Here is a 121,896-nt window from a genome sequence, read left to right on the forward strand (position 1 = left end):
CGATAGCGATTGTCACCTTGGCTAGGCCGGCAGATATTCCAAGTCCAAATGCACCTGTATAAGTAAAAATAACTGGTGTCAGAACAGATTCCGTGCACGGAGCGATCTTGAGATAATTTCGAGTAATTATAAACTTGATAATCTTGATATGATCAGAGAACACCAATAAAACTTTTTTACACTTTAATTACTACTGTGTTATGTTGCTAGGTTGTCTACATTAAACGCTAGAGGTACCTATTTTCATAAACTTAATGTAATTTGAGAAAACTCGTGGGGATTTAAAATCGGACGCCAATGCCATTTGAGTGAATTGCAAAATTTGTACATAGTTAAGCACCTGTAATTAGTCTAAAGTCAATTGATTCCATTGTGTTACCACAGTTAAGCCATTTCTATTTAAATTAGATGCATGAAAGTGTGTTAGTGTATGCTATAGACTTTGTAAGCAAGTATTTATTACAACACTATTAAATAAATATAAAACATTAAAAGAGCTTATATGTATGTGTACGAATTAAGTACAATAAATACAATACAATACAATTTACATAGTCAATTTTTGTAACACAAATGAATCAATAAAGTTAAGACTAATAACAGCTTCTTAACTGCGCTTAATTACGTATTTTATTTTTGTAATTGACATATTTAATGAATATTATTTTAAAATAATATATTTCTTCTGGTTGCTAAAATGTACCTACACGTTTTACTACTTTATTAATTAATCTACTACCTCCTCATAAATATTATCGCAAAAAACTTGTAAATCGCAAAATATTGTTTCTGCTGTCATTTAACTTTTAATAATTCTGAATCACTGTATAGTTAAGTTAAGTAGGAGAATTGTTTCGATTTATCGTTAAACCACCCAATTAGTCTGAAATATCCAAACTTTGGACCAAACCTAACTCAAATATTTTTGTTAAGGTACGAGTATTCTTTGAATGACCCAACTCTGAAGCGAAATATTTTCAAAAACTTAAAGCACAAAAAACAAAATTAAAGAGTAATGTAGGCCAAAGCTATACTACTGGATCATAGTTGGGTGGGTTTTTTTAAACGAGTAGCTAAACTTTTAACGAAAACGCGGTACTGAACCAGACTCCAACAATATTTGTACCGAAGGATTCTTTACACTTGTCAAAAAGCAAATAGTCTATACAAAGACTTCGGAAAGTAAAAAGTAGAGGAAGAAAACAAAAGGTCTAAGCGAGAGGTGAATACCAATGCCACTATACCCTGAAACTTACAAGAATAAAGTTACACAAGCTATATAACTTACATGCACTTACAACCTTCTTTACCGAGTACCACGCTCAACCGACTACGCCATAAAATAAATCATTATGTATTCGAAACACGGCATACTCGATAATAATAGACAGGCAACAGGGTTGACTAAAGTTACATCACGCTCGTACAGGCATCTCTTGAGGGACCCTAACGATCCTTTACTCCATAAACAGATATTAAAATACCACAGACGGAATCATTAATGCAAGTTAACATCGGCACTCAATTAAATAATTCGAGAAAAAAATAAAAGCTCACGTGAGAGCTTTAGAAAAAGCTGACACCCCTAGCGATCCAGTTGAGCAAACGACGCGCGCCGCTGCGCGCGCGCTGCCCTCCCACAGGGGGGAGAGAGACGGGCGTGTGGTTCACACGGGTGCGAGCGGGACAGAGGGGCTGCAGTCGACGGATGCGAGGGTTCCGATCGTTGACTCCTCTCAAGGCCACGCGCAAGTTTTTGTTCAGTGTCATCGTGTGCTGGAGGGAAGAATTTTCGCTGTAATAAGGCCAAGGGTGCGTTGCGTCATGCGCAGACGTTGGGCAGACAATACCTACATGTTTACAAGGACAACGTTCATTGTCAAGTGTACGTTCAGACAACATCCATATTTCTTTCAAATTCCAACTGAGTTACACCTAATTCCACAAATGCACGTTATACGAACGATATGTATATTTTGAATAATAGCGATAGGATAGTAATTCATTCGAAAATTAACAATTTCAATTTCTAAAAGCATGTGGCTGAAACTGTAAACGTTTTAATACAGAAAATTGTTCTATGTATTTAGAGATAGGTATCCAAAATTCTATATTTTGAATAGATTCTACTTAATTATAACTTGAATTTTCTTTACAATGCCTAGTAGGGCCTATCCCAACAAAAACATAAATGTGATGTGAGAGCCAAGTTCAATATTAATATTAGTTCAGTTCAAATATAGGTACTTTATTCATGTAGGCCTAGAAACAAGCACTTATGAACGTTTTACACATATAGGGTAATTCTTATTCTTATGCATTTTTTGTGTAACACGTAAGAATAGCATGTATTTTTGTGAAAATAAGTAAACTCTATATCAATATACTTAGCAATTCACCTCTATTTTTAGGTCAACCTAAATGTATTGTCCTAAGAGAATTAGAAACATAAAAAAAAAATTACAAGTGCGAAATGTCACGGACCGTGTAGTGTGACTTCCCCAGATTTTATGATATTTGATTTTTTTTTTTAATAATATGAAGTGATTTTGCAATAATTTATATCAAATATAAAACACTAATCCTTGTTCTACAACACTATTTAAAAATTGTATGGATTTATAACGATTTTATATAATCTTAAACAACAAACATTTTGTGATTAGTTTTCGCGTCACCACCGCGCGTGGTAATATAAACATGCGGTACTCGGTAGAAAATTATCTTTACTACTGGCAGCCTTATTAAAGTTTTTTTAGAACAGGAACACTGTGTTGTTGTCGGGTTTACAAATGGATGAAGGGAGAAATTTTGTCGAAAATTATTTATTTGTGTTCATTTGAAAAAAAAAACGGTCAACCTTAACGCATCACCGCCGTGTTAGAGTTTTAAAAGTAAGTTGCAGTTTCACGTTATTGTTTGTAACATAAGATATACCTCATACATTGAAGATTAAGCTAATTATTTAACATTTGCAAAATCAAAGGAAATGTTTATGTAATATCGAACATGTTCCAAATGATCACGACCGTGGCCTCAAAAATCTGTCACCACCACGGACTTTTGAGTCCACGTTCGTGACATATAGACACGTGGTCGTGTCATTCTTAATTCGTTTGATTAATTTAGAGGCACATGCACCTTTCAGAAATGCATTTTTATTAGCTACAGATCATTTGCTATTATTGCCCGACTGCCAAAGCAAAAAAAAATGTTTTTCACTTGTATGTATGTATGATGTGTATCGAATTCTGTGTCACGCTCTACAGCCTTTATAGTTTGACGGATTTCAACGTCTGAGCTGTCATTAGGATTGTCGTAGTCATAGGAGTGACTTAGGCTATGTTAAAATAAATATATAAATCAAAATAGCCAAATTGGCCACCAAAATGCCGAAATGTCACGACTGAGGGACACTTTGTCACAACCGTGTTTATGTACTTATTTTATTTACCTTTCCTGAGGGCATTAAGCTTGACCATATGAATCAAAAAATTGCTATATGCAAAAGATATATGTAATGATATGTGAAAAATAAAAACGTTAATGAAAAAAATTTGTTTGGACACAATTTAAGAATCACCCATATATATTATCTTAAGCTAATTATCAGAGCTAATTAGCTAATTCATTCTAAAACGTAACAAATATAAGAGCCTCGGTAGAGAGTACCATTTTGTACCATTTGGTGTTGAAACTCTAGGTCCATGGGGTCCCAGGCGCGCATAAGTTGTTCGCAGAAATCGCGAAGCGTCTAGTTGACGTAACTGGTGACCGAAGAGCTGGCGGCTACCTCGCACAACGTATCAGCATTGCGATACAGCGAGGAAATACCGCCAGCATCCTTGGTACAATGCCTCAAGGGCCTATTTTAGATTTAAGCTAGTTATTAATTTCGTTTAGTAGTACCACTGTATATATATTGTATGTAAATAAAGATTTATTTACATTATCAGAGCAATTTATCGATGTTAATTTTATTCCATAATAATATTGGATTATTATACCTACAGATCAAATTAAATACTAAGAATTTCACAAAAAGATCGTCAAACATAAAAAAAATTGTATAAAAAAATACTAGTCTAGAATGTTTCTAGAATAAAATCTAAATGGCAAAAAAACATAACTAAAGAAGTACATACATTAGAATATCCATTTCCTCGTCATTAATCAAATATACCTAATAAATAATTAATCATCTCGAATCACAATTAATCCCACGTTGTTTTATCATTCATATAGTCTTATGTGGTATAATAAAATACGTTGTCGTAAATCAGAGAAAATTTTGTAGGACTTACATTGCACTTATACTGTATAGGGAACTCTATAAACTATGAACTATGAACTATGAACTCTAACTCTATCCACTAAATTTTATGAAATACTGAGGAAATTATATAAATTGCAAAAAATTATCGGCCCCACTATTTAAAACAGATATCATATTAAATATAAGAATACGTTATTTTCTCTATAAGTAACTCGCACTTTCTCCAAACAATGTAAACCTTATCACTGACCTACCCTAACTGGTGCTAGATATAGATAACCAACGGTTCAACGTACTTTATCACTCACGGCACCCTAAGAGCAAACATGAAGGCTGATAAGTTTGTCTTTCGGTACCTAAAGTTTCAGGAAATTTATACCGTAAAACCCAACTGTACTCGAATAGCACTATAGTTCCCAAGTTCAATACGTAAAGCGACGCGTAGACTAGAAAGAACGTGCATGCAATTTACGTTACGCCTAAGATACACTTGTAAGTTTTAGTATGTAAGTAGGGACAAAGCTATTTGTTAGAATGAGATAATGATATTCATCTCTCATTCTGTAGTATAGCTGTCGGCCGGGAGAGAAGAGAGACTTACGTAATTAAAACTTACAAGTGTATCTTAGGCCTTACATTGCCGACTACTAAGGTAAACTTTCAAAAGTTTGGTCAGATACCGCATTGTAATTAAAATTGCATGCAAGTTCTCACTAACTATTAAACCTCGCATAACGTAAAACCACCCAACTGTGCCTTATCACGAGTTTGACACTGCCGATGCATATTCACTAACGTCTGCGAAACTTACTTTCTATACATCTCGCTTGCACTAATATGCACGTACGAGGTAAATTCATTCCTTTTATGGTATGATTATTATTTTGAGTGATCCAGTCTGAGGCTTTGCAAATGATTTACTTAATGGGAGAAAAAACCTTGTACTTACATAAAACTAAAAAGAACTTTGGTATTGATAAATGCTTAATTTGTTTGTATTACAATCACTAGCAACGAAAACTACATAGTACCAGACATCGATATATTATGTTATTTCGGAATGTCGTTTTAAAATGAGAACGTAAAGTCGATTGTATGGCGGCGGCCATTCGTGTGATTCTTACGACCATACAATGACGAAGCGGTCATTAATCGATGAACGACAAACGAGCATGTTATTTTAACTCCCTGTCTATTGATCTATCATTCTGCTTTGACGCCTAACATATCCTGTAAAAACAATCGTTTGAATTGGAGCAAATTATAATATTATAAACATCATTCATGTAGGACAATGGTCACGCGACCATATTTGTGGAAATATACTGCCCTGCGGAATCCCTTTGTGAATGAATGTACATGCTCTAAGATACTAAATTGTAACTTGACACTGCAAACGTATTTGCAAATCCTTATTGGATTCTAAGTAGATATGAAAAGTAGGCAGTTTCATAAGAATTGGCGCGTGATTTGCATTCAACTCTCAAAATTTAAGCTTTTGTCAATCATACGATTTAGATGAACTATGACTGAAAACTACAGAAAACTATAGCACTAGAATAATTAATTGGTATCTAATGTTGTTATCCCGTTAATTTGGACCCTTTTTAGCTCGCTGGTTAAATGGTAGAGAATTCCCTAAGGTATTACGACCGACCGACGACCGGTCTGGCCTAGTGGGTAGTGACCCTGCCTGCGAAGGCGATGGTCCTGGGTTCGAATCCCAGTAAGGGTATTTATTTGTGTGATGAACACTAATATTTGTTCCTGAGTCATGGGTGTTTTCTATGTATATAAGTATGTATTTATCTATATAAGTATGTATATCGTCGCCTAGCACCCATAGTACAAGCTTTGCTTAGTTTGGGGCTAGGTTGATCTGTGTAAGATGTCCCCAATATTTATTTATTTATTTATTTATTAAATCCGCCATTTGTATTATTTTTATGAGCAGTTACGTTTTAATACTTACATACCTAGTTCAAGTACTTTACTGTAATATGTATAATTTGCCTACTCATATTTAAGGATCGTTTTTTGTTGTTAAACCACGTCTAAAAGTAGATTTTAAACGAAACAAAGGTTATCTAAGGTTAACTTTTTAAACCGTCCGTAGATCCATCTTAAAGTACTTAATTTTCAAAGAACTAATACTCTGATTAAATACTACAATTTAATCGGGTTACCTAGAATACCCGCCTATCTAACTGACTAAATATTTTTGTAACGCTAAGAACAAACACTCTTTATCAATGGACAGATGCTAGTCTAGTTTACATGTATATAGTTTACATGGCCGTATTTTTTACAAGGCCAAAAATTGGGGTAAGAAGTAGACAAAATAGTAACATAGGGGCGAATACATCTGTTATACGACAAGTTACGTTTAAAAACAGCTGTTATTAATTGAGCACGAGTCTGAGTAGGTCAACTTATTTATACCAGACACCCCACTGGAGGGTTTTAGGACAAGTTTGACCTTAATGCTTTGTGTGACTTGCGCGTTAATACGTAGGTAGTCACTTTACTTGTACAGCTGGATTGAATTGTAACTATTGTAAGTCCAAGTATGGTTATAATAATATATTAGATCTACTTTTAAACTATATGAAACTATTATTAAATTATTATACATTCAGCTACACATAACACAACAGAATCTACTTATAAGGGTAGGTAGAAGTTTTATTCACAGTAGTTATAAACTACATAGAAGTTTATCCCATGTTATTTTCAGATTGCTCAGTTTGTAAACTGTTAACCATGCGGACCTTTTTTTTCTAGCAAAAGTACAACTTCATTTCCTTTTCCCTCTGGAAAACAAAACTACAGCACAAACAACAACACCAACAACAACAACAGCAGCACAAACAACAGCACCAACAAGACCGCGGGGCCCTCGGGCCCCGCGCACAACGCACAAAACTAGGGTTAACTTTACATCAAGGTTTAAATATTTAAATGTTTAAATACAAATATTGGCTCTAAGAATATTTATCGAATTCTCTACATTTTAGCGAGCATTAGGGATGGATCGTGGGTATTTACCCAATCTACCCACCCACCCGGGTAAATAGCGGTTAACGGTATTTACTAAATTCCGGATTAGGTATTTATATTTACCCTACAGTACCTACCGATTTTAGTGTGGTGATAGTTTGAGGCCCGGAGAAGGACATAGGATAGTTTTTATCATCATTCTAAGCAGACGAAGTCGTGGGCAGAAGCTAGCATTATATAATATTAAATATTAAAATAGGGATAGTAAGTATTGGAAAAATACTGTTATTAACCTGATCTACCTACACTCAGCTTAGCTATAAAAAGTAATTTGACATCAACATCAAATCCAACTGAATCGCAGGATCCCTTGCTATGAGAATGTCATCAATATTTGACACGATAATAGCTTTTATTACAAAGGGATAAAGGTCTAATTATAGGGATGAAAGGGATCCGTGGGCGCGCCTACGCATTGATGATTCATTATGAGAAATGAATTTTGTCGTGTCAGGATCGTGCTTTCTATTCATGTTGCTAGGTGGCCTGATATCGATATGTATGTCTCGCTCTTATGACTTGTTTTAAAATGAGATAAATTCACACAGAATGGCCGCTGTTTCTACCTATAGTTGAAGAATGAGATAATTCCAGTGAGTAGTTATTGCATTGCGGGGATTAAATATAAACACGGAATTAGACATGCATTTCATTGATGTAAGGGAATAATCTTTACAGTTTGTGTTATTCGTATAAGAATTATTTAGAAAGTCTAATAAGTAATAGGATGATAGGTACTGATAATAGGTGAATACTTAAATCTTATAAGAAAATTAAATACGTCGATGTAAAAGTTTGGAGATGGAAATTAACTTACCACTCCATCGACACATTCAAGTTTAAGGTTAAATTAGTTATATATATATTTAAAACCTTCAAATAAATATGGCCGCCATACTTTTCGATTATCGAAAAAAGCGTTTACAAAACGCACGTGTTTTTCAACAATTACGAACAAAGAACCACCCTAATTGAAGAGGCGTCTTGGAATTAAATTAGCAGAGATGAACTTGAAAACGCGGACCCATGAACACCACAACTAAGTTTAAACGAATATGTGTTTTAAAAACAAGGGGATACGTTAGAATTTACAAGGGATGAGTGTATTCAAGATGGAGTCGCTCGCGCAGCTTTTTCGTTCCTTTTTCTTGAAATGCCCAGACCAGTTCAGTAACAGACTAGGGGTAGAAGAGAGCGCGCGTTCGAAGTACGATTTGAACTATGCAGTGTTCAAACAGTTTTGTTGTAGTAGGGTTAGTTTTTTAACATCAAGTGATAGTCTGGGCGCAGTGAGCCGTGGGTTGAGCGCTGCGTATTTGAATCGGAATGGTTAAGTGCGAAAAAGCGGTTAGACGTGTCTCACGTGTCGGTGATTGGCAGTAGGTTCAAGTTTTTTAAATGAAAAAGGCTTCAGTTTTCTTATAAGAAAATTTGTAGGGCGGTTGAAAGTTATGTGTTGTGTGATTAAGCGAATAGAAAGAAATATCTGTGTGATTTATAAAGTTTTTTTTTATTGTTTTCAGGCCATTGCCACACATTTTCACCGGGTTTTCCGGTTTTCCGTTTAAGCTGAAGAAGGACCTTGATATGTAAGTAATTAATTTTTAATAATTTTAGTGCTTATTCTAATATTTGGTTCGCATTTTCTAATCTTATAATGAATTAATACTATCTCTTTGCTACCTTTGCTTATTATGAGTAAACATGGTCTGCTGTATATAGTGTAATAAAATAGAGTGTACCTACGTAATTTAAATCGATTTTCACTTGACATGTTTCGATGAAACTCTAGTGTAAATTTCATTCGCTAGCGTGACGGACGTACGCGTTTGCAAAGTCTCATTTTGTATGGGATTTTAACAGCGCGCCAAGCGGGACGTTTTGGAAACTCAAAATCCCATACAAAATGACACTTACGCTGTCACGCAAGCGAATGAAATGTACAATAGGGGTACAGTATACAACGACGTATAGAATTAATTTGCAGTAAAACTAAATTAAATTAAATAAGGTTTCTGACAAAATAAAATCATTTTTGATAAAAGCTTTTTTAGCTGACTGTACTACTTACTCGTCGAAACAATTCTAAAACCCCCATCACACTTAGATTACGTTGTTTTATCTCGGAGTTCCGGAGGCCACCTCATGTGTCCATCATCAGATGAGTTCGATGGTATATAACGGCTGCCGCTAGCATTCATGTGTGATATTCTATAAGATTACGTTTGTGACAATCAGCGCCACTTCACCCTCCGCCGACTTCGCACCTTGCCAATAAGAAATTTAAAACTCCTAAACATTAATCTAAGATATTAACGGTTAATGCATTTATCAACTTACTATTATGCATATTTATCAAAATGTAGCTAACCGCCGCAAATACCCGCATGGTTCTGAGAAGTAAGGGTCTAATTTACCACCGTCAAACACTTCCGGTACTTACATTTTTAAACTTTTAGCACTGCAAAGTCTCGTTTCACGAAATATCAAAACATCGTTACCGATTAATTGAAACTTAAAGAATTGGCCACATAATAAAAAGTACTAATATGTACCCTAGGTACTTTTAATACACTTTAGCTCTACAACAACTATATCGGTTTTGTTCGTAGTCTTATATAATATTTTTTTTTATTATTACTTTGGATTCTTCGTCGTGAAACGGAAAACTTGACTCGTAAAAAGTGTCTGGCGAAATTGACGATGAATTTAAGTAATTGTCCTTTAAGGGCGGAACCACACTGCGCTCGCCACGCACTCCAAGGCATGCAACTTGGGCGGTCTTACGGAAGTGAGGGCATGCGTGGCGTGGGCCGTAGGCTGCTTTACGCTAGTGTCTGTTAAGTCTCGAGTCCTTTCAGTCCTCTGCTTTAACACTCGACTGTGTTTTCAGACTCATATAATTAACCCTTAATCAAACGGAACACTTTTTATGAGATTTTTGAAAACTAAGAATGGTTTTTAGGTAATTTGGGTGCGTAGATTACGAAATAATATATAAAAAGAATTTTAGTGGGGGGAAGGGGGGTTTTTGCGGTGGGAAATAATTTCCCGTTATCCGTTACGGAATACCAAAATTTTGAATGAAGTGGGAAATAGTTTACCATTCTCCGATACGGTTACGAACTTTTTACTAGTTAGTAGCTCCCCCCGGCTTTGCTTGGAATTCAAGTATGGTACTTTAACGTTATCTTCAAAAATCAAAGAAATAAATAAAAGAAAAAAGAAAACAAAAACAGGCACAGATATTTTTGTGTAACAGGCAAACGGGCATATATTTTTATTTATGGAAACCAATAAAAATTTAGGTGGAGAACAACCACTGGGAAATAATTTCCCACTTGATAAAACCTACCAATTTTTTTGTAAACCATACGTTCAGGAACAAACAATGGGAAATAATTACCCACTGACTAAAACCTTAAAATCTTGACTAAATCATATCGTTATCACAATTCTTTTCAAGCAAAACACAGGGAAAATAAGTCTAGTTTATGATAGTATTCAGTGTATGCACTTACAAGATTTTTTTTCGCACTTAACCTCAAAACACTAAAAAAATTGTCGTTATTGCAAAAACAATCACAACATCTGACATTGACTTTGACGTATGGTCACAAATGGCGGCCATTAGAAAAGTGTTGCCATTTTTCAAATTCAAAATGTTACTAAGATTTAAAATCTGTATGGTTGGTATCGCTGAGTGCTGCCTTTAAAAAGATAAAAAATATTTCGTAAATTAGAATGAAGTGGGAAATTATTTCCCGATATTTGATTAAGGGTTAAGTCGAAACTCTAGTTCTTTTCAACTTGTTAAAATTGAGTCTTTTGTAGAGACTTGAGTCCTTTTCAGAGAAACATCAATTTTTACAAGAAAAATCATAATGCATTGTTTTCATATAAAATTACACGCTTATTTTATTTACTGCATTTAGCTAAAACCTACAAAATTTTCTTTATTCGGAGGCTCGAGTCTTTTTGAGTTACGCTTATCTTAGTAATATTATTTAACGTAGAGTCTGGTAAAAACGAGTTGAGTTTTTCAAATTTAGACTCAAAAAACTCATTCCAATCCAACACTAGTCAATGGAACTCATCGATGGAAAAACAGCACACACAGTTTGGGCTCATTGGAAAAATTTTGATGGACTTGCAAATGAGAAAAAATACAGACAGCAATAAGTGTGTCATAAAAAAATTGACAGTTCTTGTTTACAATAGGTACTTAAATACATATAAACCACATTTGTTTTACATAATTTTCCAATTACAAAAATTATGTTGCACGCTTAACTTGAAAGAGGACGACATTCTCCTTGGATTTTGACATTGTAGAAAAAGAAAATACACATATTGATCTAAAGTAACCACGGCTATGTCCCTTCGTTTGATTTTTTCGACTTTTTATTAATCTATTGCCTTTAAACGAGCAATTCTTGTTTATTTATTTAGGTAATTATATTTCGGGGATCTCGGAAACGGCTCTAACGATTTCGATGAAATTTGCTATATGGGGGTTTTCGGGGGCGATAAATCGATCTAGTTAGGTCTTATCACTGGGAAAACGCGCATTTTTGAGTTTTTATATGTTTTCCGAGCAAAGCTCGGTCTGCCAGATATTCCATATTATCAAAGTTAGGAGCATTTAAAATTTTGCTTTTCGCTCCTAACTTTCATAATAATAAAAAAATCTAAAAAAGTCCAACAAAGATTAATATAAATCTAATTGTGTAAAAAGATTTCCATAGTCAATATCCAGAGAGGAAAATGAGGACTACGTTTGTATGGAGAAGCACAGTTGTTACCTACAGTCGTAGGTACAGCTTGGAAAAAAGAGTGGAAATTAAAAAGTGGCAACATTGTAGTGTCGTCCCGTTTTCTTATATTCATTGGTTTAAAAGGGATGACACTACAGTGTTCCCACTTTTATAATTTCTACTCTTTTTTGCCAAGCTGTATAATATGTTACATACTAATTATTTCTAACCCAGTAGTCAATAAGAATGCCCACACTATGCATGACTTGCAGTTTTAATAACAATTAAAGTCAAAAAACACCCTCATTCGTTCGACTAAGCCTATTTTAGAGGTATTTACATTTTTAAAGAAACCGGTATTAAGAGAGCGGTAGGTAGCTATTATTATATTAAGTAAACGTATAAATAAGTTAAATATATTTAAAAATGGCCGTTAAATCCACATTTGTAAGCCTATATAGATATAGAAATCCAATAATCTGGCATAGGGGGATAAATGTCTGGTGCCGGATTAGAAATCAAGTTAATTTGTTAAACGTCTGTTTAACCGGCAGCTTAGTGCGTTTATTAGGTTAAGTACAGTTAAGTTGTAACTAACCGCACCGAAGGGAAAGCCACTACAAATCTAGTTCCAACTAGGTAACCTAGCAATTTAGGTGCTTTCTAGTACTAATGGTTCCGAGAAGACCCGTATGCACGCGCCGTGACGTCTGAGCCCGTTAGGCAGCCCTTTTAAAATGTTGCTAACTTGGCAAGTTTTTCTGTTTTTCATAATTTGTTAAAGCGTTGGTATCTAATCTATTCGTGTCGTATGAGGGACATTTTTTAAAAGTTGTACACTATTCTTTTTTTTAATTTGGTAATTTTTATGTATATAAGCTAGGTATTTTTATTTCTACTCAGAATCATGAGCTCTTTCAATCCTGAAAGGAGAAAAAAAGGTGTACCAAAATTTCTGTATACTTGTTTAATTTGAAACACGTTTATAATAAAGCTTTTCGTAAAATTTTGTGATCACTTAAGTTTAATGAGTAAATTAATGTTACAACCTCATTTAATCTTAATATTTTGTTTTTCAGATCCTGGAGACACGAAGAAAAAGTGCAAAAATACTTGTGTAAAGTACAAAAATCCACCTTGACGATCATGCCGTAACACCTTGAAAAAATTCTATAATTTCCGCTTTTAAGGCCAATTTTACTTAAAGTTCACACCAGGGATGTTGCGGATTTTTTTGACATCCGCGGACGCGGATGCGGATAATTAAAGCATCACATCCGCGGATGCGGATGTCAAGAATTGGTACTAAAAAACGTCAAATATAACATTTTTAGTAATTTTTATTTTAAAAAACGAAACGTTTAGAATTTGAGCAAGAATATAGGTGCATTTTATTTAAACAGTAACTTGGCCGACTTTTCGGGATCTAGACGATTTCGTTATATATAATGACGAAATTACCTAGCACTTACGGCGCCGCTAAGACGTTCCTGTTACCGACTTGGTCGACATCCGCATCCGCATGCGCTCCGCATCGATTTTATGCGGATGCGGATGTTGAAAATAATGCGATGTTCCGCGGATGCGGATGCGAATATTCGCAACATCCCTGGTTCACACTACAGTTTTTTAATTTGGTAAATTTTTATGCTATTTTTGCTCAGAATTACGAGATTTACGAGCCAAGATTTGTATTTCTATTCCGTTACCATTTTTTCATAGATTTAATATGATGGTAAAGAAAAGGATGGAACGAAAAGTTTGGGACACTTTTTTTCTCCGATTATGATCGAAAGAGCTCGTGATTTTGAGTGGAAATAACATGAAAATCTTCGGAAAAAAGTGTAGTGTATCTCTAGTAATAGCCCATAGATGTTCAAGGTGGGGCACAAGAAAAAAATATAAACTAATTAGACCATCAGAAAAAGAGAAGCTTATCGGAGATCACCGGATGTCTCTGGCCTTGGTAACACCACCGTCGGCGCTGTCCAATCGCCACCAAGAGAGGTCGCCTAAAGTTTCTGGGCTTTTGCTGGGTTTAACTAATGGGTTGGCCGGTCAAAGTATTTAGCAAATGGCGCCAGCTTGCCCTGTCAATCCCTAGAATAAAATTGTGTAATTTTTGTTTTTGAATTTTATGCCCTGGATGCCAGCCCTTTAAGCCAAATCTCATAGAGAAAGGGGCAAGCTATGATGGCGCCATCTATGCAAACCTTTGACAGTTGCCAACCCCATTGGTGTAGAAGATCAAGACCGTGAGAAGATCATCAGAAGTGTCTGGGCTTGGTAACTCCACCACCGTTGGCGCTGTCCATTCGCCAACGGCGGCAGAGTTCCCGCTCCTAGTCGCTCGTTCTTCGCTGTTCTAGAAGACCTGGATTCTATACGTAGAATAGGAGTGGATCCTGCCTGTATCTTGTTACAATTGCTATTTGTCTTTAGAATGTCGTACATTGACCCCGACTGTCGCACGTACCTACATAATTATATTGCAGTCCCGATCGCACGGTGGCATTGACCGCCGGCATCATGCAGCAGGCGAGGCAATGTACGAAATTATTCGTGCTTGGCGTCCTTACTTTAGTGTTTGACTGGTTTAAATACATACAGTGAAATCTCGATAATCCGGCACTTCGATGGTCCGGTATACCCAGTAATCCGGCACTAAAATTGGGATACAAATGAATCAAATGATCATTCTATGCCCTAATTTACTATGTGCGCTAACATTTTCGCTCTTGAATCTCTTTATAAAAGGCTAAGTTATAAGAGTAGTTTTTTTTTAAATATAACATTTTATTAAAATGTGTTTCTACGACATACTAAAAAACATATCAATAATATTCAGATTTGCTCTTTTCCAGTAATCCGGCTCTCTTGTCTCAGCATTAGTGCCGGATTAGTGAGATTGCACTGTATTATTATAAAATATTTACTAACAAGACACGGTTCTAAATAAACTAATTTGCTTTGTATATTTGTCTGATTTTGTAGCTATAGATGTACATTATAGGTATTCTCGGACTACAAATGAAACTCAAACAATACTAACAAATCTTTAATTTAACAACATCTAACCAAATAAAAAAATCCAAGTTTTGCAAAAAGGCACATCGCCTTAAGACACGGGTATTCTGCCAAACTACATGAGCTTGAACCCCACTGTGGCGCACGGCTAAGCTATGCACAATAGTTTTTTTAGTTCTAGTTAGTAAAAAAATCGGCACTACGTTTGCATGGAGGCAATGGAGGAGTATCCTACTGTCTTCGTAAGGACGAATAGACATTCAACTTTAGTAAGAAGTAAAATCTTTTGTTTTATGCATCTTCAAATAAAATATCTAAAATCAAGCTTACCATATGACCACAATTAGAAACCCAGCTTTAAACAGTTATATCTTTAGTCAAAATCTACTCATATATAAATAGCTATTTGTTAGTATACTATACACTATGGCGATATATTAAATACAAGAGTTATGCAGAGGTCTTATTCAGGAATTCAAACTTTTATGTTTTAACTTAGGTATTAACCGTCACGCACGTCTTGAAAATAAACTTATAATAGTTTTTACAATATATATGGCCCTATTTTCCCGCACTAGTGCGTAAAATAGCACTTTTCGTGTGTATGTCAAAAGTTTAAAGGGCCGTCCATAATTATGTACTGTAAAGCGTTGTACGATACACGTGCGAATAGGTAATTCGCAACTCGTGAACTCCCTTTGGTCGTGTTTTAATTTATCGCCAATCGTTTGGAATTTCCTCTTTTCCGCACTTGTATCGTAAATAACTATTTTCATATTCGCTAAGTGCACGACTGGTGCTGTCTTCATTGTGGGGTTTTTAACGTTTAATCTTATGAAATAAAATTAGTTCCAACGGTTGCCGCTAGCATTAATGTGCCGGTATCCATAAGATTACGTGTGTTTGTGACAATCAGCCCCACTTCTCTCTCCACCGACTTCGCACCTTGCCAATAGAGGGTATAACTGCAATGTTCTGCCGCCAGAGTGCAGCACTAGCGCCTATCGTAAACCATAGAGTAACTTATAAATACTGTGCCCTAAACTGTTTTTTGACAAGTTTTCACATATAATAAAATAATTATGACATTGATGCATCAAGGCGGTTTGTTAATTTACAAAGGGCCTACCGGAAAACGCGAAAATATAAATTAAGTTATCTGCCTCTTTATCGCTCAAATATGCAAGAGTGATAGAGAGGTTAGATAACGAAATTTCGAATTTATTGTTTCACGGTAGACCCTCAGATTGTGATGGATTTTGGTAGAGTTTCGCGTAATATTCCCTATAGGAAAAACCGACGATCAAAAGGTAATATTTAAAGTTTAATAAGTTATTTTAAGAATAAAACACCTTATCAAGTAAAAAGTCGCCTCATGGCAAACCAGTTTGCGTTAATACATTTTATGCAAATATAGTATGTATTTACAACAACATACATATACGAAAATATTACATTTACACTATATACAATAGTTTTAAACAAAAAAAAACTTGCTTTATATAACAAAAAAAGATAAGCATATCACTAACATAGTTATGCAAGTATACTAACTAAATTAAATTTAAAAGATACATTTTAGACAATAATTTAAATTTTGCTATGAGAATTTGCCACAATACGTAACCTCTGTCTTCAGAAATTATAGTTTAAAGTTATTTTGTCTGTGATAATCCCTTTGATTTGAAGGCAGGCCAAATAAATTGATATTATAAGGGGTCGTCCAGAAATCATGTGATCGTGTAGAGATGGGGGAGGGGGGGTCAGAGCAGATATCACGTGTAATTTTTTGTTTCAAAGCGGGAAAGCCAAATACAACAATATTACTCAAAAATTTAATCAGATCAAATAATCCACTCTATTTTATATGCATATTTACCCAATAAAAAACATTCATCGCACCAACTTTAAAACATTCATAAATCATAATAAAAGCTCGCATAGGCGCCATGGTCTTGATCGCTTAGCGTCTAAGGGTACCCCATCATAATTATCACGTGATCTTGTGGCGGGGGTTGCGTTAAAATGACCAAATATCACCAAGGGGGAGGGGGGGTCAAAAATAGGCCAAATATGATCACATGATTTCTGGACGACCCCTAAGAGAAAACATTTAAAAATAAATGCAACTATTAACTTATCCCATTACTGAACAAGACCATGGATATACTAAATATATTTAAAACGGGTCACTCACGTATTTTAAGTCGAAAACCGCTCAGCACAGCAGTCTGCGCCGGTCCGCCAACACCAGCTCCTGACGACTCTACTCTGTAAGGAGTGAAACATGTCGAGCGTTATTCAACTTAAGATACGTGAGTGACCCGTTTTTCATATACATATTTAATATGTCTGAAGTTTTGTTATTAAGACCATGGATATTTAGCATAAAGCCCCAACTTACAAACTACAAGTCATTGTGATGGGTGTAAAGGTAGAAAACATACATCCATCTATGTTATTAAATATAACATTTATAATAGGTATAATATAAGTTTTATAACTATGTATTTACATTTAGAGTCTGACCAAAAACAACGAGTTTTCTTTAAGAGCTAGATTTTAAATCATAAATCATAAATCATTTATTTTTCGTGATAAACTTAGTGTACATACAAAAGTAAAATTAAATGCTTAATACAAACAGGATTTAGGATAATGTCTAGGAGCCAAACTCTGAATTCTAACACAGATTTCCCTCCCATGTATATTGAAAGTCAGCGTTTCCATGTACCTACATGACTCAGATATACTTACATAAATATACCTATATTTATAGTTAGCAATGCTAGTGTGAGTGTAGTGTCAAAAAAAACTTAATAATTAAAGATATTAAAATCGCGCGGTTTTTGTCAGACTGTATAGGCCATAGACTAGGAATCCTCTAGACTGAGTTTAGAGCAAATATTTCATGAAACCGATGCTGCCTAAAATACGGGAGTGCGGGGGACGAGGTGAGCGAGGTCCCGTGCCGTGATTAGTCCGTTCAAAGACACGGACGTCACACAAAGACACTTTTGACTCGAAAATGGAGTAAAACTACCGTATTTGTGGCAGAGGGGGTAGAGCTACTATGCTCAGTCTGGAGGATGTCTTGTCTGTGGTATAGGCACAGCAAGCTGCGAAACTCCCTGGACACAATATGTATTATGGAATTCATTAATAAAGTGGCATGTAGGTTTGCAGCTCGCTGTACTGTTCCATCCCTGATTTATCTATAAAGTTATGATCCGTGAATTCCATTTCCGGCATAAAGGAATAAATAAGTAGCTCACTTATTCTCTATGATTCCGGTAAAGCAAATCCGTTTGACTGAGAAAATGTAACTTAAAGTTTCGTGAGCTATTAATCTTACATTTAGTTAAGTGGATATTATTTTAAAATATGGGTATTTTCATTTAAATCATCACGAAGTGGATACCGGCGAAAATCGGACGCAGAAGATCAAATTGATTTTTCGATCAAAGTGTTTTTAAAGTTTTTTTGGCTTAAAATTATAAATGAAAATGCCCATTAATAGTTCCAAGTAATTTTATTGAATCTAAAATTACATATGTAGTTAGAGTACAACTCAAACGGTATAAATTTGCTAGTTAGTCTATTTAACACATTTAATATGATACATTTATTTCGAAATTTAGAATATATACCTTATATGTATATTACTTTCTTAATGGAGATCTATTTCATATAAAATATAAGCTGATAATTGATAATATATAGACTATTATATAGAAAAGCATTATCAAATCAAACTATTTTTATATGAAATAGGTCTGAACATATTTTACACATATTGTGGGAATACATTTAACTGAGAAAAAGGGTCATTTGCCCAATATTGAAACGACGGCTACCATATATTAAAAACCCCGGACTTTTGACTGCAATTGTGTTATTTTGATGCTTAAACCCAGATATTCACTTCGTGATTCAGCAATTATGAAATAAAGCAGCCATACAACACGACACGAAGTGAATTACTGTTATTAAAACAATAGCGACAGAACCAAATCCTGTCAAAATTAATTTCATAAAAAACTTGGCGACTTTCCTTTATTTCAATCATCTACTCCTCTTAGGCTCACTTGCACCATTCCACTAACCTGGGGTTAACCGGTTAAACCTGGAGTTACCATGATTACCAGTACAATTTGACACTGGGTTAACGGTTCAACCGCTTAGCCCCGGGTTATTGCGATGGTGCAAGTGAGCCTTAGCGCCACTTGCACCTTCCCACTAACCCGGGGTTAACCGGTTAAACCGTTAACTTAGTGTTAAATTGTACTGGTAACAAAAGCAACACTAGGTTTAACCGGTTAACCCCGGGTTAATGTAATGGGGTTAACCAGTTAAATCGTTAACCCAGTGTCTTGTACTGGTAACCATGGTAACTCCAGGTTTAACCGGTTAACCCCGGGTTAGTGGGATGGTGAAAGTGGCGCTTACTGACCCATCATAACTTACTATACCTAGTTATTTAGTACGGGCCTCGACCATATCATATCACAATCCTATTGGACGAAGCAATAATAAGACGCGTAAAGTAGTTCAAAATATTGTAGCTTTGACAGCTGAAGTAGATAGCACAGATAGTAACCGGATTATTATTCAGATAAGTAGGTAAATCGTCAATTAGTGGCCACCGGTTAATAACTATATTCTCCTATGAACAGAATTAATTTTAGTATAAGGTGTCAATAACTGGCCACCCTTCAATAACTGGCCACCTTATACTAAAAAGGATTGTATTTATAGGTGAATAAATTTTATTTTTAGTTTATTGTGGCTAGTTATTAATCAGTAGCCAGTAATTGACGAATTACCCTTCAGTCGAAAGTATTAATTTATGACCCATTTCGTACCTTGTCACAGTGACAATCAATATGAAAGTAGCTAGAGACCTCATACTATTGTCACTGTCACAAGGTACGAAATGGGTCATAAATTAAAACTTTCGACTGTACCTTATCTACCTCATCTGTCATATTTTTGACAACAATATATTTTGTACTTTACGCTTCTTAGAGTTTGACCAAGAGAAGCCCGCAAGGATTTTGATAGCACACGCAGTGCAAGTGTTATTACGTCATAATTTCATAGAAGTTTGATGTTTAAAATAACACTTGCACTGCGTGTGCTATCAAAATCGGTGCAGACTTCTCTTGGTTCAACTCTAGTATTTTTTGTATGTACAAAAAGGATAATTATCATAAATTTGTTTTCTAAGTCAGACCAACTGTCTGATCTTGAGATCTAACAGTTAAAGGCAATATCGTCAGGTGACAACAATAACTTCGCTAATTAATACCAAGGCTCGGAAACCGGTTAAATTTCCAAACCGTTATCATATACTTGGCGTAAAAATCTTATAATTTCGGTTTAGTTCGTAAAACCATTATTTTTAAAGCGGTTGTTAGGAGAACATTTCCAAGTCCTTGTCAGATTAACCGGTTTAGAACAATAAAAACCGGTTTCTTCCTATGTGGGTGTCTATGTTTACGCAGCACACAACGGGGCCGGCCGGCCGTCTCGTCGTTAGTCGAATAAACCGGTTTATATAGTTACAATAAAGTTGTTAAAACGTTCGCGTTTTTGTGATAGTTCAGAATAAAACTTGATTACTACCACAAGTTCAGAGTCATAGTGAACCGTATTTGAAACAAAACAAGGTTGAATTTTGCGTAATTATTTTTATGTGATTAGTGAGTTTTAGTTGTCACCTATATCGTCACTCATCAGTATTCAGTCAGTAGCACTTTAGTCCAATCAGCAAGGATTCTTTACTTGACAATAATTCCACAGCCCTATTACTATGAACGGTAAAATTGTTTACAGCATTTAGGTAGATTGGACTATTTCGGCAATATAGCCACCGTCCATTTAATTTAGCAACGATATTATAAATTAATTCTAACAAAAATGATAATATACGTGTCATCGCTATGCTATGCATTTATAATATAATACAGCAAATGACAATTCATTTCAGTTTTCAAACCTTAGCACCAAACCTGACACAAAAACAAATATAGTTTTTGTTATAATACTCGACCAAATAAAATGTATCAGTATAAATGTATAAGATTAGGTCTAGCCCCAAATTTTATAGCATGTGAGAAATCATTTATTTTATAATATAGTATAGTCAATAATCTGTAAATTACTGACTAAATAAAATTTAGTTGGTCGAGTATTTATACAGGAAATGAAAGCTTGGGCGCGTATCATTTAATGAATAATTTATTTACATTTACAGCTGACTTGGCGAAGATAAAGAAACCGAGCGAATCTTGTATATCGGCTATCACATATTCCAATTTGCACCTGTAAAAGAAAATAATAATTACGTTTATAAAACTTTGTGCTTCAACTTGCACTTAAGGCCAGAGCACACCGGCTGCGTGTGCGTAACGTGCGCGTGCGCTAAAATGTAGAAGCCGCACACGCACACGCACACGTCACGCAAGCGGTGTGCCGTCTCTCATAAGGATCTGTATACTACAACGCGCACGTGCACGTCTACGCACACGCATCGGCCTTTAATTTCAACTTAATTTAGCCATGAGACGGTATGTCGCGATTTAAAAATCACTTCGAATAAAATACCGCCATCTGTTATGAAATGTATGTAATTAAAACATGAACTACCTAGTAAATTTAAGATCAACAACATAGGTTTTCTACTTCGAGCAACACGGAAGGGAGGCGGCATTCGCACTATTTCCCCTCTGCCGAGGTACAAGATTAGCGCGTCAATCTAATCTAGCGCGGGTAATAAAACTAGTTGCACTTGGATTTTTCACTAGACCGAGTCCAGACGCGCGCGTGAACACTGCTGCACAAAAATGCCTGTTTGCTCGGTTTTTTGTTATAAAAAGAGGTCGGGGACATCAAATTTACAAAAAGAAAGTGTTACATTTCACATGTAATATTTTTTTTTACATATCATACGTTTAATTACATTCAAACACAATTATTATATTTTAGTTTCATGTAATTGTTGGATTTATCGATTTTGCTCGCTCAGTACAAATTGCGGATCGGTCGAGCGACAAATCCGACTTCTCATCTCTCAGAATACAATAACATACTTCAACGAAAATGTGTTAGTGTGCGTATTGTGACACTTGTCACTCGTCCGTACACAAAAAGAGATCGAGGTTTGCAAGATTTGTTTTTGACGTGTGTCATTTTCTATGTATTTGTGTCGTCATTACAGATTGGATTTTGTATGTAAGTGTGTGAGAAGTGCGACTGTGTGCACCTTTCCCCCCGCGAAAAATGGCAGAAAGATTTGTACGGTAAGATATCGCTTGGGCCCCTCCCTTCCGATGTGTCGGAAGCCGGTGTTGCTCGAAGGTTTTCTACGACGTACTTGAAAAAATCATAAATTATAGAAACCAAACAGATATGGATACAATGTACGTCGGCACATTGTTAGTGCGATGTACGATTCGCGTCGGCCGGCACAACGCCATCTACCAGACAATTGGGTAAACTCGCCACGACATTGCTTCAAAGGAAAAAGAGCCTTAAGGCGCTATATTTAAGATCGTACCTCGTACCGTTAGGCGCTTCACTCATTACGCAAAAAAAAAACCATGGAAAAGTACCCCTACTTATGGAATCTACGTTGGCACATCTTTAGCGCGATGTAGGATTCGCGTCTTCCGGTACGCCATCTATCGACAATTGGGTGACCTCGCTGGGAAATTTCTCGAAAAGTGAGCCCTATTGTCCGGACATAAAGTTTATATTGACCTAGCTGGCGCGGCAGGCGGGCGAGTGCAGGTCGCGGTCGGCGCCGGCGAAGCTGATGTTGAGCAACATGGCCTCGAAGGGGTCGCTGCGCATGCGGCGCTGGTTCTCGTGCGCCGCCGAGCCCGAGTCCAGCACTACGCGGGGCTCTTCCACGCCGTCCTATAAACAAATATTTTGAGGGTTAGGTAAATGATATGTACTTGTGACTACAGGTCTCTGAACCAAACAGGAACACATCTCCACGAAATGGTAGCTCACTAACCACCAATAACCACCTTACAAGACTCACGACTGATGACTTTTAAAAACAATATTCTCTTTAAACAAAAAACTACTCGAGAGAGTACGTAGCTTGCGCCGGCAAACAAAAATGTGCCTTATTTTCATATAGTTAAGATTGTGAACCTAGTATTTGATGTGTACCTCGGGCCTGGGGCTCCAGAGGCGCACGCAGGGCTCGATGCCGCTGGTGGCGAGCAGGCAGGCGGCGGGGTGCAGCTGCACGCAGTTCACGATGGACTCGTCGCCGCGCAGGCAGCGCACGATGTTGCCAGTGCGGCGACACCAGATGAACATGCTGCCGTCGTCCGAACTGCTCAATAACGAATAGGTACATTTTAAAATGCCGTAGGGTCAGAGAGCGGAATTTTTGAAAAATCGTACCGCTTATTATAGTCTGTATTCTGTATCTTTAGGTATTTAAATAAAAGCAAACAAAATCTACCCTCAAATGGCTCCTTAAACCAGTTGAGGGTAGATGAAAACACTACATGATCAAATAATGTAGGTAAAAGTCAGGTCGTTCAGTGACAGATTCAGGCGGTTTTGTATTTGGTTGGTTAACCAATAAATTTTATAACTACCCGAAAATGTACAAATTATTTGTTTACTTTTATTTAAATACTTAAAGAATCAGAGTATAGATCACAATACGATTGCCAACAATTTAATTACCAATCTTGAGGATTTTCTCGTGACTTAGTCGATTCGAATCCTGTTTTTTTTTTACTTCGATCACAGATTAGCATCACGGCCCGAAATCACTCCGCGGCAGCGGACAGGTGACGGAAAGTTCAAAATTCCGGTGTATTGTGCAGTGCTTATTAATTTCAGTAATTCTAGTCTTTTAGTGTTTACTGTTTCCCCTTGTGATTCTAGGTTCTTTTAGTGTGAAGAGCGGTGCCTCCCAACACAGGCATTTATTTGCTTATCGGGTGGTTCCATATATACAGGGTTGGGCAGATTAAGTGTCCTAGTTTTGTACTGCCATTTTACTTAAATATAGCACAACTTTTTTTAACTATTTTATTTTTTATTAATCGAGAATTTATGCGTCTTTATGATTTCTAGACGTCAGCTTGATATCTATTGTTTTTATATTGTTATCAACATGGACGCGGAACGCCAGCTCGTTGTAAATTTATACAAGCAAAAATTCCGAACGTGCAAGATATTATTTTTTCCGACGAAAAGATGTTTCAATTGCAAGATAGCCACAATCAACAAAATTATCGTGTTTACGGTGCTTCATTAAGAAATATTCCAGTAGACAAATTAGCCGTACAGCGGTTTCAACGCGTTCGTCGGCTGTCATGGTATGGGGTGCCATATCACCTAGGGGCAAACTACCACTGCTGTTCATTGACCGGGGAGTAAAAATTAACTACGACTATTATATTCAGAACGTGTTGCAGGGTCATATGCTAGAAAATATCCGAAAGTTGTTTGGGGATGACTGATTAATATTCAGATTTGAAGCTTTGTTTTAATTTTATGGTTATTTAAAACTAGGACACTTAATCTGCCCAACCCTGTACATGTATGTTTTTGTAAAATAAATAAATTAAATTTTTTTGACGTGATAACGTCTTATAAATCGATGAACACCGGTAGCATGCACGAAAAAGTGTCACGCTGTGGAGAGATCTCCATGCTAACGTTGTGGACAGATCTCCATGGTAACGTTACGGCAATTTTTCATCAATGTTTTCTTATGACGTTATCACGCAAAATTATCGCCCGTAAACCGACTTTACAGACAACCATATTTTTTTAAGTGTTTTTCTCTATTTTAGTGTTTGTGATTTGCAAAAGATTACCACTCCCCAATTTAATCCAGTGAAATTGTAGAATTTTGTAACGTGGCTCTTCTGCGTCAAATCCGGTAGTTCTGATTTTTTGCAGACTTATTTATTTATTTATTTATTTTATTTAAACTTTATTGCACAAAGTATATACAAAAATGTACAAATGGCGGACTTAATGCCAAATGGCATTCTCTACCAGTCAACCATAGGGCCAAACAGACATCTACAATTGGTGCAGAGAGAGAAATATACCTATTCAGTGAATATAAAAAAAGCAAACTATACATATAAACTACATAAATAAATAAAATATATATAAACTACTACATATTTATGATGTTGGCCCAATTAATAATCCAATTTTGTGACCTTGAGCGCCGAACGCAACTTTGTCAAAAATCGAAAAACCTGCGAAAATTACGGTTTTTATTTAGTTCTGGGCGATTCTAAACCTAAAGGACTAGTTTTTGATAGTATCTTCCTTAGACGTTTTTAAAGAAGACTAAATTTGCTACAATACGAGATTAGAACTGTTGCTGTACATTTAAAAGTTTCCGAGATAAAATTATATGAAAATGATATATAACGTGCCCTATATCCTAAGAGTAGGAAGAAATATAGCAAAGATTGGACCTGGGGATCCGACCTTTCCCCTCCCTTTTTGGGGGGTATGCACGGTACGATCTCGTAACTACTGGGCCAAATCAGCTTTGTTTGACCTTAGGAACAATCGTGCCAAGCGGCATCGCCTGAGTCAAAAGTGCATACTCACTGCACTCACTTAGCTTACGAGCTCAATTTCAAAAAAATCTAAATTTTGAAAGCCTTTATCTCGGAAACTATTCAATCTACAGAGACAGTTTTAATCTCGTATTGTAGCAAATTTAGACTTCTTTTAAAACGTCTAAGGAAGGTACTATCAAAAACTAGTCCTTTGGGGTTAGAATCGCCCAAAACTAAACAAACACCGAAATTTTCGCAGATTTTTCGATTTTTGACAAAGTTGCGTTCGGCGCTCGAGGTCACCAACTTGGATTATGCTGCAAAAAATCAGAACTACCGGATTTGACGCAAACGCTAAATGTATAATTTTACTGTATTAATTTCACAGCTTCTTGTTAACAAACTAAAAATAGTGTCGAAAAACAGATAACTATCACGGCAAAAATTAATGTGACGTGCGCAGGGGTTTAAAAATTTCATAATTAACTCTTGAACTTACTTGTTATACATTTAAATAGTACCGAGCGTAGCGAGGGATTCAACCATTTTAGTTGTTAGCACAACTCACCCGGCGGCTATATAATTAGCATCGGGGCCCAGAAAGCTGGCTTCCTTGATGTCGGTGGTGGTGTTGCAGTGGCCCAGGAACCGCTGCGAGTAGTCGAGGGCCGCGGCCCGCAGTTGGCGCTCGAGCAGGCTGGTGGGTTGGTTCTCCTCGGCCTCGCCCGGCGCTAAGGAAGGGGCTACAATATTAAATTATCTCTAGATTTCAGTTCGTTAACATTTAATATGGAAACTAAAAACAAATTACATAATATATTGATAAGCGTATTATATCCACTTTCGAACAGCTCTTCAGCCAACTTTTCAGACTCTAAATTGCATCAAAGTACTTAGCTTTCGAAGAGCCACCCCCCACTAGCGTCTCCCGAGCGTCGTGCATCTAGTCAACTCTATGTACGAGCAATAGCTCGACGCAGCGTTGGCGCAACTAACGCAGCGACACCATTCTCCATACATACGGCGCTTACAAGACTCAGACACTCATAAGACGCTAGTGTGGGATTGCAATTTTGCGCACTGATTTATAAAAAAAACCTTTGTGGTAAAAAAAACAACGGGTTGCACTCCGGGAGTGCCGGCAGAAGTGAAAAGTCAATGACGCACTATGTATAATTGAGGTCAACGCCATCTAGCGTTATTTCGTCGCATTACTTGAAACCCCTAAGCACATCACTGTTAGTACTCGGTTACATGAGTACCAGTTAGAGGGAAACTCACTAGATGGCATGATGGCTAAATCAATAAAGAAAAACTCATTGTAACAGTTTTTCGATCACCTGTTACAAGTTTAACATTTTTTCCCCATCACTAAAAGTGCACAGCGCCGCTAAAGAAGTTTTCACTTCAAAAATGTTTAAGAATATTGTATAACAAAAAAAGTTCAACTTCAGGGATTACAAAAATCAACAAACATTGAGTTTTTTGAGTAAACACGGAGTATCAAACGTATAGATTGCGGTTCTACCTTCGTCGGCCTGGGTTTCGACTGTGTCCAGAGCAACGTTGATGTCCTTCTGCAGCAGGAACACCGCGTGACTCGACGCGTGCCGCGGGAACTTGTCCTGCACATAGCCACAACATTACTAACCCTGTGTCCGCCAATGACAGCTGCCCTACATGCAATTACAATTTCAAATCACTCATACTATTAGAATCACTCGCAAAAAATGACGAATCTTTAGTATGAATGTAGATTAAAGTCTCCTGATTATTTATTTATAAAGGCGCAACTCCCTCAGAAGTATATTTTCAGAAAGAATTAGGTTTTTATTGTTCTAATTCTGTGATGTCTTCCCTAAAATCGTGATACCATGTGACACAGGGTGACAGTTGCCGATGTTATGATTTACGAAAACTAGGTAGGTATGCTGCATATATTTTGTATGAAACAACATTTAGTTGTTTCTGAAATAATAAGAGTGCCCATACAAAAAAATATCGAGAGCCATGAATCGACATCGTAATAAAATTTCGTGAGATTTGACTGAAACCCTACTTTTTCCCTATGTTTGCTGCGGGGTTCTTTCACTAATAACCCAATGTTATGGTTTTTGAGCGGTTTTACCTTAAAGTAAAGCAAGCATTCGTGTGCTTCGCGCGCCCTCTTAAGGTCCATCAGACCCTTAGCGAGTCTGAAGTGAGATTTGACGTGTCCGGAGTCTAGTTTGATGGCCCGGTAGCAGTCCTTTATGGCTGCGTAGGTGTCGCCAGACCTGGTAATATTATAACAATAAATTAGTAAAAAACATGTAAGGATTTACGGTATTACCCGATATTTAGGTGGGTATTTGAAAATTCTTAAAAAAAAATTGGAAATCACTCCTAGTTCCTAGTCAATTAATTCTACAAACCCCGACTTGACTTGGACTACGGTAGCCGTTTAAAAGTGTAACGCTCTTACGGTAGATGTCGCTAGGGTGCCTTCCTAAAGACCTATATTTGCCTATATGGTGGAAATATTTGCTGTCCTTGGGTGAGGTGTTGGTAGCTCAGATGGCAGAGCAATGGGCTAGCGATCCACTGTCGTGAGTTCAAGTCTAAGACAGTAATTTTTAAATAATAAATACATACCTAAAAACTAAGAAATAAGCAATTATTTCTAAAACAATAAAATACAATCTACATACAATTTCATCCATTAATATTATAAAATTAAATCTAAAATAACCCGTCCTGAATCGTACCTGGCTCAAATGTCCCCATTATTCCCGCTGCGTTTCCCCGCTGTACTGCAATGGATACCTGCTGAACCAGATACGACCCAGAGCGAGGATCGCAGCCCCTCTCACGCAAACGACGCCCTAATTCCCTGAAGAAGGCGCGAGCCTCTGAACCCCAAGGCCCCGCCGTCTCAATAGCCACCGGCACAAAGTCAAGCGGATTTCAACGCGGAGTAATTTTTAGTACTTTTAAATTGATTCCAAGCTGAATAACTCCTTCTACTTCAGTATACATACCAGCCCCTCCTCATAAGTGCAGCGGCGCGGTTCGAGTACAGAATGGCGTGGTTAGGACAAGCTCCTAACGCTGCGTTATACAGTTCAACTGCCGTGGCGTAGTTACCCGCGTTCACCAGCTCGTTCGCCTGCAACACACAGGATTAACCCCTCTGTGGTTGGGTCAAAATTCTTTTCCTTGTCTTGTTTCTGACCAGGGATCGGAACCGGTTTTTTGAGAAAACTTCGAAATAACCATATATTTCGAATTATTTTATACTCCATATGTAGGACTCAGTTGTGTGTTTAGGTAACGACTTCGTATTATTAGATTGCCCAATTAGAAATGAAATAATTAACAAAGAACGAAAATATACCGGTTTTGTTCCCATACTTAAAATACCGGTATCCGAACCTTGTGTCTGACCACTCTGTCACGCTTCTATTTTTGTCTTTTATCAAATAAATAAGAACATTTGAGTGCTATTGCATGTCTTACTAGCTGTAGATGATAAATTCTCTTGAGAAAATTTTAAACATAAATTTCACCCCATACAAAAACTCCACTCCGACACATTTTTTGGGGACAAAAAACCTACAACGAAAATAATTTTGGCCCGGTTACCAAAAATGTACTATTGTAATCTTAGAGAATTTGACAACCGGAGTCGCCTTGTCTGTCATTTTCTGTACAAAATAGTCTGCCGATTTTTGCGGGGGATGGGCACGTCAAATGTATGGCTATTTGTACGTTACGTAGGGCAACTGCTGCAGTTATTGGCCAGTATATAATCAGAAAGAAACAAGCCAATTGAAACCTTATTATTAGGAGTAGCCAATTGCTATATACTACAGCAGTACCCTACATATAGTCATATGTACAAGTAGTCATAGTGACGACTTTCCATTTTATGACGTAGAACTTTCCATTGTGTGTTTTTAGTTTTCAGTTTTGTAACGGTCTGCCCGCTTTGCGACACTTAACATACAGCTTTATAGGCAGAGGGAATGTATTTCCCACGTAACTTTGAACTTTTTGCAAAGTGATAGTGTTCAATTTTGAATAAATTCTGTCATCCTTATAATTTATGAAGGGTTAAATGACTTACCCGTTCTTTTAAAGCGCGTACAGATTCCGGCAATGGTTGCTGAGGTTCTGGCTCAGGACTTGGATCCCTTGCCTCTCCAGCCCTATAGGCGTGGTTGTGTTGGATGATGAACGACTCCACGAGGACCGGTCGGCGGCCCTGGTTTATATCGAATAGGTAGATCTGAAAACAAAGCATTGATGAAATGGGGAAGGAAAATTTAGTTGCCAATCTCTCAATCCGAAAACAGAGCGGCAGCTGACGTTCAAGAAGCTTCACGAAATATATAATGCAATTATTAAGGCTCGGATCATAACGTGACCCTGCCTGTGAAGCCGATGGTCCTGGGTTCGAATCCCAGTAAGGGCATTTATTTGTGTGATAACACAGATATTTGTTCCTGAGTCATGGTTGATTTCTATATGTATTTAAGTATTTATATATTATATCACATTTCTGAATTCCGCTCTCAGCTCGGGTGGTTACCGATCCGCCGACGCCGAAATGTGCGTGTCTTGTCGTTGCTTTTCAACGTACTCTTTAACCCCTGCTCTCCATCTTACCTTACCGAGAGATTTAATTATCTGGCTGAAGGCAGTGAACACCGCTTACGTTCAAGTGCTAATCTTACGCTTGCTATTCCCCCGAATAAGACACGATCGTATGCGAATTCGTTCACGGTACGCGCTGTGAAGTTGTGGAACGAGTTGCCCCTGTCGCTCAAACAGTCCCAGTCTGTAGCGTCACTCAAGGCTAATTTGAAGAAACTTACATATGCTTTCCAACGAAGCGTGATTTGGTTAAGTACTGATGTTTATTTTTTTTTTGTTGACACTTGTGTATATATATATATATATATATATATAATTATATTAAATGTAATATATGTTTAGTATTTATGTATGTAGCATGTATTTTATTTTATAATATTATTTATGTATTTTATTTACTTTTGGACGTTTTGGTTAGTTTACTTTTAAACTGTTACTGTGCATTCCGTAAGTTTGTCTATCTAATTTGAATTCTCCCCTCATCTACTCGAAGGTTAGCTGGAAGAGATCCCTTACAGGGATAAGTTCGCCTTTGTACCTTTATTTCTGTAAATATTATGTAAACCTGTGTTGTGTACAATAAAGTGATTACTACTACTACTACTATTATATATATCGTTGTCTGAGTACCCTCAACACAAGCCTTCTTGAGCTTACTGTGGGACTTGGTCAATCTGTGTAAGAATGTCCTATAATATTTATTTATTTATAGAAGCCGAAAGTCGAAATTGATAATTTTCAACAACATATTTTTCTGCCCTCCGGCCGGAAAGCGTCAACTTTCGGCCCGCTAAACGAAGTTACCGCTTTCCGGCTTCGTCGAACAAAAAATAGTATACCTACCACACCTCGGCCAGTGAATAAGAAAGCTTCAGATCACATGTAATAGGGGGTATTACTGCAATGTTCTGCCGCCAGAGTGCAGCACTAAGCTAGCTAGTAAACCATAGAGTAACTTATACATACTGTGCCTTAAACTGATTTTTGACAAGTTTTCACAGACAATAAAATATGTCATTGAAGCATCAAGGCGATTTGTTAACAAAGGCCTACCGGGAAACACGAAAATCGAAATTTAGTTATCTGCCTCTTTATCGCTCGAATATACAAGAGTGATAGAGAGGTTAGATAACGAAATAGGATTTTCTTGTTTCGCGGTAGACGCCCAGATTGTGATGGATTGTGTTGTGCGTAATATTCCCTATTGTTGGCCGAGGCAAAGCCAACGTTTCTCATTTACTAACAGGTATGTAATATAACTAATATACTATGTATTTCAAGTTTTCGTACCTGTTCTGATCCTAGATTAACGAGTAACTCGTTGCCGTCGTGACTAAACGCGACGTATGTGGTCGCTTTCTTAGGGAAGTTGTGCTCGTTCGGCTCAATCGAGAGGTGACCTGAACGATACAACAATTATTTAAATCTATACCAATACAAGTCAGTTTCTTTTACAAAAGTAATCGGACGTAGTTGTACAATACATTTCCATACTTCAACATTTATTCAGCAAATAGGCCACAATGGCACTTTTACACGTCAACATTGAATTTTCATACAAGCAAAAATAAGAACAATACATCAACAATTTTATAAAATACAACTAACTGTAACTACCAATTCAAACTAACGTATTACAATTACTTAGAAATGTATATGGTCTCTTAATGTCGAATTACATAAATAAAAACCGGGCAAGTGCGAGTCGGACTCGCGCACCAAGGGTTCCGTACCATAATGCAAAAAAACAAAACGAAAAAAAAACGCATAAAAAAAACGGTCACCCATCCAAGTACTGACCACGCCCGACGTTGCTTAACTTTGGTCAAACATCACGTTTGTTGTATGGGAGCCCCATTTAAATCTTTATTTTATTCTGTTTTTAGTATTTGTTGTTATAGCGGCAACAGAAATACATCATCTGTGAAAATTTCAACTGTCTAGCTATCACGGTTCGTGAGATACAGCCTGGTGACAGACAGACGGACGGACGGACGGACGGACGGACAGCGAAGTCTTAGTAATAGGGTCCCGTTTTACCCTTTGGGTACGGAACCCTAAAAAACTATAATAATAATATGAAAAAATACAGATATAAAATCACAAAAAAAAAATATTTAGAGGTCTAATTGTCTCTAAGTGTCAGAACTATAAGATTATATAATTTATCAAATTATCCTTAGAGAAATAGAGATGTATATAGAGATGTATAATAGGGTCTCCAAGGGTCAAAATCCCTATACAGATAAATACAGAGTTACAATCGGGTAAGCGTTATTAGAAATGGTAATACGTACTTTTATTCTTTTACTTCAGGAATTGAGGTTATTATAAAAAATATATAATTAGAATATATGACAGCATGTTTATATAATATATTACCGGGTGCGTAATAAGTGACCGCGGCTCTGGGTATGTTCATGTCGGGGTCGCCGGCGCCGGCGCGCGCGCAGCGCACGTTGGCGCGCTCCCACGCCACGCGCGTGCCGGCCGACTGCACCTGCTGACCATTATACTCTATTATATACTAAATAAAACAGAAAATAATCCATACTTAATATGGCTACAAATATAATGACCACCAGAAAATACTTTGGTACCCTAAATAAAAAAATCATGCTTACCAAAAAAAAATACTGAACACCAAAAAAATAAGGCCTAAAAATACAAAAGTACCACCGTTTTAATTACGACTGCACTTCAAATTGTATTCAAATACTAAATATATTGAATGATCACCAAAAATCATTAATGATCACCAAATCTTGAAGACCAAATTAATGCGATATTTTCACCTAAATAAACCACTATGATTACCAAAAAATGTATACATATTACCAAATAAAGTAAACTGATGCCAAAATTACTAGCCCCTCCCGCTCAACCCCCCGTACCCCGCACCGCATACCTACCTTTTCTAGTAGCATTTCGTTATGCTACTAGAAAAGTAGGTTAAACTGCTATCAGTTAAGTGGATTAGGTTAGGTTAGCACTGCGACCGTTACAGAAACGAAATGGTACTAGAAAAGTAGGTTAGGTTAGGTTTGAACTGCGACCTTTACAGAAACGAAATGCTACTATAAAAGTGGGTTAGGTTAGGTTAGAACTGCGATCCTCACAGAACCGAAATGCTACTACTAGAAAAGTGGGTTAGGTTAGGTTTCAACTGCGACCCATACAGAAACGAAATGCTACTAGAAAAGTGGGTTAGGTTAGGTTTGAACAGCGACCCTTTCAGAAACGAAATGCTACTAGAAAAGTGGGTTAGGTTAGGTTGGAACTGCGACCCTTACAGAAACCAAAGACATGTAACTTCGTATAAGATGAATAAAGTCTAAGGAAAAAACGTGCCTCGGAATTCAAGTAAAAGTCATTCTCGAATAGATGCCGCACACACCTTTAGCCTATCCTCGGCTAGATGGTGTGATCCATATACATATATACATTTTTTGATAACTTTATACGTTTTCATTTTGAGTTTTAGTCGTGTGTCGATAGATGGCAGTAAATTTACAGTGACTACAAAATTTACAATGACAGGACCCCTCTATACTATCTATTCTTTTTGCAGAAACGAAGTGCTACTAGAAAAGTGGGTAAGGTTAGGTTTGAACTGCGACCCTTACAGAAACGAAATGCTACTAGAAAAGTGGGTTAGGTTAGGTTTGAACTGCGACCCTTACAGAAAAGAAATGCTACTAGAAAAGTGGGTTAGGTTAGGTTTGAACTGCGACACTTACAGAAAAGAAATGCTACTAGAAAAGTGGGTTAGGTTAGGTTTGAACTGCGACCCTTACAGAAAAGAAATGCTACTAGAAAAGTGGGTTAGGTTAGGTTTGAACTGCGATCCATACAAAAAATTTATTCTACTAGAAAAGTGGGTTAGGTTAGGTTTGAACTGCGACCCTTACAGAAAAAAAATGCTACTAGAAAAGTGGGTTAGGTTAGGTTTGAACTGCGACCCTTCCAAAAAATAAATGCTACTAGAAAAGTGGGTTAGGTTAGGTTTGAACTCCGACACTTACAGAAAAGAAATGCTACTAGAAAAGTGGGTTAGGTTAGGTTTGAACTCCGACCCTTGAAGAAAAGAATTGCTACTAGAAAAGTGGGTTAGGTTAGGTTAGAACTGCGACTGTTACAGAAATAAAATGCTACTAGAAAGGTGACGAAGTGGATTAATTAATTTAATAGGACAACGATATATTAAATATTTGCACATTTTTAATTAAAATGTGGTTACAATTTTGATGGTCATTTACTATTTTTGGGTTTACAATGATTATTTTGGAGTAATTTGCTTTAATAGGATAGCAAGATTTAAAAATTTGGTTATTATTTTACATTAAAATGGAGTTCTAATTTTGGTGGTCATTTACTATTTTTGGGGTTACAATGATTATTTTGGTATCATTTTCTTTAATAGGATAGCAAGATGTAAAAATTTGGTTATAATTTCACATATATTTGGGTTTTGGAATTTGGTAATCATATACTATTTTTGGGTTAATAATGATTAGTGTCATTTCCTTTAATAGGATAATAAAATGTAATAAAATTGGTAATCATTTCACATTAAAATGGTGTTATAGTTTTGGTGATCATTTATTATTTTAGGGTGCTAAAATATATTTTTTTGGTATTAAATTTTACTAAATCTGGTGATCAGTTAAATAGCAGCCAATTAATATTATAAATACGAAAGTGTGTCTGTCTGTCTTTCTGTCTATGTGTTGCCTCTTCACGCTTAAACCGCTGAACGGATTTAGTTTAAATTTGGCATAGAGATAGTTTGAGTCCCGGGGAAGGACATAGGATAGTTTTTATGTCGGAAGTCATCCCTAAAGAGGGTGAAAAGGGGGGTGGAAATGAGAAAATTTTGAATTGCCTGTTATTGGTGTAAGCAATTAAGCATATCATGCTCGAAATGATTGCCATTAGATTTAATCCAGGCGCTGTACGTACCTACTTACTCTAACTCCTGGTACTAATTCCACGCAGACAAAGTTGCGAACAAAAGCTAGTCTACACATAGAAGAAAAAAGAAAATGAATATAGAAAATGTCAATAATGGTCGAAAAAACGACCAATTGTCAAGTATTTTTGTAGAAAACTGATTCTAACCTGCAGTTTACTAAGCTTGATCATCCTAGTGTCGTACAGCCGCACATACAAGTCGTTGGCGCCGACGGCCAGCTGGTAGGGGCGGCGCGGGTTGACCGACACGCACTTGGCCTCGGCGTAGCGGCCGAGGTGGTTGAGGAGGTTGACCAGCACGTTGGCGGAGGTGCAGCGGTGGGAGGTGCGCAGGTCGTGTTGCCTGTACAATTAATAGAGTTAAGAAAAATCTGCAACGATTTTGATAGCACAATCAGTGTAAGTGTTAACGCATTCACTGTTAGAGGGCGTAGCCTAAGAACAAACTTGTATGACGGTGGACGCACATGTGCGTCGGGGGCAGTGAATGTGTTAAGCGGTATCCAGACGGGACTCAAATCGACCGATTTGATCAGAAATGAAATAGGCGTCAATCTCCAATTTTAGATTTATGGTGATATTAGAGCCCTCTAAATTGAAAAAAATGCCCCAGAACGAAAATACTGGCCTCACAAATTGGTATTCTTGCGTCTGCACCTCATTTTATCGGTAATATCGGTCATGATCAGCGGTTGAATTCGGCGAGTCAAATTGGCGTTTGCGTCCGCACGTCCTGATTCGATCGGGCAATTTAATTAGATTGGCGAAAAATTTACTAATCTGGATACGCCTTTATATTTTAAACGTCACACTTCTACGAAATTATGACGTATATATTACCAATACACTTACACTGCGTATGCTGTCAAAATCGCTGCAGACTTTTTTTGGTCTAACTTTAATCACCAGTTTGCCTATACGTTAATCAGCTTTTAGAAAACAGGCCTCACAAAAAACACTATTATGCCATCATTCGTGACAATTTCAACCAAAAGTTACCCCTTTGTTGGTTGTCGATAAGGTTGATTTCAAATTGAAGCTACATGGAAATAGCGCTTTATTGACAACCGACAGACAATAAGTTTTGATTGAGAATGGCACATTTTATGATCTTCATCAAAAGTTCCGCTTCACAGAAATTAAGGTGATTTCAGAAAGCAAATGCGACATCTCACATAGAGAGCACAGAGGCGCGCCGCCGCAAATGACGCATATGCTACAATAGATGATGCATACGCTATGTCATATAACATAGAAACACTCATTTAATTACACGATCGGGTCTACCGCGATATGATTTCATTGTTGTAAGGTATGTTTTTTTTTTAAATAAATAATAAATATTATAGGACATTTTTTACACAAATTGGCTAAGCCCCACGGTAAGCTCAAGAAAGCTTGTGTTGTGGGTACTCAGACAACGATATATATAATATATAAATACTTAAATACATAGAAAAAAAACAACCATGACTCAGGAACAAATATCTGTATCATCATACAAATAAATGCCCTTACCAGGATTCGAACCCGGGACTATCGGCTTCATAGGCATGGTCACTACCCACTAGGCCAGACCGGTCGTCAAAATCGTTATGATATCGCGGTAGGCCCGTTCGTGTAATTAAATATCTGTACAAAACGCGAGAGTTTAAAGTGTTATATAGAAACACTCATCAAAGAACATGAAACTTACAATATAAGTCCATCTTCTCCAGCTGACCATATCAGATGCGGGTTATGCGGAGCGACGGCAAGCCTTTTAACCCTTCCACAATGACACGAGCACTCCAGTAGAGGCGCGCCGCCGCATATGCTGCGCGCGCGGACCGTGCCGTCAGCAGCGCAGGTCGCTATCAGGTCGGGAGATAGGAACTGTGGGCAAACACATACAATACAGTATTGATAATATTAGCACATATGAGTAGAGAAAAAGCACCCACGAGATGTTCTGATGTTGTGAAGAGGTTGGCGGCAACATGCAGTGTGTGACCCATATGGCTTATGATCGCACACTGTGGAGACGTAGCATACATGGTCGCGATTCTCAGCAATGAGGGACCGAGGAAGAAGAAGATGGGTAGTTGAACCGCTTGCCCTGAGAGCCTATCGTCAACATTAATAATCGAAATTTCGTTATCTACGTCTATTTCTTTGGAATCGGCAAGTGCGATAAAGAGGAAGAAAACAAAATTTAGATCTCGGCATTTTTCCGGATCTTCTGGGTGCCTTAGTGTCTTCTCTCTGAATAGGTCCCAGGATCTTGCGAATGAGATCTGAAGACCTATAAAAAGCTCTAAATTTCGTTGTATTTTGAATAATTATTTTGACTAATAAAAATTGCATTTGTCTCGCCAAGTTTTCATTTTATGGCCTGCTAGAGAATTATTTATACAACAATTATAAAATGAGTTTCCAATGACATACTTTACAATTATTGTAGGTTTTATTAATGCACTTCAACTGATAGGTTTATGAGTAAGCATATACTGATAGCCCTATTATTATCTTGCCATGTCAAGGCCACTGTACACAAACAAACATTGTGAAAGTATAAAGTGAATGCTGGACATTGCTTTAAGTGCATGCTAATACTATTCTTCAGTATGTTTATTATTAGATGGATTCAGAATAATAAGGTTGAGGCTACACACAACTAGAAAAACAAATCAAACAATTTTAATAACATATTTATTATAGTGGCACCATTGCTCTGTACCCAAATGGTAAAAACGGGACCCTATTATTAAGACTCCGCTGGCCGTCTGTCCGTCCGTCTGTCTGTCACCAGGCTGTATCTCATGAACCATGCTAGCTAGGCAGTTGAAATTTTCACAGATGATGTATTTCTGTTGCCACTTCAACAACAAATACTAGAAACAGAATATAATAAATATTTAAGTGGGGCTCCCATACAACAAACGTGATATTTTTGCCGTTTTTTGCGTAATGGTATGGAACCTTTATTGCGCGAGTCCGACTCGCACTTGGCCGGTTTTTATTATAAACTGAAATAAATATCAATGATATCATACACTAAACAAAAAGTGACCAAGTCCACCGTTTTTTCTTTAGTGTATGTTATCTATTTCACTTTATGATTTATACAGGGTGGAAAGGCACGACGATCCTTTCCGGAAATGGGAGATAGTTTAGCCTAAGCTCTATATTTTCTCCATAGAAACTATGTTAATATGGGCAACCGTTTCTAAATTATGACCTTTTAAACATCCACGCAAAAAACTACTTTGTTCTAACCCTAACAGGTGACAGGGTCAATGAACTTACTTGTAAACAATCAGTATTCGACAGGAAATTATGCTAATTTGTTGCCATCTAACCATTTTTAGGTCTGCTTACAGCACGGTAAGAATCATTGCAGGATTTTCGCTTTCTTAGTGGTTCCACTTGTTCAATACTTGAATGAAATAGTTATGTTATTCCTTAATATTAATAATACTAACCACAACATTGTTTACAACGACAGTTCAAATGGTGACATTGACAACCACTCAAAAGTACGCAATCGTCTTATAAATATCTCTGGTTTCCTTGACTGATAAAAAGGTTTTAGTTTCTTAACATGTTTCACAAAATTATTTTCGAATAATTGGAAACTATTTAAAATAATAAAAAATTACATGTAGGTTGTGTTAGTTGCACCAAATGAACTTGCAAAAATGAAATACTAAGAATAAATCAAGAATAAATACTTCTTCAATACCAAACTAACAAACCTTCTTGCGTGGTAGGAAATAGACAAGACGTCTGATGTTTGAAATTAAATTTTCATTGAACTTATTGAATGTCATATTCTTCAAATAAAAATGTTAGATGCTCGTGGCTATTTAAATTTGTGGGGCTGTGTAAAAGATATGGTGTACCAAACCAAACGGAATGTGAAACTGCGGACGAAATGAGACAAAGGCTAATTGGTGCTTTCTGCAGAGGATAAATGACGAAGAGCATACACTATATCGCATGTGCATCGACATACTCGGGTACGGGCTGCGGCGGCGTTGTAATACACGGAGGTACATTTGAACACCGTATGTGAAAAGAAGATAGTATTAAATATTGGAAAAAAGTAATTATCTAAGAAAGTAATAAAATTGTTTGTAATATTTTTGCATGCATTTGATTTATTTGACATTTATGCGTCATTCATACATCATTGCGATACTGTCAACGATCGGAAAAAAGTGTAAAGTCCCGAGCTTTCCCGACGGAGATCCTTAATCTAGCCGTCATGTGCACATGCTATAGGGTTATCACCACAGTTAAAAAGTAGTATTTTTGCAATTTTTATTTTTTACTCAATTAACGATTCTTACCATTACCAATAAATAGTCTCTGTATCACTTAAACGACCTAATACTTCCGGGAAGGATCGTCGTGCCTTTCCACCCTGTATATAGTAGTGTGACTACTTAAAAACACAAGACAATAAAATATTTCATAAAATAATTAACACCCTGCCTGCATGTTTTTTTTCTATTACACACTATTAAAACGGAACATAAGACTTATCGAGAAAATAATTGGGTACTTTCCTACTAGTCAAGTCAGCTTCTTTTTTAGAACCGTCAAAACGATTTGCTAATATGGAATTTATATGAAAACGTGTATAGTGACTAGAGATTTTTTTTTTAATCTGATTTTTATTGAGGCTTTGGACACATGTCAGCCTCATGGGTGCTTTCATAGTTCCCTACTCAAGGGAGAGATCAATAATGTGGTATATACACTGATTGCTTTGTTAGATAAAGGCTCTGCCAACCAACAATCGATCTGTCCATTGTGCATGGAACCCAAACTTCCAAAAATTCTTTTTCTCAAATCCGAATTCCGGACGCAGTCCAACCACACGTGAGATAAGTCATCAGTCTTCTGACAGACTAGACACAGAGGTGATTGTTTAACACCCATCATACACAGAAACTTATTTGTAGGGATGTGTCCAGACCGGACTCGGAAAGCTGAGACTGACTAGAGATGCACTGGATATTCGGTGACTATCCGGAATCCGGCCTATCTGGCCATTATTTTAATACCGGATAGTAACATTGCTTGATTTCAGAGTAAACAAAATTGGATTTAAGAAACAGTCACAGCCATGATCATACTCGTTATTATTTTAAAACAATTTAAACATTCCACAGACATGCACGCGCACTCATTTTGAACCTAGAAAGGCGTCAACAGAACAGGTCAACTGCCTGCCTGCTTCACAAATAATAATAAATAATAATAATAATAATTGGCCATAGAATATGATGTCCTAACATGTACGACAAAACTCCCTAAGCGAAAGAAAATGCAAACGAGAAGCAAAACACGAGCTCAACTAGCGTCTCCACGAAACGCACGCCCACCACCCCCGTCCGCATCATCCGTCTCCTCGCAATCGTCGTCGGGCGATGAATTCGCCACCGCGCCCGACACCAGCGAGTCGAGCGATGAGTGCGGGCCGCCGCCACCGCCGTCACGACCACCTGCGCGGCGCGGGCGGCCACCGCTGTCGGCACGCTTGGGGCCTGCGGGACATCCTGCCCCGCCCACGGCTCCCGCTGCCGGTGGTGTAGTGCGTCGCATGCGATGGTCTCAAACCATTAATGAGAACGTCATGCGCGCCTACTATGGGGCTACAGAGGGGGGAACCAACTTATGCGCGTACCGTGTCCGAATGCTTCCACTGTTTCAGGCCCTCGAACCGACCATCGACGTGACCGCGCAACGACTATCGGATCAGGTGCGAGTCATCCAGCGGCAAAAGCGGTTGGATGACTCGACACTTGATCGGCTTCGCCTGGAGGCTCTCTCTGCTCGCGCAGCTTCTACCTCGGCGCGGGATCCGCCCGCCACGTCGCCGGATCCGGTGCCGGCACCCGACCAGGCACCGGGGGCGCCGCGGGTAGATCTCAGTGCCGACGAGGAGGAGTTCGCGCAGAGTGTGGGTAGTACAGCCAATGAGCAACTGAGGAGGACTCTGGACGAGGCGATTACGCGGTACCGCTCCACACCCGATACTAGGCCACGATTACCACGTTTGCCTATGAATAGACACAATCTAGCGCTAATGGGAGCCCTAAACGCTTTACTAGAGCCATATTTGCGGACTAGTAAAGATTTAGATGATACGCACGCGATCATGTATTGCGGAGCCATCGCGGCGTGCCGTGTTGCACGAGTCAAGTTTCCGGACTCTGAACATGCACCTAGGACCGCCGGAGGTGCCCCGGCATGGCAAATACGGATCGAGCGACGTATCAGCTCTTTTAGGACTCTTATCGCAAAGCTGATCTGCTTCAGGGGGGGCAACAATCGCCCCCGAGTAATGCGCTTTGTAAACCAGGCATTCGTGGGGACGGATATCAGGCCCCGCGACTACATGGCCAACGTTACGGAGCGCATCGACTTTCTAAAGCAGAAAGTCTATGCATGGGCAAACCGTATTCGCCGCTACAGAGAGCGTGTGGACCGATTCCAGCAAAATCGTCTTTTCCAGAGTGACCAAAGGAAGATGTACCGAAAGTGGGAGGAAACCAACCTTCGTGCATCCGACTCGCAGCCACCGGATGCTACTGTCATGAATGACTTCTGGCGTAGCATCTGGTCGGTGCCTGTCGGACACACCGAGGGGAGTTGGATGAGTGTTGTCGAGCGTGAGTGCGAGTCCATTGAACCTATGGGGGCAGTCACCATCAGCCCCGATGACGTAAGTTGTGCCATCCGCACGGCCCAGAACTGGAAAAGTCCTGGGCCGGATGGATTGCACAACTTCTGGCTAAAATGGTTCCGATGCTCGCACTCCTACTTAGCAGCACAATTTCAACAAGCCCTCGAACTTGGTTCTCTCCCACCTTCCTTAACAACTGGTGTCACCTTCCTGCTCTATAAGTCCGGTAGTACCACGGAAGCGAAGAACTACAGACCCATCACATGCTTGCCTACACTCTACAAGCTCCTTACATCCATTTTGAGAGCAAAAATCAACGCGCATATTGTCGCAAACAATATTTTGGCCTCTGCTCAAAATGGATGTAGGGTTGGGTCCCGTGGTACTAAAGAGCTCCTCCTCATAGACATGACCATCTGCCAACAAATCCGGCGGACCAGGGGGGCCCTCTCAGCCGCTTGGATTGACTACAAGAAGGCCTATGATTCGGTGCCTCATTCATGGCTGGGGAGGGTCTTAGAGCTGTACAAAGTTGATGCAGCTTTGAGAGCCTTCCTAAGCGCGTGTATGGGGCAGTGGACCACAGTCCTTCGTCAACCAGGAGGCGGGGATGACCGACCTGGCCCACAGGATTTTATAAGGATTGAGCGAGGAATATTTCAGGGCGACAGTCTGAGTCCGCTATGGTTCTGCCTAGCTCTGAATCCCCTCAGCACCCTGCTGAAGGATTTGGGACTAGGTTGCCGGCTTCGGAGAGAGGGTGAAGTTATTTCTCACCTTCTGTACATGGATGACCTCAAATTATTTGCATCAAATACCCAAGGCTTGTTGGAGCTACTGAAAACCACCGAAGTCTTCAGTAGTGCCATCAACATGGAGTTTGGTGTCGATAAATGTGCGGTTATGCATGTACAGCGGGGGAAGGTTGTAAATTCAACAAATTTACAACTTTCTGAGACAATGTCTTTCAGGTCTATCTCTGAATCAGAGACCTATAAATACCTTGGTATGTCACAGTCGTTGGGTATTGAGGACGAGGGTATTAGACGGTCGGTGAAGGAGCGCTTTTTCAGTCGGCTCACAAAAGTCCTTAACAGTCTTTTGTCAGGAGGCAACAAAGTGCGCGCCTTCAACGCCTGGGTAATGCCTCTTCTCACATACTCCTTTGGCATACTAAGGTGGACTCAGACCGAGCTGGACGCCCTGGATCGGAGGGTCCGATCACTGCTCACCACACATCGCATGCTACACCCACGCTCGTCAGTTATGAGATTGTACATCCCACGGAAGTGTGGAGGCCGAGGCTTCCTAAACGCCAAGGATCTCCACAACCGCGAGGTGTACAATCTCAGGAATTATTTCCTTAACAACGAGTGTGGGATGCATCGTGATGTGGTGGCAGTAGACAGGAACCTCACGCCGCTCTCCTTGGCAAACGAGAACTGGCGCAAACCTGTGGTACTAAGTACTGCGGATCGCAAGGCGGCATGGGAGAGTAAGGCGCTACACGGGCGGTTCTACAAGGCCCTCACGGGACCCGATGTGGACCTGCTCGCGTCGGTGAACTGGTTACGATTCGGGGACCTCTTCGGAGAAACCGAGGGTTTTGCCTGTGCAATTGCGGACGAAGTGATGATGACGAACAACTATCGGAAATATATCCTGAAGGACGGTACGGTCGACATTTGTCGGGCATGCCGCCGTCCCGGAGAGTCACTCAGGCATATCATTTCCGGTTGTTCTCATCTTGCTAACGGTGAGTACTTGCACAGACATAATCTCGTAGCCAGGATTATTCACCAGCAACTTGCTCTTCTATACGGCCTTGTGGACCGCGAAGTACCGTACTACAAGTACTTACCTGCGCCTGTTCTCGAGAATGGTCGTGCCACGCTCTATTGGGATCGATCTATCATCACTGACAGGACTATTGTCGCCAATAAGCCTGACATCGTGCTGATAGACCGATCGCAGCGCCGGGTCGTGCTCGCCGACGTCACCATCCCCCATGATGAGAATCTCGTGAAGGCCGAGAAGGACAAGTCCAGCAAGTACCTAGACTTAGCTCATGAGATTACCGCCATGTGGGATGTTGACTCGACGATCATTGTTCCGATAGTCGTGTCAGCGAACGGTCTCATAGCGAAGAGTCTCGACCAACACCTAGAGAGACTCTCGCTGGGTGGTTGGATCAAGGGTCAGATGCAGAAGGCGGTAATTTTGGACACGGCGCGTATAGTACGTCGGTTCCTCACTCTGCGGCCCTGACCACCGGCAGCTTGGGCCCTGCCCCGCTGCCGGCGGCACTCTAGGTTAGGTTTTTTTATAATGTGTTTATATGTATTTTTTATTGTTTTGTAAGTGTTTTTATATTTTACTTTTATATTCATATTATAAAAATACCTAACTTAAGACGAAAAATAAATAAAGAGAATAATAATAATAAAATCTGCACAATGCGCAGATTTAAAAAAACCGAAATGTAGGTATAGTTCCGCCAGCCGAATATCCGGTATCCGGCCAAACAACTATCCATTGCATCTCTAATAGTAACGTCGCGCGTCGCATCTATGTTTTCCTAATAATTATCTGGTGTTTTATTTCGTGCACAGTGTGAAACAATTTATTTTAAGTAGAGGAAAGTACCCAATCAATGTATAATCGGTGATCATAACATCATGTGAAATAAATTAAATAGTAAAGAATAGCTCAGATATAATTTTACAATTTACTATATACAAATTTCGCTAGCAAATAATAACAAAGACAGACAATCTATGGTTGACAATTTCATAACAAGATGCCTATACTGCCAAAGAACTACTTAGATGCTTACCTTGACTGAGAAGATGTTGCCAGTGTGTCCTGTGGCTATGTTGTGCAGCTGCTTGTAGCGGTACGGGTCCCACAGGATGACGTGCAGGTCGTCAGATGCCGACGCCAAAACACTACGATCAAAGTGACAAAGGTCAATTATTAGTAGAAAATAAAGGTAACAGCCTCTAAATATGGGGTTGAGGTACACTTACGATCCATCATGGTTCCATTCCAAGCAGTTCACGCAGCCCATATGCCCGTTTAACTCTGTTTCTAGCCCTAAGCGGTCGATCATACTTCGGGTCACCGTCAGACGGTTCTGGAACTGCCGGTCCACGTAACCGCGCTCCCGGGCCGCCAGCAGCCCCACCGTACCCTTAGCCCAAGCGGGCTCCTCTCGCCTACCCATAGCTCGCTAATTCGCACTCAATATGTCTGATAAATCATCACAATCAGACGTAAACTATAAACTAACTGCGGCTCAATCTATTTATAGTGCACTCTGTTTCAGCCCTCATTTCCAGATTCTCACTAGAAACGTAGGGCAACAAAGCTCTATTTAGAACTCTGTTTTCAAATAACAAACAAATTGAGGAACAAAAAGCTTTTTTGTGATGGAGAGATAAATTCTATAGAAAATAAAAGCAGAGCTGTCAAACAGCTGTCGTCCATTGAAGAAAAACAAAATTGCTTATGGCATAAAAGTGGAGTTTACACGACAATACCAACAATGGAACCCTTGTGAACAACACTATACGGAACCCTTTTGTGGCTCAAAATACAAGTATCCACGGCGTAAATTACAAAAGACTAATTTGTTTGTAAAAAAATATGTAATGTCAATGTCAGTAAATAATAAATAAAGTGACGGAATTAAATCGCTTTCGTGCTTTTAATTAAAATTTTCCTTCTGTGAGGCGGTAAAATCTACTATAGAGAGATATATCCATAATCCTATAAAAACCATTATTGCTATTTATTAGTGACAAGTAAGTTTTACATACTATACATGCAATATTCATCCAGTACAAAACGTACCTAACCTTATTACTTATTTTTCAGCAAACTAATCAAAAATGGGTGAACGTAAGGGCCAGAACCTTTACTATCCCCCCGACTACGACCCAAAGGTCGGGGGGTTGAACAAATTCCTGGGCACCCATGCTTTGAGAGAGCGGGCAAGGAAACTCCACATGGGTATCCTTATCATCCGTTTTGAAATGCCATATAACATCTGGTGTGACGGCTGCAACAATCACATCGGCATGGGCGTGCGGTACAACGCAGAGAAGACCAAGATCGGCATGTATTACACTACTCCGGTGTATCAGTTTAGGATGAAATGCCATCTGTGTGATAACCATTTTGAAATCAAAACAGACCCTGGGGTATGTATTATCAGTTGGAATATTTCTAATATAAAACCCAGAACAAAGTATTGCCATCTGTAAATTGTAACTCGTTAACTTAATTTTGTTGAATATACTATATTACCGGGTTCAAACCCACAACCAGCAGAATAAATGTTTCAAGTTTATTGTCTTATAAAAAGTAGGTTTTTTTTTTGATAGTGGCATAAATTTTCCATTTTTCTATCTTATTTTTAGTTATGACCCCAGAGAACATTATTTAATAAGCTCACCTCCTTTGTTATCTACTTTCTTCCAGAACTTAGACTATGTGATAGTATCAGGTGCAAGACGGCAGGAGAACAGGTGGGACCCCACAGAGAATGGCCAGATTGTCCCGGAGACAAAGGAAACACAGAAGAAGCTGTTTGATGATGCTATGTTCCGCTTGGAACACAAAACAGGTATAAACTGATTTCTTTTCTTTTTAGAAATTATAAAACTTTAGGGGTTGTGCACAAATCACGCGAGGTGTTTTCGGCTACTTTTTGACCCCCCCTCCCCCTTGGTGATATTTGGTGAGGTTTTTGCCTACCCCCCTCCCCCCACACAACCTCATGTATTTTTTTTTAATTGTTTCATTCGACCAAATTTTAAGATAAATTGTATTGTATATGGAAAATCTTGTTTATTTTTCTATTTTCGTTAAATAGACTCGCTATTTTGAAGCCCAGAGTGAAGATTTATGTTAAACGAAACTGAGAAAAAGTATCTACTCATGGTATAATAATATACTCCGCCTGGTACTCTGTTCCGAGATTCGCGTATGACCTAACTGACACGGGCCTACGTCATCATGCTGTTTACAGGTTCTCAAACTTTAAAATGTGGGAGAATTTTAACCAACGGTGAAAATTATTTTAACGGCATTAATTTTAAGTTATTCATGTAGAAACATAGTAAAATAAAACAAATCTAATGTATTAAATTAAACTTTATTTATCTATACAAGACAAACGTTTAATAAACTAATTCACAGTTACACATTAATTACCAAGCTTACGACGTGAAAAGTTTGGAAAACACTGCGACTGCTGACACTGAGCGAGAAGGAAATAACAATTAACACGCGTTCGACAAGGATGACGGTCAGGGCATGAAGTTATCTAGATCCGAATTGTCAAATGTGACAGCGCTATCCTGTGTTGCCAGTAATGTAAACAGAATTACCCGAACGTCTGAAATTTCTTTCGTGAATCGGAAGATATTGCTAACGAATAATTAAAATTGACGTGTTATTGTAAAATTTAAGATAAAATACATTATAAATGAAAATTATAAAATTATAAAGAAATATTTTAACTTATTAACCATAGCTATAATGTACCCATGTAACATGTTATTGTGACGTAGGCCCGTGTCACTCTGGGAATAGAAGACCATGTTTTATTAGACCATGTATCTACTCATGTGGAAGGTTTTTTTTCTTAGTTTTGTTCACTGTAGAAAATATACACGTGAGGTTTCCTTATACCCCCCTCCCCCAACGTGACCTATCGTGATTTTTTCGTGACCCCCCCTCCTCCTATCGAACATCGCGTGATTTGTGCACAAGCCCTTAGCCATATTTAATCAATGATCATATTCATAAGTTCACTACAGTACATTCGTTCAAGAGTTTCTGTTCAATAGTTTGTATATGACACATTGTGCACCCATTAGTTTACAATCTAACTAGGTTAGGTTAGTTTGTAATCTTCCTACCATCAATTTATGATTTAACACATTCATTGCCAACCAGGCAAACAAGACATCCGCGCCAGGCCACAACAATTTCGTCATATAAAGCTGTAGTACCACGATCCCAACTATTGTGTCGTCCGGTCTGGGAACTAAATCATAAAATACCCAATAGTCAGATTTTCTGAACTGAATGTGTTAACTAGCAAGATTGTGAACTGATAAGTGTATACAATTTTAAGTGACATAAGTATACAATATGTAGCTTAGTCGATAGTGATCCTGCCTGCAAAACTGGGGTTCATACCCAATTTGTGCATTTATTTGAGTAAATTACCTTTTTCTTGTCGCATTGCCATGTTTACTTTATCTTGGGTCACTCTTTAAGCCATGGTGGAAAGTAACCCATTTTTGATTCATATAAATTGACTAGAAAAGTTGTATAAATAAATAAAAAATAAAAATCATTTATTTCAGGTTCCAGGACCCATATTACATTTACAAAAAATAATAATAATTAAATTAAATTAAATTAAATACATTTACAAACTAAGTACGCTACAAACATTTACAAATAACAAACAACATACAATACAAATACAAATTACACATTATTAGCGACACTAGGTAAAAAACCGGGCAAGTTACACATTATTAGCGACACTAGGTAAAAAACCGGGCAAGTGCGAGTCGGACTCGCGCACGAAGGGTTCCGTCCCATAATGCAAAAAACGGCAAAAAAAACGGTCACCCATCCAAGTACTGACCCCGCCCGACGTTGCTTAACTTCGGTCAAAAATCACGTTTGTTGTATGGGAGCCCCACTTAAATCTTTATTTTATTCTGTTTTAGTATGGTTGTTATAGCGGCAACAGAAATACATCATCTGCGAAAATTTCAACTGTCTAGCTATCACGGTTCGTGAGATACAGCCTGGTGACAGACAGACGGACGGACAGACGGACGGACGGACAGCGGAGTCTTAGTAATAGGGTCCCGTTTTACCCTTTGGGTACGGAACCCTAAAAATCATCACTTTGTCCGGCCAGTGATGATTTCTACCCAGTGCTTTGTCATGGGGCAGTCCGCGCGCTCAGCGAACATGCTCAGGATGGTGTTGGAGCTGCCGCGCACTCTGTTCAGCAGAGACGCTACTCTCTTCCTTCTGACGGCGTGGAAGCCATCAGTGCGCGCCTCAATTTAGCATCCACAGAGTCCCGTTGTAGTACTCGTAATTAGTAAATAACATGTTATTTTAAATTAATATATTTATGTAAAATTGGCAAATTCTTGTAATTGCAGGTGATGAAGACACAGCTAAGCAGGACAAGCCGCGGCTCGGCCGGCTGGTGGGCAGGAACGAGTCCGTCTGGAAGGATGACTATGAAGCTAACTGCTCACTCAGGAGGAATTTCAGAGTAAGTCATACCTCTTTTATTATCCTGTGCTGTGTACCATCGTCCACATTGTTAACTGTACATCGGTGGACCTTATGCCTTTTTAAGGTCCACCGATGTACAGTTAGGAGTGTTACTGTTTGTACTTCCTTATCTGCAAAGCCTAGCTGGGCATTTATTCATAATGTTTTTTCACTATGCTGCAATTGAACATGAGTATAGAAACCCAAATATTCTTGTCCGAGTACTAATATAATAGGAAAAAATGTTAACTTTTCTTGTGGGTACATATTGAAAAGTTAAAAGAGCAAAAACAAAAAAACCGGGCAAGTGCGAGTCGGACTCGCGCACGAAGGGTTCCGTACCATAATGCAAAAAATGGCAAAAAAACGGTCACCCATCCAAGTACTGACCCCGCCCGGCGTTGCTTAACTTCGGTCAAAAATCACGTTTGTTGTATGGGAGCCCCACTTAAATCTTTATTTTATTTGTTGTTATAGCGGCAACAGAAATACATCATCTGTGAAAGTTTCAACTGTCTAGCTATCACGGTTCGTGAGATACAGCCTGGTGACAGACAGACGGACGGACGGACGGACGGGCAGCGGAGTCTTAGTAATAGGGTCCAGTTTTACCCTTTGGGTACGGAACCCTAAAAACGTTCAATAAAGTCGGTCCTAAAATATGAGCTCCTTTTATTCACATCACACCGCATCTAAACGTATTATTTATTTGGCATTTTTGTTGCCTGTAGAATCAAATAATTTTTACTAACTACTTTTACAACTTTGTATAATTGATTTATTTTATTTACAGAAACGACGAAAAGAACTCGAAGAATCCGCGGTCAACGACAGCCTGCTCCTCGCCAGATCATCTCTAGACATCAACCTCCTACCAGAATCAGAAGAAGACCGTCACATGGCGACCCTGCTCTCACTCCGACCTTCAAAAAGTATTGAAGAGAAACAAACTTCGACAAGAACTAAAATACTCAACAGTCCAGCTTTACCAAGCTCTAGTGGGCTGATAACTAGTTTTGGAGGGTTGAAGAAAGAGGAATCTTTGAGTAAGAATGCGAGTTTGACTAGAAATGCGCTGGGGATTATGATTAAAAAGAAAAGGGTTGAAAATAGTGTTAACATGGAGACAAAAGGTGAAAATAGTGATGTGAATGTGGAGGAAAAAGTTGAAAGTGATGTTGACAAGTCAACTAAAGAACAGAAAGATACTGAAATGATATCAAATGAAATCAATGTTGGAAATGCTGCATTGACTAAAAATGAGACTATAAAAGATAAAGCAGAGGATAAACTTGATTCTCTAAAAGGAGAAATGTATGCCACAAATCAGATTATAAGTAAGGATGTTGAAGAGATAAATAATGTAAATTGTGAAATATTTAAAGATAGGAAAGAAAGTGAAGTTAAAGTTGGAGATGAAGAAATTAAAACTAATTTAGAAAACGTAAAAGATGTGAAAGTATCTTTGGTGGGTGATTATAGTTCGAGTGGTGATGGTGACTCAGATTGAAAGAAACTTTCTTCAAACATATAAAGATATACATAATAGACAGTTATATTTGTAATGCTTGAATATCACAAAATGCGTAACTTATATATTTTTACAATTACCTGCCATCTAAGTAATAAGTACTATACTGACTATGCATTGATAACAGGATCACGACCACCAAAAAAAGTTTTTTTTATGCCTTAGAAGGCTCATATTTCATATTATATTTTTAAATATGCTACTATGAGTTCATAGTTGAGAATGTAAAATTAAGAATTAAGTATGCACTTAGGTACATATTTTTGGTAACTGCTACCTACCATGTATAAGTTTGTATATACAAAATATTTAAATAAATAAAACAAGTTGTATTTTATGACATCTTTATTTAATGACCTTTTTATAAAACATTTATTCCACCGGTCCAAAGCTTACAAGTAGAAACAATTCAACCAGAATATGAACATAATACTAAAACAGGAACCGAGTAGTAGTACACTGCATAACACAGCTAACTTCGTTACATTACCCCTTCCCACAATATAAATTGTAATAGTATAGGAAAAACTGTGCAACTATTATTGACCGAGCGAAGCCGAAGGTGGTCGTTTCAGCTGTGGCAAAAGTGCTTTCATCTGTCCAGCTGTTCTCTACCCTCGTAAGTCCCACCGTATAAAGTTTTCAATTATTTAATTTGAACCTTATTCTAAGTAAAAGTTGGATTCTCGCTGATGGTCGGGCAAATGCTTTAGTCCAAATATGATTACCCAATAGTAAATAGTTATGTACACAACAGTTTTTACCTTCAATTTATATTTATGACAATGTGAGAAAGGGTAAATTGTATTTAATACAAATTATTATTAATAGGTAATACTAATGTTCCCAAGAAATGGAATGTACTTAATATAAATACAACTCAAAAAAGTCGTTAGACGACAGAAAAATAAATTCAAAAGAAGCAATAGTACACAATGATAATATTTCTATACATTCAATACTACACAGTAAAACATTTAGTTAAACCAACGAGTTTATGTAGTAACAGAGTTTTAACAGGTTATTTTCACAGAACCATTTAAATACTAACCTTTAAGGGTGACGTCACCAGTAATGGACAAGGACCCAATAATGGACATACCTTAGAGAAACTAAATATAATTTGCATCAATCGATTTATTTCTACTTTGTCACTGACAGCTTATTGTCCAACACCGGTTCTCCTAATTCTTTGAAAAAGATCATTATTTTTAGTCGGCATATGTATAAATGGTACTGAGAAAGTAGCCTGTCAACAGTTATGCAATTACTTATCGCGTATTGTATAGACATCAATCCAGAACAGTCTGCTTCGGAAATGAGACTTACAGTCCACCAAATAAGGTTTGAAATAGAATGTCAATGCTTTTTATTTGGGCAAACTTATTTACGGAAGAACGTTTTTGTGGCGCGTTAACTCGACGTAGGGTAATACCCTATAGTTGGCACCCTGTCGATGTTTGGCACTGTCTTTATTATACAGGGTGACTTTCCTACAAAAACCGATGCTCATGACTGGTAAGTACCTACCTTTCAGTGCCAGTCATTGGGTAGGGTGTTATTGAGTTTACTTAAGGCTATAGTTAAGCTAAATGAGGTTATTCCGAAGTTACTGATGTTTTTAGCAACTTACAAATAAATGTTACATGACTATTTGGCAGGTCTTACGTTTTTTTCTTGACTTAATGCAGTTGACCATAAACAAAGAAATACTAATACATGTAAAAAAATAGGTATAATTAATTTGATAGCGAAGTGTAGATGGCGCTACACGACCCCACAATATATGCGGTGACTAAAGCAAACGCTAACGTTTCCCAAACGGTCGAAGAGCCATCTACTTGTCTGTCAAATTTACAGCTGCAATATTTTGCAATACTTTAGGCGTATTAGGAGATTTACATCTTTCATACATTTCATTTTCGAACCATACTGCTCTATCACATCAAATAATACATGAATATAAATTTACGAAAATACTTTCAACATTGAATATCATTTTATTAACCTAAGGCGGTTATAACACTGGATCCAATTCGTACGTCGCCCCAATGTGCGAGCGGGATGTCGCTATAATAGGCGCATAGCGTTGTCTCGCTCAAACATAGGAGCGACGTGCAAATCGCATCCAGTGTGATAACCACCTAAAGATCGGGCCAATCTGGGCTCTACGTCGTTAGCAATAAAGGCTAAAGTCCCTGACCCATAGGAGGCAATGAAAGCAATTGCACAGTTATTATAATTTGCGTTTATATTCTATAGTTAATTATAGATATGATTATTTTAGAATTAACTACGATAAATATATCAATGTTCGCGCTTTAAAGTACCTATCATAGCAGTTCAAAAAAAAAGTCATCAAACATCTCGTAAGTATGCGGCAGTCATTTATGAATATTACCAGTAATTTACTTTGAATGCACTTTTGATTATTACAAACAATATTTTTCATGAAATGCTTTCGGTAAATATGGCAAATATAAAACAAATTCCCCCGCCACGTCTGTCTGTTTGTGTTTGTATGTTTGTTCGCGATAAACTCAAAAACTACTGAACGGATTTTCATGCGGTTTTCACCTATCAATAGAGTGATTCTTGAGGAAGGTTTAGGTGTATAATTTGACCCGTGCGAAGCCGGGGCGGGTCGCTAGTTTAATAAATCTAACCATTTCGTTTAGGTATCTAGGTCGGTTGAATATTGATATATTTATCCAAATACATACAAATCATTCAATATTAACTGAACATTGTATACATAAATATTCTATACTTATCTACAACTAAGTAACATAAAGCTTTATTGACTAGAAAACAAGAGATAAATAATTAAACATTAACTTAGGCTCATAAATGCGATGATCAGCGAGTGCGTCAATTTTATGATTTAAATCTTTGTAATTTAAGAAGAAACCGGGTTTACTAACGAATGGGCCAAAAACGTTTCCCAAAGTATCACATCCCAAATTGTCATTTCCCAAAAAAATGTTTGGCAAAACAACTTATCGCAATTTTTCAGTTAGCAATAGTCTATTTTGGCAAGTTATTGTTTAGCAAATAATTACTTGGACAAGTTTCATTTTACCAAGTATTATTTAGTCAAATTTAAGCATAACATATTGCATGGCATAATTGGCATACAATTAACATACCAATGGATATTTATTTTTGCTTTTATTTGAAATACTTAATCCCGACCTTGGTTTTTTTATCATTTTGGTTATGTTTTACGCATACGGATGTAATTAGTTGAACCATAAACAATATAAACATTATAATTTAAAAAAAAAAAACCGATTTCTATGGGGGCCGGTGAAAGATTATTGTAGAATGTAAATGGTGCACTACCCACTTTTCAAGTAGCATTTCGTTTCTGTGAGGGTCGTAGTTCTAGCCTAACCTAACCCACTTCTCTGATAGCAGTTCGGTTCTGTGAGGATCGCAGTTCTAACCTAATCAAACCCACTTTTCTAGTAGCAATTCGTTTCTGTAAGGCTCGCAGTTCTAACCTAACCTAACCCACTTTTGTTCGGTTCTGTGAGGATCGCAGTTCAAACCTAACCTAACCCACTTAACGGCTTTTTTGGAATATAATATTAGCCAATAAAAAACGTTTGCTAAATAATTTTTTGTCCTAACAACATTTGACAAAGTAAAATCATGCCAAGTGATAATTTGACCAAATAAATTATATGCGAAGTGTAACTTTGCTAAAGGTTCCTTTGGGAAATGAAACTATTGCGATAAGTTTATTGGGAAGTGAAATTTGGCGAAAGGTATTTGGCCTAAACGAAAGTACACCAAGAAACCGTCCTTTTTCTATTCTTTGTACAGTCAGCAACAGAAGTGCTGAGAGTACGATGTATTCGTAATGACCCGTAATGTACGGTATTTCAAGGAATTAAAACATTTCGATGTGCAAAATCGTACTTTCTTTCTCATTCTATCTAACAACAATCAACTTGGCGTATTTTATTTATAGTTTTTCTCCGTCTTATAAGTTAATATATTTATGAGATCCGTTATAAACGACTGATCAATATATTTTATTCCAGATTTCATTACTTTTCCCCTTTGTGTCCAATGCCAAGTTTTCTATCTATATCCATCCAACTTCGTTCCTGATAAAGTGTTAAAAATTCGCCGTTTTCGAAAAATCATTAGTTATTTTAAATTTTAAATAAATTGTGTCCAGTATGGAGTCTACAAATTAAGACCAAAAATAACCTAAAGTATCCTTATTTTAAATAGGTTACATATAATTTGCACGATATGACTTAAACTAAATTGGAATATTGTAAAGTGTTAATTTCTTGAGATAATAATTTACTAAACAATGGAATGTCCTTTTAAGTCAAAATTAGCCTTTTTTTAATTTCGCTTTCTTGATATTATAATTTTGGCGCACGAGTGCCTAACATATTTACTTGCGACGGTTGGCTACGTGGGAGTAGAAAAGTATAGTCAAGTCAATAAGCAATTTTAGTACCTAAATCATTATCTCAAGTTAGAATATCAGTCACAGTTCTGAAAGTTAACAGTCTGTTTTCTTTTAACGTTTCATTTTCAGTCACAAAGGTGTTGTATTGAGTACATACGGCTACGTATTTGGTTTAAATTGTTTAAATTACACTGTCGGCTGAGTTGAACCAAACAAATTCTAAAGTGAGAAAACATTTCATGTATCTAATTTTAAAGCCGGTAGATGGCACTCTACAGCTCCGACATACGTAATGCGGTAACTTTAGTTGCCAAAAGAAGTTGATGTCGATTCAGGTACCAGTACCACAACAGCGCCGTACAGAGCCATAGACTAGGAATCCTACGGAGTTTAGAGCAATTATTTCATGAAACCGATGCTGCCAAAAATACGGGGGTGCGGGGGACGAGGTGAGCGAGGTCCCGTGCCGTGATTGGTCCGCTCAAAGACACGGACGTCACACAAAGACACTTTAACTCGAAAATGGAGTAAAACTACCGTATATTTGTGGCAGAGGGGGTAGCGCTACTATGCTCAGTCTGGAGGATGTCTTGTCTGTGTACAGAGCAATCTCTAGCTGTGAAAATCAGGACACTATATTTTTTTATTGATTATTTTACAATCAATAACGCTTTGGCTAAACGATAACGATAAAATGAATTATAAAACATACTACTTAATAAAAAATAGTTTTGCCGTAGATACCATGTTTGCACTGTTACGAAAAGTTACCAATAACCTTAATCGGTAGGACACCGCTTGTCTTCCAACGCCATTACTAGTGCACATTCAATCTTCGCACGGAGCCACTCGAGAACAGCGGGGTCTGGGACTTCTATCGCCTTCTCGTCCGTTGAGAAGTAGTTTACCATCTCGTCCTGAAAGTAAACGTTTAGATTTATTTATTGTTTCATGTGTTTATTATCAAATCACAAGCAGAGAACGCAGTAATGATCACAAAAGCAGCGATAATAGCAGTATAAAATCAAGTGTTTCATCAAAACTTAGCAGCGAACATTTCTACCGAATATTTTAGAAAAACATCCAAAAAATCATTTCAATAAAGATTTTTTCAAAAAACAAAAAATATTTATTGTATGGTTATGGTTGGGGATTATAAGGCTGGTACAAATGATTCATGTTCTCCATATCCTGCCTTACAGAGGCGTACAATATTTGCTAAGTTGTCTTAGAACTAAATACAATTTTACACTTTAATAACACTTTTAACAATACTTTTTTTCTGGCAGTTTTTATATCTCATGATATAAATCGAGTTTGCTGACCCTATCCAATCTTTCTGCTTTGGTGCTAAAACGACAGTTCGATAAAGCAAATTGTAGAAAAAGTAAATTGGGCAGCCCAACATAATGAATATACAAATATGGGATAAAAAGACTAACTTTATACAGACAACCGAAACTTTTTAAATCTTAATACTTTTATGACTGACACAGCTTTTATCCCTCAATGCCAACTTTACCTGTTTAACATTAAGTATGAGTTTATCCCCGCTGACAGTGGGCGCTCCGATGATGTCGTCTAGCTTGAGCACCCACTCGATATGCCACGAGTTGCTCGCGCCGCCGGCTCGGACCATGAAGATATGTCTGAAATATTAAAATAATGATAATTAATTTAAATTATTTAACTTTAATATTTTAAAAGCAGATAATATTGCAATTCTATTTTTAAAATGCATTTTAGGACTTTAAGGTTCGTTCACAGAACACCGCCTCTAGAAACCTAATATTGGCCATTTTGTTCCCGACGCAAATCACCAAACTGTGAGGTGCGGGAGGAGTGCTCACGGCGTTGCGATTGGTCGTTTCAAACATGGCGCGCTGACACGTGCAAGCGTAGGGATGGGACATGTTCATTACAGGTAGTGGGTACTGCTACCAGTGATACCGAAATTTATTGTGGTAAAATTGTTACCAATTTAGTATACTTAGAGTAAACTTACTTAATAATTATATTGATTAATTTAATACTTCATTAAGTAATTTAACAATGTACCTGAAATTTTTACTTAACATATTAGGGCATTTCTGCTTAAAGTACCCAGAACATGAATTTTAAAGTTTAGAATTTTTATATTATTTCCACTCAGAATCGCAATCTCTTGATACGAGAAAAAAGTGTCGCCGAAATCTCATACAATTATTTTCTTTTGTCCGTTTTATTAAGATCATAGAAGGTTGTATTGAAAACATATTCAAATGGACCAATAACATATGCCTATTACAAATCAACTCCGAGTTCTCTCGCACTTATTTGAAGTTCATCATCAGGTCCATCTCGAGACATGAGACCTAACTGCTCACCTACAGGATTCTAAAAAACCCATACAACTTATGTCTATCACAAACCAACACCGAGTTCCCTCGCACTTCTTTGAAGTTCATCATCAGGTCCATCTCGTGACATGAGACCTAACTGCTCACCTAGAGGATTCTAAAAAACTCATACAACATATGTCTATCACAAACCAACACCGAGTTCCCTCGCACTTCTTTGGAGTTCATCATCAGGTCCATCTCGTGACATGACAGCTAACTGCTCACCTAGAGGATTCTAAAAAACCCATACAACATATGTCTATCACAAACCAACACCGAGTGCCCTCGCACTTCTTTAAAGTTCATCATCAGGTCCATCTCGTGACATGCGGCCTAACTGCTCCGCTGGCCTAGAGGATTCTAAAAAACTTACACAACATATTACCTATATATTATGTCTAAAATGGTACAATACGGTATGACGAAGCACGAAGTTTCCGCAACTGAAAAACCATCATCGTCACATCACTAGTCGAAAGGGAAAGGGATAGCGCATTGCATTTTCAAGTTGACGAAAAGGGACGGACATACTTCGCCTCTGCTTACTGACCAGTATAAAATGAACCCCGCGGACAAGAAACATTATTCAATGAAATAATGAATTTGACTTTCCTGTGGGATGTTATTCCATCTGTTTCGTAAGTAGATGTCTTAGATGACTTGCCACACCATTTTACGCTGCAATATCCCATGATTTCCCAATGAGTTCAATAGTTTACGATTTATTTTCTTAGACTCGTGCACACTGCTAACAGGTCGTTACGTTGGGCGCAACTGATCGGAGCGGCGTGCGAACAATCTTATATTTGACCTATACACCATACGGGCGGTGACCGCGAGTCGTCCTATAAGCTCGGTCTGTGGGTTCGTTGCAATTGCAAGTTCTGGGGTTGAATAATACTCCAACTTAAGATACTCTTGTGGCTCTAATGAAAAGGGTTACAAGTCTTACGCAGCGCACATATAAATAAATTTAAAATAAAAATATTTGTGTAACTGACAGTGGCGGCGCGTCCATAAAAGCCGATTCCCACCGGCTTGCCTGTTTTTGGACGTTTGAGCAGAGTTGTAAAGGAAATATGTAAGCCAAATTAGCCGGCTTGCCTATGGATATGTTTGACGCGCCGCCACTGGTAACTAATATGATAACTTGTAATATACAAAGTTAGAAAGAAGCAAGAAATTAAAGTTTTTTAAAGTAACTAGGGTAACAGCTCGTTGAAAGGCCAAATAATTTGATGGCATATAATTGTCACCTGGCTAGGCTTTTGGGGCCTTATTAATGTAGGCAAAATGACTCACTGCGTGGATATCAGTAGACTGCAGTTAGTTGGAGCTAGATGTGCGTGGGCTAGGTACGTGTCCGTGTCCGCGTAGTGTCCACGCCCCAGTAGCGTCAGCAGCTGAAGACCCAGCGCTTCGTGGTGGGAATATGGCCGGATACCCTGTAAAACATTACTTAATTACCTAAGTATTATCTTTGTGAATGTGAAACAGGTGTTTAACCTTTTCGACGCCGTGTCAAACACAAAAGCTGTCACTCGGACTCCACGTCACCGAAGTGTCAAAACTGAAATTGAACTTTATGCATATGCACGTAGGTCTATGTTGCTCTGTGGTCTGTGACCGATTAATCCGTCTTTGGCGTTGGACCTGCGGTGCGGACATATCGGTCATTGGCGTCCAAAGGGTTAACGACTTCTATATTAGTTTTATGTGGACAATAGTCACAAGCACAAGTTAGTTTATTATAAGTTCGTATACCTCAGTATTGGAGCAGTGTCGCGGCAGCCTCGCTCGCGCCACAAGTCTATGTCCAGCGCGCTCGGCCACTGCGCGGAGTGCGCTCGCCCCGCCACTGCCGGCGGCGACGCGCATCGCTTCTCGGCATATGTCTATGAAAGACAAGGCTCGTATTTGTCACCGTAAAATTGTGAACACTCGTTAGATAGTAAACTAACGGGTTCACAATCTTACGGGTGTCATATTCATCAAATATTCATTGTTTGTTAGGTAAAAATTGAGCCCTCCGAGTTTGGCAGCAGTGGATGCAACTACGAAACGGCGCCATATTTTTTGGGCTTCGTAAATGAATTGTCTAACATCAACTTTGGACAACCATTACCGCGTACCTAATGTACGAACCCGTACAGCTACATTTAGAAAAGCCGTTAAATCGAAGCACGAATTGGTCTAAACTTTAAACATCTAATACAATTAATGTTTTTTTTATATACTTAAATAAGATTGTTAATGCAATATTTATTAAAAATAGGTACCATTTAACTTTAACTGTCATACATAAGACATTTTATTCATACATATTGACGTGCAAATAACAACAGATCTAATGTGTTGTCACATTGGATTATCATGCAATTATAGGAACACCCACAACAAATCGGAAGGCAAAGTAAACCATAGAATAGGTACGTGCTCCAAAGTGTGCAGAGTCGACGTAAAGTGCGACCGTCTGGCGAAAATGCCTTTAATTCGCATACCATTTGTAAAATATCAAAACATACATACAGTTAGTCATACTTACAACTTTGTAAAATGATACTTCAAAATGGTACTCTACTACAGGTTCGCGGTTCGCGAATGGCATGCGAGCGACGTATTCGTCAGATGTAGGCGCACTTTTTCTTAGGTGTGCCCTAGAGTTGGGCAGTTTATACTCGTATGTAGGTACTCGTTGAGCGTTTTTAATTAACTGCAATTTAGGCAACATTAATTCCTAATTTGTGAACCAGGGTTGAGGTATGTTAAACATTCAAAAAGTGCCCTAAAATGACAGTGCATGCAATACTTACGTCGCAAAACAAGATATTCGCCATCTATCCACGTGCAGTAATAGATGTACAGAAAACGGAACAGATTAGATTATACAGCGAATGGAAATGTACAGTTGAGATGTTGTGAGATGGTTATTAAGCGTGTACAGAGAGCAGAAAAAAATGACGCGAAATCGAGGTGCTAAAGTAATGTTTTGGCTCGGCCCAATAATTTTGGCAAAATGTTCGTCGCATTTATTTTAACATACCCTAAGCTAAACAGGTTGATATAAGAGTGATTCTCAAGAAAGTGGCACCGACAGGTTAAAGTGAATGAAATTTTTTTTTTATGTTTTTTACTTTTAAGAATGAAAAATATATTTTACTTTTTTTTTTTTTATGTTATAGTCAGCAAACGAGCAGACGAGCCGCCTGATGGGAAGCGGTCATCGTCGCCCATGGACATAAGCAACACCACAGGAGCCACTTAAGCGTTGCCGACCCTTGAGAACCCTAAATACCCGCTTCTTGAAGAATCCCATGCCGTAGCGCAAAGGAAATACCTCAGGAGGCAAGTCATTCCACATTCTGCACGTTCTGGGAAGAAACGAGCGAGATGCCCGCTTATTCTTGGTGTGCCATGTATCTAAGAAGTGGGGATGAACTTTGCTCCTTTGGCGGGAGGTGCGGTGATAGAAACGAGACGATGGCACCAAATCAAAAAGTTCTTCCGAGCATTCCCCATTGTACAGACGGTAGACTTTACTACTTCAAGTACCCCAAATTTTCAAAAGGGAACGGAAAATGAAGAAGTTATTTTCAAGACAACCTATACATTGAACACAGGTTAAAGTTAAGCAGGTTACAGTGAAAAATACATTCTTTTTTATTTTTTCTCTTGAACGGATAATAATACGAATGTCTCACTTTTAGCATAGATGAATAAACCTTCATACAATATTAAAATTATATTATTACATTAGGCCCCATACCAAATTCGTAAAATAATCGAGACAAGTTAAAGTTAACATTCCGTTAAAAACCCCAGATTCCTGCCTTTAACCACTTGTCTCTACGAAACTACGACACTTGGGTCATGATGGTACCCTACGGTGGTTAGCTTGATACTTACCTAATATTTTGCCATAGTTATGATCTAAATAACATTTTCTGTGTATGAGTCAGTACGTCTACCATCAGTTTTAACATTGACATAACGCTCACGTCTACGTAATTTACTTTCTGTACATCTCGCTCGTACTCGCATATTAGTGCAAGCGAGATGTATAGAAAGTAATTTACGTAGACGCGAGCGTATCTGTCAATGTCAAAACTGGTGGTAGCCGTACAGTAGGGCTACCGCCAATACCGAAAATCGTCAATTGCGGGCATTTTTCTCTGTCACTCTAATTACGCCTTCATTGGAGAAAAAAGAGTAAGATCCCCGCAATTTGCGAATTTCGGTTTTCGCGGTAGCCCCTCAGATGCAATACCGCGGATGTACAGAGGGGCTACCGCGAAAACCGAAATTCGCAAATTGCGGGGATCTTACTCTTTTACTCCAATGAAGGCGTAATTAGAGTGACAGAGAAAAATGCCCGCAATTGACGATTTTCGGTATTGGCGGTAGCCCTACAGGACGTACAGGTTACAGTGAAAATATCCTTTGACAAACTTCGTGCGTGAATATTGTTGTAAAAAAAATATATAAGGCCCGTGCAATGTACATTTTAAAGGGTATCGTTTATGTTATTATATAGCATGATATTTTATTTACATAAATTGGTGCTTATAAAATCTGAAGAACTAAAACTGGAAGAGTGGACAAGACAGATTACAGTGAAAAGAGCTACTCTTTATTTTTTATAAATATAAGTATTAAATTTAAATAAAAATAATGACTTGGCCTCGATAAACATTGTTTTAGTTTATCTAGATACATTTTTGTTTCATATGAAAAAGATCAAATAAACATACATTCAATTCAAAAACTCGATGACAGGTTAAGATGCCACTTTTTTGAGAATTATTCAATAAATCACTCAGGCTTTCATAACAAGTATTTATTTAAAAGCCGCGTAGGTACAGCACAGATGATACCAACTGTTTTATCGACAATAATATGTAGTTTTCTTTTACCTCAGTTGTACATTCGCGTGGTACCCTATCGTTTTATTTTATTTCATTTGTTTAAGACTCGTTGCGACTGGACAAAACGTTTGTAAGTATAGTCCCTTAAATGGTCAAAACGGTAGAATACCATTGGATAGAATGATAGAGTTAGATCAAGACAAGTCTGCAACGATTTTGATAGCACACGCAGTGCAAGTGTTATTTATACGTCATAATTTCATAGAAGTTTGACGTTTTAAATAACACTTGCACTGCGTGTGCTATCAAAATCGTTGCAGACTTGTCTTGGTCTAATTCTAGATAGAATTGATATCATGATGAAAGTGATATGTTTAAGTCAAACAAACGTCAAATTTTGACGAAACACTAAACTACGCATTTATAAAGGCATATTTAAAACGCATGCTTAAATTCTAAATAAAATATATAATCATGCGACAAAAACTTTTAAATCTAGATTTTATTTAAATAGGTACACCTATGTATTTATTAACACGTTAACAAATATTATCTAAAGATCCCCAAGTAACATAATTACTAAAACTCGCTGTAAATGTCAAAGCAAGTAAATTACTTCAATATTATTTACAGACATAATATTAATTAGGTAGGTATAATAACTAAGGTTAGGTCATATTCAGAAGTCTTATACTTTGTTATAAAATGTCACGAGAATTTTTGTTAGCCGTCAGTGCAGCAATATGCCCCGGGCCCCCGCCCCGAAAGAGGCTCTAATATGAGCAGCAGGCCGCGAGCACGGGCCCCATTGCCCCAATTCATAAATTTGCCACGGGACTTTTGGTTAAGTGCCGCCACTGCTCATAGTCCCTTGAACCTCACTATAGGGTTAGATACAAAACTTACCGACACTAGGTCTCGCAACAAGTCCAGAAAGAGCTAGAGCTACGCTGGCCGGGTGGCTGCGGCTTGCTTCTAGAACCTTCTCTGGCAGGTCGTTGCTTAGCGCACCGTCTTCAACTATGGAATAAGAAGATAATGAATTGAAACGATACAAAAGGAATATGGGCCATATATTTTGCTTCCTTAGACGTTGTCGGCTGTACACATTCGTCGAGAGCCTCTCGCCGAGAGTATCGGCACCGCTCCGATTCAATTGGAGAAACGCGAGTCGAGAAGGAAGCAGTATGCACAAACCCTTTCTCGGTTATCTCAGGGTCTCTCGGCCAGTATGTACAGCCGGCACAAGATATAGGTAGGGTTACCGTGGCGGCGGCGCTGGGGCGCGGCGGGGAACAGCTCGGGCGCGGCGCCCGCCGCCTGCCGCAGCAGCCGCGCCGCGCCCAGCTCCAGCCGCGCCGACGGGTCCGCCTGTCTACCGCAGACTGTGCCCTGAAAACATTATAAACATGAAACAATTTAATACAATTCTTCGTCTGTGCTAACAATAAACCGTCTTGAAAAGGGATTATTATAAACGTCCAAGAGAATCGTGCGAAGAAAGCGCTGTGTTAGTGAGTGATAGATAAGCCATACTAGTTTCTAATACTTACCAGGTAAGGTTCATAATAATGCTTCATAGCGCGGCAGAAATCTCCTATAGTACTGTACGGGTTTCCCAGTATATTCAGACCGAGGACCAACACGTAGAATTGTTGTACTAGTTGCGTCCAGTAGAAGCGAGACGCTGTGTCGATGAGAGCTGTAGGGGTGATAGGGGCGTTTCGGATCTCTAGGTAGGCCATCCTGAAAAGTTATGGGGTTAATAATTATTTTATAGTAATTAATTAGTGACTAAATAATAAATACTTACTAAATTTTAGTCTATTTATTGCACAGTCCATTTTTTCACTACGGTTATAAGAAAAGATATTTTTATACAAAACTGTAAATGGGAAAAACAGCTTTATGTGTGACATATGTATTATTGTTAATATTGTTTTGATCTGAAAGAGGGCATAATTTAAAATAAAGTGTCAAAGGCAAATCTTTAGAAAAAGGTTTACTAAAACTTTGACACATTTACGTGAGTACATCGCCCTCGAATGTGCCACTTCCGAGTGTTTAATTTAGAAATTAGCAAGAACATTTTATAAATAAAGCATGCCAAGCCAACGGACTAACGGGTCATTTGTGTAATAATACGCAATGTGTGCTAAACTAAAGTTTACGCTACTTTGTAAACGTTACTTTGGCTAAAAAATAAAAATAAAATGTACCTATTTTGAATCAGGACTTTTTTTAGGTGCTTTCTAAACAATTTAACCAAACTTGATTGAATATTCTATAACATTACTAATTAACAGCAAAAAAATTAACATTACATTAAAGTATCATATAATAAACAATATCATCATAAAAAGATGACGTCATTTGAAAGAACTAGGGTTTGATCTATGTTTGTACAAGTTAAGATTCTGAATTGACGGTCGAATGTTTAGTGTCTGTGACTTCATAAATTATTTACAAAAATGGTGAATTGGGAATACTTAAATATAAAATCTAAGACTACTTAGTCTTACCTTAAAACAACATCCTTCATGTCACACAACGAGGATCCCCACGAATTAAACAAATACTCCAACAGATCACTGTTGAACAGCTTAGGCCGATTCTCCTTCTTACTACAGAACCTAGTCCGCGTCGGACTGTTAGGGTTCTCCCCCGAATACCCTCTAGAAGACAGACTTAACACCAATTTTATCGGCGACAAGTGCACAAACTCAAAAATAATATTTCTCTGAGCGCTAGTCTGAGATTTAAGAGCTATGATCGGTAAAGGCATATGAACCAAAGCCAAATCAGCTCTTAGTCTCACAGCAGGTTTCTCTTCAAGTTTCCAATGGTTCAAAATATCAAATACGTAGTTCACAAAACCTCTGTCTAAATTTACATAATGCTCCTGAACTAAAACTTTTAAATATTTGTATACATCTTGGTTCAAAGCGGGTCTGTGCTGTTTTAAAGCCACTAGTTCTATACTTGGTTTAGGACCGCGGGTCGAACGTGCGTTTGGCAAAGGTGCTGGGTATAAAACACTAGGGAATACAGCTTCGCTTAGCTGGTTATCTATTTGTAGTCGCTGTAACTTCAAATGGCAGTACGTTAATGTGTCAGATTTCCTCAGCTGTATCCAAACACCAGGGTTATAAGTTCTTCGTAACTCCGAGAAGAATGGTTTGGTCATTTGCATTTTTTCCAAGTCTATATGAATGTATTCTTTCAACTGACATTTCTTTTGCTCAGTTTGATATTTATCTTCAATCCACGCTGTTAAGTCAGGGGACAACTGTTTCCATTTATGGCTAACATTGACTTCCCATCGCGGGAGGGAATCCGTCACACTTAGATGAGCTAATTCCTTTACTCCAAGTTTTGTGTCAACACAGACTGACAAACTGACTTCTGCTAAAGATAAATACACTTCGTAATCGCTCTTTTCTGAATTAATTCTCATTTTATACTGATAGGCTATTCTCTCATCTTGAGCTAATACAAAGACTCTTTGTAACCCTTCCATGTATGATATCCAGTAGACGATAACTTTATCTTTCCTCATCTTTTTCTTATGAGGGTCGGGTTGTTCGTTTTCTGAGTCGTCAGAGCTGGAGGTGCAGGGTTCTGGAGATTTGGGGGTGAGCCGTTTGAGGGTTGAAGACAGTTTGGAGGTGACGCTGCTGGTGGCGACCAGGGTGGAGTGCTTGACTGAATGGAAGCTTACTTTCTGTTCGCCGTTACTGAAAATAAATAGAATAGTTACAAACTCATTCGTTAATAACATAAAGCGTGCTATCGTTACAAAATTGGCAACAACTTCTTGTAAAAAATGTTAAAAGACAGCGTTATTTTTAAATATATAAATACTCAGCGTGAGGCACAAATGTTACTGTAAGTAAATTGAGCAACGCTTGACAGACACTAGGTATATTCATTAAGGTCGTATCGATGTACCTACAGTACAGATTTGTGGTATGATATTAATTTCTCATTGTACAAACGCCAACTTAACGTTACACAGACACATCTTTTATATATTTCTGACTGCAGATAAGATAGATTAGTATATTCTGTATATTACCCATCCTGGCTGAAATCCGCGATATATCCTTTTCCCTTATTGTTGTATATGTTCCACATCAACTGCCGCTCTTTGCTTGGGTCGTCCCACGTATACAGCATGGACTGGTATGGACTTAGCAGAGCCACCTATAATAACAAAAGGCATATCATGGCTGCGTTTATCTCATGGTTTTCATACTGGAAATTCTTCGCAGGATTGTAATTGAATTTTGATGAACGGGATATTTTGTTGCTCGTAAATATCGCTTACTACTAGCTGATCAAACAATGCAGCGTATACAGAATTGGGAAGTACAGTCTCCATCCAGCTAATGCCAATAATCCCCTTAACACAATGCTCAATAATAAGGCCTAGTCTAATCTCCCATTGGCGATGTACCATTGGGCACACTGTTAACTGACAGTTCACAAACCTTATTACCAAATGCAAAAAGTCCACCGATGGACAGTTAAGAGGGTTGCTGTTTGTACATCACGTTCTTGGGATATGTTTTAGATCTTAAAACAACATACAATGTGGCCATATTGTATCATATCTTCGACATTGTTAACTTACAAAGTTTAAATCTTATTGTAGAGTAGATACATAAGGCCTGCCAATAAGAGTATTGTACTCAGTGTACTTTGTCGACTAGAGCCCAAGGCTTATATCAGAAGTTACAAGGCGCCCCTGCCAAGCCTGCACTCCAGAAAATTTCTAACAACACACTTACTTACTTCTGTGGCGCAACGACCCGAAGTGGAACTTGGCCTCCGACACCAAAGACCGCCATGCTACTCTGTCCAAAGCCGTTTCTGTCCAGTCGACGGCGCCGAGTTCGCTAAGGTCTTTCTGCACTTCGTCTCTCCAGCGGTACCTAGGGCGTCCACGTCCTTCGGCCACTTGCCTGCCACACACTTACCTGGCCAGAATCTTTTTGATGTAGCTTTAGGAACAGGTCGTCACACAAGTTGTCTATGCGGACGGGCGCGTCGCCCGCCGTATACGGCTTGAATGTGATCGTGAACGGCCGGTCGGTACCTCCTGTCACTTCAACTGTGATCGCTGACTGTAAAGCAAACATTTTATTAAGTAGGTATACTGTATAGGTATAGGCGTAGTAGGTAAAGAAATCCTTGATCAAACACAAAAAACAATCCGTTCAAATATCAACTCGAAATATAGCTTAATATTGTTAATTCTATTAGGCATTCTTAACACAATCTAACCCCTGACCTATCACTGTTAACTAAACATAAAGTTAACGGTACTAATTGTTATAAAAGCCAAAATTTATAAGATATTTCAACACTATTTCGGAAGTCATACCATAACACAACATAACGACATATTGCATAACAGCATCCGTACATCGTTCACCTCTGAAAAATTACCACTTTGTCACTTTCACTCGTTAAACAGTATCATTTGGCGCTACTTACTTCTCGTTAAAACGACAAAGTCATAACGTAAGCAGTGAAGTTGGATGTGTTAATTCAATTGACACCACTTTCATCTCAACTATTATAAGACATGACAAAATTTCACTGGAGCTCAGTTTTCAGTGGAACCCTCGATTTGAAACACGATAAGTTACATAAAAAAGTTTTAGAAACCTTTCAAAAATGTGGAATATAATTTCAGTGACAGTGTTATTGACTTTATTCAGTTCAGTTTTCAGTGAAGATGCATTTTTAAACGAAACTATACACATAAGAGTTAAACGCGGAAAGTATTACTCATATCCCTCTAGGTTTTACAGACGACCCCCAAACAGTTACCCAGTCAAGGGGGCCTTTTCTATAACCCCCCCTCCAGGATACATGATGGATGACGAAGAACCCTCCTACCCAGGAAGACCACACGATCCAAGACCTAAGGTTAGTAGTAGTAAAAGACCCAATGACGGTTTAAGAGACGAAGACATAAATAACATTATTAAATACTTAAGCAAGCAAGATTTGGATAAGCTCATTGATATGGCCAGTGAAAAAGAAAGATATAGAGAAAATTCAGTTGAAAGAAGACCTTATAAACGAGACGAAAGTAGAGTTAAAGATACTGAGTATCCCACTCCAGGGTTTTCTCTAAACGGTCCTTATAAAATCTATGACTCAGACAAATTCAACAGAAACGGACCTTGGGTACAAGAATCAGATACAATCCCAATTACCTTCAAACCACAAGATGAGGTTTATAATGCACCGTTTAAATCCCAGAATACGGAGGAATTCAGGCCTAAACCACAAGAATATGATAGTAAATACAACGGACCATACGCACCCACAGATTTATTAAACTACGTTGAAGACGCCACTCAATCTAAAATAGTTTACGTTAACCATGATACAGCAAATTTGCAAACAGAAGAATCAATGCAAAATAAACAAATGTCGTATCTAAATGCGTATATACATCATGAGATAAACGATATGCCAAAACAGGTAGATAATGGACTAAGAGAAGAATTATTGCCGAAACCAGTTAATTTAAGAGAAGAAGATTTTGATATTTCTTATACAAATAATGTGCCAACTGTAGTAAGGCCGAGTTATAAGGTGGAGAGTTTTGGAGATCTGCCTTTGATGAGTAATGCTCATAAATTGGATACAGTCAGTTCGTACAAAGTGCCACATTATACAGTAAGTAGTGAAAGAAAACTCAATGTCTTAAATCCCATTTCGAATATGTCCTAGATCTTCTTTGGATCTTTTTTCTGATACCTGCACAATTTTTCAAGTATCGATAAAATGTCAACGTATAGTGAAAATATTCCTCTATTTCACAATCGTTCAGTGGTGCTAAAAGATTTCATAAATACTCCATACAGGCAAATAAAATTTAAATATTCTAACCAGTCTTGGTTAAAACAGAATAATTGGATTGTCCAGCCCTCTCAACAAAAGAAATTATTTTACCTTAATTATGTATAAAAAAACTGAAAAATCTCCTCTTAATTGTTACAGGTAACATCAAGCTCAAAATACAACCCACCACCCCCACCATCATCATCATCATCATATTCCTCACCCTCCGTGCCACTAGAACCAGCGCCACCAATCTCAGCAGCCAAAGAACAGAGCGACGCGCACCTCAAAGCTATTAAGATATGGGCGCATCGCTCACAGGGGACAGCTTATACGTTACATAATGATGGGACTTTATCGTTAGAGAGGCAGAGGCCGAAGAACAAATACGGACAATGATACGGCATAATATTTAAAACTTTCGCGTTTTGAACACATCAGTGAAACCTGTGTCGAAACGACGGTAAATAAAGGTAATAAAATAAATTCGCGATAGACCCGTCTATTAATGTGAGTTAAATGATACGGTAATATACACTTATCAGCTGAAGTAAATGGCGTTGTATGGCCTAGTACAGTCGGCAACAAAAGTTGCTAAGCGGGCGAGGTGGTCAAAATTACCTTGACACGCTCTTATTCTCTTAACTATGAAGTCGAGTCAAGATCATTTTGAACACCTAGCCAGCTTAGCAACTATTGCTGCTGACTTATGCAGTTAATATTTTGTGAAGTGCTAAAGTTTGACAATCTAAGTTTGTATTATAGACTGTGTTCCTACTTAAAACTAATTTATTTATGTAACAAAAATCTAAGATGCTGAAGTAGTATAATTTAGTGTAGGAAAGATGAAAGCAGGTGGTAAATTAGAAAATAGTATATTTATATTATTTATGCAGCACGACCAAAACGAATGTAGTAATAATAAAGACGAAAGTAACATTTATGTTTTACTTATTTATGCGTTAAGAGTTAGATTGAAGATATGTAATTACTATACCTTTATTTATAAGCAAATAACTAACAAAGTAACTCACCCCCTTATCCATTCTGAGCACCGTAAAATGATTCTTCGTAATCGGGAAATGTTGACTCACGACCCCCGAGTCCCTGTTACAAGTAAAAAAAATGTACTTACCAGAGACAAAAGGAAAAATCTATTTAAAACGTAAAGTTTTTAATGCACGTATCGTTTTTAGCAGCCCAAATAATTTGCTGTTGCAGCAATTAAGTTGTTCATTCAGAAAAAAAAATCAGGCTTCATTTCTATACAACGAGATGCAAGTAAAGACTGTCCACGATAAAAAGTCGTCATACATAATATGGTAAATCTTTTGTAAAAATGAATTGTTTCATAAAATTAATGTAAATTTTCAAGCAGCACTTTTTTTTAACAATTTGCAGATATGAAACTACATATATAATAAAAATACATACATAAATTATAGTGTTTAAATAGCAGACGACGTCAACCGGAGTCCAATTACAAAAATAAAATTTATTACTTACCTGTACTTGCAGTGCATGGCCATGGAGTCCGTCTGAGGCCAGAACGGTGTACACTGCTGGGGTGCCAGGTCTATCCACAGATCTGCAGCTTCATTCTCTTCCATGAATCGCAAATGGCGTTTAGTGTCGTTGTACACGAGGAAATATGGTAGGAGGGTCACGATTTTGGTCAGTTGGGGGCAGAGTTCGGAGAGCGTTACCTGGGCGAGAAAACATAAGTTATTCTGATGAAATCGACTAAAATATAATAAGATAAAACGCACGAATCAAGATGTTCACGAATCAATTAGGTACAATTCATGGCTTTCGGTAATTCAAAGTTAATATTGCTATCCGAGAACAGATTTTTTTAAAGATTTTTACGATTATTAAAAAAGATAATTCAAATTTAATAATTTGTTATGGCTTAATCTGACGTGACGTGTTTTGACACGACCTTGACGACCGTTTTGGTGATTCACGCGCATCTCACGCACGGTTTTTACTCCATTTCGCAACTCGTATGCACCAATCATTTTAAGCAATCTTCAAGATTGTTCTACTACTGCTACTGCCGTGGCGCAGCGACTCGAAATGGATCTTGGCCTCTGACACTAAGGAACGCCATGCTTCTCTGTCTAGCGCCATTTCTGTCCAAGACTATAATCAGGCCGATCTTGATGTACGAATGCGAAGCCTGGACCCTAACACAAAGAGAGGAATACGCACTGCTGGTGGCTGAACGGAGGATCTACCGGAAGATACTAGGACCCACTCGCGGAGAGGATGGCTCGTGGAGGATACGCAGGAACCAGGAAATCGAAGATCTGGTGGCCGAGCCCAACATAGTAGGAGAAACGAAAGCCTCAAGACTCCGATGGGTCGGGCACGTGGTCCGTATGGGTGAAGATCGAACGGTGTGGAGAGCGTACTCGGGCCGTCCGGATGGTCGACGACCAGTTGGGCGTCCTAGGTATCGCTGGAGCGATGAGGTCGTGAAAGATCTGAACGAGCTCGGTGCCGTCGATCTTCAAGATTGTATCAAAATAAAATCAAAACCGTAACGAACTGTTAAATCTGAATCAGCTCATTCTCTCCATCGTGTCACATGGCTATTTAAAACGTAAATAAATACTCTAGGATTAAAATAAAAACGTTATATAATCGTATCATGTATGTGAGATGATGCCGATTGCCGACCTCTATCCAAGTTAATACTTTTAGTTTAGAAGTATACTTACATTGAGTAGGATCCTATAGTTCATCTTTCTTTCAGTGTGCGCGCAGACTATAAGGCCCGGCGCAGCGGCGGCAGCGCGGCAAGCACGAGACCACGCAGACTGTCAAAAAAATACGTACCTATAGTCAAATTCAAAGTTTGCACTTCAAACACAGTATAGGCCTGGAAATTTACTCATACATACAACACATTTTTAGCTCTAACCTGTCTAACCTGTCTGTCTAGTTCTTCTGCTCTACAGGCTCTACAGATCGCATGTTTTTTAACCGATTCTCGTAGAATTTGGGAAGTAGGTCCGATGTATACAGGGTGGAAAGGCACGACGATCCTTTCCGGAAATGGGAGATAGTTTAGCCTAAGCTCTATATTTTCTCCATAGAAACTATGTTAATATGGGCAACCGTTTCTAAATTATGACCTTTTAAACATCCACGCAAAAAACTACTTTGTTCTAACCCTAACAGGTGACAGGGTCAATGAACTTACTTGTAAACAATCAGTATTCGACAGGAAATTATGCTAATTTGTTGCCATCTAACCATTTTTAGGTCTGCTTACAGCACGGTAAGAATCATTGCAGGATTTTCGCTTTCTTAGTGGTTCCACTTGTTCAATACTTGAATGAAATAGTTATGTTATTCCTTAATATTAATAATACTAACCACAACATTGTTTACAACGACAGTTCAAATGGTGACATTGACAACCACTCAAAAGTACGCAATCGTCTTATAAATATCTCTGGTTTCCTTGACTGATAAAAAGGTTTTAGTTTCTTAACACGTTTCACAAAATTATTTTCGGAAACTATCTAAAATAATTAAAAATAACAAGTAGGTTGTGTTAGTTGCACCAAATGAACTTGCAAAAATTAAATACTAAGAATAAATCAAGAATAAATACTTCTTAAATACCTAACTAACAAACCTTCTTGCGTGGTAGGAAATAGACAAGACGTCTGATGTTTGAAATTAAATTTTCATTGAACTATACTTATTGAATGTCATATTCTTCAAATAAAAATGTTAGATGCTCGTGGCTATTTAAATTTGTGGGGCTGTGTAAAAGATATGGTGTACCAAACCAAACGGAATGTGAAACTGCGGACGAAATGAGACAAAGGCTAATTGGTGCTTTCTGCGGAGGATAAATGACGAAGAGCATACACTATATCGCATGTGCATCGACATACTCGGGTACGGGCTGCGGCGGCGTTGTAATACACGGAGGTACATTTGAACACCGTATGTGAAAAGAAGATAGTATTAAATATTGGAAAAAAGTAATTATCTAAGAAAGTAATAAAATTGTTTGTAATATTTTTGCATGCATTTGATTTATTTGACATTTATGCGTCATTCATACATCATTGCGATACTGTCAACGATCGGAAAAAAGTGTAAAGTCCCGAGCTTTCCCGACGGAGATCCTTAATCTAGCCGTCATGTGCACATGCTATAGGGTTATCACCACAGTTAAAAAGTAGTATTTTTGCAATTTTTATTTTTTACTCAATTAACGATTCTTACCATTACCAATAGTCTCTGTATCACTTAAACGCCCTAATACTTCCGGGAAGGATCGTCGTGCCTTTCCACCCTGTATAGTTTTTTTACACAATTGAATTCTTGGATTTTTGAAGTGAAATCTTCTTTAGCGGCGCTGTGCACTTTTTGAGGTGGGGAAAAAATGATAAACTCGAGACAGCGTAAGGCGTAAGGCGTAACCCTCTCTTTCTACCGCGCGGCGAATATGTATTCCTGAGCCTGCTGTTTCGTTTTTATTCACCAAATAACTTTAGTCATAACGTATCATAATCAGGTCAATTATTTAAAACTGGACTTTTATATTAAGCAATAAAGCTCAATGATCTAATCTTGTACGGGCTGAAATACGAGAATCTCACAGTTACATTCTAACTTTATAGCACTCAAATATAATTCAATAAAGCTACATCTTGATGAAATCGCCAATAAAAGTGAACTAACTCTAGTACTGGTGAATAAATCTCAAAATATCATGACCAAATATATTTAGATGCGAGGTCTGCAAGGTAACTTTACAATTTCTATTCAAATTTTAAACAATTAACGCTACAAATTTGAATTTCGAATTTTAAACCAGCTCACTGACCAGCAATTTCGGAACTAAAGTTTTTCAATAGAAAGGAGGATGGGTCATTTATACAATACATAGTGCTGCAGACATTTTGTACTAGCATTGTGTTTTCACTTCTGTCGGCACTCCAGGAGTGCAACCCGTTGTTTTTTTGGTCATGGTGCTATTGGTAATGGCGGATACCTGGTGCGCGCGCAGCCTTAGCTTGTCGGCTTGCCGATGCCGCCGCGCCGGCGACCAAAGGAGGGGCTCATCTGTCACTTCGTACACCGTGTCTGAATGGCTACCCTGTACGAGATGACAAGTAAATGTTTGATCATTTATAATTTGTATGAAATGAAAATTTGTAACTGACTGCATTTAATAAAAAATACTGCAGCAGAGGACGCTGGTTCGATTCCAGCCTGGGGCACTAGAAGCCTTGGTCACTTTTTCTTAGTATATGACATTTATTTCAGTTTATAATTTATAGTATACTTAGTAGTGTTTCTACTTGATAAAAAACAAATTAAAATATTTTATTGAAATAATTTAATTTGTTCAAATACTTTAGAACTTTAATAAAATTTAAAATTACAGTAACTTTAATAAAATTTACCTTAAGCTGCAAAGGTAGTGTGGTCTTATTGATGATCCAATATGGCGCATGAAGATGTAGCTGCCAGCAATCCGCGCGCCGCAGCCACGCCCTGATTCCCAACTGTTTATTCCCGCCCTGGGTGTCGCACTCGGTACTCATTGTTATGTTCTTTTCGGTCACATCTGCAAAAAAAAAATCAATTAATAAACGTACAAATTAAACCCATGTACATAAAATGCGATTTGAAATTCGAACCCGATACCTTCAGCTTCGTAATAAGGCAAGGTAACTCTAACTACCGATTAGGCTAGGAGGGCTTTAAGTTCAAGTTAAGTAATTTTTTGCGTATTAACTAGTTTTAACCTCCTGAGACCCAGAAGCAATGGTTTTGTTTTTCAAATTGGAACCCTTAGTTACACAATAAAAGTTCATAATTTTTGGAATATGTACAAAAAATTGTACGCAGCGCAGGGACTTAGGAGGTTAAGTTAAATTAAGCTAAGTTGTGTTAAGTTAATTTGACATAAGTTGACTGAATACACGTAGGATGATATTGGGCTATAGCCGCGCGCGTAAGTTTACGCCTTTGGCAGTCATAGGGTAGAGATACGCTAAGTTAAGGCGTCGAATTGATTAAAATGTTGTTAACCTTTTCGACGCCGTGTCAAGCTGTCACTCAGACGCCACGTCACCCAAGTGTCAAAACTGAAATTGAACTTTATGCATATAGTAGGTCTATATTGCTCTGTGGTCTGTGACCGATTAATCGGTCTTTGGCGTTGGACCTGCGGTGCGGATATATTGGTCATTGGCGTCCAAAAGATTAAGAACCACCAATATTTTCTTACCTGGAGAAAGAGTAAAGCTGCCAGTCCACGGCAGCCCCATATACTGCACGTGCACACTCAACCGATGGGCTTGTGTTAACTCCAGTGCGTGCGTGTGTGTGCGCTCGCCCGCTGACACCCTCATACTTATGTCGCCGCAGGTAAGCTCTAAGGCGTATGGCAGACGGTTGTAGACGGCTAATGGGGGGAGGACCCGGATTAGGTAGTTGGGGATGGAGCGGGTTATTTTTGGGGAGGGGCAGCCTGAAACAAACATGTTCATAAAGATTTTACAGGACCATGGACAACTTTGTATGAAGCCTGGTCCAAAAGCCAAAAGAGTTGAGAGTTAGGTCATTGAATAGACAGGTATTTTTATCAACTTAATTCCATTCTATGGGCACTCTTTAATGGGTTAGCTAGAAGAGATCCCTTAAGGGGATAAGTTCGCCGTTGCACACATTTACTGTATTATTCTGTGTTATGATCTTTTTTTGTACAATTAAGTGTTTTACTACTACTGCTACTCTGAGCTCTGTTGCGTTTTAGACCATTTTGATGCATAGTCCTTTAACTTACTGAAATTGAGCACCTTATGATGCCCTGAAAAAGTAATCGAGTGAATCAAACGGCCTGGAAATATACAGTAAGCTGCGGAGATAGTTAATCCTTTCATACAACATGCATACAAACTTCTATCCAGGGAGCACCAACTATATCTGCAGCTAACAGTTTATGAGTCAAATTTTGCGAACAAAATCGTCGTCAGACGTCAATTTGAGCCCACCATTTTGAACATTGTATTTTTGGTCGCTCAAAGATCGATGAGAAATGTACGTGTATGCGATTAGATAAATAGGGAATATTACGCGAAACTCTGCGTAGGGGGCGCCACTACCACAATCCATCACAATCTGAGGGTCTACCGCGAAACAAAAAAATCGATGTTTCGTTCGTTATCTAACCTCTCTATCATTCTTGCATATTCGAGCGATAAAGAGGCGGATAACAAAATTTCGATTTTCGCTTTTTCTGGTAGGCCCTTTGTAAACAAACCGCCTTGATCAATGACATATTTTATTGTCTGTGAAAACTTGTCAAAAAACAGTTTAAGGCACAGTATGTATAAGTTACTCTATGGTTTACGATAGGCGCTAGTGCTGCACTCTGGCGGCAGAACATTGCAGTAATACCCCCTATTTACTACTACGTATAAATCATAAAAAGTTTAATGATTACATCATGACCATTGTTTCACATAATCAAATCATATAATACAAACAGAAATTACCTTCGACTGTAAGTATCCTCATGGCGAAAACTTTGGAGTCTTCGTCGGACTTAGACGGACATACTATATCCCTTGGACTGCCCAGGTCTTTGGCCAGCTCCATCCACCAGATGCCTTGAGTTGAGGTTTGGTAATTGCTAGAACAAATTCTGACTGTAGCTCTAGGTACATTTGAACAAAATGGTAAAACACAGGGTAAAATGCCTGCTATACAGCCCCAACTCAATATTTATGATTATTGGAGATTATATCATAATGAATTATTATGAGGGAAGAATAGTACATTGTGCGACATGGGGCGTAAGTTGAATATTGCAAACGAGAGTAAGTTAAATCGCGAGGGCTTGCCGTAGCAATTTATAGACTCGAGTTTGCAATATTATTACGCCCCGAGTTACACACAATGTTTTTCATAACACTTGCGATACAAAAATTAAGTATAAAGACAAAAAACTGTTAATTATGGCACTAGACACTTCATAACTCCCTAGGGAGAACGCTTTTTCTATTATTTTTTATTATTATTATTCAGAGCCCACTGTGTCCCACTGCTGGGCAAAGGCCTCCCCCCTCTTCCTCCACTCGTCTCTATTTAGTGCAATAGTGCAATTTCTATAACTCCCGCTAAACCTGCGTGCAGTTCCACATTTAATGAGCGAATGTGATGAAAATGAACATACATACATACCCACATACATACCGGTCAAAATCATAAACAGCTCCTTTTGCGTTGCCGTAGTCGGGTAAAAATAATAAAGTATCTTTTGAAAATTTTGTTGTCCAAGTGGCCGTATAGCACAGCATACGACTGATGCTGGGCAATTTTAAGTATACTTGTAATCTAGAGGGAAATCCTTTTGAGAGCATCAGTCTGACGTTTTTGATGGCACGCGGTCTTAGGAACTCCTTGATCAAAAACCCCGAGCTTAAACTCATTACGAGTAGAAAGGTCTCAAGGAAGAATTGATAGACGTTTTTTTTGTACTGTGCCTAACATTTTTCGTTTTGACATGAGCTCTCAAGGCTGCTGTATGCCAGCTTTGTATGAACTGGATCGATTTACATGTAATACAATTACGTATCAATACCAATGTTCTTTTGGGTGTTACCTAAGTTTATTCTCCCTCTTGTGAAAATGTTTTGGCTTAGAACTAAAAATTCAAATAGAATTTATTAGAGATGCAACGGATAGTTGATTGGCCGGATACTGGATACCGGCCGGCGGAACTATACCTACATTTCGGTTTTTCAGGTGCGTATTATACAGGTTTTGACCTGTTTCGTAGTGAACGTTCGCGCGGACTCATTTCTAGGCTCGAAATGAGTGGAATGTTTAAATTGTTTTAAAATAATAAACGAGTACGATTATAACCGTGACTGTTTCTTATTCTAATTTTGTTTACTCCGAAATCAAGCAATGTTACTATCCGGTATCCAGCCGGATAGTAGGTCACTATCCGGTATCCGGCCGGTTGTTAAAATAATAGCTAGATAGGCCGGATACCGGATAGTAACAGAATATCCGGTGCATCTCTAGAATGTATGCCTTGACGAAGTAATTCGAGTCAGTTTTGGACCTCATTTGAGAGCTTTTGGAATATAGTTGGGTGGTGTTAGTAGATGAAATGCTTACTCAGCGAGCACGGGCAGCAGGAACAACTTGCAATGGTACGCGATATACAGCGGCACGTTGTAGGTATCTTGCGGCGCCACACACGCCAACCGCATCTTATCGTCGAACGGGTTGCTGACTGATCCGATCAGCTCGGCGCCGATTGCTTGCAAGTCAGTTTTTTTGTAGAATAGCTCTAGTGGGTAGGAGGTTTCGTTGCGGAGCTGAAAGTCATTTTTAACGTAAAATATAAGAGGCATATCTATTACTTCAAATTACAAAGGTGACCGCTTTTTAAATACATATGTAGTTTAATTTCTGGAATTCTTTCCCTAAACTAGCGGTCTACAAACTACAAATGCAGCTCGTGAGCGTGTAATTTGGCCCAAGAAAAAATGCAAATTTCCATATAATCAGGCCTGTGAAAAAGAAGCCGAGGTTACGACTCTCTAAAAAAAAAAGGGGGAAGGGGGTTAAAAGTTAGTGCGTTTTTATTACGAGTAGTACTACCGGAAAACTACTTCTATGCAGTCAAAGTCGCGGATAAAAATTAGTTGTTCACAATCGCTTGTATTGTATACTCATTTATTAAAAGCAATTGTGTTTTTAAAGTTGTTGCTTTACCAAAACCTGTTATCATAACGGTATCATCAAAAGATAAGCTCATGAAAAGTGATGCTTAATTCTACAAAATTACCTGCAGAGGTGACCGCACGACTATTTTCTGCTGGTTATAGCTGGAGGTCCGCTCGACAACAATATAGTAGCGGGTTCCATTCCTGCTCGGGTGTAGCACATGCAACTTCGACACGGTGCGCTGGGGGCACGGAATCTGAAAACAAAAGACTGGTTACCAACGAGTACTTCCACCAGATTTTAATGTGTCTTTCTGTAATGTTTGAAATTGAAGGAAATATTGAGAAATTCACTGCCACTCAAATATTCCATTTTCCTTTAACTTATAAAATATCTGGGAGACCGAGTTTTGCTCGGAAACCATATAAAATCTCAAAAATGCGCGTTTGCCCGGAGATAAGACCTAGCTAGATCGATTTAACGCCCCCGAAAACCCCCATATAGCAAATTTCATCGAAATCGTTAGAGCCGTTTCCAAGATCCCCGAAATACATATATAAATAAATAAATAAACAAGAATTGCTCGTTTAAAGGTATTATTATAGATAACGAAGTTTCTGTAGCAGAAGTCTCTGCTTGATTAAATAAAATGTTTTTTCGTACCGTGAGCTCGTCCAAATCATGCAGTTTGATAGTGAGTGTCTTGTCGGTAAGCCGTCGATGTAGCTTCGGGGCGTCCGGCGGTGGCGATAACGGGGAATGCCAAGTCGTGGGTTTGGTCTCTAGAGTTGATGACGGAAATCCACCTTCCAAGCTATAAAAAAAGAATTTGACTTAATAAAATGGAATCCCAAAAGTTTATAGCATTATTTATATATACTTAAATGTCTGTAAAATCCATGAATCTAGTATAAAACTGGTTCAGGCATGAGGGGTGGGGGGAAAGACCGAACGGTCTTATGTATCTTTCAGTAGGAGTAGTAGCGAAAGGGCTATTATTGTTTGTCCTTGTCACAGTCTCACATTTTTTTTATTCCCCACCGTAAATTTAGTACGGATTATGGTGGGCAACAAATAAATTCGACCAATCATAGTGTCGCATTGCGTATGTTTTGTCCCTCCGGGGGCACGCTTATAGCCCATCTATAGGATCCTACTAAAATCTATAATCCGGAATTCCGGACAGTATTGTTACTTTAATTGTAACCATAATTGTCCCTAGAGACAGTTGATGGTACTACGTTTTACTAGGTTTTATGAATGGGGTCAATGTGTGAAAACTTACCAGTCCCAATCATCACTGACGTCAGTCGTTTCAGGTTTCAATTCGGCTGCATCATCCAGCATATCTGCCGATGATGTATCACATCCTGCACGGAAAAATATCTCTTATAGAATCGCTAGTTACCTACATTTGATATAGTGAGTAAATGTATAAAATAACCGAATACTTGATTAAGCGACTTGCACCAACCACAGTAGGGTTCCCCTGCTACTCCCCAAACCACCACCTCCTACTAGTCAAATAAGTTTCTTTTTTAAAACTGTCAAAACGATTTGCTAATATGGAATTTATATGAAAACTAATATAGTGACGTCACGCTCAACTCACCTAACTTTTTATATTTCTATGCGATTTCTGAAATGTATTTAAAAAATAACTGATATTTCGCTTTTATAATAATTACCTGGTGCTTTATTTCGTATATGTTATGATTTTTTTTAAATACAGGAAACATCCCTATTAAGTGACGCAGGCGTCTAATAACCAAATTGGTCACGATACCTGGTGTGCTGGGTCTGCTGCTATCGACGTCATAATCTGCCACGATGAGTACCCGATCGTTTCCCGCGAGGTCTGTCTCCGAATGTGTCTTCAAGTGTACGGTGGAGCCCGGCTCTAAAAACAACACAATTGGTATCAAACACTAAACTGATTACGTTTCTAAGTTGTTCCGGCTTTTTGCCACGGCTCATGAGAACCTGGGGTTTGCTCTGCAACTAATCCCAAAAATTGGCGTAAGTACTAGTTTTTACGAAAATCGTGTCTACTGACCTTCCAACCCAGAAGTTTCTTCTTCTTTCTTCTTCATCCGACCGCGCTTCGATGACTATGTACAGTCACCATCAGATATACCGGAGCGGCTGAGTTGCTCACAAATATCTGATCACGCCTCTATTGTCAAGGCGTTAGAATGCGTGTTCAGCTATTTTTGAACACCTCGGCCGCTCCGATATATCTGATGGCGACTGTATGTGCAGAGACGCTCAATACTTACGTATATCATTAGTAAGCGTCAGTTGTTGAGGTGGTGTTACAATAGCACCCACACAAGCCGTCCTATCCACACTGAGCGCAGCCAGCGCTCGACCGAGCGCCGCGTGCGCTGTTATTTTCAGCGCCGAGCGCCCTTCGATCACTATGTATGTGCAGAGACGCTCGATGCTCTCTGATTCGAGGCCGGAGTCTACGCTGTCTTGGCGGATGGGGTCCTAGAAATAATATTTGGTTTGAGTAAATTAAAATGAATAACCAAAGGAAAGGAATAGGCTAAACAGTTTGTATCAGGTTTGTATAGTATTAAGTCCCACCTATACGTAGACCTTGAGGCCAATCCGTCGAACCCGCGATAATCCTTTCAGCGAGAGATCCAGTACAATCTTGCGAGTTGATTTCATTTAATAGACAATTTAAACACACTGTTATTGGACATCAATTCATGTATATTTTCCTTGAATGAATTTACATTAATTTGACATCTCTTTCTGCGGGATGATTTTCTTTAAAGTAATTGAACAGTTACTTTCAAGGATATACAACGTTATAGGTACTTTCAATAATAATGATAATGATGATAATGTCCCTATAGAAAGAGACGGCAATTCCAACGTGACGTCATTCAAGCTCATATTTCGCACCACAACGAAGTGACCTGATGAATGTAAGTTCCTTGTTCCTTGACTAACCTGAACCGTCACAGTCCTCTCTTTCCTCTCTCCGTCGATGAAAGAGACAGTCTTATCGACCTCCTTGTCAGTTTCTCCGTCGCTCTGTTCAGGCGCAGACGAGTCCGAATCGTTGCTTAGTTCTTCAGCACTTGAATCGCTACAAAGTAAAATAGTCACTTTAGATTTATAGCCTACGAAGTTTCAACTGTTGGTACAGATGTAGTAAATAATTTCAAATAGTTAACCTTCATATTTCCACGGAAACGTCAGAATGTGTCATGCTGTTAGCCGCAGTATAAAAAGTGACTGAAGTAGCATGACAAATAACAACGTTTCTGAGAAAATACGGAGGGAAAGGATAATTCACTACATCTGTTCTGTAGTGAACTTGGTTTTAATAATGTCCCTGGTAGTCTCGGATTTGGATCCCTATAACTCAGATATGCATATGGATAAATTAATCCCTACCGTAAAAAAATACTGACAGCAAAATTATTTCTTTCAGTAGATATCGCATCGGTGGTAGTTTTTGACAATCATTAAGCGCATTGTAATATGCTAAAATTGAATAATATATAACTTTGGCTTTGATATTGGCTACATATTAATCCAAGTATTATATGTACAAATCTAATTTGAAACTCTTATTCTTCAAGTGCACTAAAGCTCGGTTTTCCTAGGATAGCGGTGCCGTCATATAGCGGCCGTCTCCATACTAAATAATAAGGCTAAATATGGATGTCGTAGTATTTGTATGGAGTCGGCCGCTATATGACGGCACCGCTATCCTAGGAAACCATAGCATAAGAGGTGGGTTGATGCGGACAAAGTCATTACGTAAGACGTCAACTTACTCGGTAAACAGATGTCCCATAGCCGTCGCCAGTTTATCCATAAGTCCGTTCTCGTTCTCCGAGTCAGACTCATCTACATCCAAAGCGTTGAGGAACGACATGTTCCCGCTGTATTCTGCGTCCTTTCTGTTTCCTTGGGGGTTCTAAAATAGTAATATAAGGATCTGTGTGTAAATAATAGTGGTATAAGAAAGTAGCAACGGAAGAAGACCCGACACGAAATAAATACATTAATTTAGGAAATATAAGAGTTAATCATTTATAAACTTAAGAATTTCCTAAAATAACCGCATTTATTGTAGTAGCCTGAGTAACCTGCTGGCAGCGTACTCCCGCAAATAATTATGTTACTAAAAATCAATTCCTTATGAACCAACCTCGCAGTACAATAATATTTTTTTATTGCTATCTAATACTGCTCATTGATGTATTCAATCACGGCCTATAAAGTTACTGATATTTAGAAAGCCTTATTGCAAAGACAGTATTACGGTCTACCAATGGTTTAAGATAGTTGCAGTTAGCAGTATTTTTGCAAAAGATGGTGCCGTGACCAGGATTGTGTTCTTTACTACGAATTATAAAGCATACCAATGATAAAGTTGCTTCTCTAATAATGATAAGTTGGTTCTCTATGTCTCATGTCATACTTAAGTTAAATTTAAGCGTTTTTGAATAAGTTTCTTCTATTCTATTCAATGTTTGTCTATTTTTTGGCGATAATTTAAATACAATATGGTTTTAATAGTACCTTTATAAACGTCATCTCGTTGTCCGTATTGTCTTCATCGGCAGACGTTTCGGATTCGAACTCGTTACGCTTTCTCGTACGTTTCGCTCCATCTGTGAAGGTCTCGGCATCGGTTTCTTTTTGAATGGTCGTGTCCAGGCGAGATGACATCGGGTACGCCTTCGCCTGTAAACAATTTAGAGGTATAGGCAAAACAAAATTAAAGGAATTTTTACGATAGGTACGAGTAGGTGACAAAGAATAAAATAATTAAACCAAAATTACAGAGATCCCTCTGCCTGGGTAACTAACTACGTCTCAGAACCAAGGCGCAATGTATAGGTTCTGTTACAGTTAGGTGGATCACTGGCGGCTAGCATGACTAGCTGTCAAGTTGGTATAAGATAATTATACCTTGCGCATAATTTGACTCACACGGTGAGGTGTTAAGAGTTTTTAGATTACATAGACCGAAAGAAAATAGGTACATTCGTATCTAACGTTCCAATAATCCGATTGCTGTGACTTTCTAGAAACTTACATTAATTTCTTTATTTTTAAGAAATCAATTAAAGAAAATACCTGGAATATGCTCGCAGTGAGCTCCCAAGGCCGGTAAACGTTCTCCTCACAAACGACTGGTTCCAAGAGCGGCTCCCAGCAATCCAGTCGGTCGTTGTAGCACGACGCGTGCGCTGTAAGACTCGCCCCGCCGTGGAGTGCGCGTGACCAGTCATGGAGCGTTAATTCGCCGGTTAACTGTAAAAACAAACGTTTAATTCAATCATGCAACGTAATTTATTTAGAATTTAAAAAATAATGTGAGACTCCCACGTATTAAATAAATTAAAACAGCTCACTCGGGGGATAGACTCGTAGCTCGTTAACGATCGAAACACACCAAGCAATTGTAGGATTAAAATACGTAAAAAAATCTAGTTTCAATCACCTTGAACATCAATACAGGAACGCGTACAGTCTGCTCAACTTCGAGTAGCACTCTCACACTTGGCACCACCATGCTGAAGCTCTCTTGCACTTTGACTGCCGGATATTTTGGCTGAAACAAAAAAGGTAAGGTAAAGGACCTTAAACTGATGTCGACGAATGAACTGCAAAATAGGGAAAAATCTTTGAACAGGTTTGTAAATTAAATAGTGACCAACAAAGTGGTCATCACTACTCGCTTCTCGCAAATCGCAGTACTTCTGTAGTTTGGCGGCTTTTTCGACCTCTAAATAAGATATTTCTCCAATACCTACCTATTTAGTAAATTTATTTCTGCTAAAATAATCAACCAGACGACGGGACAGTCTGACAGGCCAGTTTCTATTAGGTATTGTTTTTTTCATATCATGTACAAAATGTCTCTAATTTCTTACCTGTACGTAACTATCTTCAGGGTTGACAATGACGTAGGGTGCTATCTTCTTGGGAGCCCAGAGTTCGTCATCTTGCCTCTCAAATTTAGGATTGGTCGAAAAGTTGAACGGCTCGCAGTCAGGAATCGACAGCTCTGACTGGATTTCTTCCATTATATCTACACACATTAATTTATTGTAAACTCGCCACTTAAAATTCTTTATTGAGCCTATTGGCTAATATATAAGATTAATGGGCCCTACTTAAAGATCTAAATTTGCAATACCCTTATATACAAAAGTAGGTACCCACACGAATATGAAATCAATATACTTCCGACGTATTGGTACGATGGAAAGGGACAAACGATTATTATCGGCTTGTTAACTTTAGTAAACGTTTATGAATAAGGAGATTAGTTTCTATTTCTACTTCAAGAATCAGAGTCAGGCGCCGCCAGTACTTAAACTTTTTTGCTATGGGAGGAATGTAAATATAAAATGGTGTTTATGTATTATACTTGTTGCTGTGGCAGGTCACATATATTTAAAAAAAATATCTTCACATACCTACTACAGTATGAACGGTGGTAGCCGCGAGATGCACTTCTATCTCCGAAATTTTAACGTTCACCTTCACCCCTTCCTCAATATTCTTGAAGCTCTTGGAGAACTCGAGGTCGCACGGCTTCAGAACTATTTGAGGTGGGACGTTCTTCAGCTTAGACTGCAGTTTGGACATTATTTGGAGACCTGGGAAATATAGTAGTTCTCTGTGAGTGCGTGAAAGTTTGTTACGTCGGACTCTGTCTTATCATAATACCTAATGAAAGATTGTAAGTTCTAAAATTTTGATGTTTGTTGCTTAGATAGATATAATTGGATGAAATTTGGCATGGAGATCATTTATAACAATAAAATTATAACCCAGAATAAGACATGATACGTTTTATCCCGAACTGTTCCTAAATTTATGGATGTCCATTACTGAGATTCTAGAGTACAACGGGATAAGGGAAACGCAATTAAACGACCGCTCCGTGGAAGAAATCGGGTGCAGATGCTAATTGTTTAGTAAATTTAATTCAGTTTACAAAAGCGAATTCAGAAAACTCAGATATATCTAAGCACATTTACAAAGTAAAGAATTTATTATATCTACAGAACTTACCTGCTAGTGAAATCACGAAGTTCTCAGTACTCGAATGGCTCGAATAGTCAATAAGCAATTCAGTGCGAAGCAGTAACGCGTGGCCCTCCGACTTGCCCTGGTCCGTAAAGAACATCACTTCTGGCTGACGTAACTGTATGGAGATGGATAGGCCGGGAGATTCTTCAGGTACTGACGTGGCTGGGAACAGAAAAATAGATTTAAGTATAACAATAGATAGATAAAGAGCATTTCACACCTCAGATATATTGCAAAGTGAATATATAGGTCATACTGAACTACTTTAAGTGAGACCAACAACGAAAACGAAAATTTAAAATAATAAATGTAGTCTGTCTCATACATTTCGAATATTTCGATCCAACAGATCATTTTTCAGGGTTAGTTCAATGCTTCTTTATTCAGTATTAATCTTAATAAAGTAGCATTGGATAAGGCTTAAAATGATGTGATTTAATAAGGAGATCACGATAGTCACCTGCAGAATAGTATCCGCTTGTAGAATCACTAGAACTAGGGAATCTCGCAGGCCGGTTATTGTTGCCTTTCGCGTGTTCACCTACGTAGCCGTGGTTGACAACGCCGCCTTCCATGCTTCTTTCACCTAAAAGAATCATTCATCATCATCATCATCTTAGCCATAAGACGTCCACTGCTGAACATAGGCCTCCCCCTTGGACCTCCATTCGTTCCGGTTGGAAGCGACCCGCATCCAGCGTCCTCCGGCGGCCTTAACAAGGTCGTCTATCCGTGGTCTCCACTCGAGCACTTTTCGACAAAGAAAATCAGAAGGAAAATCCTAGCAGAAAAATTGCATTCAACTTTGCATTGGTCTGTTTTAAAAATAAAATTCTTCTGTTGCTTTTTTACCGAGAATAAGTCAATCCACATGACCGGCATCTTATGAAGATTTTTTGGGCCAACTAAGACTTGAATCATTTGATCAAAGTTTTGCATAGGATTATGGCTTCTAAAATAGTTTCCATGTAGTTTCGAATTTCCCCATTGGGACACCCAGTTAAAAAAACTTGATTTGTTTTGTCCCCAACTCACTCATAATACAATCTGTATGATTATCGGAACAACCAAAATATAAATAGATAACTGTACCTGGAGCAGCTTCCAAAAGCGCTCGACACAGAGCCATCAAGAACGGGACGGACAAGTTGATTCGTGTCCTGTCCACTCTGACGTCGCAACTTGTGCCTCTAGCTCCAGTCATCCGGACGGTGGCATCGATGAGGGGCGGCCGGCACACGGAGATACCGGTAGAAGCGCGGCTTGTGTAGCATTGGGATTGGAATATTCTGAAAATAACAGACAGTAGCTATAACACATCCTAAGTATTATACCCATTGATTAATTCCAGGGTAGTATCAATCATTTTAAAATAATTTTTTCTAAAATAAAACAATTTGAACTCTATTTTCTAACACTACTGATTCACTTTTGAATGATATTTTTATTTGCTAGAGATTATGTCATTCCAATTGGTGCCGTGACTGCCGGATTACTTAATTTAAGTCATGCTTCTGAAACATATTAGGGCATGTGCACAAATCACGCGAGGTTCGATAGGGGGGTGGGAGGGTCCCGAAAAAATCATCACAAATCACGTTGGGGGAGGGGGGTATAAGGAGACCTCACGTGTATTTTTCTACAGTGTACCTACGAAACTAAGAAAAAATGCCTACCACATGAGTAGATACTTTTTCTCGGTTTCGTTAAACATAAATCTTCATTCCATACTTCAAAATAGCGAGTCTATCTTACGAAATATTGGAGCGTGTGGCCTTGACCGGTCAGAAGGAAAAATTTCAAAAAAATACACGTGAGATTATGTGGGGGAGGGGGGTAGCCAAAAACCTCACTAAATATCACCAAGGGGGAGGGGGGTTAAAAAGTAGCCGAAAACACCTCACGTGATTTGTGCACAACCCCTTATTTGAATTGAATTGAATTAATTTACATAGTTAGTTATAAAAAATATAATCACATGAATTTTCTATTACGGGTTTTTTCATTAATCCAAAGATTCGATTAAACATCTTGTTAAGATCGTTTTTCATAGACAGTCGAATAAATACAAGGAGAAATAATAGATCTTAGTATACTTACTTCTCTATAACAATCCCAGGATCTGGCCTGATATCCTCAACCAGCAAGCTCTGTAGACTAGCCCTCATTTCCGTACTACTATCAGAGAAGAAGTCAAGCTGTACTGCCGCCTCTCCTGCAGTCAGTTTGGCTAGTCCATGGTTCAAGTCTCGTACTGGAGAGGATAGCACTTCGTCCATGTCGGAGAACAGCTTTAATTCGATGCCTTCCAGTGTGAATCTGGTGACAGATATTGTTTTAAGTAGTTCCAGTAGTTTTAGCAGGTAGGTATATGTTAGGCAACTATGCACTTAACAAGGTCTCAGAGGTAACGTCGACAACACAGACAGTCAGTTTCGGGTGTCAATTAAATTTAGTAGACATAAATATTAAAAAACGTCAGCACATCTTTTTCTAGGTTTGTCTCTTAAGCGTCTGCTCTGACAAGCGGTGTCAGCGCCAAATGAAAAATGAGTATTAAGGTGATGTTCGAATGCATCGCAACCATAATGTGATTTGTAGTGTTTAGTTTCAAAATATATTTGTTTTATTTATAATATGTAATGTATGCTAGTTTTAAGGTATTTATGTATGGGCCACTAGTTGCCTGAAATAAAGATTTTCATTAATTCATTCATTTAAGTGCAGCTGCATTATGGCTAAAGTGCCCGCGTCAAGGCCATACGCCACAGTACTCATATCGCAACAGTAATGCAGCTGCCGTTGACATCCGAACGTCACCTTTACGTATACCGACGAAACATGTTTAAATTACCTAACGACAGCCTCCTTTCGTATCGGCTCGCCCTGCGCGAAGAAGGCCTGCAACTTCTTGACGGATGCATCACTTGGTTGCGTTTCTACTGGCGAGCTTGGTATGATGCTATCTGTAACAAGTAGGTATTTACATATTATAGCATCTGCTAGCTGTGCTATAGATAGATTTAGGATCCCGCTTCAGGAAAACTTGTTTCATGTAATACCAGTAGAAGCCTCTTTTGAACTCCTTTTATTAACAAGTTCTACATCAAACTTCCGAGAATCGGACCTCAGTAACCTTTTCATGAATAAGTGATAAGATGGTGACGTGAGCGTCACATAAAAAAAGTTCGCGGTGTGACGCGCTCTGTTGCTGGTAGGAAACGGCTCGTTTCTGATAGGAGACAGCTCGTTTTTTGAAGACGTGTCGTTTTAGGCAGGAAACGAAGCTTTTGAAGTCCTAGAAAGAGATTAAGTCTTCAACTTACCAATATATCTGGCCTCGCTCAAGTTATCAGTCCAGACAGCCCGAAGCGTAGCCAGATCCTTATGTCCCAGGTTCATAACCACCGTGTCCATAGTGACATGGGCGTCACATAAAAGAAGATCTCGGTGGCTCGCACACTGTTGCTGGTAGGAGACGGCTCGTTTCAGGTCGCAACGGAGAGAGACAGGCTCGAGGATTGGTTCCTGTGTAAACATAACGTCAAATGAAAGTTTATTCTTATATATTTACTATTGACTTACACGTCTATAGGCAGAATGATCAGAAGGACAGACACAAGTATTATGCCTGTAAGGACTATGAACCATGACTCTTTTTAAAAGAGGGGTGCCGGAATGACTTTCATACTCTGTGTCTTAAATTTCTTATGTCAATGGTCGTTAGAATTTGCTTCAAGTTTAAAAATATCGATTTGTGTGATATTGTAACTTATTTATATACCTGCACTTCCAGTGTCCCGGCGAGGCTCATTACAGCGCGTGACAACGTGACATTGGTCAGCGTGACAAGTATGTTGTCTATCACCGGGCTCTGTATAGGACTTGACGCGTCCCGAGTTACTTGCTTGAAGAAGTTCTCTATCTGAAGATCGCCTGAAAAATGGAAGTTTTTTATCATCTGTAGCCGTAAACATGTTAAGAGTAAATATCCCGTTTTCAATAGTATTTACAACATGATAATCTATCGATAAAGTGGAATTGAAAAAAAAAATTATCAGGATTACTGGTGCGAACGAAAAGTTACGTGATCTTTTTAATAAGTTATTTAAATTTCGCAATAATTACACAATTTACACATGTGTATAAAATGTTTAGAAGAAAGACAGATTTTATTCTTACCCATGTTCAGGACAAGTAAGTTTGGCGAAGATGGTTTCTGAGGCAGCAAAAGTACAGGCGCGTGGAGCTGAAACGTCAACACATAAATAGAGAAGCTTATACATTGTATAAAAAAGGTTTTAGGGGTCATTTGAAGTGAAAATGATTTTGGAATTTGTCACCTCTACCTAATCTTCCTATGTCCCGGGTTACGAGTATACTTACGCATTTGTAAATGTACATTTCTCATTGAGAAAGTGACGGAGATAGCGCGATTATGGTTGGAAACGGTGTGTTTTTAATAGGAGACGGCTCGTTTTTGGTGGGAGACCGTGCGTTCTAGGCCACAGCGAGAGACTTGTAAACCACTGTAACTATCCCAGATCAGTTACTCGTCTCACTAAGTGCCTATTTGATACTTATCCGTCACAAAACACTTGATTTTAAGGAAATGTTACCTCTATAACAAGATTTAGCCGCGCGCTCCAGGTCCTAATGCCACGCGCTTGCCGCTCAGCGGCTTTCTCTGCTGCTATGGCGGCCTCCGTAGCCACACTGGATGGTATTAGTGGTTCGAGGAATTGCTGAAAGCACAAAAATATGTCAAATTGCTTTGCCAGGTGTGATAGATTAAAACTCAACATAACGTTTCCTTGCTAAGGTCCCACCCTTTTACACAGTTGTCAAAAGATTTGAGGACGATAGGCGTAAGAGAAGACGTGGCGCAAAATAGTATAAAATGGCGCTAAATGATGCGGATAGCCGACCCCAAAAGCAAAGAGTAGTACGGCTCTCAAACTAGAAGATACTTACGATTTTTTCTTACACCTTACACTTCTTTTTCAATCAATAACAGTTTGCTCTCGACCAAACTTATGAAGAGATGGAAACGAGAATTCTTCAACAACATTTTATTTGTATGTAAAATGTGTTTTAGTAAAAGCGAGATTTAAAAAAAAATAACTCTCACCTGCAATTGATGTAAAGCACAGTTCAACAACACCAGCTGCACTCTCCCGAGATGGATCCTCAACTCGCCATGAGATTTCAATTCTTGCCGTCCGTAATAACGCGGCGCGGCGCGAACATATTTCAACTCGAGCACTCTGTCTTCATCCGGCCACATTAGCTAAAAATACAAAAAGTATTGAGAATAAATTGAAGACAACCAGAAACATAATAATACAGAAATAAAAGCAGAGTCGTTATTGTATGTATTGGAGCTTTAATTCAAAAAGCGTACAACTTTATTGTACATAACTGTCAGACTGTATAAATTTTGTTTGAATAAATAAAAAATATATACTAAAAAATATAACTTACCTTAGGATACAACGTAGCTCCGGCCAAGTCATCTAGATGAGCAGAGGCGAGGAATAGCTTGAATATCATCCTATCGTTAGCACGGAACACACAGTCACTTTCCAATCCACATATTCTGAGTTCTAACAACGCGCCGTGTTGGTGACTCAGCTTTATTGAGGCTGAAGAGACCCTGAGAGAAGAAGGATTGTGGACTTACGATATCGAATTATTAATTACATCCAAGTAAAACAATTGATTAGAGACAACGGGAATGAACCTTGTGAATATGCTTGTGAAACTTATATTTTTCAAACGTTGTAACCTCCAATAAAATGTATTTTTTGTTAAAAGTATAACTAGTACCATCGACCACACTGTTAAGTTGTTAACTGACAGTTCGTAAACCTTATTACAAAAGGCATAAAGTCCACCAATGGACGGTTAAGAGCGTTTTTACTATAAGTAAGTAGTACTTTTAAACAAAGTACTATATCTACACATGAAATGTTGTTGTACCTGACAGAGTAGCTGAATTTGGTGGCACCAGAAGGCACAGGCGGGTCCGCTTCAGGTTGCATCAGATAGTCCCAAAGAGATTTGGTCTTTGGCAGCAGGGCTTTCTTCAGGTTCAACTCGTGTCGAGTTTGAATTCTGCAGGACAGAAATTTCTGATTAGCTGCATTATAAAAAAGTATAATAATAATAATAAATCATTTAATTCAGACCAAGTTTGATCCATAGTATGTTAGTTACAGAGGTATCTTAATAACTATGTTGTGTGTATAGGTTATATAACTTTAAAAAAGCCCGAAAAAGAAAATTGACTGACAAGTGCAAAGTTCTAATAATATAAAAATTTTACCTTCCAATAAAATTGTTATTATGTTTCCTTCTACGTCAGAGGTCTTCATTGAGAGAGTAACGCCTCCGGTGTCCGATAGATGCCGCTAGCGTCTATGTAGTCGCTCCGCCCCACGCCGTGACGTAGTTCCGCTTCCCCTCCCTGCGAACCGTCGTTGCTCGCTTTCCGCGACTCGCCGCCATGACATTGTTGAGGAGAAGTACCGTCGGCATAAAAGTAGCCTAGTAGCCTGCCAGGAAGGCATTACTCAGACCTCTGACGTAGAAGGAAACATAATAACAATTTTATTGGAAGGTAAAATTTTTATATTATGTGTTCCGTATTCTACGTCAGAGGTCTTCATTGAGACCTGTTTATTATCTCCTGGTGGCGAGTCAGCGGGCGCGCAAGCGTTAGGGCTACTGTCACCTACTGTCATAGAATTCAGAGAAAGAATAAATATATACGCCTTATTGCAACCCATGAAATCACAGTGACTCGTTATAATGATACATTACAGGAAAATGAGAATTTAAATTGTAATCCCAGGTTCCAATCTGACGTTAAACTGGTTTGAGAGATTTCTCATTCGAAATCGCATCCGATCCGCAGAATCTCGGCGATAGAATCGTCTAAAGAAAAAGTCATGTTTCCAATTAACTTAAGCTAATTGGATAGTTTTCCAGCCAATTTAGTGATTAAGTACATCGTGGATCGAAAGCAATCGTAGGCGAGGCCGGCTTGGATGAGACTGTGGCTGGAAGAAATAGGCGCAGTGTCCCCTAACATTTTGTGTAATTCTCACAAATTGACGTACCCAGACTACCTACTTACTGGGTCTATACTTTATTCCGGAGCTTCTAAGAGTCCAGTTGGTAAGACACGTTATCTGGTTTAGAGCCGAATTTCGGACACAAAATAATAGCGCGAAAGTTATCTATGCAATTGCCCGGGCTACAAAGTAGTAGAGTAAGGTCATTGACCCTGCGGCCTGATGCTAACAGTAAAAGTGCGGCAGCGCTTCTATATAGGTACGTTGTAGGGCTATTCAAGTTAGGGCAAATAATTTTTATTAGATTTCTCGCGTCCCAAGTTGGTGGCTTGGGAGGCGCTGGTCTCGCTATTAATAGCCTTGGAAGAAGGCATAGTGTCCGATAGGCTTATGAACAAGTGTCGTTCTGAAAGCTAACATGGACAATAGAAATAGATGTCTGAGATAGCTCGTTACTTCACTGGATATTAGAGGTACCTGGCAATCAATCTTAATTTTGATGCACCATGAAGACCATTTCTACATTGTGGGCGTACAGGCGGCCTAGACAAGGGGACGATCTAAGGAGTGCTCCCGGTACTGGTTTTCTATATAAACACACCGGAACCGGGAATCGTTTTCTCGCCATACAAACTCAGTACCGGGAGTATCCCCCGGACGATCACTTGAGTTTCTTTCTGTCTCTTTATCACTCTTCCATATTAGTGAGACACTGACAGTTGCGTCTCGTTTGCTACGTAGCGTTAGCCCTTGGCATGTTGCATGCATGCGCCAGTCACGCCAGTAGGTACATCAAGCGGACGTCACTCCTGATCCCGCCAGCCCGGTGTTGACCTATCTGACAGGAGCTACGCCTCGATTCTTAAGGTCGTTGACTCGTTAGGAAGGGCGGTCTGACCTTGTGTTCACTAGGACCGCCAGTAAATTGCAAGCTTACCACAGCTGCGTGAAGGCTCTCCTCATCACGCCGTCACAGTAAACAGACTAGGCTGGGAGGTGGAGACATCCATGCCAAGTCGTATCACCGGCAGCTGCCAAACGCGTCGTGGTAGCAGTTCAAAGAGTCTGTTAAGAAATACCGTGGCACAGTGCGAGGTCTCTCGAAAGCGGAGGCTGGCTAACAGGGCGCCTATCAGGCGAAGATATTCTCGGCGGCTTCTGGGCGCAGCTGCCCCTCTGGCGCGCAGTGACTTCTTGATAAACCGTCGCCCTCGGGAGTTGTACCGACCTGGTAGCAAGAAACCAGCGCGACTTGTAGAAGATCTGCTGGCATCAGCAGTTTTTGCGACAGCCGTAGTAACGGAAGGGATGTAGTGTCGCCGTCGTTTTATGTATACTGTAACGGTCCGGTTGTATGTTTGTAGTACACTACTGTCGTCAGCGCTGCAGATGCGGCCCGTTAACGATTACTCTCCACTGAAAGGTCCTTACCTCGTACATTGTCTACCATTATTGGAGATTGTAACGGACTGCAGGCATAAGATGAGGAGGGAAGTGGCACGAGGTTTTCGGCAGCTGTCAGAAGTGTTGCTGGGGACTGCGAAGGTGTCACCTTCCTCCATGAACTAAAGTTTGGGAATTTTAGACTATTAAGCAGGAGGCATTGAGTCTCATTTCTGCTAGAAACTCGGCAGCAAGGCAGGCCTGTATGTCACGAAAAAGAAAACTTTAAATCGGGGTGCTGTGCCACGTGTCCCACGTGATGTCTAGGAGCGTGATGGTCTAATTCGCTTTATCCGAAGAAACGCCTATATTGAGCTAGTATAGGGGTCGCATGCTTTTAAGGAAATCGAACTGATGAAATCAAGTCTAAAATCGATTTTGGCGCTTTGCGTAGCAAAACTGTTTCGATAAAGTCGAAGACAGACAGATGCAAACTGCTGGAGTCCTCCTGGCCCCTTTCTCTTAGCACCGGAAACTCAAGCTTGTTCAGGCGCAGCGGGTTTATTTGTCCCATTTTGTTTATTAGGGGCTTGGCGAACGAGTTCGTCTTTGTAAGACGGAACATAAGCTGGAGAGCGCGGGCAGCAGAGAGATAATTATGTGAGGACTGCAGACCTTTTCGATGCCTTCAACCTCGGTTGTGAGCGGTCGCACAGGATCGTGTCGCAAAGCTGCTCTCCGGTTGGATCGCTCGCTGGCCTCGAGACGTCGTAGGACCCCCGAAGCGGCACGGCTCCTCGTCGATCAGCACCTTTATGAAGCCCAGGGACACGACGTATTTTCCTCTGGGTATCGACATATCTTACCGCTTTCAACTCCGGGCACCTTGTCTGCCGTCGCCATCCTTAACCGAAACCAAGAGTTTAGCGGTCTGTTCGTGCTGTGGCACCATAGCTATAGGCGCCTGCGTACCTCAATGGGACCATGTGAACAGGACAAAACTGATACCGTGGCGCCAGCGTCAGCTTGGTAGGCAGCATCGGCGACGGGTAAGTTCGCGGTGGTATTCTTGCGAACAGAACATGGGCTCCATTGCAAGGGACGACATCGTCGTAGTTGCAGCATCTGTGGGCAGCATCGGCGTGATTGTCGGCGCCATCATGGCAACCACCGCCGCTCGGGAGGCGCCGGTGCGTAAGGTGAGAGGCGCCTCGTGGTGGCCGGCTCGAGAGGCGCCGGTTCGTGAGATGAGAGGCGCCATCGTGGCGGCCGGCTCGGGAGGCACCGGTGCGCGAGGCGGGCGGCGCTATCATGGCGGCCGCCACTGGCTCAGGAGACGCTGGTGCGTGAGGCGAGCACCTATCATGGCGGCCCGCTCGAGAGGCGCTGTCGCGTGAGGCGGGTGGCACCACCGTGGCGGCCGCCGCCGCCGGCTAGGGAGGCGCCGGTGCGTGAGGCGAGAGGCGCCATCGTGGCGGCCAGCTCGGGAAGCACCAGTGCGTGAGGCGGCCGCCGCCAGGCTCGGGAGGCGCTGTTGTGTGAGGCGAGAGGCGCCATAGTGGCGGCCAGCTCGAGAGGCGCCGGCGCGTTAGGCAGGCGGCTCCATCGTGGCGGGCGGCGCCAACGTGGTGGTCGTCACCGCCGGCTCGGGAGGCGGTGCGTGATGCGAGAGGCGCCATCGTAGCGGCCAGCTCGGGAGGCACCGGTACGTGAGGCGGCCGCCGCTAGGCTCAGGTGGCGCCATAGTAGCAGCTAGCTCGAAAGCCGTGAGGAGGGCGGCGCCATCGTGGCGACCGCCGCCGCCGGCTCGCGAGGCGCTGGTACGTGAGGCGAGAGGCGCCATCGTGGCGGCCAGCTCGACAGGCGCCGGTGCACATGACGGACGTTACCTGCACGGGAGGCGCCGATGCGTGTGGCGGGCAGCGCCATCGTAGCGTCCTTCGCTGGCTCGGGGGGGTGAAGTGTGCGCGTGGCGGCTGGCTCGTAGTTGTACGCATCATCACGGCGACACTGTTGCCATGGGCGGCGTCATCGTAGTGGCCTCCACCGGCGCGTAGGTCACCAGCGACGCTATGACGGACGGCAACCGACGGGCGAACGGCACCGCCGCTGTACTGTAATGTTTCCACTGCTTCCACGTAACTTATCTTCCTTCCACTTCGAGCAGTCGGGACGCAGGAGCCTTTGCGCCAGGACGGGATCGAGAGGTGTAATCCACCCGCGCCGGACCGCAGCAACAGGAGCGGGCGTGTTCTCTCGGAGTCTCGGACTGGAAGCGCCCGCCCCGCGACACCTCGGGCCCCGGCCCGCAGCGTCGCGGCGTCTCGGAGTCACCTCGGACGACAGCAGAAGAAAGTCGGCGACACGGGCGGGGGGCGGGGCGCCGGTGCCACGGGCGGGGGCTTCCCTGTCGCGTCGCTGCTGAACGCCAAATAAAACTAGAATATCATTAAACTGGCTCACCGGATGGTTCGAGACAATCCAAACCTCCTTATCAGTCCTATAGAAGCGCGGCACCCAACAGCGGCGCGCGCAGGCTGTCCGCCTCCGCGCCGCCCCCGCCGCCGCCGGCACGATGACCGCACGTTCCCTCTCCGAACGCGGAGCGACTTAAGTTACCACTTGTTGATAAAAAACTACTGACGCACTTCCTACTTCGATCTCGAAAATGCGCGACCCGCCTGAGAACCGTGCCTGTCAAAGTAGGCATTTACAATGCGCAACTAACAACACGAGGTACTCCCGGGCTTGTTAACGGTAACGATTTTAGCAGCATGGTATGTAAAAATTCATTTAGCTATTTAATGGAACAAGCTTTGGTTCGGAAATTTTAAAGCACCATGCTGCAAAAGTGACGCAAAAAAATTTGCGGAACGAAACAATGTGATGGCGGCGAGTCGCGGAAAGCGAGCAACGACGGTTCGCAGGGAGGGGAAGCGGAACTACGTCACGGCGTGGGGCGGAGCGACTACATAGACGCTAGCGGCATCTATCGGACACCGGAGGCGTTACTCTCTCAATGAAGACCTCTGACGTAGAATACGGAACACATAATACATTATTTTTAAAAGACAAGCAATTGAACACTTGCTTACGTACGTAGTAATTTCCGTCACTTCGGGGAGTAATCGAAATATCGCTCTAACTGAAAAAAAAACTCGTAACTTTTTACAAATAGGGTCCCAGCCCAGTGGGCGGCTGAAGAGTTCCTTTAAGGTCAATAAAATATCGCCGGTGTTACTAAATAGTCGCTAAACTCACTAAAGTCGCTGTTTTGTTTTTGGCATTTCAATTTGAAGACATACTTACTCATCATAAATACAATGTAGATAGTGCACCATGGATTTAAGTCCCTGTGCGTTGAGGGACATGGCAATAGGCCCCGTATCACCCACTAGGCTCTGTTCCACGCTGTGGAAGTGGCTACGGAAGTCCGGGCAGTCGGCACGCACCTATAAGAAATAAACAGTTGGTCTCTGAAAATAATCACTTAGGGCCAGTTGCACCAACCAGAATTAACAGGCTGATCAACGTCAAGCAGCAGAGAACTATGAAACTTTCCATACAATAAAATTTACCGAACGGTAAAACGGTGACAGACGGTTTGGTGTTCAGTAAATTTTATTGTATGGAAATTTTCATAGTTCTCTGCTGATTGGCGTTGATCAGTCTGTTAATAATCATGATAAAAATTCTTATATTTTTGACATTAATGCAAACTTATTATGTAATTGTATTTCATGAAATAAATCATCTAATCTAATCGAATTGTGGTTGGTGCAACTGGCCCTTAGAGTCAGTTGCAACAAACCGTCTATCACCATTAAAGTGTTCGGTAAATTATATTGTATGAGAAATTTCATACTTCTCCACTGAGTGAAGTTGATCAGTCCTCTAATTGTGGTCGGTGCAACTGGCCCTTAGTCTCTCAAAAGGATAAAATGCAACTTTGTCCACTGAGAACACTGAAGAACCGTGAAAATGATTAGATACCTACCTTCCTATATAGTAGGTTGAGCAGTTCCCCCGAACTGCTGAGCAGCAGTACATCTCCTGCGTCAGTATGTTCCAGCAATGAAGCCTGTAAACAAAATTATAGTATTACGACTTGTCATGAGCCAACACGGGGAAAGTAGAATAGGGTATTTGACTATTAGTCAAATCAGTTTCTTTTTTCGAACTGTCAAAACGATTTGCTACTGTGGAATTTATATGAAACACTAGCATGTGACGTAGTAACCAAATTACCTACTCTTTATAGTTTTATATGGGTTTTAAAATACAAATTGTATCTAAAGTAACCTCTAGGCACCCAGAGACCTATAAAAAGGTCTCCTGTTCCATTCTAATTTGAATCTTTGTTATGACTAATCAAAATTGCATTTTTCTTGGCAAGTTTTGACGTGCCTTATTTTATCTTCTGGTGCCTTATTTCTTGCATGGTGTAAAATAATTTATTTTAAATACAGTCAAATACCCTATTGTGTCGTCTAGAGCAGCGGTCGGCAACCTTTTTTTGCGTAGTTTTAGTAGCGTAGTTAACGATGAGTAAGTTGAGACTTGAGTAAGTTGAGAATGAGTTGTGACAGTTTCACGAGCTGCATGCGGTCCGCGGGCCGCAGGTTGCCGACCGCCGGTCTAGAGTAATACACTAATACAGTAATGTTAGGTGAAAGTCGTGGTTTCCAAGCGGCAAAGGGAGGACATCTATCATAGATCCTTCGATATTCTTGTTGCACCATCGTAAATATTTGAATATTAGCGCACTAGCGTAGTATCGCGTCGGAACCCAAGTCTAATTTTGGATTGCTGAACCAGCGGAGTTACAGTTGAATTATTCGTACAGTTATTGCACCATGATAACCACCACTTACTGTGAGATAAATGTGTAGCTGTTCGAACATCACTACACCTTATACAAAAAAGTCCCCCGCCGCGTCTGTTTGTAGGTATGTATGTTCGCAATAAACTCAAAAACTACTGAACGGATTTTCATGCAGTTTTCACCCATCAATAGAGTGATTCTTGAGCAAGGTGTGTAATTTGTAAAAGGTTTTATGTAACCCGTGCGAAGCCGGGGGGGGGGGGGATTGATAGTTCGTAATAAAACAAGACACTAAGTACCTGAGTGACACACAGCTGCACGGCGGGCCCGTATTGCATCAGAGCCACGTCGAGGCAGACCTTGCTGATGCTTAGCAGCACGTACGGACGGTCCTTGTCTTCTCTCGTCGAACGGGAGAGGTTGACCACGACCTCACCTGCAAGAAAAGGTACAAGCATATGGGGCATTATCTATGAAAAGGGATCTTATTGTCGATGGCGCTCACGCCGCACAACGTCGCGCGGTTTTGTATTTATATCGGAGCATCGTTAGTAATGGCGTAAGCCCCATCGACAATAAGGTCCCTTTTCATAGGTAACGTCACATATGATGAACATCTTTATGATGTAAACGCCTCACAAGATTTACTTTTCGGTCTTGAACTGAAGATTAACTAAGTACGAAGAGATGTCAAGAGAGAGAAGCCTTCGATTTAAGCATCAATTTCAGACGTGCGTTCAAGTCTCAATCAAACTACAAACTACAATTAGATTAAGACTAAATATAAACATTATGAAATATAGTAATTGATCCTCGCTCTGGATCGTACTTGGTTCAACAGGTCTCCATAGCAGTTCAGCGGGGGAATGCTGCAGGCATTATGGGGACCTTTGAGCCGGGTACGATGCAGGGGGGGGGGGGTTATTTTAAGCTTAGTGTAGGTTAAGTTTTATTTTAATTATTTTTAGGGCTTTTTATTTTTATGTATAATTTAAGGATTAAATGTTTTAGGTTATTTTATATTTTGAAATGTTAATAAATATATTTTTCAGTAGGACAACAATATTAATTATATAGTGATTTATACAGAAAAAAAAAAATATATGTATATATTAAATAAGAAACAAATATAAATAACTGAATGGTATATATAATAAATGTTCCGGACGTTTGTAAAAAAAGTTATGATTAGAAATTGTATTAAGATGGAATAGAATATAACTTATGAGACCGAAAAAAGGCAGAGGGAGTGAGAATAAATAAAATAGCTAACTAATAAGCATTTAGCGATACAGGCAACTATTACCTTACAAAAGGAAATATGGCCATCGGTTGGACTTACATTACCTTACATAGAGTCGCTTAACGCCAAACTCGTGTAAATCCATCTGTCAGGTTATGCTATTTTGTTATTAAGAAAAGGTAATAGGGTAGATGCTGAAAGGGTCGATTGGATTTACCCGAGTTTGAAGTTAAGCGACACATGTTAACTCATAAATATATCCTTGGTACACTCACCAACTACGAATCTCAGCAACGTATTTATACTGTTACTTGGCGACACATTATCATCAAAACCAGGCAGGTCCACAGAACGAGCGTACACCTCCATCTCTTCGTCACTATGTTCTGATGATATGAACACTTGATTGGACTCTTGGAAGCCTAGCTTCGCGCCGGCTCGGTCGAATGTCGACTCTGGTACCCTGGTTTAAAAGATAGTTTTGTACAAAACATTTTATCAACGTTTTGTAAGCATCTGAATGTGAAATAGATGATCTAAAAATAGACAGGTTTCGAGTTTCATTTTCTTAGTCGAGCCCGAAATAAAATCAACAACAATAATATCTAACAACAACCATGCTTTAACGCAGACAAGGAGAAATTGATGCACTGAACAGAAATATGTATACATTTTTTAGTGGTTGGATTCAAATGTTAGCTCTTGATAACCTAGTTACCTTTTATTTACCTGGTAACTCATAACCGTAAATAGTGTAGATATATCTATAAAAACTCACTTGTTTTTACTCAAATAAGCAGCTACAATCTTCTGACGCAGTCTAACCAACTCGTCATGCCCTGGATCACACGGCACCTAAAAAATACAAAAGTCTTATCCGTATGCTTGTCTGCCACCGAGGTGGTATAAAAAAAATTTCAACACTCAGGATCATGACAAATGGTTAAGGCTAAACACCACCCTTAGTCAGAAAAACGGCGTTTTGATAAAAGTCTCACAAACATTACGAATTGCGGATTATGCCCTTGGGTCTACTGAACTCCCCCACCGTAGTTTTTCGCATGACACTTTGATGAGTTACATACGTTAAAGATATAATACTAGAATAATATACAGCGACCCGTAAACGTGCATAATAAATTAAACTTATAAAGCGGGTATGTACTTTTGCAGTTGTATGTACCATCGTCCACACTGTTAACTATCCATCGATGGACCATGGGTGGCCTTTTGTGATAAGGTCCACCAATGTACAATTAAGAGTTTTGCTGTTTGTATGTTCCAGTTTAAACTGGCATTACCTTATCCTTCATCATCGCCGTCATCTCCGGCTCCTCAAGCTCCTCAGCATAATCCCCAGAGTCCATGAATGAAACGGGAACGGTGTTCGGCACGGGCACGGGCAAGTTGTCCAGGAAATCCAGTAGGGAAGCGATGATACGTTGAGATAGGTTCAGTTTTACGCTTGAGAGGGATATGTTCAGTTTGTATCTGAGGACAATATTATAGAATTTGAAAAGTATTTCAAAACATGTACCTATAGGTAAAGTTCCGACTCTCAAACTTTAGACTATTAAAGTCTAATAATGTTCTACTATTGATTGCTGTCCTTGAACAGCACTAGTAATTTCAAATTATTAATCAATTGGAGCAAATCGTCGGGTGACAAAAAAAAGTCACTAACTAACACCATTGAAATTATTGGACAATAAACCGTGTTACAAGTGTAATAAAGTGCATTGTTACTTTAATTTTTTGATAGTACTTAGTGACTTTTGCTTGTCACCCGACGAAATATGAATGAAATCGATACAATATTTGCCTGCGATACACAGTGGAGTTCTCATTAGAAAACAAAGTTTTCAAAAAATCTTATAACGTACCACGCATATTACTTATTGCAGCTGTTGCAAGGCATTACAATGTGGGGTAAAAAATAATCATTAAATAAATCAAGATCAAAAATACCTTGGTAGCAATTTGTAGTCCTTCTTAATGCTGTTTGAGAAGACGACCTGAGCCTTCATACGCGGTACCAGATGGAGTTCCGAGTCAGTTTGGCGTCGTGCCTCGCGCCAGGATTCAACGCCTTCGCAGAATAGAACCTGACAGGAAAATTTTTACTGTGTGTAAATTACACTATAAAACTGGTTAATTTGCTGGTAATCTTGAAACATTATTACTCTTATACCCCAAGAAACATATAGTTCGTTTTTTTTTAGCATTAGAAAGAAGGTAAGCGATCTTGACATGTCTTTTAATTGAAAAACGCTTTTTAAAAATCAGTAACTATTACTTATGAAAGCAGAAGAATATAAATGATCGTATTAGATTCATAATTGTTACATATTTGCCGTGACTTATTTTTAAAACGTGTTTTTCAATAAAAAGACACATTAAGATTGTTTACCTTATTTCTAATGCTAAAAAACACGAACTATAGTAAGTGTGACAATGTAGGTATGTACTCCGTAGTTGTCACTTCCGGCACATATTGTTTTCTTATAATTATAACCTATTTCGAAAATTTCACTGTACTAAGAAAAATTGTGAATGTTACAAGCTCAATATCCAGGATTACGGGTCAGGCATTTAGTAGTAGTAGTAGTAGTAGTAGTAATCACTTTATTGTACACAACACAGGTTTACATAATATTTACAGAAATAAAGGTACAAAGGCGAACTTATCCCTGTAAGGGATCTCTTCCAGTTCCCTTCCTTTCCTTTAGTACTAGTAAGAATTAGTATTTGTAGTTAGTGTACCTAGTAGTAGTAGAAATTGACGCCGTCGACTGGACAGAAACGGCTTTGGACAGAGAAGCATGGCGATATCTTTGGTGTCGGAGGCCAAGATCTGCTTTGGGTCGTCACGCCACAGTAGTAAGTAAGTATCTATTTGATGCTGGCAGTTACCTGACAAGAGCACTCAGCATGAAGCCTGTCATATAGCCTCTCTTCCAACTCCATACACGTAGCGTCTTCCAGCGCCAAGTTCGAAGGTTGAAGATCGGACTTAATGATGATACGGCTGATGTCCACCACCATTAGTTTACCAGTTCTGAAAGAAAAATGTGGTAAAGGTGTAGTGCGTAATTATTTTCCTTCGTATTTTCACGGAAACGTACGAACGTGTCTTCCTATTTCAGTCAGTCTCGATACAAAAAGTAGGTACTGACGTTAACTGAAGTAGCATGACAAATACGAACGTTTCCGAGAAAATACGAAGGAAAACAATTATGCTCTAGATACATCTGTAAATGCTAACTAATTTAGAAAGTTAGAGCTACCCAAAATGTCTGTGACTTAATAGATGCCCGGAAAACGAAAAAATGGATGCCCTAATTTTCTTGGCGCTCTTGACCAGCATTTGGTGACAATTGAATAAATTTAAATTCAACGTGTAAATAATATCGACGTGTCAAGAGCGAAAATAAGTTTGTCATAAGCGACGTCACAAAAAATCATCTAGCAGGAACTAAAAAATATATGGCGTTAGCTAAAAAAACAATTATCGCCTTATGCCACGCTATCTAGACTGAGCCCCGTAAACCTGCACTGTGGCTACACCCAAATCGGTCATCTGACACTGCGCAATTTCGAGTTTGAAATTTGTAAACTTCAAGGTCACTACGAGTAACATTTTTCACAGTCACAGAGGACGGTAGATATTAATATTATAAAAAAATGGTATTTACTTGCTAGCACACCCATATTCCGGCACAATAACACACGGGCCCTTCACATCAACATTGACATGGAACATCTTCTTCCTGCTCACAGCATAAGCCAGAACTGATCGTCCCATGACCGCCGCTTTGTCGGTGGCGTGCGATAACTCTTCGAATAGTTCTTCTGACGTCATTGAGTGGGTTTGGAAGAAGTTTATCAGCTCGGTGAACGCGTGCTGTTGAAGAACAGCGTCAATTAAAAACGGGCAAGAAAAGATATTACAAAGAAAAATCAAATCTAAAACCTGTGAGTTCCTATAATTGGCTTCCTGTATCACTATAATGACTGGTTAGATCATTTTCCCAAAATCATAATTTACCTGTAGCATAATTTCTATTCGCATTTTTTCCTATTCTTAATTTACACCAGACACATTAACTCCTAACATGATTTTTCCACCATGATTGACACTTACCTCCACATAAGTCACTTCAACCGGCTCCAACAAGCAACATAACCCATAATCCGCCTCGCTACTCGCTGGATTCTTCTCTACATCCAAAGCTAGTAGATTCGTACTGGTAGGGGAACCTTTCTCTGCTGTGAGTAGAGGCACCAGTTCACCGTCGGAGGACAGCCCTTCCATCACTATGCTTTCTGCTCGGGCTGAGAGCTGGAAGGAAAAGAAACGTTAAGACTATGAATAGAAGGTTCCGTTTTTAAAAATAGATATCTGGTTATGTAGATTCCTAGAAGCAATAACTAAAATATAACTCTGATTGAGCATTTTGTTATCAGCTGTTCAAAACGCCCATTAATTTCTGCGACAGGACTGTCAACCCTTCCGTGTCAGTTTCTAAGATCCAAGATTCAGGTCATACATTGAGACTTGGGGACATTGGGAGAGTGTACTTTTTATTGTAAAACAGGCTTTTGAATGAAGAAAATTCTACCAATGCTTTTATTTTCAGAAAATATGGAATATGACAAAGATGTATAAATGACGAATTAGTTACCTTGTAAGCTTTAGCTGAAGGTCTAGTTTCCAACGACGCCAAGAACTGTGTGAGTGTCACACCCAACACTTCCTTGTTTCTATTCATGAGAGTCAATGAACAGTTTGCTAGTGTTAAGTTTAGTTTGTGCTCTGAAAATATAAAATAAATCTTAAAATAAGTAAAACCGACTTCAAAAGGATAAAATAAAATATTATCCCGTTTTACATGCGCTAGCAACTGAAACGTTTGAAGTCGGTGCCAAGCCAAATAGTTACAATACTGGTTCTTTCTTTCTTACCAAACTACACCACTGGCAATCAATTTGACTCTTTTAAAATTTGGCTTGGCACCGAATTCAAACGTTTCAGTTGCTAGCGCGTATAAAACGGGATAGTATTATATTTTATCCTCTTTTGAAGTCGGTTAAAAAAAGAAAACACGTTAAGTTTAGATAGGTATAATAGGTCCCTAACTACCTATGTATATTGATATTAGCTTTTTTACATATTTCTCGATATATGACATAATTATATATACATTTAATACTCACCAATATATTGTTTTGACTTATCCTTGGGCGCTCCTTCAACATAACCTATTAGCTCGCAAACCTGTAATAAAAGTTGAAGTTTTTAGGTTTTTTTTTTCAACCTTTAACTCTACAAGGAGAAATTGTCAGGGTAGATCGCGCTACGTACTACTTTATTTTACTATAAACTATACCATACCTTCTTCCGCTCAGGGCTAGAGAGATGACTCCACAGTGTCTTTCGTTCAGTCTTGACACATAATTCAACTCGTGGTTCCTCTTCTACGCTCCGCCACCAGTCAAACTCTGACTCAACCACCTCGATACGATCTGGCTCTTGAGAAAGCAGCTACGGGGAGATATATTTATCAGTATAAATTAAAATTGAATTTGATACAAAATATTAAGCCCTAAGGTTAAGCGGTAATGCGAGCTAAATATCGTTGTCGTGGGTTCTAACTCCCCTTGTAAGTTTCTCGAAACTTTGTGCGACTTATCTAAATATATACAAAACAGTTGGCATTCTTTTGACATTTAACACACAGCCTAAACCACTAAAGGCAGGACTTTCAACCCACTAAAAAGTCCCTCAACTAAAAATGATTTCTAGAATTTCAAACCCCTATTAGTTTAAAATAGAGTTCAAAACTAGTACCTACACATTTGCAATGCAACGAAATCTATATTAAATGGACGTCTTGTTTATAGAGGATGTACCTAACCAAACCTAAAAAAGAATTAAGGGTCCTACAACTAGTTAAATAATAGAAGTAAAACTGAAGATACTGACCTCATACTTAGCCTGTTCCCTAGCTATAACCACCGATATAATCGGCAAGCTATCCTCACACTGCTGTAGGTCCAACTTGAGCTCCGTATCATGAGGACTCCTCAACGTACTCTTATAAGTCTGCTTGTAGTTATTGTAGTTGGCTCGATGCTTCTGAATGGACGCCCAGGTGTAAGGTCTTACGCGTTGTTCGACTACCACGTTGTAGGCGTAACGCCACCATTTTTTGGTGTCTTTGAATAGCGGCACGCCGGGGTGAAGGTGACGGTATTTTCTGTGGGATAAAAATTCAAGGTTACAATAGGTACAATAAGTGAAATAAACATGAGTAATTCAGTAGGTAAGTAATAGACCGAAAAGCTTAAAGCATGAAAATACTCTTGGATGGTACAAACGAGTAGAAATTTTAAATGAAAATCTCGATAAAATGATCGACAGATCCCGTTAAGTCAAACTATCTATCTATGTTTGTATCTAGATACTAAAGAATGGTCTTCTAAATACTGCAGCCTTAGCGCGAGTGCGCTGCGACAGTATCTCGTGCGCGAGGACGACTACCCGTCTCTTTTTCTTTCAATTAATGCAGTTAGAAAACGACAGGTAACGGATACCGCCCAGTCACACTCTTGATAACCAGCTGCAGAGCACTTCACAAAAATACAAGCAAGTACTTTGGAAATGTAAACCTGCAGTTTCTTCTAGCTGGCTTCAGTAGATACCAAAAACTACAGTTTGGCCCCTGTTCGATTAAAGAGTACTTTTTCCTCCCTTACCTGTTTAACTGTATCCTATGGAATGAAGACATCAGATTATCAATAGACAAAAACTGTCGTCTTGACAACTGCAATGCGCTGTCTTGAAGCATGGCGTCCAATAACAAGCGAGGGACGCGAGCTTCACTCGAACGGTTAATGAGAACCTTTACCTTGCAGGTGACTGGTTTGAGTACTGAAATTCAAAGACATGAGATTAATACATGAAGTTGAGAAGTGTCAGGAAAACGCTGGAATCATTGTGAAATTGGAAAGAATAGCATGAAAAAAGAGACCGTGTGCGTTGGAGCTTGGATGACCCACCTTGTCGAATACTTAAACTTGATATTGACACTGCAAGCCAATAAGCTGTCCCCTACAGTTCACGCACCCTCCCTTGCACTTTGGAAAGTCTACCACCTAATGGCCTAAATCGAGAATGTACACTTGACGTTAACTCCTATACCCCTGATAACCTGATTACGTGATAACATAAAAGTCCCTATAACAAGTACCTACAGTTTAATTTTCCCCATTTGGCGAAATCATTCTTGTATCTCCGAGCAATGATCCCGTTTTTAAAAAGCTTTAATATACTTGTAATACAAGAGGAAGTCTCTTGTTTAACTACTTTTGTTACAAAAGAAAAAGATTTGTTTTACAGGTTACAAGCTATGGAGTGACAGGCACCAATCTGATACAAAGAATGACTTAACTTAAACGAACACTTACAAAACTCAAAATCCTCATGATGCATAGAGAACTTATCCAGGCCAGTCATCATATAATGCTTCCAGTTATAATACTGCATAGGAGTAATGTTGGCTATCTCTGCATCGTCCAGAGCCGTGGCTGTTGGGTTCCAGTAGAGAGAGAGGGATTCTATGCGCATCATCTGGTACACTGTCGATGCGTTTGCTGGGGTTACTGAGGGTTTCCATTTGCTGCAAAAACGAGGTATAGGTTAGAATTTTTTTACCAAAAGTATAAGCACAAAATGGAGAAAACTCACATCATCATGCATCATATCATTCATATAAGATAAAGTAAATCCAATGCTGGACATCCCGTGGGATCTCCTGAACGCTGGTCGTGCGTTTCCCTCAACCGATGGTCCCCTTAGACGTTGAGATCGTCAACCCACGTTCATGGTTTAAGAACCTTTCTGCCCCAGCAGGCAAATGTGTCGAGGACTTATGATATTTTAGGGTTTTCATTACATTGAAAACTTTCTACCGTAAATATTGAACAACAACTTAAATCCTTAATAGCTGTAAAATTAAAGACGTGATAATATATTCAAATGGGCAAAAGATTTATCAATTACCTGTTAGTGGTCTCGATAGACAAACCCTGCAAACACAACCCGCAAGCCAACGGCCCATCCTTCGAGCTGATCGAATCCTCATACCGCACATGAACATTCCTGACGTAAATCTGCAAATTATTCACTATAGCCGTGAACAGAGTTTCGAAGAAATTCTGCGGGCCTTTGAGAATCTCACTCTCCGCTTCCAAATCTTGGAGGATTTTTCTTTTGGCTGCTCTAGTGAGTCGTTTTTCACGTTCAGGGTCGAAGTAGCTGTTGGAGATGGCTGGGCCGACGAGGACTAGGACGTCTTCGATGTTGACGATGACGGGCTGGGTGTAGAGACCAGACCAGGGGATTTGGAGGTTGATTCGGCCGATGGTGCCGATTTTGACATCGATTGGGAGGTCGAGCTCGTACTGGAAAGGAATACTCAGTTTATTATCATAAAATTACGATCCTTTACTTTACGTAATATACCTAGAGCATGTAGGTGATCTGCAATAGAGTCAGTAAAGCTTAACTAAACAAATAAATTTTTGTGCTTCTTGGCAGAACTCTAAATTCATTTCATGACGGCTCCGGTCGTTGAATGAGCTCCTTGTTGAGGATTTGTGGACATATTCAAAAGTGAAGGGAGCTTACCAGAGCTTCTGGTTTTAGTTGACATTCAGTCAGTATGCCAAGCAGCAACTCTCACTGTATCAGCGAGACAGACATGATAAATCGAAGTCGAGCAGCCAAGTAGGACTTACCAGAGCCTCAGGCTTAAGTCTCAATTCAGTCAGGTTGACATTTCCAGAGAAGATGCCGACGTTCAGGTTCTCCGTGTCCAGGTCCTGGACGTACTTGCCCAGCAGCCGGTTGAGGATGCCGGCTACCGCGCCCTCGAACATGGTGGCGGATTATTTGACTGTAACAAAACAGTATTGTTATCAGACAGACGGATTGGACGGGCACATATTTTCAATGAGAAGGCATAAAGGTAATACTGTACCTAAATGATAAAGTAAAATATCAAAGGTACCTACACTTAAAAATTGTGTCATTGTGTATAAAAGTTTTCATATTTATATGATGCGATAGCCCATGCTTCTTGCTTATCTATTGGTGCGTACGAAATGCTCACGCTATAAATTAATAGGTCTCATTATAACAATAACAAATTAACTTTGAATCGGCTTCTAGGTACACTATGTACTTCACACCGCGCGTCTTGACCTCGGACGCCATAAAATAAATACCAGTTAGAGTTTACCTGCCTATCGATCAAAAACTGTCTGGCTACCTGATTTGTTGCTACCACTCCTAGATATTAGAATATCATATAAATAATAACAGAGGGCGGGGCAAGACTGGGCATTAAACGTATGAAGCCGAATTTAATTTATTTAAAAGTTGTTCTTTCAATTCTTTGAGTATTAGCTTTCTCTAATTGTTAAAGTTGGTTTCCGTCTTAAATACCTTGTATTCCATAAATACTCTATTAAAGTTTGCCGCCTACAAGAAACTCAATACAAATCTTTTACTAACACCTAATGGAGTTCCTAAAATAGAATTAAAAGTTTGAAAACATTACCTCGACTAACGATTTATCAATATCAATATATTATCGTCCAAGTTGTTCCGAGTATAAGCAGTAGGTGTGTACACAAAACCCCAATAAAAATACAAACATACGTTTACCTATACCTAAAATCATAACCTAATGTATTGAATTTTTCGTAGTTTAATATTAGGTAATTAATAATTTCGTCGACAAAGATGCGATTGCTTTTAGTTTCAGCTGGTTTCAGCAATCAAAAGCAAAATGGTTATTTTTCCTAAGATTGAAAATCAAAGAAATATACGCTCATGGACGGAATAGTCCCTATGACGGAATTAGCCACATTGACCTTAATACGTTTAGGATTAAAGGACATAACTGCCAAAGTAAACCTTGCCAGGAACGAATACTTCTCAAAAGTGGGTAATCTCCGCTAATTCAATCTCAGTAGGTAAATAATCTCCACGCAAGCGGAAAGTAAACTCACCTGTCGTAAACCTACTTTTACACAGACTCGACTTTTATTGCTACTCTAGGTTACTAGTTACTACCCTTACAACAAACAAATTACAGTTTATTAGTACGACATAACAAAAAGTTTATTTTATTTATGTGTCTAAGGCTTCGGCATATTCTTTCATTCAGACCTGACACTTGTTTTTTCAACCATTACGTGTAGAATATGGCCAAACCGTCCTACTACCTCTCTTACCGACATATACCATCTAAGGGGCACCTATGTCCTTTTCGATCAGCTTTTCAAGCAAACAGTTTAACAAAATTAAACCCTACAAAAGATTTAAAATACGGTATGCTTAGGTGGTTGGAAAGGACGTTGAAAGTTGTTTAAAAATGTAGCTTATAGTTATAACATCTGCGTCATAAAACGAATCGATTGATAGGTAGGTACCTCTCGACAACAGTTTTGAGACTACGATGAAAATCATAATAAGGAAGAAGAGTTTAGTTTGATATAATATTTTATTATACATATACACCTTATAAAACAAAGTCCCCCGCCGCGTCTGTCTGTGTTTCTTCGCGATAAACTCAAAAACTACAGAACGGATTTTCATGCGGTTTTCACCTATCAATAGAATGATTATTGAGGAAGGTTTAGGTGTATAATTTGTTAACCCGTGCGAAGCCGGGGCAGGTCGCTAGTTAAATATAGAATGCACCGCAACACCACATAAGTATATATTTTTGGTTTAACACATGTAGCTACTGATGTATAGGTACACGGATAAACACGATTCCACAACACTATAGCTTGTAAACAATACCACGATGCATGACCAACTAATATTCTTTATTACAATGTAATCTTATCTCCGCGATAAAGGACATATCGAGTTTGTGTCGATACCGCTTGTAATCTGCCAGCTTTATTTGTGTCTACGCATAAGTAGACTCGTCACAACAATGCATTAACTTGACGTAGGTACCTACCTAATTAATTGGGGAATTGGGGGAAGACCAAGCAATTTGTCGAGAAATTGACATGATTGATGATTTATTATTTTACACTTGTAATAATGATTTCTGGAAAATTTAAGTTTGATATGAGCATGAACTTTAAAGTTTTAAGATTTGTATTAAATTTTGATGAACATCTAACTACGTCCTTAAATCTATCTACTTATTTACTTCACGAGAACCTGGGCTATATATACTCATCTTCATATATCGGAAATCGCCCAGAATGAGGAGCTCTTTATAAGCATAATTTTATTAAAATTAGACGAAAAAAAAAACGAAAAACAAAATTAAAATCGGCTCATCTAAGAGGTTTTACTTTTTCATACAAATTGATCGGTTAGCATCAAGATTTCAAACAATCAGTAGCAAATAGCAATTGATTTAACTTAAAAAGACTGCATGGAAAGACACAGCTGCACCCCTTACCTACTGCCCAAAACAAAACAAAACAAAACAAAAGGAGAATGGGCAATTTGTCCCATGGATGTATACTATTGAGACGTATCTCGTTTGAAAGGGCTTACACATAGCATTATTTTATTGTATGACACCAACTTTGGATAACTTGCAAGGACTGAGCTATTTAAAAAAAAGAGTGACGCATACAAACCGGTTTTTTACAATATACTTGTTATGTAGCTAGTTGTTAGGTCTTTTATATGAAAGAACATGAAAAATTCTACACTTCTGTATACCAATACCTACGTTTAAGTACGTAAAGGGCTGGAATTAATTGATAAAACATATGCTTGAATTAAAAAAACTGTAATTAAACACTTAAGCTTGCTTGTATACGCAAGCCATATATAACAATTAAAAGCTATTTTTATAAGGTATTTTTAGAAAAGTAGACTCGCACTTAAATGCTTGCAGGGGCGGAGATAAAACTAGTTTATTAATTAATTAATTGTGGTAAATGCCGCTTTGATTGTTCTACCTGACACTAGATGGAGCTTTTGTAGCAGAATGGGCATTTTTACTATTTTTATACATAAATGAAACATATCTTATTTGGAAGGTATTAACTTTAGCATTAATATCTTATATGAAACCAAAGGCCAAAAGTATCCAGGGAAGACACTATTAATTATTTTGATCATGCACTGCGGCGTAAACTGGAACTAAAAAATGTCACTCATCTAGGGTTACTTTTCTAACTATTTACATCACTTCGCATGCCTGAAATATAAAGTTATTGCATTTCGTAAATAATTATTGATATTATTCTTATATTTTCGTATATAAGCAAGTCGTACTAAACAACTTAAGTATGTATTTTCAAAACCTCTCTAGTACTGACATCTTGCGTGCAATAGAAGAACCAAATAAGCAGCAAATGCTGGATCCACATAGTCGCATTTAAACGCTCAAAAATGTCACTGAGAACTAAGAATTTACGACTTCATATGTTTGTTTAAATCGGAACGTTGACAATAAACCGAGAGGTCACCATGAACATCGTAAGTTTCATTATATTTGTCTCATTTTGTTGCTCTTACATATTCGAGTGATAAAGCAAGATAAACGAGACATAAGTTTCAAAGTTCGCGGTGGGGATATAACCCTGGCGGTCAGGCTTAGTGGTCTATAGAACCTAAAGTCAGTCCAGTCCAGATGATCAGGGAAAAAAATTGGCGTCAATTTCATCTAGCGTCCAAGGTACTTGATTTATCGCTCTTCAAGAAAATATAAGTAGTGAAACATTAGACCCGGTACAGACGGACTGCAACCCGACTGCGACTTGTATATGAGGCAGCTGCACGCCGACTGCAACGTTGGCGTGCAGTCGGCGTGCAGTTCCCATACAGATTGCAGTCGGGTTGCAGTACCTACTTTGCAGTCCGTCTGTATCGGCCCTATGAGTTTGCGTCGCGAGTCGAAGGTGCGTTTCTTTCGTTTGCCTTAAAAAGCACGATGAAATGGTAGCTGTATGACATAAATAATATAAGTACCTATATATAATTATATATTATTAAATAAAACCTTTCAAAACTTCAAGTATAATATATTTATTTCATGCAAACTAAGAAATATTTCACGACATACATTTTCTTCACGCATAAATATTAGCAGGACGAGTCAACAATTCAACGTAAAGCAAGCATTGGGAATAAGTGTGAAAAAGTACCTACATCAAGATTTGGGAATGGCTAGTGGGACAATCTCGGATCATTTGCGAAATGTTCGCTAAGGGCGTCCGCTAGCTGGCACGGGTGCACGCGAGTGTACCTACGTAGATAAAATCCGTCGCATGCGTCCGCGGCAGTATATGAGCGCCGCTAACTGACGCAGACGCGTGCGGTGGATTAAGAGCCACCACACACTAGCGTCTCCCGAGCGTCGGCGTCTAGTCAACTCTATGGCTGCTCCTCGACGCAACGTCGGCGCAGCGGGGCGCCATTTTCCATAGCGCTGACTATATAGACGCCGATGCTCAAAAGACGCTAGTGTGGGCAGGCTTTCCTCATGGACCAACTACGTATGCACAACTAGTTGTACCATAAGGATTTTTTTTCTAAATCCTTCCCATAGATACAACTGGTTTATTGTCATTTAATTTTAGTTCCCAAATACACAACTATTCTTGGTATAGTCGCGGACGGTCTAGAATGCAAAATGACCACTTTTTTATATCACTAGGGTAGGTTAGGTTCGTTAGTTATCTTCAAATGGCCGAAGGCCAACGGCACAGAAAAGGAGCCCCGCGACAGCGGGGCTCCGTCGACATCGCTAACGTAAAGATAAAACGACGAAAATGATGTAGGCATTTTGCGTTCTGGACAGTTCGCGATGTAGGCTAAAAGTGATATAGGCAAAATATTACACTAGTCGTTTTGCTTTCTAGACCGTCCCCGAATAACCCCTATTCTTGAGTCTTGCCTGTAGTTGTGTTATAAAGAATGGTTAGAGAGCACATTAGTTGTGCTTAGTTGTGCCAGTTGGGCGTAGTTGTGCCATTAGGAATACATATTTTTGATGGCACTACCAGTTCTGGATACGTAGTTGGTCCATGAGGAAAGCCTGAGTGTGGGGTATCCTAAGGTGTAATGCACCCCAGCAGAACCACCTTAGCTTTAATGAATATTAATATCTCTTCTTCCTCGCGTTATCCCGGCATTTTGCCGCGGCTCATGGGAGCCTGGGGTCCGCTTGACAACTAATCCCATGATTTGACGTAGGCACTAGTTTTTACGAAAGTGACTGCCATCTGACCTTACAACCCAGAGGGGAAACTAGGCCTTATTGGGATAATTATTAGGCCTTAATGAATATTAATAATAGAAAAATATCTATCAAATTATAGACTAGTTTAGAATTATTTGATGTCATCTATGTTAAAGCTAAGGTGGTTCAGCTAAGGACCATGACACGGATTAAGTACGATTCCTATCGAACGGGCGGAGTCGGAGCGCGTTTCACATTTAAACGGCCTTAAGCCGGTCGGGTCCTCACGGACGCGGACGGCTCCGTACGAACTCCATCGCTTCTGCCATACATGATGTTTAGGCACATTGAAAATGCGCTACGCCGCGACCCGACCACTACTGTCGGTGGGAATCGTATATTAAGGAATCCGCAACGTTGGGCGTGTGCACGGAGCGGGCGAGCGGGTTAATGAAAAATGTAGGTATGACCTGCCTGACGCGTCAGGCGGGCGCGTTAGTTGGATTTTACCTTACGATTCCACCTGCTCCGTGCATCCGCGCCAGCTAGCGGACGCTCTAAAAGCTCCTAATGAGGCTGCTTTGCATTAGGTAGATGCCCCACTCGCGATTAGTTCCTGATTTGCCGGATTCTTTTTTCCTCGGATTCTCATATAAGTAGGTACTCAGATTGTGACGTCCTAAAGTAAATCCGGCGAAACAGGAATCCGGCGAATCGGGAACTAACACCACACGCCGGTCCGGTGTGCGAGCGAGGGATATCACTGTATACGTACATAAAGCCAGGGATAGACTAGGGACAATTGTCCCACAACAAGTGTCGCCAGCGACGTCGGGTGAAGTCCGGCAATGTCGCGGCATTTCACCCGACGTCGCTGGCGGACAGGTGACCTGCTGGGACCACTGTCCCCAGTCTATCGCTGGCTTAGCACTAGGCCAATTCGAACGTGCACCTGACGTCAAACCGACATTAGAATAATATCGGAATCATAACAGTTAGCTGTAATTCACGCGTCTATTTCGATCGGACTTTCAAATGTAGTGCACGTTCAAATTGGCCTGACTGTCTCACTCGCACACCAAAGCAGCGTGAGGATCCGCTCATCCGGCCCGCAAACGCGCATACGAATTTAGTTAGGTACCTGCAATAATATGTTACACAACGAAAGCCGCAAAAATATACCGGGTGTGGCCTGTAACACGAGCAAATAATTAAAACATAGATTGTACTCCTCAAACCCCTCATTTTTTTTCAGGTATCCATAGAGGTGTAGAATATTGGAATCTATATTCTAAAGGCCTCTTTAGACCTTGCAAAAAATTGCATACGATTTTAGATTGCTGCCGGCTAAATGAGTCAACCAATTTATTTATTCGGTCCATTACCGAAATATAATGTGAAATTAAATAATTCACACGCAATCAGGTATGGGAGAACTTGAATGATAGGTGAGGCCCTAAAGCGGATTGGGTTCTACCAAGAATATATATAATATCTTTGGTTCTACTTAAGTTCAAAAAGTATGACCGAAAGAGAAGAGAAACTACAAGATTACATTTTATTTTGATAACGCTATTACGCTACGCTAACGCGTCATTATTTTGATAGTAATTAATACGTTACCAAAAACCGTGTAGAGTCTGTGCAACTGCAACTGTGTGTATTGGGCCTCATACATGGGCCCCATACATTCAACGACTCTTCTCTACCTATAGGTAAATACCTACCTAATATTATGTAAGTTTATAAAAACAAGAAACTAAAGTGAATGATAATAATAAAAATAAAACTAATGCATTAATAATAGTACATTATTGTCGAGGCTCGGAAGTAGCTACTTGCAGGCTGAGGATTCGTTTTAAACGGACGACCTTGGGAGTCCGTTTAATTGAATCCGAAGCCAGCAAGTAGCCTTCCAGCCGAGTCATATATAGTGCTTTTCTCAAAAATGGTGGAAGAAATATAAATATCATAGAAATATTTTACAAAAGCAACGTTGTTACGTATATATTTTCACAGAAGTAAGCCCTTGCCGCCTTTTTATTTTTTTAATAAAAAAATAGAAGTGTATTTTTCTGCCGAAAATACGCCAACCTATTTGAGACAACTAAATAGTCGCGGCACTAATCATCTGTTTGGCTGTTCAAAGGGCCTGTGCCTTCAATTGATATGGCCATTTCAACTTTTAAAAAGTTTGGAACTCGACAAATAATGGAATTTGTATGCGACATTGCAGTCCCAAAATCGAGACTGCAATGTTTTTAACTTTTTAATTTTTGACTGACCATAAACTAAGCGCTTCGCGACCTATTTTTTAGACGGCAAAGTCGACTTTGCCGTCCATTTTTGAGAAAACTACTTTACTTATTACTACTTCGTAAAGACGGGCCCTTACGAACACGAAGTGAACTAGTTCAATGGTGCGCAAGTGGCGTATGTGCACATTTTCGTTGGTGCGCATGTTCGCCTGGCGTGAAAGTGCTAATCATCCCTACTTTTGGCATCTTTGATTATGATTAGGTAAAAAAAGTTAGACCAAGATAAATCTGCAACAATTTTGATAGCACACGCAGTGCAAGTGTTATTTTAAAATTGAAAAACTTCTATGAAATTATGTGCGTTATAACACTGCGTGTGCTATCAAAATCGTTACAGACTTATCTTGATCTAACTCTACAATGTTGATTTGGATGGGCATGGGGGAAGAAAAAAATGTCAACAATCTACGTCAAATTATTAATTGCTACAATCAGAATATTTTATTATTAATCCTTCCACTTCCTTATAAAAGCCATTCAGATATCTATCTGGCACTTGATTTATCATGTGCCGAAAATCCACTGTCATTTTATTTCTAAGAGGTCTATCTTGACAATGTCTGGGTGTAGTCGTCTTACATCTTCAATTTTGGAATTAATGATTTTCCATCTGAAACATTTTCTGTGTTATAGCCGTTATAGGTATTACAAATCTTTAGGTCCTTGGCTCCAAATATTTTGTGGACACTAAATGTAACAACTTGTTGGTAGTGGGAATAATCCGAAATAGGTACAGTCGACGTCAAAGATATGTTTACATTTTTCGCCTTATTACAAAGGAGTAAGGTGCAAAAGTGTAAACATATCTTTGACGTCGACTGTAGTCTGTACCTAACCACATCCTTACATAGACAGCATTACATAGTTTTTGTATGGTTATATATTTGTTTATAGATATTTATTTCTTTATTCCTTTATCTACTACTTACTTACCTGATCTGATGAGGTATGTTGGAATTATTTCTTGAGTACAGCCGTGTATTGTTGGTTTACGTTACATGTAAACTGTTTAACTCTTTGAACGCTTTACATCATAAGCCAAAACATCACTTAGGGGAGGTAGGGGAGCATTGGGCAGTCGGGAGGCTCGGGCACCCTCTTGTGAATCAGGACTTATTACAAGGGGGTGCCGGGGCCTCCCGACTGCCCAATGGTCCCCTACCTCCCCTACACGCAAGCCAGCGAATGTAAACCTGCGGTTGCTTTATGCAATGAACGCAGCGTTGAACGCGTGCGATCAATGGAACGTAAGAAAAGTAATATTTTAAATAATTAGTTTTTATCCATGGAAATGATCACTATAGGACGAGCTATACGAAAAAATAATACTTTCCCATCATCATCAATGGCCACTGCATCCCTGACGGATGATTGTTGTAACGCTGTATCAGGAGCGGTTGAGACGGCCAATGCATTTCCGGTTATGGCTATACAAGCCTATAGCTGCACGGCACTTCTTGCCACGTAAGTCGCATGTGTGAATTTGTTGAGCCTCTGGATTTGAGACCAGAGCACCAGCCCGATGACGCCTGTGCCTTTTGTCTCAAGTTTTCCAGCCACACTTCGTCGAGCTTCTTCGCTCCCACGTATAGGTATCTACGCCACTCGGGTCTCATTGCAGCACGTTCCTCCCAGCCGTCGGTACCGATGCCAAAACATTCGATGTCGCGCTTGCAGGAGTCCCTAAATCCCCATATACCCATTATCCAGTTTAGCCTTTTATTTACCTAGTGAAGCATAGTTAGGTACTCGCTGAGATACATCGGATTTAAAATAAATCAATGGAATGTCTTTCGGTTGGACAAAATTCTAGCGCATTTAAAATACGCTATTTTGTAAAAACCATGTTCATTATTTTAAATTGCATGTTTTGACAATTATTGACAATGTTACATTGAGCGTCATCTTGACATTACTTTAGAAAGTCCATAGACATTGGTCAACTATCTATATTTTTTAAAATGCTGGAGTAAGACTGTCGAGATTACCGCAATTTAGAAATGCTTTACGTCAAGTTTAATTTTGCCTTGTTGCGACATCTAGCGGTGAGTAGAAAAATTAAGGCGTAATTAACTACATTTAATTAACTCATTAAATGGATTTATTTCGATTCCTGCAAGCGTATGACCTCAGCTATGTTATACGAAAAATAGCTTATACAAATACTTTTCACATGATATACATGGCACGTGTATACACTCTTATTCCGCTGTACAGCAGGTAATTTTTAGTATGACGATTTTGTAAAACTGTAAACTGAAACCCTTTAAATACTTTATCGTTGGTGTTGATACAAAAAACATACGGCATTTTTCATATTCTTTCTATTAAAATACGCTACAACTTATTATATCAAGCGTATTATGAAAAATAACTGCTTATGTGCGCAACTTTTTTTTTTATATAGCTCGGTCCCTGCAAGTTGTCTAAGGTTGGTGCCATACAATAAAATGATACTACGATTAAGAGCTTTAAAACGATATATATCTCAACAGTATACATCCATGGGACACTGCCCATACTGAAGTGCCCATTCTCCTTTACTTTATTCATGTAGGCCTAGCAACAAGCTCTTATGAATCGTAATTAATCTTATTCCCTTTTTCAAATACCTACATGTAGTGTAGGTATCCGTCCTCTCATACCTACAACGATGAATATGTATAACCAAAAGTGATTAAAAAACAAGAGAGGTCTCCAGAGTTAATAAACCCCACGGATTGCATTCATTTCATGCAAATTCGCTTGGTAATAAGCTCAGACGTCATCCCGGAGAAGTATGTACATAAATACAGATACAGGGTGGATGAGACGTGATGGCACGGAAATATGACGCTGACTAAGAAGATAGACTTATGAGACTAACCCCGTTGGATATAATTAATATAATTGTCTCATTCGGTAACAACATAACACAATCGCTTTTAATTGGTGTATCTCCCCAATGGCTTTTAAGTTAACTAATGTTCAACCGAAACCGGATTTTTTGCCGATATCGAAGGTTCAGGTTTACTCTAGTTTCGGCCAAATGTATTGGCAGTTTTCGGCCATTCGACTGAAATATAATTTTTATACAAAACCTGCCGAAAACATAACCAAAATTTCGGTCAGATACTACTATTTTGTTACTATAAGGAAAAAGTCCAGAGATAAACATTTCCGCTGATTCACATCCGTGCAATCAATAAAACATGTTAGAAATAGATTTGTCTTGATTTAAGACGGATAAGTAGGTAAAGTAAATATTGGTTTGTAAGCAACGACGAGATATAAGAATTAAGCCAAATGAAATACGGACTCGTGAACTAAGAGACTTCTACTATAAAAACGTATTTTTCTTTTAAACCAATTAAAAAAGGAGGTTATCAATTCGGCAGTATTTTTTAATCCGTGATCTTGGTTGTATAAACCACTTAACACTTGACCGGTTTCTGCTATTCGTATTTACAAAAATCTCATAGGTACTTACGCATACCAAAAACATTTTTTTGGAACGCAATTGCAAAACTAGTAAGTACAAAGATAAATAAAAACACATTACTTTGTCACCAATTAAAATAAACGCCGACAATTTACCAATTTAGGTAACCGCCATCAATTTTGCTGTTAGACTCACTTAGTGTTGAAACCGATACGCAACAACAGTTTAGGATCACAGGAATCTAGATTAAAGGTCAAGTAAGCTATTACTGCTATTAGATAATTATGACAGCTACATCCATCTATGGGCTAAAAATAGATACAATATCAAGGCCAAATGACAACTGAAATTCAATAACCAATCACTATCGACGAACTACAAAAAACGGTTGAAATATTCGAAAATCGAATTCTAAACTGCAGTTCCACCGCATTTGAAATATTTATCAGGGTTAGGATCGTAACATATGTTTTTCGGGAATTCAAAATTGGAATGCTAATAAACCAAAACAAAAGAAAATGTAACGGTTTTCTTAAGTAGTATCAAAGGCGTTACCTTCTAAATCACATTGTTTTTCAGCACTGCAGCTGTAGATTTGATTAGTTTAGATTGTATGACGTCAAACAGTGTAGCGAAGGGTTCGCCTTTTCACGGACTGGATGTATTTGACAGGTGTCACGCGAGGCGCATGTCAAGCTATGACGCATGCGTTCTCCGCGTCTGGGGTGAGAGTAAAATTAATTTTATTTTGCGGAAACGCTGGAAGTAGCGTGGGCGTAGCTCAATATCCGCAAAAGTGTAGAAAAAAGGCTTATGTCTCTATAATTTTAATATGGAGATGTAACTATTTGGTATTGTATTTACATTCTTGCGTCACAGGACGTGGGTGTCGGTAAATGCAACACGTTGCAACGGAAAATGCGATTTGCTTCAGTACAAGGTACATCATTTAATAGATTCAGTTAGGGAGTTAAACTATTTTGAGCGCTGGCATTTGGGTCAAACAGATCACTGTGTTATGTCTTTCCTGTAGACAAACACAAGAGTTAAGGGCTATAAAGGTTAATTTTCTTATTTAACCCTTATCCACGTGAAAAGGTCCTCCTTTTATTTAGAGGACTATGATAAAATCATTGCTTACATGCCCACAAGCTGTTAACTATTGCCCACAGGAGAGAAAAA

General features: G+C 39.1%; 4 protein-coding genes across 7 annotated transcripts; 2 read left to right on the forward strand and 2 right to left on the reverse strand.

The window, feature by feature from the left end:
- Positions 1–21,336: 21,336 nt before the first annotated feature.
- Positions 21,337–45,552, reverse strand: LOC134794099 (WD and tetratricopeptide repeats protein 1). Of its 4 annotated transcripts, none has more exons than XM_063765800.1 (14): positions 45,015–45,552; positions 44,822–44,933; positions 37,003–37,181; positions 35,454–35,649; positions 32,715–32,832; positions 31,623–31,732; positions 29,803–29,964; positions 28,715–28,842; positions 27,823–27,970; positions 27,223–27,319; positions 26,263–26,437; positions 23,308–23,476; positions 22,885–23,043; positions 21,337–21,447 (listed from the first exon to the last, which is right to left on the reverse strand). In XM_063765800.1, exons 1-13 carry the CDS (start codon positions 45,209–45,211, stop codon positions 22,885–22,887), a joined length of 1,950 nt encoding a protein of 649 aa, XP_063621870.1. In that variant the 5' UTR covers positions 45,212–45,552; the 3' UTR covers positions 21,337–21,447. The 4 variants fall into 4 exon arrangements, with proteins under 4 accessions (XP_063621870.1, XP_063621869.1, XP_063621872.1 ...); XM_063765799.1 differs by having other exon boundaries at positions 32,715–32,835; positions 45,015–45,551; XM_063765802.1 differs by having other exon boundaries at positions 26,263–26,425; positions 45,015–45,549.
- A 115-nt stretch (positions 45,553–45,667) lies between these two features.
- On the forward strand, positions 45,668–50,921 carry LOC134794475 (coiled-coil domain-containing protein 130 homolog). The gene is made up of 5 exons (XM_063766287.1): positions 45,668–45,791; positions 45,865–46,190; positions 46,471–46,615; positions 49,194–49,309; positions 50,105–50,921. Exons 2-5 carry the CDS (start codon positions 45,879–45,881, stop codon positions 50,819–50,821), a joined length of 1,290 nt encoding a protein of 429 aa, XP_063622357.1. The 5' UTR covers positions 45,668–45,791; positions 45,865–45,878; the 3' UTR covers positions 50,822–50,921.
- Positions 50,922–56,021: 5,100 nt separating this feature from the next.
- LOC134794545 (intermembrane lipid transfer protein VPS13A-like) lies at positions 56,022–121,618 on the reverse strand. The gene is made up of 63 exons (XM_063766356.1): positions 121,270–121,618; positions 109,538–109,695; positions 108,801–109,201; positions 108,206–108,417; positions 107,495–107,669; positions 106,722–106,995; positions 106,131–106,280; positions 105,953–106,013; positions 105,421–105,551; positions 104,880–105,077; positions 104,431–104,639; positions 103,649–103,793; positions 102,704–102,840; positions 102,037–102,226; positions 101,514–101,590; positions 101,011–101,198; positions 99,792–99,928; positions 98,665–98,748; positions 97,977–98,119; positions 92,188–92,322; positions 91,690–91,861; positions 91,337–91,495; positions 90,825–90,950; positions 90,388–90,454; positions 89,990–90,141; positions 89,532–89,733; positions 89,060–89,171; positions 88,306–88,524; positions 87,298–87,494; positions 86,666–86,791; positions 86,188–86,367; positions 85,587–85,769; positions 85,038–85,195; positions 84,605–84,715; positions 84,238–84,414; positions 83,677–83,841; positions 82,926–83,068; positions 82,090–82,228; positions 81,402–81,615; positions 80,909–81,022; positions 80,408–80,492; positions 79,786–79,936; positions 79,244–79,378; positions 78,568–78,770; positions 76,935–77,071; positions 75,665–75,907; positions 74,835–74,998; positions 74,420–74,524; positions 72,120–72,218; positions 70,900–71,099; positions 70,428–70,500; positions 67,509–67,655; positions 66,605–66,732; positions 65,049–66,263; positions 64,063–64,272; positions 64,023–64,032; positions 63,792–63,918; positions 63,433–63,546; positions 60,475–60,498; positions 59,426–59,556; positions 58,964–59,106; positions 56,803–56,929; positions 56,022–56,197 (listed from the first exon to the last, which is right to left on the reverse strand). Exons 2-63 carry the CDS (start codon positions 109,676–109,678, stop codon positions 56,060–56,062), a joined length of 10,413 nt encoding a protein of 3,470 aa, XP_063622426.1. The 5' UTR covers positions 109,679–109,695; positions 121,270–121,618; the 3' UTR covers positions 56,022–56,059.
- On the forward strand, positions 67,881–69,796 carry LOC134794488 (uncharacterized). Its single transcript, XM_063766300.1, has 3 exons — positions 67,881–69,275; positions 69,383–69,416; positions 69,553–69,796. The coding sequence occupies exons 1-3, from the start codon at positions 68,212–68,214 to the stop codon at positions 69,790–69,792; spliced, it is 1,338 nt and encodes a 445-aa protein (XP_063622370.1). The 5' UTR covers positions 67,881–68,211; the 3' UTR covers positions 69,793–69,796.
- Positions 121,619–121,896: the final 278 nt, after the last annotated feature.

Source organism: Cydia splendana, chromosome 10, assembly GCF_910591565.1.
Source record: "Cydia splendana chromosome 10, ilCydSple1.2, whole genome shotgun sequence".
Lineage (NCBI taxonomy): Eukaryota > Metazoa > Arthropoda > Insecta > Lepidoptera > Tortricidae > Cydia > Cydia splendana.

Bases quoted from the DNA above. Each gene is read 5' to 3' on its own strand.
- LOC134794099 (XM_063765799.1), bottom strand. From the start codon at position 45,211: ATGGGTAGGCGAGAGGAGCCCGCTTGGGCTAAGGGTACGGTGGGGCTG. The intron at 44,934-45,014 runs GTAAGTGTACCT...CTTTGATCGTAG, and splicing joins GAATGGAACCATGATGGATC to TGTTTTGGCGTCGGCATCTG. The intron at 23,044-23,307 runs GTACACATCAAA...ATTTGTTTATAG, and splicing joins TCTGGAGCCCCAGGCCCGAG to GACGGCGTGGAAGAGCCCCG.
- LOC134794545 (XM_063766356.1), bottom strand. From the start codon at position 109,678: ATGTTCGAGGGCGCGGTAGCCGGCATCCTCAACCGGCTGCTGGGCAAG. The intron at 63,547-63,791 runs GTAACCCTACCT...CTTATTCCATAG, and splicing joins GCCCCAGCGCCGCCGCCACG to TTGAAGACGGTGCGCTAAGC. The intron at 56,198-56,802 runs GTAAAGTTGGCA...GTTTACTTTCAG, and splicing joins TCATACTTAATGTTAAACAG to GACGAGATGGTAAACTACTT.
- LOC134794488 (XM_063766300.1), top strand. From the start codon at position 68,212: ATGTGGAATATAATTTCAGTGACAGTGTTATTGACTTTATTCAGTTCA. The intron at 69,276-69,382 runs GTCCTAGATCTT...ACAATCGTTCAG, and splicing joins TTAAATCCCATTTCGAATAT to TGGTGCTAAAAGATTTCATA. The intron at 69,417-69,552 runs GCAAATAAAATT...TAATTGTTACAG, and splicing joins TTCATAAATACTCCATACAG to GTAACATCAAGCTCAAAATA.
- LOC134794475 (XM_063766287.1), top strand. From the start codon at position 45,879: ATGGGTGAACGTAAGGGCCAGAACCTTTACTATCCCCCCGACTACGAC. The intron at 46,191-46,470 runs GTATGTATTATC...ACTTTCTTCCAG, and splicing joins AAATCAAAACAGACCCTGGG to AACTTAGACTATGTGATAGT. The intron at 49,310-50,104 runs GTAAGTCATACC...TTTTATTTACAG, and splicing joins CACTCAGGAGGAATTTCAGA to AAACGACGAAAAGAACTCGA.